The following is a 143,866-nucleotide window of genomic DNA, read 5'->3' as shown; positions in this document are numbered from 1 at the left end:
TATAACATATAATAATAATAATATAACACTGATATGATAAGTGTTACTGCTTAAGTACTTTTATATCTATATTAATATGTTTAATTACTCAGCACAGTTGTTAGCAATAATCAGTTATTATTAGTGACTATTTTAAAAATGACAGCAGTGAAAGCTAAAATGTTAATATGTAAGAAAATGAGACACATTCAGGCTGCTAGCTGCTGATGCTAACGCTACCTGCTGCTAACTGGGTCTGTTACATGCAGTTTATACATTTATGCATCAATACTATAACATATAATTAATAATAATATAACACTGACATGATAAGTGTTACTGCTTCAGTACTTTTACTTTAGATTCTTTAGGTGAGTTCTGAAGCCTCTTTTCTCTGATTTCTATTAATATATATATATTTTTTAAACATATGTGATGTTTTCATATATGCGGTAATGAATGACGTAATGTTTAATATGTGAGATATATGTTTGGATATTTGTGATGTTTTGTGATGAACTCTATTGACTTGTTAATTGCTTCCAGATGTTAATCACACCTGTCATCATAGAGCCTGTCAGCTTATTGGTGTTCATAGATGCATAAATGTTGGCGTTTTTTTTTTTTTTTTTTCCATTTTTACAAACATTTTGACCTGATGAAGATCTGAGTAGGATTGAAACGTTTACATCCTGATTAAAGTTGTGTGATCTGGGTTAAACCGCCGTCCAGAAACATCAGTTTAAACAAGATACAAGATTGAGTTTTCAGTCCTCACCTCCTCCTGTGATGTTCATCCTGTCTGATAGGAGCTTTAGCCTTGTTTTTAAAATTACATGTCGCTGTCGGTGGAGTTTTTATGGCTGGCGGCAGAATTATTGGCTCTCAATACTCTCAGCAAATAAAACTAAAACTATCCACACAGCTGGACGCCATTAAGAGAATGTGGGAAAATGTGTTGTTTTTATATTTAGGTTGAACTGACCCTTTAAAATAATGACGGCGAGGGTGAGAAAACACTATCAGCTTATCATGACTTAGAAATCCACAGCTGGTGAAAGTCCCACAGCGTTCATCCTTCATGTTTCGTGACTCGCGGGCCGAGCGTGTTGATGACTGACTCTCTGCACACATGTGGGATCTGTTTGTCCGCCGTCGTGTTTGCTTGTAGACAGATGAAAAATGGCCACACGCCTTTGATAGCTGGCCGCGGCGTGTTGATCAGTAGTTTATATATATATATATATATATACACATTAACTGCGGCCTCTGCAACATCTCACTGTTTGAATGATTTGATTGCAGCAAGCTTTTACAAATCACAGACGTTTTCAGAACCACCCAAGTTTAATGTACATTTTCACCGCGGCGATGACTGATTCATAACATGCATCTGTTCATCAGCTGTGCAAACAACTGTGACCATTCACTTCTCAGCATGAAGAGAGAGGAGACACAGAGGCACATTCTCTATAAATGTTGCCTGAAAATCGAAGTATCTTCAGTTATTATTGATTATATTTGAATTTATTCTCATGTCTCAGGTGTTGAGCTGATATTTTATTACTGCATCTGTTACTGAAGACAGGATCTGTCCTTCAGCCGCAACATTTATCATGTAGTTCAGAGTTGTTTTGCTGACATTTGTGTCTCTACTTGATTATAACAACCTTTTGTTGCCTCTAACTTTCTCTGTGATCTCTCATTTTAGAGACAACATATTTATATTAATAAGTTTAATTACTCAGCACAGTTGTTAGCAATAATTAATGTGACAGCAGTGAAAGCCAAAACGTTAATATGTAAGAAAATGAGACACATTCAGGCTGCTAGCTGCTAATGCTAACGCTACCTGCTGCTAACTGGGTTTGTGTTTAATGTTATAACTTGAGTCCAGCAGCAGACAAAGTGATGACAGACAAACGTTCAGAGCTCAGACACTGACAGAGACCACCGTCTGTCAGAAAAATAAGTTAAAAAAAAAATACATTTGGGAGCAGAAAAGGCTCTGACATGAAGAGTTGTTTTGTTGTTTGTGCCCAAATATCATAAATCATCATTCATTCATTGATTTTATTTATTAAAACAAAGTTAAACTAATCTGAGCTCTCAGAGTCTGAAGGTTTTATCTGAAATTCACCTGATCATGAAAACTCCATTTAAACATGTGATAGGATTTTGATATTATATGTTTAGACAACATTAAAGGTGCCTTATATATAGAACTATACTGTTTATCAGTGTTGATATCTTTGATAGAAGCTGATATTTGTGTTAAAACAGAGAGGCTGGTTGGTCCAGGAAGCTACAGATTAACGCATTTAAATACTAAACCAGACGCCAAAACGCCGCCGCAGAGCGATTCTGTTACACTCACAGACAGGATTTTACAACTCTGGAGAGAGTTACCGCGGCGGCAAATGTTTTATCTTTCATCGCGGCGATCACGAGGTAAACAGCAAGCAACACGGCGTTCATGTTACAAAGTGATCCGCCAGGAATGTACACTTGCACGAATGTGATTGGCCAACGCGGCGCCTTGTCAGACGACGTGTGTCAACGCACTGCTCCATACTTACGCCTTGTCCACACTAATATGGATATTTTCCTCAACGTTTCGTAGGTCACTAAAACGCCTTCTAAAGTGCAGATTTTTTTTAAACACTGCAGTTTCTGTGTATCTGTGTGGAAATTATGACATCACTACTCGATTTGCTCATGCGAAAAAAGGCAAAAAGGTCAGGGGTCATCAGACTCGCTGGGAGTCATTCTGCTGTGGATATTAATATCTACGGCAAGTTTCATGGAAATATGTCCTAAAGATGTTGAATTATCTCACTCAACAAACATTCCTCGAGCTGCTGAATAAATAAAAGAGTTGGGTTTTTTTATTTGTAGCGTGTGTGTGTGTGTTTATGTGTGTGTTTTTAGCTCCTCTGGCTCTGGATTCCTCCTCCTCCTCCTCCTCCTCTACTGTTGTTGTTGTCCTGAAAAGACTTTGTGAAATATTCAGAGATTTCCGGTGGAGCCTCCACCCGGCTAATTACTGACCGCTGGCAGGCAGCTCGCTGGAGGTCATGTGGACCGTCTGAACTGCACTTATCATCGTGGTCACTATGAGGAATGTTATTCCCCTGCGTCACACACACACACACATACACACACAAATGCACAACATTACACCACCACACTGCACAAAATACTACACAAATATAAACAGAAAGTTCAGTTCGGACCGGACTGGCAGCTCCCACCATCAATCTGATCCGACGCATGAACAGCAGCAGCAGCAGTTTGGCTTTTAGCTCCGTGTGTGTGTGTGTGTGTGTGTGTGTGTTACATTAAAGGAAAAGTCTGTTAATACAATACTCATGTGCCGCGTTATGTACGTGGAAATGGGTCTCAGTCACTGGACCAGTTCCTCTTCTCCTCGCTGACCCTGAAGCTGTTCCCTCTAAACGTCACCACACTGTAAGAAATGTGATCCAACATCCACAATCCAGAGTTCAGCTGAAGCTAAAAATGAGGTTTCAGCAGTCTCAGTTAGCTAAATAGAGTCATAATCTTCCAAAGTTAAAGTCTGTTCAGAACAAAATTCCCTCTTTTTTTGGTTTCTCCAGAACGTTCCTGGCCAAGCCGCAGCGGAGGGATACGTTCAAGTAGTCGCGTGTTGATTTGTTGTCAGCTTTTACTACTCAAGACGTTCGCCAAGAAAACTTTAAATGCACCTGTAAGCAAGTTGCCAACTGCTAATAAAAAAACTCCCAAAGAACAAGAAGAAGAAGATTTGATAGCTTGGAGTGTTTTTGCAGTCTTGTGTTTTTTGGACACACGCCCTGACATGGAATATGGTTCGTGTCTGTGTTTATCTGCTGCGTTGTGAAAGAAACAAGCAATAGGAAAAAAAAATGCGTTCCAGAGATTTCCTTTGAGAGATCCTGAAAGGAACAAGTTGTGGCTAACAGCTGTCAGAACGGACATAAACACAGCGTTTACAGCTCAGTAGAAGAGAGGCTGTGAGAAAATGTCACCGGCTGAGCTAACAACAGTTGATGAGGCGGTGAGTTTAAGTAAACACATCGTATGTGGTTGAGTCAGTATCGTGAGTAAAACGCTGGCAACGAATCGACATGCGGATACTAGACTGTGTCCGTCTGTCGCAGCTCTGCACGGAACGCTACGGAGAAACAAAACATGAATTTTTGTTCTACAGAGGCTGTAACTTTGGAATATATCGACTCGATTTAGCGATTTAGCTTATTAAGATTGCTGAAGCATCATCTGAGCTTCAGCTGAACTTTGGAACGCATATTTTATTGTCTCTTAGGCCCCGATCAGATAGAGCTCGCTATTTTCCTTTGAAGTGAACTCACTCCAGACCTGCTGGTTTCTGTTCAGATCATGGTAACAATGGTTGGTAAAGTCTTATAGCTCCACATATCCAGCAAGAGGCCCGCCTCTCAATTCATCTGATTGGACGATGGGGGGAAAAACGTTAATTACGTTGGGCGCTTTTGTGCTCTGAGTTGATGTTTTTCCAACTCGAGGCGTGAGTCATGAGGAGCAAAGAGCGGGAAAACGCGAGAAGCTCAGCAACGTAGAAGAGAATCTCTTCAGGCTCAGTATGGACAGTAAAGATGTTACAGCAAGCAAGACCTGTTCCCACATACATGACATAGACCTGAACCAATCCGTTAATGATGAGACGGACTCGTCGTTCCAGATTAGCAGAACAGCTGAGATGAAATGAGGACAATGTTCTGTATGTGTGAGAAAGAGTTAAAGGTTCTTCTTGAAAACAATCTGGTCTGATTCTCACTATGAACAACTTCCATTGATTGTCTGGTACTGTTGTGTGTATTTTAAAGCAGATTCTAAACATTTTTTTTATTATTATTACAGTAAAATAACACATTTCAAGGGCTGAACAGCTTTGTTGAAGATATGAACTCATTAAACCATTTTTCAAGCCAAAATGCCAAAACAGTCTCTGCTTCCAGCTTCTCCAGTGTACAAATATTCATCTTTTCTCATCTTTATATCATTGTAAATTAAATATTTTGGGGTTTTGGACAGTTTTGTTGGACAAAACGACATTTGAAGGCGTCACATCAGGCTCAGAGATGTTGTGATGAGAATAAAACCAGTAATTGAAATTTTGTGCGGTTCCCTCATTACACCTAAATGTTATATCACAGAGAACTAATTAACTATATCGTTAATCAACAGCTGTCCCGACCAGATGTTAAAGGATCAGTCTGGTGATTTTCTATATTTTTCATATCATCAACAAATCTCATGTTTGGATCCAAACCAACAATAATCTGATCTACTAACAAGTGTTGTGTTTGTATCAAAGCTGATATATCTTATTAAAAACACGTCAGTGAGTCACAGCGCTGCACTGGGTCACATGTTCCTTCATCATGAAGAGTTTGGTCACGTTAGTTTGTTTAGAAACGGCTCCAAAGACTAATAACAGCATCACGTTTTCGGTCTCTGGAGAGTAGTTCTGTGTAAAAAAATGTCTCCTAGAAATTAAGTTCATGTAATTCCAACAGCAAAAACATTTTGCTAGAAACGTAATTCTGCTGAATTAAGTTTTCTCTCAACATAATGAGAAAATGTTAATTAACATATTTGGCAAGTTGTGAAAATTCTGAGTGAAATGTTCACAAACGCATCTACAGTAGTTTGTTGTTTTCCACCATAATCTTGCAGTAAATATCTGCTGATAGAAGTTACAGTGATATGAATCTTTTTCTGGTTGTGTTGAGACTCTGGCAGCACTTTGTTAATATCAGAGAAAGATAAAGATCTCTGATTAATACAGAGAAACAGTCTGCAGTGACTTGAAGCTCAACATGTTTATGAACATTAGAGCGACAGCAGCATCGTCCATCCTCCCTCTGACTTCAGTGATATATGAATGTAGCTTCGTTCATTCAAAAAGTTACCTGTGAACAATGTCATTTCTATGAGACGGGGTTGGATTGTTTGACTGTTCAGTGGTTGATATGCTGGTCTTGTTTTTAATAGTATATTAACACTTTTCTCTCTGTGTGCAGCAGATAAACAAGCTGTGGTTCCTGTTTGGGGATCTCCTCGTCCTCTGGGCAGCAGACAGCAGCTCTGTGGGGGTTTTCCTGTGTCTGGAGGCAGCAGGTGAGGAGATTCTGCTCGGTAACCCGTCGTCATGGAAAAGACACCTTGCGCTGTGATTGGAGGATGCAGAGCCGCAGCAGCTGGAGGAGTGTGGCATCTTCCCCTCAGACCGATGAGCCGCGGCGACGCGGTCGACTGTGTTACATAACAGATCAGACGCTTTATTAGAGGATTAAAAACACGACAGCAGGTGAACAAATGAACACATCTACACAGTCACAGCTGAACGTTATGAGGCTCGCAGCACATACATTGCAGAGCTGTTTTATTATGACATCAGAAGTTCTCATTATTTTGTCCATCAACCACAGAGAGCAGACTGTCAGTAACGTCACCTGAGGTGTCACATGACCGAGCTCCACCAGCTGGCAGATGAATATGAATTTTGTTGTTTCCTCTGTTTTATTTATTACCAGTTTAGATACGAGCGGCTACGTGTGTTGACATGTAACAACAGAAATACCACGTAGGAACCACAAGAACTGTGATTGGCTGCTTGGGTTTTCTAGCGAGACGACGTCTCACTCTGTTGTTAAGATGAAGTTATTATAATAACAAGACCACGCCTCGCTCCTTCTCACCCGCGCCACATACCTGCACGCCTAGCCTCAACCCCCCCTCCCCAAAAAACTCCATTCTCCTCTCTCCTCTCAGTGGTTAGCACTGTAGCTTCACAGCAAGAAGGTCCTGGGTTACGAACTCACTCAAAAATTGCTCATCGAGACGAGCCCCCACCCTGAGTCTCCATCCCCGGGTTCCTAGACGCTCCAGCCTCAACTCGGACTCGCTATCCGTACGATTCGACTCCTTCATGACGGCGACAAATGACTCTAACATCCATCGCCCCTCATCTTATTCCTTCCTGAATCATCTTGCTGATCAAATAAACTATTTAAACTATTAATACACAAACGGCGTGGTCTAAGTTAGTGGAACTACAGAAACAAAACTACAGTCAACAAACTTCGCTTGTTGATTGTCATCACAGGATTAATGTTCATGTTGTTGGTTGAAAATGTTAAACTGTGAAGCTGAATGTTTTCTACACATCACAAAAAACTGTGTTCACATCAACACATCAGTGTTTCCTAGAAAGCCTCTCAGGACAAAGAGGTTGTTCTGATCCAGTTTTAGTGTTATTTTTTATTGTACTGTTGAGTTATTGATCCAAACTAAAGCTTGTTGTAATCTGCTTGAATCTCTTTGAACGTACATTCTGAATGTCGTCTGCACGTCGTTTTATACAAGAAACAAAACATTCGTGACAGTTTTTAGTTAAAGCTTGTTGCGTAACTCTGGGTCAGAACAACAGATTGATTATTGGTGATATATTGATATATTGACCCAAACTGGGGAACGTTTGAAGTCTTTGTAATTAATGAGACAGTCACTCTGTTAGCAGACTGACGAGACGAAACACAGGAAACTATAGAAAGAATCAATATCTGATCAGGTTTATTTGAACCAATATGATCCATTAAAATATTCCTGGATCAACCTGATACTGATTCATAGGATCAGCTTTATTGATTATTGATTGGCTATTAATGAAAAATGCTGCCTTCAAACTGTATATAAGCTCAAATATAATAAAAATCTTAAGGATAAGATTTTTTTTTGCTTTTTTAAAAATGTATTATTGATCTCTTTCTCTCAAAAACTGATAACTTCTTATAGTGCACAAAGAAAAACAGGCTGTTGATGTGTAATCAATGTGTTGTTCTTCCTAAATTATATAAATTAATAAAGTAATAATAAGTAAAGACATGTGATGTCTTGTTTAACTATTTGTCAGCTTATCAAGTCAATAACTTTCAACCAGTTTGTGTTCTAGTTCATCATTAATACGTTATGTATTTACAGAATATGTGAAAGTTTTTAAGTTTAATTGTTGAATTGTTGTCGCTCCTCCGTCTAGTGTTTAATATCATTTTCTCAGTTAACAGGATTAGAATTAACACATCTTCTTCATCTATACGTTGATCGTTTCTCCCGATAAACACAATTCAGGACAGAAAAATATTCAGACGTAATATATAATTTGCAGAAAGAACGATGAGATTGAAGCGAGTCTGTCTCATATTCTCACTCTTCTGTCATGTTTCTCCTCCTCATCATCATCCCTCTCTTTCTCTTTTACCTCCTCCTCCTCCTCTTCCTCCTCTCTGCAGTGTCCTCCAGGGTTGACCAGCGGGAGCCTTTTATACAATTACTGCCAGCGGAGAGAGCCGTAATTTCATTCTCTCTCTCTCTCTGTGTGTGTGTTGGGTAGAGCACCTGGAGAATACATAATGGATCAGAGAGCGAAAGGATAAAAATAGTCGAGGACAACGAGGGACATGAGGAGGAGAAGGAGGAGGACACATGACTCCGTCCTCCTCCTCCTCCTCCAGCAGCGAGGCCTGTGGTTTACATTTGAACCTCGTGTTGCTTTGGGAGGGAAGCGGATGGCGGTGTGTGTGTGTGTGTGTGTGTGTGTTTTTTTTTTTCTTGGAAGACATCACTTTGAACCCGACGCTGGCTTCTTCGATAAGACGCTGCCGTGCTCCGGATTGAAGTCAGATGTGCGGCGCAGTTGGCGGCTTTTCCTGTATTATTCAACTCAACCCTGAAGAATAAAGTGGTTTCAGTGTTTTATAACGAGCAGAGGATGTGAAGCCGAGTGTTCTTCGAAAGCCGAGACGTTCACACACACATAAGTGGACGGAGACGGTTCAGGGTTGAAACCGAAGACTAACGAGACAAAAAAAAGACAAATATATATGAAAAAGCGTCGGCCTTGACTTATTCAGGGGTCTCATCCGTGAAAGTTTTTACATTTTAACATTAAAGGACACGTTTGTGGCTGTTTTTGCGTCATTAAAGATGATTAAAACAACATCTTTTCCTCCTTCATTAAAAACCCAGAATGTCTGAATATATAAATAAGTTTTCTAATGTTTCCTGTCAGAGTCTGCTCTCCCCCTCACCTGTTGCTGTGGGAATCATCCAATCATTCAGTCTCACTCTCTGCTCTGCCACACCCCTCATTAGTTCAACCACCTTCACCTGGCGCTCCCACCTGCTCATCATCTGCAATCAAGCCAGTATATAAGCTGCCTCGGCCCACTCCCTCTCTGTCAGATTGTCTACGCTACTATGCTAAGTCATCTTGCCTTCATTACTGGACTGCCTTCCTGGTTCCTGATCAGCTTGTCTTCGACCATCGCTCCTTGTCTCTGCCCCGGTAAACCCACCAGCCTTCTGTCCCTGACTCTGAGTTCTGCCTGCCTGTTCCCTGGTCTTTGTCCGCTGTGGGAGTGGAAGATCGGGGTTCAATTTCCGGTGGAGTCATACTGATTAGAACTGTGTTTCTCTGACCGTGCTTATATTGCCTTGACATTGTGTGAAATAAAGACTGCAAAGTTTATACCAGTGTCATTTGTGCTGCTATTGGGTCCATCCTATACCCGTTACAGTTTCCTCTCTTACTGTAAAGTCTCAGTGTTTGTGCTCTGGAGGCTTCAAGTTTCCACGTCACACTTGTATAAAGTTGAATACTCGACCACGATTGGCTCCAAACTAGCTGTGATGTCATAAATCCTGCTGGAAGGTTAAACTGTTAAACTGAGATTTAAGGTGAGAAACAAACATGTTTCTGATTGGAGGAGGACTTCATAAATAATAATAGATTCTGCAGATTCATTGATAATGAAAATAACTGATTAATAATATTTATTATTGAGTAAAGCTGATAATTGATTAATAAAATACCAAATATTATCTGATTCCAGCTTCTCATATGTGAAGATTAGCTGTTTCTGGTTTGTCATATATGACAGTAAATTGAATATCTTGAGGTTTTTTTTTCTTTTATATCTTTTATTTTTTAACATTTCATTAACTTAAACGATTAATTGAATAATTAAGCTTTAATTGAGCAGCTGTGATCGAACCGTGGACGTTTTGTTTCAGACTTTGCAGGATGGTTTTTTTTTTTTCTTCTCCACCTGTAAGAAGATCTTCTGACGCGATGATTCGGGGAAAACTTCACCGATGAAAAGAGATGAACTCGAGTCTAACGGCTCTGATGTGTCGTCCTCGTTATTCCGCTCTGGGATCAGCTCACAGTCACGTTTAGACCGGTTTCAAGCGCCGCCAAACGACTGCAGGTTGGAGAGCGTCCCGGCGATGAGGGGAAAAATCCCACGTCGTGCCTGCCAACAAACCAGAACTAACAGTCGATACAGAAATCAGATTGTTCTTTTTTTTTCCTTTTTTTTTCTTTAATAAATCTCTGCAGACCGAACAGAGTCCAAGAATTACACTTGGCACATCCAAGATGGGGCTGGAAAGACTTCAGCTGTAAACCATAAGCTTTCAGTCAATCTGACAGACCTCCCAAATCATCCAAATCTCACTCGCCCCCCCCTCCTCCTCCTCCTCCTCCTCCTCCTCCTCTTCAGGAACAGTTAACTCCTGGGTGTTTGAGTTTTTTATATGTGTATGAGCTCAAAGCCTTCATCTTTCTGGCACGAAACAAAAACAGGACGAAGCTGTGTAACCCGAGAAAAGAGAGTCGCGGTCATTGAAGCCTCTCCGCCGCGAGGCCGAAATGAGAAACAAATGGCTGCTTCTCTGTTAGCCATCGTTGTTGGCTCACGTCCCGGACTCCTGGTTCCTCTGGAGTCTGTCCCCCCCTCCCACCACCACCACCACCACCACCACCCTCTCCAACAACAAGAAACTGCAGCAGCACAAAAAGAAAAGTCGAGCGCTCCTTCCCTTCCGTTCACAAGGTATCGGATCGCGCTCGCTCGGCCTTTATCAGGTAGGAACCGTCTCAGCGGCTTCAGGTTCTGCCAAAACAAAGCAGGGAGCCGTTTTTTAAAATAGAAAGGAGGATGTCTCACTGTTTTCTTTCAGGCTCGGTTTCTACGAGGGTGCAGAAGGTTGAAATATGACAAATCTGGGACAGAAGAGAAACTTATCGTTGAACACCGGAGCAAATTTAAGCTTTATATGGATAAACTGACCACATATTGGGAATTTAAATGGTTCCTTTATCAGCTGAAAAAAAATAGATGGTGCACTCAAAACGGTCAAAAAGTTGAGTGTGGAACTATGGACACTTCTCGCCATCAACGGTCGCCATCTTGGCTACGTAGCGGAAGGGGAGGGACCACTTTTCAAACTGGAAATGGCGGCCGGGTACGTTGTAACCACGGTGAACATCACCGCATTATACAAATGTAAGTTATACATGTGTTTTTTTAGCACTAAGCACCACTATACTGTTGTTGGATATAGTCTGTAATGATTTGGTTGCGCGAATGATAACGCGAATGCTAACACTAGCTAATGCTAATTTGCAACTGTCATCTCCGGTAAGTGCACAACGGCTGTGTTTGATTTGAGACGACGCTACCCTGTACCCGCACTACACCAGTAATATATAGTGTTCACAGTGTACTACAGTATGTGATTAGAGACAAAGCTTAAAACTAAATAAAAAGCCGACTTTGAACACGAGAACTATAACAAATAAGGAATGATATTTTTTGTTAACGAATAAAAACTAAATGATAATGTGAAAGACGGATAAACAGACAAATGGACTCATGAGTGTTTAAAACGAGTCGCAGCATCTGTGGAATCACAAACTGCAAACTCCTGATTGGTCAAAACAATCTCCGCCAGCAGCCAATCATATCTCTTGTTCAGAAGTTGATTCAGCCGTTAACAAGAAGCGTCTTCATTCCAGCCTGGTCGCCAGAATAAAACGTTGATGCTGAACGTTTCTGCAAACCACAGAAACGTTGAATATCTACGTTTCAACACGTGAAATAGGTAACATATTAACATTTCTAAAGTGACGTAGTTCACATGTGATCTATATGAGTTGATCTTTCCTGTATAGGAGGAGGAGGAGGGAACACAGTTCGAGACCACCTCGAAACCGAAACCGCTTCCCGTTTCAACCGACAAAAGCGGGTGTTTTTAGCGAGACGTCAGGACATTTGCAGCCATTTTTCCAACCGGCTTTTTTTAGTGAGACATTTATTTTATTTTTTATTTTTATTTTAACCCAAACCCATAGACTGTATAACAATATGGACGTCGTTACCGTGACGTCACTCGTTGGTTTCTGAAGAGCGGTTTTGAAGCTCAAAGTGAGCCGCTCCGGCCGTCGCCATCTTGGCAGTGCGTGACGCTGCCTAACTCCCAGCCAATCAAAAATGGGCAAAGAGGCGGGGCCTAGCGGCTGCAGGACCTGTCAGTCAAAGCAGCCATGTCCTTCATTATGCAGAACTGTCATGAAAGAGGAAATTAGCTACAGAGACCAAAACCGTTGTTTGTACCAGACTGTAAACATGTTTATTTCTGCTGTAAAGTTGGACATTTTAACATGGAGGTCTATGGGGAGCCTCAAGTGGCCGTTCAAGGAACTGCAGTTTTTGGCACTTCCACACTGGCTTCATTTTTCAGCCCCGGAGGTTGCTGCTTGCCCAAACCATGATCTTTCCCCTAAACCTAACCAGACCTTAACCACAGCGTTGTCACACCATAAAACATCATTATTCAACGGGTAAAAATGTTAATATGCTGCGTTTGTAGAAACGTTGATATGATACGTATTACACGCGTTGAAACGTATATATTCAACGTTTCTGTGGTTGGCGACTGGGTTGTTCATTCAGTAACATATCAGTGATGTCATCTGACGTTACACATTTATAGACTAAATACATCCACATTTCACTGAAAACGAGACGAGAAGCAAAACAAAGGTAGAGAAGGAACGAGTCCACATCTGAATCTTCTCCTCGATGTTCACTAAAGAAATATCCCAACATTATCCCACCTTTGAGCTTCTAATCACAACATTACTGTAGAAGAGAGTGTTGGTGAATATGATGAAGGATGAAACCACATTACGATGATGTGGATGTAGTTTTTCTTTGTAAGCTCACAAATTAATCATCGTGGTGGTGAGGTTTCAATCATAGGAGGTATTTCCAGCCTCCTGGGATCTTGTTTGTTTTTATCATAGACGGTGTTACATTACTCACAGTCTGAGCTCTTCTACACATGAAACTCTCCCGGTTGAATCATCGGTGTGGAAATATCTGGTTCTTCAGTAAAAAGTCGAAGGTACAAGACTGTTAACTACGACTCCCAAACTGCATTTCAGCAAGAAACTTTAGCTTCCGAATGAGAAGCTAAAGCTCTCACGATAGCCGAGAACCCTGCCTGTAACCATGGTAACGGTTCACAACGGTATGAGATATAGAAATTTTAAATGTACAACAAAATGTAGACTAGAAGGTCGGACTCTGACTGACACGAGAGCCAATCAGGTCCGACGATCACCGACAGACGACAGAGGAGTAAAGCTGATTTGTGAGGCTGCAGGTATAATGTCTGCTGGATCTTTTAAAGGGTCAGAGGTCACTCGGTCACGAGAGGTGTGTGTGACTCGCTCTGCCGGCAGACGGATTACAACATGTCGGAGAGGATTTGAAGAAGAATACTATCTCTAAGCTCTTAAAACGGCTTCTCTCTTCGTCAGGCGGATTAAAAAAAACTCATTCAACAACAGGAATAATTGATTAGTGAGGCGTTATCGGTGAAGACAGGAAACCCAAACAGTAAACCTTTGAGGGAAGAGGAAGCCGACAGATCGAACTGTTTCTGCCTTCAGTTTTTTCTGGCTGTGTTTCCTCCCCTGACGACTGGATGAAACTCTTCCAGCTCCGACAGATAAGAGACTTTGATGGAGCCGGTGGGCGTCGACAGCAGCGAAGCCAAACGTCCTGGTTTCCTTTGAAAGCAGCAGTTTGCATCAGCGACGGCCAGCAGGGTTTACTGGTTCTGTGGATGTTTCCTTTACCTGATGTAGCAGGGACACACGTCCCTGACGATGAGGGACAATCACAGTTTACCTTTTATCACCATGTACAGTTTATTAAAATGTTGGGTAATGCAGGGATTCACTCTGAGGTACCTGTACTTCTAATGTTTTAATGGGTCTTACCATTAATTTAGGTGTGATCAAGAAAAAAGAGAAAGGCAGCTCTGGCTTCCATTTATTTTAGGTTTAAGTGTAGTTTTCAATCATTGTTCTCAGCATTTATTTATCGTTTTTAGAGGTTTTTTTTAACTTGGTTTCCAAACAGAAAGGAGGACGTCTCTCAGTTTTGTTTTGTTCTTTAGTTTTTTACTTTTGGATCAGAGAATTCTATCAATGAAAGACTAAAACTAAATAAAAAACTGACTCTGAATGTGAGAACTATGACAACAAAGAAACAGATCAAACTACTGCAGGACCAGTTGAGTTCACTCCCCTCTCGTAGTTCGGGGTATGTGGTGGCAGATTATTTACCAGTGATTCTTTTGTTTGTTATGTTTTGTGTTTTATTTTTACAGATCACAGACTCCCACTTCCTCTCACTGTGGTTGGTGGATGCTCGGCTTGTCTATCAGCTCCTTTTTCTATGGAGATATTTCGTTATCTTTATTCAATCAATTTGAGAGCATAATTTATTGATTTCACGGTCAAATTTTGGTAGTTTGTCCCTCGAAACCCTGCCCTCACACTCAAACAGCCACTTCAATTTTTCATATAAAAAATGAAGTTCATCTCGCCTTCTCACACGGGCGTAACCATAGCAACGTTTATGATGAAGGTGACATTGTTTTCTCCTCCAGCACACCAACAGGCGGTCGCTGTGCCATGCGGCTACTATAATACTGTATGCAGCTACTACAGTAAAAATCACGGTTGCTGGTGTATAAACGAACCGTTCCTTTTATTCCAAAAGTCATAAAGAAAGCAGGGAAGTACATTTAATAAAGCCCTGAGGGCGGAGTGGATGAACCCGCCCGTATGGGACGCTCTAAGAAGTAAAACGAACAAGCTCGCAAGGAGGCAGGGATCATTTCATTGGTCAACACTAAACCTGGCCTTCTATTGGTTGGGTGGATTTTGACAGCGTTGTTGCACAAAAAAATCCAAGAGCAGAAGTTTCACAAGCGCGCAGAAGCAGCCGGAGTGCGAGGAGAAGAGCTGGAGCTCGAGCAGGAAATCTGTGCAAACACACAGTTTGAGCAAATCTAAGCGCACGCAGAGGCTGTTTGAGTGCGAGGGCAGGGAAATCAATAAATTACGCTCTCAAATTGATATAGCATGCTCTTGAATAAAGATAGGGAAATAGCTCCATATTTTTCCAGCTTTGGTTTTATAGTTTTATAGATTTTTAATTGGTTTTAATAAAAGCCCATCATGGCCTGTCAAACGCTGACTGTCTTTGTTTCATCATTGAAGGCTCTGCACCCTAAACTGTTACACTGAGATCACCTGTGTGTTATAAGACGACAGCTGGAGGAGGATGAGGAGGAGGATGAGGAGGAGGAAGCTGAGCCTCTCTGCTCTCACTAAGAGCCTTCCCTCACTGTCAACTTTGACCTTTAAAGACAAGAATCCCTCGACAGCAGGTCGGTAAACAAAAGTGTAAATGTGCTTAAAAGTACGAGATTCATTAAGTAAATCAGCTGACTGACCTCCACCAGGTGTTTAAATGTTCCGCACATTTCCAGCAAGATTTACAGTTTAAATCCTCATTCAGTGGTAGAAGAAGCACTCGGATCCTTTATTTAAAGGACCAGTGTGCAGGATTTAGTGGCTTCTAGTGGTGAAGTTGCAGATTACAACCAACTGAATAAAATACAGAAGTATTAGCAGCTAAATTCACTAAAGTTCTGTAGTAAAAGTACTCTGTTTGCAGAAAATCAGGCTGTGACTGATCTATTAAATAAAGCAAACAAAGTACATTAGTACTGATGAATCAGCGTATAAGCAGCGTGGAGCTGGTTTGAGCTGCTCTGTGAGGGTCATAAAATAAATCTGAGAGGTCTTGAGATGAAAGATGAGGCAGAAAAGAAGGATTGGATTCATTTTTCAGAACTTTTCTTCTTAAATATTGGAGAGTTTTACTTCTTTGGGCCTCAAATATTTATTTATTTGATCTAAAACATGACAAAGAGACACAAATACACAGATTTTTTTGTAAAGAGCCACAAGCCAAAAGGTTTGGGAACCACTGGTTTAATCTTTAACAGTTAACAGGGTAATTTATCATCTCATCATTAAGTTATTTTATGTAAAATTTGTGTTCTGTATCATAGAACATATGAACTGTAGTGTGTGTGTGTGTGTGTGTGTGTATGTGTGTGTGTGTGTGTGTGTGTTTGCGTTCTCACATTTCATATTAATTTTAGATTTTAGCGACAGTGACGACATTTTTAGACTTTTTTAGAACTTCTGCAAAAGGCTGTTTGAGAGTTAATGAATTCATAAACGCCCCAACACACACACACACACACACGCACACACACACACACGCACACACACACACATACAGTAGGGGGTTGGTGGAGTTCATACTGTAAATCCAACGTAATCCCATGTAATCTGACTCAGCCTTGACTGGAACACTGTGTGTGTGTGTGTGTGTGTGTGGTGTGTGTGTATGTGTGTGTGTGTGTGTGCATTAGACTGTATATGTAACACACACACAGACTTTGGGAATTTACAGGCTGTTTTCCAGGAAACTGTATTTGATCTTTGAAGGTTATTGGTTTGTTTACACACACACACACACACACACACACACACACACACACACACACTAGTGCAGTAGTCATTTTTCCTGTTTCAGTGTGTTAGCAGTTAGCTTAATGTTTGTTTAGCTTGACTGTGACTGACCAATCAGAGGCCAGACAGGGTTTTAAAAATAGGATTTTATTGTATTTTATATCCATATTCTGAGATAACTGGACAGAACAGCTGATGATGAAAATATCATTAAAACAACAGTAAAAATGTTTAGTAACAGTTTTACACACCGACTCATTCACAGGTTTTTCTTCATTTTTACTATTTTCTGCATTGTTGAACAACACTGGAGACATAAAAACTATAAAATAACACAAACAGAATTATGTTGAGATAAAACATAAAGGTGAGTGTCATCAAAGTTTAGGTTTAATCTCTTCATTGTTCTATATAGAAAATAATAAAAATGAGTGTGTGTGTGTCCAAACTGTTGACTGCTGCTGTAAACAGTTTATTTTGTTATCTGAGTTGGTGCTAAAATGACTTTTTCCTTGTAATTGTTTAATGTTTGAAGGATGAAAGAAAACAACTTTACATGTCCTCAGACAGCATCCGGTAGTGGGCCGCTGCTGGTCTTCTTCTGGCCCAAACAACATGGATGTGAGCCTGAATGTAAAATAGCAAATATGGCCCAAATATCCCAAATCAAATGTTGACCTTTTTTGGTAAAGATGTGGTGCTCTCAGGTATGTGAATTCTGGATGTTCTGGTTCATCTGGTTTGCTCTTGGTTTGTGGCCCAGATCTGTGTGCGGCCGGATGAAAGTGCCGAAAGGTGTGAGCCGGACCTGAGCCACAACAACCCTCCAGACAGTGACCCGGCGCTGCTGCGGAGTCCCTGCAGAAACCCCTGCAAGTCGCTCTGCATGTCTGATTAGATGATTACGTCTGTTTTGCATTATTAACACCAAACCTCGGCGGGAGAGAATCGTCTCGTGTTGCATGTGAGCTGGAAGCCGAATCGCTTCAGGCGGTGACACAGTCGGAGAGAGAGAGAGAGAGAGAGAGAGAGAGAGCGTGGGCGCAGCTGTGCTGTCAGACAGACACATGAAGCTCCGGAAGTTTCCTTTTCTGTGATTTTCAGACTTTCGGCTTGTGATGAGGAATAACTCGGTTCCTGTTTTCAGACGGAGAAAATGTTCTCCTGCTGATGAAACTCAGACGACTGAGTGGTGTCAGTTGTTTTGGTGGAAACACGTCAGGCCTCTTTGTGAACCAGACGGGTTCTGTATGAGCGCGTGCAGCTTTGTGTGGCTTTAAATATATGAATGATTGTGAGGATGCTGCTAAGTATGTCTGATGTAAATCTGGACTCAAGAAAAGTTCCCCTGAGTCTTTAGACATCATTCATCTCACAGAACAGAAACCACACAAACTCAGACGGATGCCTGTGAAGATGTCTCCCCTAATTAATTGCCAACTATTTTAATAATCAATCATTTTTTTGTCTGTTTTTTAAGAAAGAAAAGCACAAATCTTCTGTTTCCAGCCTCTCAAATGAATAGAATATTTTACAAATGAATATTTCCTGGTTTCTTTAGTCCTCTATGACTTTTTTTTCACCATTTTATAAAGCAAACAACTAATCAATTAACTGATAATGAAAATATTCTAGTTAGTCGAAGCCCTCGTTAATTTTACTGGAGGTAAAAGTCATAAATTTGATCTGAAGTTATAAGGAGAGTCTTTTTTCTCTGATTTGAAAGTGGATTTTCAGACGCTGATCCTCAACATATCGCAGAGAAACAGACGTCTTTGTGAAGAGGAGGTTCTGCCGATTTTTACAGTGTGTGTTTGATGTCTGTGCTGTTCTGGTTTGACACAGTTACGATGTCGAGATTAAAGGAGATCAATTTTGACGCCTTATCAGACGGAAGGCGAAGAAGAAGACGAACGCGCACGAGCGTCGACGGCCCTCCTAACTCTGCTTCTCCCCCGCTCCTGTAATCACTGCCATGTGCTGCGCTGAGGTCAGAGGTCGCGGAGATGTTTGCACGGAACGCTCGCAGGTTCTCATTAGACGGCGAGGTCAGCTCATCTGTGAGGGAGAGAAGAACAAGAAAAAGGTCTGTTTTTACACCAGAGGATCGTGGGTAGAGAAGAGAAGCAGAGTCAGACTGGACAGAATTAACCTGCCTGTGCTGCGAATGTTGATGTTCGGCTGGTGCTGCTGGTAAGAGGTCAAAGGTCAACCTGCAGGGTGAGTCTATCCTGTCACACACACACATTTACACACACACACACACACACCGCGGCTGGCAGGAATAATTTGCCGTCAGATCACAGAGTCGGCGATGCGGATGAAGGCTGAGCTCCATCATTAGAAACATGAACTCACTAAAAATAGATCAGAGACTCTCAGACTGTCAGACGGTTTGAAATGAGTCAGAACTGTTGTCTCTTGTGTTTCTTTTATAAATGAGGGTGATACATGTCTGAAAATATTGTTTTTATATACAGCAGGGGAGTCAAACCTTGAATATACTTTGTTTTATACTAGAAATATTTTTTCCAGTCAGTGTTCTCTTACTGTGCAGTCATTCATTGTAATTTTTTTTTTTTTTTTATCTAATGTTTTATTGTACGGAGCCTCCGAAGGGTCACGACAAGATTTTTTTTTATTCCCTTGCTATAAATGTTGTGTTCAATACTTTTGCTGCCGTTTTCACCTTTTCCACTGCAGCCAAATGCTGTAATTCTTAGAGTTAACAGTCTTTAACATTAGCTAGCTTGTTTCCAGAAGCATTAACGTTAGCCTACATTGTGTAGCTAACTATATCATTAAAAAGACATTAACAAAACGCTTCATGACATCTGGTTGTTATGTAGAAATGGGCTGCCTGTCCACAGCTTATATGAATAACTTCACACCACAGAACCAAAAGATGAAATGACGATGCTAACCGGGAACGCAAAACTATTGCAAGGGAACACACACACACAAAAAATTCTGGTAATGTGTGTTTTTATTATTATGTATGTAGTGAAATTTGATCTTTCTTGTGTCTCTCAGGTTCCAACAAATTTACCAGCTGACTCATCTTCATCTGGTTTCTAACCTGGACAAACCAACATGAGATAACATGTTCAGCCCTGCAGCTCCACGTGGTTTACACACACACACACACACACACACACACACACACACACACACACACAGCTCGTTTAGAGGAGCTCCATCACTTCCTGTTAACACTCCTCTTTAAATCCCCCTCAGACCCCCTGCTCTCTATCTCTGCTTCTCAACTCCCAAAGTCAACCCCCCTCCTCCAACCCCCAACATCCCTAAGCTGAAGAAAGTGTGTGTGTGTGTGTGTGTGTGCATGTGTGTGTGTGTGATAGAAAGAGACGATGGGAAACTCCACCAAAGCTCAGCCAACTCCTCACTAATCCCCCAGAGTCTCCCACAGCTCAGGAGTGTGTTTCTGTGTGTGTGTGTGTGTGTGTGTGTGTGTGTGTGTGTGTGTGAGCGAGCCCACCTACCCATATTTCATGTTTTCTTGTTCTGCTCGGCTGCTCACTCGCCCCTTGAGAAGGAAATTCCACCTCTCTCTCACCCCAACACCATCCTCCTCCTCCTCCCGACCAACCAATCACATGACCCAGTTTGTTTGTTTTTTGTGGAGAGCCTACATTTCCCACAGTGCAAATGGGACTTTTCAGGTGTATTTAATGGCAACCCCCCCCCACACACACACACACCTGTCTGATGTCAGACTTGAAGGGACTTCAGGAATTTGAACTTCTTTTTCACCCACAGGAGGTCATATTTACTAAAAAAACACTTCTTCATTGTTGGGTTTGTGTGCTCTCAAAGATCATTTGTGTCACCACTGTACAATCACAAGTGGACTGATTATTACAACAGTGAGATGGAGTCACATTCTTCAGTAAAATTTTGAATTAAAGGTTATCAACTTAATAGTTCTGAACCAGAACTTTCATTAAAGTAGCTCCTGTAAAATAAGGCTTGTCTGTGTTTGATTGACAGCAGCTGGGGGGTTGTGTCGGTATCTGTGTTTGATTGACATCAGCTGGGGGGTTGTGTCGGTATCTGTGTTTGATTGACAGCAGCTGGGGGGTTGTGTCGGTATCTGTGTTTGATTGACAGAAGCTGGGGGGTTGTGTCGGTATCTGTGTTTGATTGACATCAGCTGGAGGGTTGTGTAGGTGTCTCTGTTTGATTGACAGAAGCTGGGGGGTTGTGTCGGTATCTGTGTTTGATTGATATCAGCTGGAGGGTTGTGTCGGTATCTCTGTTTGATTGACAGAAGCTGGGGGGTTGTGTCGGTATCTGTGTTTGATTGACATCAGCTGGAGGGTTGTGTAGGTGTCTGTGTTTGATTGACATCAGCTGGAGGTGCATGTCGGTGTCTGTGTTTGATTGACAGCAGCTGGGGGGTTGTGCTGGAGGTGTTCAACAAGCTAAGCTACAGGACATGTGTTCATGTTAGTAAGTTAGATAAGAAGGAGACTTGGGTTGTTGTTCAGAGTCGTGTAGCAGGATGCAATCAGGCTCAGTGTGACTGTCTGCTCTAAATGTGATAAAACGACACGTTGTCACTTTATGTAAACATTTGATTTGCTGTGTTGAAATAAGGTCTCCAGCTGACAGATAATGGAACTGTTTCTAATTGAAATAATGTAAAATAGGGGACGCCATCATGAAATCAAACAATTTAAAATATTAATTTCTGCCTTTTGGTTTCTTTTTTTTTTTCTCAAAGGGAAACACAGGACAAGCGATTTACAGAGCAGAAATGTTGCTGTAGGAGACATGACAGATGATGCAGCATTTATTATAAAATATTTTTGTTTGTTCCATGTGAAATTATCTGAAATGACACACTGCTTCAATTTATGAAACAATCCAGTTGTTGGTCACATTGACAACTATTTTCCCAAAAAGGAGCCTCATGACAAAAACTGCAGACAAACAACCCGATCAAAACCTCTAAAGGTAAACCAGGAGTTCATGTTTTAGCGTGTGAGCGTCGGATCAGAATCTGCGGACCTGAAAAAAGGCACAAACAACTTTTTGGAGTTGACTTATCACTTGCTGGTATTCGTATTCTCAATGACATGCTCCATTTTGTGGGATCATACATCTCTGGTCCTCTTTGTCTCAGCAGCTCTGGCCAATGCGAACGATCCTCAGTAGAGGCTTCACACAGAGAGCTGCCATCTGTGGAGAGCAGGACGCTGCCAAAGCAAACACACTTCACACACACACACATCAGAACAGACAGAGATACGTTCAAAATGTGTTTGTATAGCCTCAAAACACTCAGATATGCAGATAGATGTCAGCAACATAAGACGTTCACTGTCAAAGTAAAGTATAAGATGAAATAATATCATAAAATCTGCAAACAATCCTCCACTGATCCTCTTACTGTAGTGATTGGTTGGAGGATGGCAAGAGGACGCGGCTCTCATCACTGTAGTCGCCATTTTTTACACCAAAGCACTTCAGTACAAAGTCAAGATATTGTGATATGTAGCACAACAAGCTAGTGAAGCTGTAAAATGGACTGTGTTCCTGCACATGCTCAGTGGTGTCTGCCTTACACAGAACTACTCTCCGGAGACTGAAAACGTGATGCTGTTATTCGTCTTTGGAGCCGTTTCTAAACAAACTAACATGACCAAACTCTTCATAATGAAGGAACATGTCACTCAGTGCAGTGAAGTGGCTCACTGACGTGTTTTTAATAGTTTCTGGACTACAACGGAGGAATAAGATATATCAGGCTTTGATACACACACAATACTTGTTAGTAGATCAGTTCATTGTTGGTTTTGATCCAAACATGAGATACAGAAAATCATCAGACACATCCTTTAAATGCAGAAGATGGAACAAGCAGCTGTAAAGTAACTAATTATGTTTGCTATTGAGTAATTAGTAAATTAATGTGATTACTTCTTCATGTGTAAATAATCATATTCTTTATGTAATTGGCTGTTGCTGTGTGTTCATTCATGCTGCCACACGAGCTGCTGTGACTGTCTGTTTAAATGCTCCGACACCATCAGGCCTCCAAATATCAAGTTATCACAGTCTGACAGGATGCAGACTGTGTGTGTGTGTGTGTGTGTGTGTGTGTGTTGTGGACGCTGTGCTGGAACAACAGCTACCCCTGCTGAAGGACCGGACTCACTGCTGGTGTCCTCAGGCTGCTCTACCCATAATGCCACAGGGCTCAGTGCCTGTTTCAGTCTGTTTGTGTGTGTGCGGCTCAGTGTCAGTCAGACAGCAACATGTTTAACACTTTGACATGAATGAATGAGAGGAAACAACAGCTGCTGCAGGAACATAACTGGACACAAACATACCTGTAAACTACTGAATGAGGAGAAAGACCACAACAACAAATAAACAGAGATACAAGAAATAAAGATTTATTTAAAGGTCACTTTCCTCAAAATTTTAGGCAAACCTAATCAACCTGATCCAAGCATAACACTATAAGAAATACACAATTACAGAAAAAAATGAGAAAATCAAAAAATATATTAGGAAATTAACTACACATTTAAAAAACTGGTGCCATGGTTTATTTCAAAGTTGCAAAGAATATCAACACATATCTCACCATTGTTTACGTGTTTAATTAACTGAGTAGATGGACAACAGTTTCACAGAAATACATGTACAGTATCAGTATGTATTTAATTAACCTTCTTCAACAACATACAGGCATTAAAGGACGGGTTCACAGTTTTTAAAGTGTGTATTACACCAACAGTCAGGTGTCCATATGAACAGTGAAAGAGGTTTTCCTCACTGTAATCATTCCTCCTGTTCATACTGGATATTAAAAGATCCTTCAAATGTGTTTTCATTGTAAGTGATGGAGGCCAAAATCCACAGTGTGTCCACACAGTCATTTAAAAGTTGATGTGAAGCTTATATTCAGCTTCAGCAGTCTGAGTTAGTCATAACCTCACATTTAAAAAGATGGAGCCTGAGAATGTTTGTTTGACAAATAGTTTAAATGATTATCAATCAATCAATTCATTTCTGTTGTTCTGTTGTCATTAAGTGTTTCAGCACTTATTACAGCCTGTAAAATATTGACACATATTCTGTGGAGTCATGGTCTCAGCTGAACTCTACAATGAAGCTTTATGACACTGTGAAATATTCACACTTTGTTTTCTGTGGTTTCACTACAAACTGAAAGTTTTGTTTTTTTGGAAACTTTGTGTTTTTGACTAGAAATGAAACTAAAGTTCTGTGGATTTGATCAGATGTTTAAATAGAGATTTAATTTTAGATAGAAATCCTAGTTTGTGTTTTTTCTCATAATAAACAAGAATGTGTTTGTATATTTACTCTCTTCAAAAACAAAGACACATTTATGACATAAAACAGGTGATTACTCTACTCAGTTTGATTGACAGGACAGATGATCAGAGGGGCGGAGTTTTTACCACCATCATTATAACAGGGACTGAAGTATGGGTAGAGTTTCTCAGTGAAGGAGCAGCCAGTAAAGGAGTAGATAAGAGCTGCAGCATCTACGTCATAAAAGGAGACCAGACCCTCCTCATAATCCACAAACACCCCCACCTTCTGAAGCTGAGACTTCAGAGAGAGAATGACTGGAGGGTAATTAACAGCTTCATACTCATTTCCATTTCTCATCACTATAGTCCAGTAACCATTCTGAGGGCACAGTGTGATTTTTCCCTTCCTGTTGATCGACTCTCTGGCCACTCCTAAATCCCATTTAGTCTTCTCTTTAACCTGAACCTCAAAGTAAAATCTGCCTGAAGAGAAACTCTGCTTTCCTAAAACACCAGGACAATCAGAAAATCTCTTTGGGTTGTCTGGGAGATTCTTCTCCACATCACTATCATTCACTTGTTTTCCATCATCAGACAGGATGAGATCAGGATGTGCTGTATCAGGATCAAGAGTCACATCCACTGCATACTGCTGGACCCTCTTCAGCTCAGCCTCAACCAGCTTCTTCATCTCTTTACTGAGCGTCTTCTCCAGCTGAGTCACAGCTCTCACCACAGTCCCCTTATATGATGGTGGACGGACGCTGACCTCTGTCCAGTCTTTGGTGGGTGGAGCAGCTTTCAGGGACGGGAAGTTTTGGAGGAGGTGGAGGTGGTCTTCAGAGTTTGAGAGCTGCTTCACTTCAGAGCTTCTCTTCTTCAGCTCAGAGATTTCCTGTTCCAGCTCTTTGATGAAGTCTTCAGCCTGTTTCTCGGTCGTTCTTTGCTTCTCTTCAGTCGTCTCAATGAGCTCATTCAGGCTTCTCTCAACAGACTCCTTCAGAGCGGTGAAGACCTGAACACCTTCTGCTTTCTCTCTGTCTGCATCTTTCTTACTGAGGTCAACTGAGTGTTTGATCTCTTGAATCTTCAGTCTTCTCTTCTGGATCATCTGCTGAATTTCAGCCTCTGTCTTCCCCAGCTCTGCCTTCTTTCCTTCATATTCTTCTTTCAGAGGAACAAACTCGTGTGTCTTGTGGTCTAAAGCAGAGCAGAGCATGCAGACACATGTCTGGTCGGTCTTACAGAACAACTCCAGAGGTTTATTGTGCTTCATACACATCCTGTCTTCCAGGTTCTCCACAGGGTCCATCAGCTGATGTCTTTTCAGACGTGAAGCTGTCAGATGAGGCTCCAGGTGAGTCTCACAGTAGGAGGTCAGACACACCAGACAGGACTTCAGGGCCTTCAGTTTGGTTCCAGTACAGACGTCACAGGGAACTTCTCCTGGTTTGGCAGCTTGTTGCTCTGAGCTGCTGCTGCTGGCTTTCTGTTGAGTTTCCTGTCTGAACTGAGAAACCATCTCAGAGATGAAAGTATTCACCTTCAACTTAGGTCTTGTGTAGAAAACCTCTTTACACATCGGACACGAGTACTGGTCATTACTGTTCCAGTGTTCAGTGATGCAGTTTTTGCAGAAGTTGTGTCCACATGATGTGGTGACTGGATCAGTGAACACATCCAGACAGATGGAGCACAGAAACTGATCTTCAGATCGCAGACAGCTGGCAGCAGACATATCTACACACTGAGTGTGAAAAACAAAGGACACAACTGAATTAAAATTAAATTTCAATTATTTTTTAAAAACTAATTAAGGATAATTACTGTTTTATTAAGTATAACATGTGATATTAGGTAAATTAATATTGAATTATATTTCTGTTATTGATCGGGATGGGAACACGTGAACGGAGTTGTGAGCAACCGTGATCATTGAAGTCGTGCTAGCAGCTCAAACAGTTATCCACAAGGCTGCATGGTGAGTTTAAAGTTCTTGTTTACTTTGATGACGTGTTTTATGTGAGCTGGTTTGCACAAACACAGTAAGAGACTGTCATCTGCAGCTCTTTATCTAACAGCTCATTGTGGCTGTTTCTGCTTGTACTATTCTTCCATACAATCTTTAAAATGAACCACTGACAACATAACACAGAATATGTCCATATCTTGTTGTGTAGACCAACTGTTATTGAAGAATAGCACTGCTAACAAAGCTCTGCTAACTTGGTGACAAACACCTTTTATTACCTGCAGCTGCTTCACAATAAAAGCTGCTGCTTGTTGGTAGAAAGCTTTTAATGTGAAACAGCTACAGGAAATAGAATGCATTGTGTCTGTAGGAAGTGATCAGTAAATAGTAATAAGACCAGGAAGGTTGGAGTGAAGCTGAACTCCAAACCACAGAGATTCAGTTACAAGTTACAAAAGTCCTGAGAACTGACACAGAGAGACTGTTTAAAAAACAATTAAAGTTGTTTCACTGAATCTGTGTAAAAACATCTTTAGTTATATTGTCACTAATTTCACAAGTGTCAGTATGAAATGAAAAGAGTGGAACTTCCTGTCTGCTGTGTTAAAGCTGGTTGTTGAAACATTAAATATGATCAGTTGTACTCACCAGTGTTTGGCAGAGACTCTGCTGTGTTGTTGAGAAAGACTTGATGAACTCAGTTTAATTTGTATTTGGACAGAAGTGGAGAGACTCGACTGCAGCTCTGCTGTCGCTCTGTCAAACTTAAAGTTTCAGTTCTGCGGAGTGACGTTGCAGCTCTCTTCTCTTTCCGGTGTTGTTGTTCCTCTTACTGCAGCTCTGACTGTGAGTTTGTTTCCTCCTTCTGATTTACAGCATTATTGTGAAATATCATGGAGCAAAGATGATACTGTACCTGACAGGTGGGAGGAGTAAGACATGTGAAAAGTTGTTGCTCAGCTTAATTATGTGTGTTGAAAGTTTGAGGTTTTTCACAACGTGATCAAAAAACAAATAAACCCTGATTTTAGACTTATTTTTGCCACAAGAGACTAAAATACAAACACTGAACTGTGCAGCCAGTTTTCATGTAACTATTAACTCTTTTTCTCTTTATCTTGAACTGAGTTCAACAAATGTCGTCTGGTCAACGTTGATGTTAAATCAACAGTTATTTCAAAAACACATTTTTTAACTTCTACAAACAGTTTCCAGTTTACTTCACAAAATGAGGTGAAAGACAGTCGACAACAACCAAAGGATCATTTTATTTTATCTCATGCAGATATGATTTCTATATTTTGCTTCATGTTCTACCTTATTTGTTCCTTTGCTGTAAAGCCGATTAGTTCAGACTGTTTTGTGGTGAACCACCACAGTCCTGACAGGGATAAATGTAGAATCTATCATCTCTGTACTGAGTGATGCTTCACACTGCCAGCACTGTCCTTTGAGAGTTTGGGAGTTGTAGTGTGAATCCTGTTAGCCACAGAGCTAACGTCATGTCAGCAGCTCTGCTGTCAATCTGAGGTTTGGAACATTTAAAGAATTAAAAAGTGTTTGTTAGCAGGAGTTGGATGGTTTGAATCCTCAACCTGTTTTAGTAAATCTTGATGACTGTGATGATCTTCCCTGTTTAAGAAACTTTTATTGCAGTAACAGAAACCTTTTATTAGATAAAACTTTATTCTTCATTGGAGGGAAAATTCAAGTTACAGCAAGAAAATAGATGAAGTCCTAATTTAATGAAATAAATGAGACTGAAATAAAATTAAATTAGTTAAATTATTTATTAAAATAATCTACATACAATATATATTACAATACCTGAAACTGTATAAGTGAATGTGCAAATATTTAAGCAGAAAGGATCCTGTAGTGTATAGATATATACAGCTATATGCAAAAGTTTTGGCACCTTTTGATAAATAACATATTTTGGTGATTTTTAATTGAAGAGATGTAAACAGTCTGTAAACACAATAAAGGTTTTCAGGTAAAATATCAGCTAATAACTCAAAGTGTATAAATTCTTATTGTTAGTAGATCAGTTCATTGTTGGTTTGGATCCAAACATGAGATACAGAAAATCATCAGACACATCCTTTAAATGCAGAAGATGGAACAAGCAGCTGTAAAGTAACTAATTATGTTTGCTATTGAGTAATTAGTAAATTAATGTGATTACTTCTTCATGTGTAAATAATCATATTCTTTATGTAATTGGCTGTTGTTGTGTGTTCATTCATGCTGCCACACGAGCTGCTGTGACTGTCTGTTTAAATGCTCCGACACCATCAGGCCTCCAAATATCAAGTTATCACAGTCTGACAGGATGCAGACTGTGTGTGTGTGTGTGTGTGTGTGTGTGTTTTGTGGACGCTGGAACAACAGCTACCCCTGCTGACGGACTGGACTCACTGCTGGTCTACCCATAATGCCACAGGGCTCAGTGCCTGTTTCAGTCTGTTTAACACTTTGACATGAATGAATGAGAGGAAACAACAGCTGCTGCAGGAACATGACTGGACACAAACATACCTGGAAACTACTGAATGAGGAAAAAGATCACAACAACAAATAAACAGAGATACAAGAAATAAAGATTTATTTAAAGGTCACTTCCCCCAAATTTCAAGCAAACCTAATCAACCTGATCCAAGCACAACATTTTACTCTTGAAGCAACCTATACTATTATGATTATTTCTCAAAATATTAAAACTTTTGTTTTTGTAAATATTTCTTTATTCTTGACCTTTTACAACTTTTTTCTCAAAATTGTACAACTTTTCTTTAAAATATTGAGAATTTGGACTCAGTATTTCTAAAATCGTAGCTACAGCCCTGTCTATACGAAATGCACAATTACAGAAAGAAATAAGAAAATCAATAAATATATCAGAAACATTAATTATACATAAAAAAAAAACTGGTCCAGTGGTTTATTTCAAAGTTGCAAATGTAGGTATACAACCGCTTGTTCTTTAATTGTGTTAACTCAACTAAGGAGACCAGACCCATTTATAAAGTATTAATACTCCTACATTTATGGTGCCCCGTGTGAGGTCAAATCAAACCAACTGTCCCCTGCTGCCCAAAAATAAACAAACAACGTTAGCTTTAATGATAGCTGCTTAACAGTGCTAGAAACTCATCAGAAGTCTAGAAGATCATTTCAGGCCAAGTCAAGGTTTGTTTGTATTTACTGTGAGATAGGGATGAAAATAATAATCACAGTTATGATTTTCAATCTTTGTTTTAACAGACTTTAGCCGTTAGCACTAGCATTAGCCATTAGCCAGCTAGCATGAACTTATTAGCTATTATAACTGAACTGTTTATTTCACGTGTTAGCAACGGTCGCTGAGGATCATGGGTAGGCTAATGTAGCCGCTTCCGCTATCGTACAAAACTGACAAAAATACTTGATTTCTAAACCAAACTTGCGCGGTCTTTTGAATTTGGTTTTCTGGATTTTCGTTGGGAAACAAAAAAGGAATAGATCACGTGATTTTGTTTTTCGTTTTTGGTTTAAAATGAAAAAAGGAAAAAACCATGTGACTTCCGTTTTTGGTTTCAAACGCAAAAACGAATTGGCCGAATGTCCGCAGACCTGCTGGATATTCAATCCAAAAAGGAACAACGATAACGAATCAGCAAAAACCAACAACGGGCCGAGTTTGATTGGTTTTTCGTTATTTGATTCTGACACCAAAAACTTTTTTTTTTTTTGTGTTTTGAAACAAATAACAGATTTACTGTTTTTTGATTTTTGAATTATAAATGAATTACGAATTATCCGATGATACCTGGACCAGTCTTGTAGGGAATTCTTTTCTTATTATATTATTTATATGATTTTAGAGATAATAGAATCATATATATATTTTACACAGTAACTCAGACAGAAATTGAAAATCACACACCTATTAGTGGGTTCTCTGAAATGAATCCACCTATACAATTTTCTGATTTTGATACAAGGAAACAAATCACTCTTTTTGACCTAAATTATACAAAATCAGACATGGTGAATCCAGCCAAGTCTATAATCTCAGAGCAGAGGAATTCTTTGGAAGATTTAAGATTAATGATTGGAAAGCATGACAATGGCATGACCACGTACCCTAACCAGCTGACAACTGCGTGAACTGACCACAGTAGGATTTGTGAAAATGAAAAGGCAACCACATATGTACTTAAGTGTATCAGTTGTTAGCATTGAAGAAAATTTTACTACAGATTTGACCCTGATGATGACTCAGATTATGATTATGATTGATGGAATAGAACAGTTGTTATTGCTTTGTGTGACTTTAATAAAGCCTATATTATTTTAGAATTTATATAAGACTAGTAAGGCAACCTAGAATAAACCCAAAGTAACCCTTCAAGTTTTGAATCTAGTATTTGGCTTATTTCTACTAGTTTTCCTTTTATTTGATTTACTTACAGTCTTATCAAGACATCAACTCTGATCATAAGTGTTGTTATATAACCTGTTCTTGTCTGCTGACGATTGTCCTCATCTCGACGGCCGAAGACCTCTGGACGAGCCCCTCTGCTGAGTGGGGGATGTAGGAGGACAACCGCTTGTTCTTTAATTGTGTTAACTAATCTTTGATTCTTACGAAAAATAAGAGACAGACTCCTTGGATTCCTAAGTTTGTAAGAGCAGACCCCCGGCCTGCAGAACTGACCTTTGTAACCCTAAGTGAGGGTTGACCAGAGATGCTCAACAGACTCAGAAAGAAACTATTTCGATAAATTGAATTATGACACGAACTAAAAGCATGAACTGACCCTAAAGGCCACTTGGACCGGAGGAAAACAACTCCCACCTTATAGATGGAGAACAGACTCTTATCACCAAAGCCATAAAACAAACCCACATTCCTGAGGATGTGTGAAGCCTCCCTGCAAATCTGAGGCAAACCTGAAATTCATGTAAATTAAATGTATAATCATTATGCAACTTATATCATGTTATTTGTCATGTAAATACAAGAAGAATGGTATAACTTTCATAGGTGTATGATTATCTACTAAAGAGATATAAGACTTAGATTTTATTATCCTTTTATACTAACAGGTAACAATACTGCCCTCTACTGACAAGAGTTAAATTCCCTTTTGTGAAGAGTTAATGAATGTTTGATAACCATGTATGTGTAAAAATCACCCAAGTGTTTAACTTTCATACTTTTAACTTTCAAAACAATCATATTTTAATAGTTAAATTAGAGAGGCAGTTGTGTTGAAAGAATTAAGTTTTTGAAGTAATTGAATGTAAAGATATAATGTTTGAAGAATTTGAGTTTAAAGTTTTCTTTTATTGTTAAACAATAGTCACATTGGATGCTTTCATATTATGAAGTAAGAGTTATGTTCAACTTATATTTAAATATGTTTCTGAAAGTAATCTAATCACAGAAGTGTTGCCTAACTTTAGTTCCTTTTACTATAGTATTAAACTTTATTTCAGTAGATGGTTTGAGATGTGTAAATAGTTTGAGAAAGTTGAATCAGTGAAGGTTGTATGCTTAGACATCATGAAGTGTTAATATGAAGGTTAATGTTTGTTTTAAGAAGAACTGACTTATTATGAAACATATGTAAACTGTTTAACCGTTATCAATCAGAAAATATCACAAAATGCTCGGACATTATGAAAAGAATGTATGTACAGCTAATGTGACATATTAGGCCACAGTGACTCTGTAGTGTGATTTTTGCATGTAAAAACTCAGAATTTGACTTCTACAAAATTCCTTTACTTCAGGAGACGCAGGCTGCAAAGCACCAACCACACCTAAAGCCCCTAGAACAAAGAAATTGAATATTCATCAATAATTCGGCGCAAACCGCTTTAGAACTCACCCAAACTCCTCCCGTTTTATCCTAACTTATAAAAACAGCCTATAAGAGATTCCTCTTTGAGCTGGCCTCCAAGAACTCAAGAAAATTCTCAAGATGTCCCTTTTATTTGTTTTTCAACCAAATATATCCGTATTTAACCTTTTATTGCAACAAGTTAATTTGACATTAGGTCTCGTATTTCCACGTATATTGATTTAATTTTGAAGTAAACATGTACAGTATTTTATTTTGAAGTAGACGCAACTCAAGTCTCCACAACCAACCAAAGCCTGAATCCTCAACTTAATCTCCAGAAGAAGAAGAAGAAGAAGAAGAAGAAGAAGAAGAAGAAGAAGAAGAAGAAGAGCCACAGCCCACAGCTCATCCAGGCTCTTTCACTGCAACACCGCTGCGTCAAACAACGCTGGACCTGCCAAGATGACGCCTCTACCACGACGACACACCTCAGCAGTGAGGCGTAACATGGTTTTGTGATCAAGGGTTGATGTGGAATAACGTTAAAATTAAAAGAATTGATTTGGAGAAGTTGAGTTAGTTTTCCCCTTAGCATTCCCCGATGCAACACGTTAAGCCTCGAGTCACGCACCTCAAGCCACTCTTGCTGAATAATTTTCTTTATTATTTTTATTATTCATATACCTTATTTATTTATTTAATTAAATTTTGTTTTTATATGTTATTTTCTGTATATTATCTTATGCTTTATCATGTATCCTCAAGACCTTTAGCTATTAATAAATGTCTTCATTTATCCTAAAAGTGTTTGGTTGTTTCTTTGAGCTGCAGTAAACAGAGATCACTGTTAGGGACAAGAACTTACGATTGTGAGACTTCAACGTCATTGATTAAATTAAAGTGAACAAAGGTTAGTGCTCTCTCCTGGCACTAACAAATCCTAACCAAAAAAGATGTGGTCCCCCCAATAACAAGGTCATTCATTAATAAAGTCATAATACTCTTACACAAAGAATATCAACACATATCTCACCATTGTTTACGTGTTTAATTTACTGAGTAGATGGACAACAGTTTCACAGAAATACATGTACAGTATCAGTATGTATGTAATTAACCTTTTTCAAGAACATACAGACATTAAAGGACGGGTTCACAGTTTTTCAAGTGTGTCTTAAACCAGCAGTCAGGTGTCCATATGAACAGTGAAAGAGGTTTTCCTCGCTGTAATCATTCCTCCTGTTCATACTGGATATTAAAAGATCCTTCAAATGTGTTTTCAATGGAAGTGATGGAGGCCAAAATCCACAGTGTGTCCACACAGTCATTTAAAAGTTGATGTGAAGCTTATATGAGGCTTCAGCAGTCTGAGTTAGACTACTGAGTTTCTGAGTTTCCACATATTCTGTGGAGTCATGGTCTCAGCCGAACTCTACAATGAAGCTTTATGACACTGTGAAATATTCACACTTTGTTTTCTGTGGTTTCACTTCAAACTGAAAGTTTTGTTTTTTTGGAAACTTTGTGTTTTTGACTAGAAATGAAACTAAAGTTCTGTGGATTTGATCAGATGTTTAAATAGAGATTTAATTTTAGATAGAAATCCTAGTTTATGTTTTTTATCATAATAAACAAGAATGTGTTTGTTTATTTACTCTCTTCAAAAACAAAGACACATTTATGACATAAAACAGGTGATTACTCTACTCAGTTTGATTGACAGCACAGATGATCAGAGGGGCGGAGTTTGTACCACCATCATTAATACAGGGACTGAAGTATGGGTAGAGTTTCTCAGTGAAGGAGCAGCCAGTAAAGGAGTAGATAAGAGCTGCAGCATCTACGTCATAAAAGGAGACCAGACCCTCCTCATAATCCACAAACACCCCCACCTTCTGAGGCTGAGACTTCAGAGAGAGACAGACTGAAGGGTTATTACAAGCAATGTACTCATTTCCATTTCTCAACCATATAGTCCAGTAACCATTCTGAGGTCTCAGTGTGATTTTTCCCTTCCTGTTGATGGACTCTCTGGCCACTCCTAAATCCCATTTAGTCTTCTCTTTAACCTGAACCTCAAAGTAAAATCTGCCTGAAGAGAAACTCTGCTTTCCTAAAACACAGGGACAATCAGAAAATCTCTCTGGGTTGTCTGGAAGATTCTTCTTCACATCTCCATGATTTACTTGTTTTCCATCATCAGACAGGATGAGTTTAGGATGTGCTGTATCAAGATCAAGAGTCACATCCACTGCATACTGCTGGACCCTCTTCAGCTCGACCTCAGCGAGCAGCTTCTTCATCTCTTTACTGAGCGTCTCCTCCAGCTGAGTCACAGCTCTCACCACAGTCCCCTCATATGATGGTGGACGGACGCTGACCTCTGTCCAGTCTTTGGTGGGTGGAGCAGCTTTCAGGGACAGGAAGTTTTGGAGGAGGTGGAGGTGGTCTTCAGAGTTTGAGAGCTGCTTCACCTCAGAGCTTCTCTTCATCAGCTCAGAGATTTCCTGTTCCAGCTCTTTGATGAAGTCTTCAGCCTGTTTCTCTGTCGTTCTTTGCTTCTCTTCAATCGTCTCAATGAGCTCATTCAGGCTTCTCTCAACAGACTTCATCAGAGCGGTGAAGACCTGAACACCTTCTGCTGTCTCTCTGTCTGCATCTTCATTACTGAGGTCGACTGAGTGTTTGATCTCTTGAATCTTCAGTCGTCTCTTCTGGATCATCTGCTGAATTTCAGCCTCTGTCTTCCCCAGCTCTGCCTTCTTTCCTTCATATTCTTCTTTCAGAGGAACAAACTCATGTGTCTTGTGGTCTAAAACAGAGCAGAGCATGCAGACACATGTCTGGTCAGTCTTACAGAACAGCTCCAGAGGTTTATCGTGCTTCATACACATCCTGTCTTCCAGGTTCTCCACAGGGTCCATCAGCTGATGTCTTTTCAGGCGTGAAGCTGTCAGATGAGGCTCCAGGTGAGTCTCACAGTAGGAGGTCAGACACACCAGACAGGACTTCAGGGCCTTCAGTTTGGTTCCAGTACAGACGTCACAGGGAACTTCTCCTGGTTTGGCAGCTTGTTGCTCTGAGCTGCTGCTGCTGGCTTTCTGTTGAGCTTCCTGTCTGAACTGAGAAACCATCTCAGAGATAAAAGTGTTGATGTCTAGTTCAGGTTTTGTGTTGAAAACCTTTTTACACATTGGACACAGGTACTGGTCATTACTGTTCCAGTGTTCATTGATGCAGTTTTTGCAGAAGTTGTGTCCACATGATGTGGTGACTGGATCAGTGAACACATCCAGACAGATGGAGCACAGAAACTGATCTTCAGATAGCAGACAGCTGGCAGCAGACATATCTACACACTGAGTGTGAAAAACAAAAGATACAATTTGTTTTTAAATTAAATTTCTATTATTTGTTCAAAAAGAAATAAGGATAATTATCATTTTATTAAGTATAACATGTGATATTAGGTGAAGTAATATTGAATTATATTTCCCTGTTATTGATCGGGATGGGAACACGTGAACGGAGTCGTGAGCAACCGTGATCATTGAAGTCGTGCTGGCAGCTCAAACAGTTATCCACAAGGCTGCATGGTGAGTTTAAAGTTGTTGTTTACTTTGATGACGTGTTTTATGTGAGCTGGTTTACATAAACACAGTAAGAGACTGTCATCTGCAGCTCTTTATCTAACAGCTCATTGTGGCTGTTTCTGCTTGTACTATTCTTCCATACAATCTTTAAAATGAACCACTGACAACATAACACAGAATATGTCCATATCTTGCTGTGTAGACCAACTGTTATTGAAGAATAGCACTGCTAACAAAGCTCTGCTAACTTGGTGACAAACACCTTTTATTACCTGCAGCTGCTTCACAATAAAAGCTGCTGCTTGTTGGTAGAAAGCTTTTAATGTGAAACAGCTACAGGAAATAGAATGCAGTGTGTCTGTAGGAAGTGATCAGTAAATAGTAATAAGACCAGGAAGGTTGGAGTGAAGCTGAACTCCAAACCACAAAGATTCAGTTACAAGTTACAAAAGTCCTGAGAACTGACACAGAGAGACTGTTTAAAAAACAATTAAAGTTGTTTCACTGAATCTGTGTAAAAACATCTTTAGTTATATTGTCACTAATTTCACAAGTGTCAGTATGAAATGAAAAGAGTGGAACTTCCTGTCTGCTGTGTTAAAGCTGGTTGTTGAAACATTAAATATGATCAGTTGTACTCACCAGTGTTTGGCAGAGACTCTGCTGTGTTGTTGAGAAAGACTTGATGAACTCAGTTTAATTTTTATTTGGACAGAAGTGGAGAGACTCGACTGCAGCTCTGCTGTCGCTCTGACAACCTTTTAGTTTCATTTCTGCAGAGTGACGTTGCAGCTGTCTTGTCTTTCCAGTGTTGCTCCTCCTCTTACTGCAGCTCTGACTGTGAGTTTGTTTCCTCCTTCTGACTTACAGGATTATTGTGAAATATCATGGAGCAAAGGTGAGACTGTACCTGACAGGTGGGAGGAGTAAGACATGTGAAAAGATGTTGCTCAGCTTAATTATGTGTGTTGAAAGTTTGAGGTTTTCCACAACGTGATCAAAAATCAAACCCTGATTTTAGATTTATTTTTGCCACAAGAGACTAAACGTTTTGGACAGACAAACACTGAACTGTTTTCATGTAACTATTAACTTCTTTTTTCTCTTTATCTTGAACTGAGTTCAACAAATGTCATCTGGTCAACATTGATGTTAAATCAACAGTTATTTCAAAAACACATTTTTTAACTTCTACTAACAGTTTCCAGTTTACTTCACAAAATGAGGTGAAAGACAGTCGACAACAACCAAAGGATGATTTTATTTTATCTCATGCAGATACGATTTCTATATTTTGCTTCATGTTCTACCTTATTTGTTCCTTTGCTGTAAAGCCGATTAGTTGAGACTGTTTTGTGGTGAACCACCACAGTCCTGACAGGGATAAATGTAGAATCTATCATCTCTGTACTGAGTGATGCTTCACACTGCCAGCACTGTCCTTTGGGAGTTTGGGAGTTGTAGTGTGAACCCTGTTAGCCACAGAGCTAACGTCATGTCAGCAGCTCTGCTGTCAATCTGAGGTTTGGAACATTTAAAGAGTGAAAAAGTGTTTGTTAGCAGGAGTTGGATGGTTTGAATCCTCAACCTGTTTTAGTAAATCTTGATGACTGTAATGATCTTCCCTGTTTAAGAAACTTTTATTGCAGTAACAGAAACCTTTTATTAGATAAAACTTTATTGTTCATTGGGGGGAAAATTCAAGTTACAGCAAGAAAATAGATGAAGTCCTAATTTAATGAAATAAATGAGACTGAAATAAAATTAAATTAGTTAAATTATTTATTAAAATAATCTACATACAATATATATTACAATACCTGAAACTGTATAAGTGAATGTGCAAATATTTAAGCAGAAAGGATCCTGTAGTGTATAGGTATATACAGCTATATGCAAAAGTTTTGGCACCTTTTGATAAATAACATATTTTGGTGATTTTTAATTGAAGAGATGTAAACAGTATGTAAACACAATAAAGCTTTTCAGGTAAAATATCAGCTAATAACTCAAAGTGTATAAATTCTTATTGTTAGTAGATCAGTTCATTGTTGGTTTGGATCCAAACATGAGATACAGAAAATCATCAGACACATCCTTTAAATGCAGAAGATGGAACAAGCAGCTGTAAAGTAACTAATTATGTTTGCAATTGAGTAATTAGTAAATTAATGTGATTACTTCTTCATGTGTAAATAATCATATTCTTTATGTGATTGGCTGTTGTTGTGTGTTCATTCATGCTGCCACACGAGCTGCTGTGACTGTCTGTTTAAATGCTCCGACACCATCAGGCCTCCAAATATCAAGTTATCACAGTCTGACAGGATGCAGACTGTGTGTGTATGTGTTTTGTGGACGCTGGAACAACAGCTACCCCTGCTGACGGACTGGACTCACTGCTGGTCTACCCATAATGCCACAGGGCTCAGTGCCTGTTTCAGTCTGTTTAACACTTTGACATGAATGAATGAGAGGAAACAACAGCTGCTGCAGGAACATGACTGGACACAAACATACCTGGAAACTACTGAATGAGGAAAAAGATCACAACAACAAATAAACAGAGATACAAGAAATAAAGATTTATTTAAAGGTCACTTCCCCCAAATTTCAAGCAAACCTAATCAACCTGATCCAAGCATAAGACACAACATTTTACTCTTGAAGCAACCTATACTATTATGATTATTTCTCAAAATATATAAACTTTTGTTTTTGTAAATATTTCTTTATTCTTGAACTTTTACAACTTTTTTCTCACAATTGTACAACTTTTCTTTAAAATATTGAGAATTTGGACTCAGTATTTCTAAAATCGTAGCTACAGCCCTGTCTATACGAAATGCACAATTACAGAAAGAAATGAGAAAATCAATAAATATATCAGAAACATTAATTATACATAAAAAAAAAAAAACTGGTCCAGTGGTTTATTTCAAAGTTGCAAATGTAGGTATACAACCGCTTGTTCTTTAATTGTGTTAACTCAACTAAGGAGACCAGACCCATTTATAAAGTATTAATACTCCTACATTTATGGTGCCCCGTGTGAGGTCAAATCAAACCAACTGTCCCCTGCTGCCCAAAAATAAACAAACAACGGTAGCTGTAATGATAGCTGCTTAACAGTGCTAGAAACTCATCAGAAGTCTAGAAGATCATTTCAGGCCAAGTCAAGGTTTGTTTGTATTTACTGTGAGATAGGGATGAAAATAATAATCACAGTTATGATTTTCAATCTTTGTTTTAACAGACTTTAGCCGTTAGCACTAGCATTAGCCATTAGCCAGCTAGCATGAACTTATTAGCTATTATAACTGAACTGGTTATTTTACGTGTTAGCAACGGTCGCTGAGGATCATGGGTAGGCTAATGTAGCCGCTTCCGCTATCGTACAAAACTGACAAAAATACTTGATTTCTAAACCAAACTTGCGCGGTCTTTTGAATTTGGTTTTCTGGATTTTTGTTGGGAAACAAAAAAGGAATAGATCACGTGATTTTGTTTTTCGTTTTTGGTTTAAAATGAAAAAAGGTAAAAACCATGTGACTTCAGTTTTTGGTTTCAAACGCAAAAACGAATTGGCTGAATGTCCGCAGACCTGCTGGATATTCAATCCAAAAAGGAATAACGATAACGAATCAGCAAAAACCAACAACGGGCCGAGTTTGATTGGTTTTTACTTATTTGATTCTGACACCAAAAACAGTTTTTTGTTTTTTGTTTTGAAACAAATAACAAATTTACTGTTTTTTGGTTTTTGAATTATAAATGAATTACGAATTATCCAATGATACCTGGACCAGTCTTGTAGAGAATTCTTTTATTATTATATTATTTATATAACTTTAGAGATAATAGAGTCATATATATATTTTACACAGTAACTCAGAAAGAAATTGAAAATCACACACCTATTAGTGGGTTCTCTGAAATGAATCCACCTATACAATTTTCTGATTTTGATACAAGGAAACAAATCACTCTTTTTGACCTAAATTATACAAAATCAGACATGGTGAATCCAGCCAAGTCTATAATCTCAGAGCAGAGGAATTCTTTGGAAGATTTAAGATTAATGATTGGAAAGCATGACAATGGCATGACCACGTACCCTAACCAGCTGACAACTGCGTGAACTGACCACAGTAGGATTTGTGAAAATGAAAAGGCAACCAGATATGTACTTAAGTGTATCAGTTGTTAGCATTGAAGAAAATTTGACTACAGATGATGATTTGACCCTGATGATGACTCAGATTATGATTATGATTGATGGCATAGAACAGTTGTTATTGCTTTGTGTGACTTTAATAAAGCCTATATTATTTTAGAATTTATATAAGACTAGTAAGGCAACCTAGAATAAACCCAAAGTAACCCTTCAAGTTTTGAATCTAGTATTTGGCTTATTTCTACTAGTTTTCCTTTTATTTGATTTACTTACAGTCTTATCAAGACATCAACTCTGATCATAAGTGTTGTTATATAACCTGTTCTTGTCTGCTGACGATTGTCCTCATCTCGACGGCCGAAGACCTCTGGACGAGCCCCTCTGCTGAGTGGGGGACGTAGGAGGACAACCGCTTGTTCTTTAATTGTGTTAACTAATCTTTGATTCTTACGAAAAATAAGAGACAGACTCCTTGGATTCCTAAGTTTGTAAGAGCAGACCCCCGGCCTGCAGAACTGACCTTTGTAACCCTAAGTGAGGGTTGACCAGAGATGCTCAACAGACTCAGAAAGAAACTATTTCGATAAATTGAATTATGACACGAACTAAAAGCATGAACTGACCCTAAGGCCACTTGGACCGGAGGAAAACAACTCCCACCTTATAGATGGAGAACAGACTCTTATCACCAAAGCCATAAAACTAACCCACATTCCTGAGGATGTGTGAAGCCTCCCTGCAAATCTGAGGCAAACCTGAAATTCATGTAAATTAAATGTATAATCATTATGCAACTTATATCATGTTATTTGTCATGTAAATACAAGAAGAACGGTATAACTTTCATAGGTGTAAGACTATCTACTAAAGAGATATAAGACTTAGATTTTTATTATCCTTTTATACTAACAGGTAACAATACTGCCCTCTACTGACAAGAGTTAAATTCCCTTTTGTGAAGAGTTAATGAATGTTTGATAACCATGTATGTGTAAAAATCACCCCAAGTGTTTAACTTTCATACTTTTAACTTTCAAAACAATCATATTTTAATAGTTAAATTAGAGAGGCAGTTGTGTTGAAAGAATTAAGTTTTTGAAGTAATTGAATGTAAAGATATAATGTTTGAAGAATTTGAGTTTAAAGTTTTCTTTTATTGTTAAACAATAGTCACATTGGATGCTTTCATATTATGAAGTAAGAGTTATGTTCAACTTATATTTAAATATGTTTCTGAAAGTAATCTAATCACAGAAGTGTTGCCTAACTTTAGTTCCTTTTACTATAGTATTAAACTTTATTTCAGTAGATGGTTTGAGATGTGTAAATAGTTTGAGAAAGTTGAATCAGTGAAGGTTGTATGCTTAGACATCATGAAGTGTTAATATGAAGGTTAATGTTTGTTTTAAGAAGAACTGACTTATTATGAAACATATGTAAACTGTTTAACCGTTATCAATCAGAAAATATCACAAAATGCTCGGACATTATGAAAAGAATGTATGTACAGCTAATGTGACGTATTAGGCCACAGTGACTCTGTAGTGTGATTTTTGCATGTAAAAACTCAGAATTTGACTTCTACAAAATTCCTTTACTTCAGGAGACGCAGGCTGCAAAGCACCAGCCACACCTAAAGCCCCTAGAACAAAGAAATTGAATATTCATCAATAATTCGGCGCAAACCCCTTTAGAACTCACCCAAACTCCTCCCGTTTTATCCTAACTCATAAAAACAGCCTCAAAGAGATTCCTCTTTGAGCTGGCCTCCAAGAACTCAAGAAAATTCTCAAGATGTCCCTTTTATTTGTTTTTCAACCAAATATATCCGTATTTAACCTTTTATTGCAACAATTTAATTTGACATTAGGTCTCATATTTCCGCGTATAGTGATTTAATTTTGAAGTAAACATGTACAGTATTTTATTTTGAAGTAGACGCTGATGAAGATTTGAGCGTAGTCAGACTAAACTTTGTTCAGTACTCAACTCAAGTCTCCACAACCAACCAAAGCCTGAATCCTCAACTTAATCTCCAGAAGAAGAAGAAGAAGAAGAAGAAGAAGAAGAAGAGCCACAGCCCACAGCTAATCCAGGCTCTTTCACTGCAACACCGCTGCGTCAAACAACGCTGGACCTGCCAAGATGACGCCTCTACCACGACGACACACCTCAGCAGTGAGGCGTAACATGGCGTTGTGATCAAGGGTTGATGTGGAATAACGTTAAAATTAAAAGAATTTATTTGGAGAAGTTGAGTTAGTTTTCCCCTTAGCATTCCCCGATGCAACACGTTAAGCCTCGAGTCACACACCTCAAGCCACTCTTGCTGAATAATTTTCTTTATTATTTTTATTATTCATATACCTTATTTATTTATTTAATTTCATTTTATTTTTATATGTTATTTTCTGTATATTATCTTATGCTTTATCATGTATCCTCAAGACCTTTAGCTATTAATAAATGTCTTCATTTATCCTAAAAGTGTTTGGTTGTTTCTTTGAGCTGCAGTAAACAGAGATCACTGTTAGGGACAAGAACTTACGATTGTGAGACTTCAACGTCATTGATTAAATTAAAGTGAACAAAGGTTAGTGCTCTCTCCTGGCACTAACAAATCCTAACCAAAAAAGATGTGGTCCCCCCAATAACAAGGTAATTCATTAATAAAGTCATAATACTCTTACACAAAGAATATCAACACATATCTCACCATTGTTTACGTGTTTAATTTACTGAGTAGATGGACAACAGTTTCACAGAAATACATGTACAGTATCAGTATGTATTTAATTAACCTTTTTCCAAAACATACAGGCATTAAAGGACGGGTTCACAATTTTTCAAGTGTGTCTTAAACCAGCAGTCAGGTGTCCATAGTAACAGTGAAAGAGGTTTTGCTCGCTGTAATCATTCCTCCTGTTCATACTGGATATTAAAAGATCCTTCAAATGTGTTTTCAATGGAAGTGATGGAGGATAAAATCCACAGTGTGTCCACACAGTCATTTAAAAGTTGATGTGAAGCTTATATGAGGCTTCAGCAGTCTGAGTTAGACTACTGAGTTTCTGAGTTTCCACATATTCTGTGGAGTCATGGTCTCAGCCGAACTCTACAATGAAGCTTTATGACACTGTGAAATATTCACACTTTGTTTTCTGTGGTTTCACTTCAAACTGAAAGTTTTGTTTTTTGGAAACTTTGTGTTTTTGACTAGAAATGAAACTAAAGTTCTGTGGATTTGATCAGATGTTTAAATAGAGATTTAATTTTGGATAAAAATCCTAGTTTGTGTTTTTTCTCATAATAAACAAGAATGTGTTTGTTTATTTACTCTCTTCAAAAACAAAGACACATTTATGACATAAAACAGGTGATTACTCTACTCAGTTTGATTGACAGGACAGATGATCAGAGGGGCGGAGTTTTTACCACCATCATGAGTACAGGGACCGAAGTATGGGTAGAGTTTCTCAGTGAAGGAGCAGCCAGTAAAGGAGTAGATAAGAGCTGCAGCATCTACATCATAAAAGGAGACCAGACCCTCCTCATAATCCAAAAACACCCCCACCTTCTGAAGCTGAGACTTCAGAGAGAGACTGACTGGAGGGTAATTACAAGCTTGGTACTCATTTCCATTTCTCATCACTATAGTCCAGTAACCATCCTGAGGTCTAGCTGTGATTTGTCCCTTCCTGTTGATCGACTCTCTGGCCACTCCTAAATCCCAGTCAGTCTTCTCTTTAACCTGAACCTCAAAGTAAAATCTGCCCGAAGAGAAACTCTGCTTTCCTAAAACACAAACACAAGGAGAAAATCTCTCTGGGTTGTCTGGGAGATTCTTCTTTACATCACCACAATTTACTTGTTTCTCATCATCAGACAGGATGAGATCAGGATGTGCTGTATCAGGATCAAGAGTCACATCCACTGCATACTGCTGGACCCTCTTCAGCTCAGCCTCAAACAGCTTCTTCATCTCTTTACTGAGCGTCTCCTCCAGCTGAGTCACAGCTCTCACCACAGTCCCCTCATATGATGGTGGACGGACGCTGACCTCTGTCCAGTCTTTGGTGGGTGGAGCAGCTTTCAGGGACAGGAAGTTTTGGAGGAGGTGGAGGTGGTCTTCAGAGCGTGAGAGCTGCTTCACCTCAGAGCTTCTCTTAATCAGCTCAGAGATTTCCTGTTCCAGCTCTTTGATGAAGTCTTCAGCCTGTTTCTCTGTCGTTCTTTGCTTCTCTTCAATCGTCTCAATGAGCTCATTCAGGCTTCTCTCAACAGACTCCTTCAGAGCGGTGAAGACCTGAACACCTTCTGCTGTCTCTCTGTCTGCATCTTCCTTACTGAGCTCAACTGACTGTTTGATCTTTTGTATCTTCAATCGTCTCTTCTGGATCATCTGCTGAATTTCAGCCTTTGTCTTCCCCAGCTCTGCCTTCTTTCCTTCATATCCTTCTTTCAGAGGAACAAACTCATGTGTCTTGTGGTCTAAAACAGAGCAGAGCATGCAGACACATGTCTGGTCGGTCTTACAGAACAGCTCCAGAGGTTTATCGTGCTTCATACACATCCTGTCTTCCAGGTTCTCCACAGGGTCCATCAGCTGATGTCTTTTCAGGCCTGAAACTGTCAGATGAGGCTCCAGGTGAGTCTCACAGTAGGAGGTCAGACACACCAGACAGGACTTCAGGGCCTTCAGTTTGGTTCCAGTACAGACGTCACAGGGAACTTCTCCTGGTTTGGCAGCTTGTTGCTCTGAGCTGCTGCTGCTGGCTTTCTGTTGAGCTTCCTGTCTGAACTGAGAAACCATCTCAGAGAATAAAGTATTCACCTTCAACTTAGGTCTTGTGTAGAAAACCTCTTTACAGATGGGACACAGGTACTGGTCATTACTGTTCCAGTGTTCAGTGATGCAGTTTTTGCAGAAGTTGTGTCCACATGATGTGGTGACTGGATCAGTGAACACATCCAGACAGATGGAGCACAGAAACTGATCTTCAGATCGCAGACAGCTGGCAGCAGACATATCTACACACTGAGTGTGAAAAACAAAAGACACAATTTGTTTAAAATTAAATTTCAATTATTTGTTCAAAAAGAAATAAAGATAATTATTGTTGTATTAAGTGTAACATGTGATATAAGTTGAAGTAATATTGAATTATATTTCTGTTATTGATCGGGATGGGAACACGTGAACGGAGTTGTGAGCAACCGTGATCATTGAAGTCGTGCTGGCAGCTCAAACAGTTATCCACAAGGCTGCATGGTGAGTTTAAAGTTCTTGTTTACTTTGATGACGTGTTTTATGTGAGTTGGTTTACACAAACACAGTAAGAGACTGTCATCTGCAGCTCTTTATCTAACAGCTCATTGTGGCTGTTTCTGCTTGTACTATTCTTCCATACAATCTTTAAAATGAATCACTGACAACATAACACAGAATATGTCCATATCTTGTTGTGTAGACCAACTGTTATTGAAGAATAGCACTGCTAACAAAGCTCTGCTAACTTGGTGACAAACACCTTTTATTACCTGCAGCTGCTTCACAATAAAAGCTGCTGCTTGTTGGTAGAAAGCTTTTAATGTGAAACAGCTACAGGAAATAGAATGCAGTGTGTCTGTAGGAAGTGATCAGTAAATAGTAATAAGACCAGGAAGGTTGGAGTGAAGCTGAACTCCAAACCACAGAGATTCAGTTACAAGTTACAAAAGTCCTGAGAACTGACACAGAGAGACTGTTTAAAAACCAATTAAAGTTGTTTCACTGAATCTGTGTAAAAACATCTTTAGTTATATTGTCACTAATTTCACAAGTGTCAGTATGAAATGAAAAGAGTGGAACTTCCTGTCTGCTGTGTTAAAGCTGGTTGTTGAAACATTAAATATGATCAGTTGTACTCACCAGTGTTTGGCAGAGACTCTGCTGTGTTGTTGAGAAAGACTTGATGAACTCAGTTTAATTTTTATTTGGACAGAAGTGGAGAGACTCGACTGCAGCTCTGCTGTCGCTCTGACAAACTTAAAGTTTCAGTTCTGCAGAGTGACGTTGCAGCTGTCTTATCTTTCCAGTGTTGCTCCTCCTCTTACTGCAGCTCTGACTGTGAGTTTGTTTCCTCCTTTTGATTTACAGCATTATTGTGAAATATCATGGAGCAAAGGTGAGACTGTACCTGACAGGTGAGAGGAGTAAGACATGTGAAAAGTTGTTGCTCAGCTTAATTATGTGTGTTGAAAGTTTGAGGTTTTTCACAACGTGATCAAAAAACAAATAAACCCTGATTTTAGATTTATTTTTGCCACAAGAGACTAAAATACAAACGCTGAACTGTGCAGCCAGTTTTGATGTAATTATTAACTCTTTTTTCTCTTTATCTTGAACTGAGTCCAACAAATGTCGTCTGGTCAACGTTGATGTTAAATCAACAGTTATTTCAAAAACACATTTTTTAACTTCTACAAACAGTTTCCAGTTTACTTCACAAAATGAGCTGAAAGACAGTCGACAACAACCAAAGGATCATTTTATTTTATCTCATGCAGATACGATTTCTATATTTTGCTTCATGTTCTACCTTATTTGTTCCTTTGCTGTAAAGCCGATTAGTTCAGACTGTTTTGTGGTGAACCACCACAGTCCTGACAGGGATAAATGTAGAATCTATCATCTCTGTACTGAGTGATGCTTCACACTGCCAGCACTGTCCTTTGGGAGTTTGGGAGTTGTAGTGTGAACCCTGTTAGCCACAGAGCTAACGTCATGTCAGCAGCTCTGCTGTCAATCTGAGGTTTGGAACATTTAAAGAATTAAAAAGTGTTTGTTAGCAGGAGTTGGATGGTTTGAATCCTCAACCTGTTTTAGTAAATCTTGATGACTGTAATGATCTTCCCTGTTTAAGAAACTTTTATTGCAGTAACAGAAACCTTTTATTAGATAAAACTTTATTGTTCATTGGAGGGAAAATTCAAGTTACAGCAAGAAAATAGATGAAGTCCTATTTTAATGAAATAAATGAGACTGAAATAAAAAATTAAATTAGTTAAATTATTTATTAAAATAATCTACATACAATATATATTACAATACTTAAAACAATTCCATACCATACAATACAGTTGTATGTAAAAGTCTGTGCACCTCTTGACAAATAATGTATTTTAGTGATTTTTTTAATTGAAAAGATGTGAACACAATAAAGGATTTCAGGTAAATATCAGCTAATAACTCAAAGTATATCAATTCTGATTGGACTGTCCTGAATGTTAATGGTGAGGGGTGTAACTTAAAGGACAGGTTCAATATTTTCAGGTGTGTCTTAAAACAACAGTCAGGTGTCCATATGAACAGTGAAAGAGGTTTTCCTCGCTGTAATCATTCCTCCTGTTCATACTGGATATTAAAAGATCCTTCAAATGTGTTTTCAATGGAAGTGATGGAGGCCAAAATCCACAGTGTGTCCACACAGTCATTTAGTGCAATAATTCATTTAAACAAAAAAATTGGTCGCTGAAGCTTTATATTAGCTTCAGATAAACTTTTAAATACATTTTTGCACAGAAGGAAGACTGTGGATTTTGTCCTCCATCACTTCCATTGTAAGGTCATTATGAAGGGATCTTCTAATGGTCAGTATGAACAGGAGGAATGATTACAGCAAGAAAAACAGCTTTAATGTTCATTTGGGCTCCTGACTGTTGGTGTAAGACACTTTTGAAAAAAACTGTGAACCGTCCTTTAAATGAGTATTATCTTAATGTAAAGAACAGTGGACAGAAAATAACCAAAGCAGAAGTAAATAAAGAAAACAATATTGAACAAACAAGATGTTTTAATGATGATGAATTGATTATTCAGCTTGTCATATTTGTTTATCAAGTGAATCTGAGTCTACGTATGGTATTTACAGTATGCACAATCCATGTTCATTTTTTTGTTTTTGTTTAAATCTTAGCTGTATTGTTGTGTATATATATTTTTAAATTTTTTTAAAAACTCGCACCTCTTCAAACTCTCCTGCATGAACTCATTTACAATCTAATTAATGTAAAAAAATATATTTATCCTTCACATTTCCAGTCAGGCATCGTGTAGACGGCACACAGCTGTCAATCTGCTGGGGGTCCTTTCGGGTCCTTCCTGCCTGAGCCGCTCCGCCAGCCTGCTGACATCTAAGCGAGCAGCCGAAAAAAGACGGTAAATTACCGGTAAATCTTCCTCTCACAGGCCGGGTACCGGAGGCGATGATGGGCGGGAAGACGAGCGCGATCGCCGCGGGTCTGTGTGGCGCTCTGGTCGTCGGTTACTGCATCTACTTCGACAGGAAGAGACGGAGTGACCCCAACTTCAAGAACAGGCTGCGGGAACGTGAGTGCTGACCTCCCCTTCCTTTCCTCTTCCTCACCTTCAGCAGGCCCCCCCGGGGGAGCTGGTTCGGTCCGGTTCGGCTCGGTTTTAGTCTGCCCCCGTTAAGCTTCACGGTGTTCTCCTCTCTTAACGGCTCCGTAATCCCGGTGTCCTGCCAAAAAGTGATCTCCTCTCCTCGCTCCTGCGGCTATTACATCACACCGTCACCCGGCGTGTTTTACCTGAACATACCGGATCAAATGCTCAATAATGTGCAGCACAGAGTCCACATCGGTGAATTAAAGCCGATCTGAGGGAGAGCAAACCTCTCAGTGTCCAGATATGAGAGAGAATGACTATTTGGCAAACAGGAACCTGTATTACTGGTTGTATTTGCCCTTTAGAGACGTTAAACTGGTAAAAAAGAACTGAATGGTTTATAATCTACAGCATAAAGTATTAGAATGAATGTATTTTGTATGCAGCCACATCAGTGAAGTAATATTAATTAAAAATAAACAGGCTAACAGTTACATATAAACGTAGGTAACTGTTACAAAACACTTAATATTTCATTGATTGTGAATATTTCCTGTTACCGCCAAAATAAATGTACCTTTAAACATAAATATGTTCTGAAACTGTTGGGTAATAATGAGTATTGTGTTTTTTTTTATCTGGTTTAATGTCTGAATGGGTGAAAAAAAAAAGCAGTGAAATCACCTTTTTTTTTGTGTGTGTTTTTTTCACAAGTAGATTAAAGGTTTCACAAATCTGAAAGTGAGTTTAAACAGTGTTAATTCTTTTTATATGATGTCTAACACAGTGTAAGTGGTTAAAAAAAAGAAGAATCAACCATTAAATATCATTATTTATGTTTCCCTGAACTTTCCCCTTAATGATGAGGCCTCACTCTCTTCACATATCATTTTAATGTCCTTTTAATAAAACTGACTGATTATCATAATGTACAACAAAGCAAACAGCAGCAGTTAAAGGACAAAGCAACAGTTTAAAGGCTCCTCTTGTTCTTCTTTTCCTTCCTTTTAGTTTTAAATGTAATAACTGTTGAACTGAAGGTCGATGAAACCTCCGTTAACAACAGTCAGCTGCAGCTATTCATCAATCAGTCGCTGCTGTAAACTGATTGTTAAAGTGTAAATGTCATCAGAGCTGCAGCGATTAATTCATTGTTAGTAGATTGAAGGAAAATGAATCAGTAACTATTTTAATGTCATTTTAAAACTAGCAAACATTTGATGGATGCAGCTTCTTAAAATTGAGAATTTGCTGCTTTTCTTGAAATATTTTTGTCGGTCAGAAAAAGACTTTTGTGATGTTTTTTTTAGACCAATCAACTAATGAAGAAAATAACTTCTATCACTAATTAAAGTAGTAATTAGTTGCAGCCCTGTGTTGGAACAGTAAGATGTGTGACAGTCTGTCGGGTGTTGACCTTGTAGAGCTCAGGAAGGTCGTGTTAAACTGACAGTTTGTTGTGAGTTTGTCTTATTTTGAAAAGCTTTTATTTACTCAGAGTAGGTTAAATAGAGTCTATGAGTGAAGCCTGAGGCCACAGTCACGCCACTGCTGACACAGTCGGGGGGGGGGGGGGGGGGGGGGGGGGGGGGGGGGGGGAGGGGGGGTGAGAGCCTTGCTCAAGGGCACCTTTGGCTAATTAGTCCAGATAGTCACCACTGGCCTTTTAATTCAAGCCGTTATTATTCCAGATGACTCAGATACAACAGTGCGAGTCACTCTGCTCATTCATAAAGCCGCCATTACACAACGACACAGACGGCGTGTGGCGGCGCTGCCGGCTGGGCGCGCCGCCAGACACGGATTACGGTGTTTATTCAGGGAACGGTGTCGGGAGCAGGAAGAGCGGCGGGAGAAAAGAACACGCCGCCTCCGATCGACTGTCAATCATCACATCGAAACTACGGTGATGAGTCTGATATGACAGATATACATACAGACAGGCTGTATGAGATCAGACTTCCTGTTATCGAAGGACTGAGATCATGATCGGAGCCAGAAGAACTGAACGTATCCGGACTGTTTGTTGATGTTTTGTTGTGTTTGTTGTTGCAGGGAGGAGAAAGCAGAAGGTAGCTAAAGAGAGAGCAGGTCTGGCCAAGGTGAGCACAGCGTCTCTACACACGACTCAAACATTTCACAAGCAGCTGATGTTCCCTCATCTGTCAGTTAAATACAGCAGATTATCACTCAAAAACTAAAGATCCAGATGAGCTTGTTTCTCTTTTCAAAGTAGAAAACTCATTAAACTCATTATAAGGAGGGACGATGCTGCAAAAGTTGGTTTTTCAGTCACTGACATGATTAATGAGGTGAAGAATCATTAATAGACTAAATCTGATCATTAAATGATTTGCTGAAGCTCATTGGAAGGTGAGTGAATAAATGAATGAAGCCAATTTTTCTCTTTCTAACCCTCCTGTTGTCTTCGGGTCAAATTTGACCCGTTTTCAAATGTTTTTATATCAGAAATATGAATTTCTTTCATCTAATCGCCTGAAAATCACACTGATGGATCCATAACACACACTTCACAAGTGAAAGTAATGATCACTACTTTCATTGAATTTTAGGTGTTTTATTAACATTTATAGCATCTGTGGACTTTTGTTCTTCTGGGTCAGAATTGACCCGGGAGGATAAAAGTTGTGACGACAACAGGAGGATGAATTATTTAATCACAGGACAAAAACATTTTATTATTATTGTAAATTGAAGGTGCAAAGTGCACAAAGTCACAACTTTTATAAATAAGCAAACAAACAACCTCAACAGTTCTCAACCTTTCTGTCACCATACAGACATACAGGCGACGTGATGAAATGTTTACAACGTAGAGGAGAGACACTGAATCTAAAAACTGGAGTCGATCCTCTTCATGATAGATCTTCAAAAAACGAGACGTAGTAACCGTAGTGTTGATATTCTGGGATGGATCCGCCCACAGCTGCACATAATCTACCGTACTGTCCACACCGGATGGTCTTCTGCTGCTGCGGCTGAGTGTTGTGTGTTTTGTTTGTGTTCAGCTCCCGGACCTGAAGGACGCCGAGGCGGTTCAGAAGTTCTTCCTGGAGGAGATCCAGCTGGGAGAGGAGCTGCTGGCTCAGGGTAACGCCTGCTTCACATTCACAGCTTCAGCTACTATCTAGACGCTCCGTCAGAGTCTTTATTGAACATATGTGCACAAAGACGAGACATGATGAACATTAACACACAACCAGTGAAGTAAATTAGTTTCCTTTTCAATCAGCAGCTTTAAAAGTTGCTTCCTGTTTTAAAAAATGATCTTAATAATCCCATGTTGTGATGTCAGAGTCTTTATGTTTGTTTCTGTCTTCTCCACAGGAGACTATGAGAAAGGCGTGGACCACCTGACCAATGCCATCGCGGTGTGCGGTCAGCCTCAGCAGCTGCTGCAGGTGTTGCAGCAGACTCTGCCGCCGCCCGTCTTCCAGATGCTGCTCACCAAACTGCCCAGCATCAGCCAGGTAAGCCCCATAACTGGTTCAACTGGTTCAAGCTGCTCTCTCCTCGTCCTGTGTTCACGTTTTAGTCTTTTTATTTAATCGATTTCCTCGACGTTACTGAACATAGAACCTCAGGACTCTCCTGGATACTGTAACAATCCTACAGGTTTATATATTTTTTTTGTTTGCTTTAAATACTACAGTACCCATGAGCCTCTGCTGCTGTTGCTATGGAGAAGAAGCCATCAGAGCAACGGCGACTTCAGAACAAAATACGACACCAAAGTTAAAACCAAAACTTGAAAGTGAACCGATTTATTCGATGTTATCCCTGCATGTGTTGTGTGTCCAGATGCATCCTGGGAGTCGTAGTTGACGTCTACCTTGACGTTTTATGTCCACATGTGATGATGTGTCTAACAGTTAGTCTGACGATTTAACCAGGAGAGTTTCATGTTGGTCGATGAGCCTGATGTTAGCCAATAACTGACGGCTGCTGCTGCCGTTTTTAATATGAAGCTTCAGCGTCCAAATGAGTCAAATCAAGTAGATATCTTTCAACGTTACAGTCTTTTTAGTGCCAAAGTTCCTCTTTTTGTTACACTGGAAGCATTTAAAGTGCTTTCTTCCCTATTAGTAACAGTTTCTTTTGTGTTTCTGTCCTGCAGCGTATCGTGAGCGCACAGAGTCTGAGCGAGGACGATATAGAATAAGAGGACCGAGAAGAAACGCTCCTCTTCCTCCTCCTTCCATCACGACCTGCCGACTCGGCCTCCATCACTCCGGCCGACATCCATCACTTCCCATCATGGTGTCCTAAAGGGAATCTGTTTTTTATTCCTGGTTTATCCATGACAGTAGTGTTTTTTTTTTTTTTTTTTTTTACTTAAATTACCCGTTTTGGGGTATCAGAGGATCTTGATCATAAAGCCCGGAGGATTCATTCCCCCGTGTGTGTGTGTGTGTGTGTGTGTGAGTGTGTGTGTGTGCTGTTTAACTGGACTGGGTTTAGTCAAGAACATGACGGGATGTTGTAGCGAACGTCCTGACAGCATCAATGTGCAGGTTGTTCTATCAGTCGTACAGAAGCAGGAAACATCTGTCAGTGTATTTATTTTGTTATCAGTCGTCTTGTCTGTTCGGTTCTAGACTCGGAAACACTTTTTAAAAAGTGATGAAATGTTCTGTTCATTTTGAAGAGGAAGAGCCTCTTTAGGGAAAAAAAAATAAAAAAAAATGTAAACTACATATTTACGTCTTTTGAGTTTTATTTCACGAATGTTTAAGAAGAAGTGCAGGAGTCTACATACAACTAAACTCTGTAGATTTATGACTATAAAACTGTTCACATAAAGCCAGAAATATGCAGACGCTCTCTCATTCTGTCACACTTATGAAGCTGTATGTATGTCCTCGTTCCCGTACCTACAATCAGCCATAAATGAAGACTGTTTCCATATCAACATGCTGCCTGATCCACCTGTCAATGAAACTAACAGCTGTTTACAGCATTTATATCATTAATTAATCACATGGACTGTAAACCATCATCAGCAGTGATTAATAATTCGTTTCATATCTAAACTGACTTAAAGCTATAATATGTAATTATTCCACATTAAAATGTCTTAAAACAACTAGACCTGTGTTATATATGTTGTTGAGTTGTGTACTTACATTCAAACCCAGAGAAATCTGTAATTTAATCAAAGTAACGGACCGTTTCATTTGGTCGCCTGTCGATGGCGTCATACCTCCTCTACCAAAGAGTAAACACGCACCAGATGCATACGGCGGCGCTGTGTTTGTCCGCTACAATGGCGTCTACCAAAGAGTAACTTACACACATACAAGATAATACATCGGCGTTGTGGTTGTTCCACACAAACTGTTATAAATTGACTTTTATTCAGTTTTATGCCAAATTTCATGATAAATTTAGGTGGTTTTTAACTATATCTTTTAGCTGGAAGAAGGATTTTAGTCATTGGACGTCTGGATCTTAAGTTATCAGAGAAATAAACTGGACGAACGTTAGCAGCAGCTCGGCTAACAGCCCCTCCAGGAAGTCCGGTGGTCACCAAACATCGTTGGAGAAATATTGATTTTTTTTTAGACGAAACAGCTTTAATTAGTATTTTAACGATTTTAATCTGTGTGTATGTTTGTTTCTGGAGAGGAGGAGACCTCTGCGGATAATTCGGCTCCAGTGAGAAACCGGCCGAACGTCTGGATCTAAAGTTATCAGAGAAATAAACCGAACAAGTGTTAGCAGCAGCTCGGCTAACAGCCCGTACCGGACGTCCGGTGGTCGTCGTACATCGTCGGAGAAACACTGATTCTTTAGGTGAAACAGTTTTATTCAGTGTTTTTACCTGTAATCTCCGGGTCCGTTTGTTCTGGAGAGGAGGAGACCTGAATGATGAACACTGGAGTAATCCTATCCCGGTGACGCTGGTTATTTAACAACAAAGACAACAACTCCCATGATCCCTTGCTACTTCACACCGTCATCACACTCCGTCCTTTGTTATTGTTTTGATTGAGACCCCTAGCGGCTGAAATTACATATTGTGCGTTTAACAAGGTGTCACAGCTAAGGATAAAATAAAAAGATCAACAGCTAAATAAAATGTTGACAGCTGTGTATATTTAAGTAATGATAAAATTACATAATTAATCAATGTTACATAACTAAATGCTCCTTTTGATTGGCGTTCTACAGATCGCTGTGTAGTTTGTTATCAACCTGAAACAAAAAGATTCTGCTTTTATAAACATCAGTACATGTGCAGGAAATGGAGCATGTGTTGTTTTTGTGTGTGTTCATCATTCAGTAAAAGCTGCTTCTTCACTCCGTCTTCTTCTTCTTCTCTTTATTCTGTACAAACTGACATTATAAAACACATCACTTCCTGTGCAGCAGACCAGAGACAACATGACATTAGAAACAAAACTGAATCTGAAGCTGGATCAATGTGGGTTCAGTCAGGAAGAGTCCTCATGAGTATTGATCTCCTCAGAGAGATCAGAGAGATCACGTCAGATATGAACAGTCTTGTTCGGCTTCACTTTCTTCTTCAGTCCTTTCTTTTTAGTCTTTTTGCTCGGATCCACCATCTCTCCTTTGAAGGAGGACGAGCCTTTGTTTGACCTCGGCTGGTTTCTGGTGAATTTCTTCTGAGACTGGAAGCCTCCTTTCACCCTGCCTGGACCCTTCATAGGACCCTTCATAGGACCCTTCATAGGACCCTTCATAGGACCCTTCATGGGACCCTTCATGGGGCCCTTCATGGGGCCCTTTGCGGAGCCCTTTGCGGGGCCCTTGCCTGCAGCTCCTCTGCTGTCATTTTTATTCTTCTGCTTCTCCTTCTTCACCGACCTCTTCACCCGGATGGACCTGCCCTCCAGATTGGAGCCGTCCAGTTCTAACGCCAGCTGGACCGAGTCGGCGCTCTGCAGCACAAACACACACACATTGAAAGGGTTATTACTCACTGTGATTGTTCCTTCTGTCTGTTTACAGCTTCACTAGTTGTGCTTCATATCACAACATCTTTGACTTTGTGTTACATTAGAAATTTCTCACAGAACTTTAAAGTCCAGAGAGGTTGTGATCTGTAGCACGACAAGCAGGACCATGTTCCCGCACATGCTCAGTAGCGTCTGCCTTACACAGAACTACTCTCCACGCTGTTATTAGTCTACATGTCACCCAGATATAGATACACACACAATACTTGTTAGTAGATCAGTTCATTGTTGGTTTGGATCCAAACATGAAGAAAAATACAGAAAATCACCAGAATGATCCTTTAAAAAGGTACCATGTGGAGGTTTTTGTGAACAAACGGATGTGTTGAATGTCTTTCCTGCCTCGTAGAACATCTGCAGAGCTGATGTTTTTTAATTTTCTGAAGTCTGAATAGTTTACTTCCATGTTTTCTTGGTAGCGGTTTCCGTCTCGACTGCCTTTGTTGGCACATTCCTACATTTCTTGAAAGGTTACTGTCACTAGACCTGAACATAAAACATATTAATATGATATTAGTGTTCAAAAACGCCACATGGTACGCTTAAAGAAGTTAATTCATGGTAAAGATTCAGGGTTAGTCTGTACGGCGTCTGTCCGTGATGACCTTGAAAATCAAAAGGTCACGGCTCCTTGACAACACGAGCTACAGAGCTCAGCAGACTCGTCGTACCTCAAACAGAACGTATCCGAATCCTTTCCCCAGTCCGGAGTTCTGGTCTCGCACCAGTCGCACCGCCTCCACGCCGCCGCACTTTTCAAAATGCCTCCGAAACGCCAGCTCGTTGATCTCTGCAAACACACACCTTTGATTACCTTCAACACACTAAAACATCCGACTGGTTCGCTGGTCAACTTTCACGCAGCTCAACGACTCACCGAAGGAAAGATTCCCCACGAACACGGAGCGTTTGTGATCGTGCTGCGAGACGAAGAACAGATTCCTCATCAGATGTCGGCAAAGACGTTACATTGGTTTTAAATTTCGACAGGTTGAAGACTTACCGATGAGCTTTCCGTCGCTCTGTCCACTCGGATGTGAAAGTCTTTCTCAATCTCCATGCCGTTCCTGCCGGGAGACACGAACAGAAGAAACGACTTATTGACACTTTTACAGGACGGTAAACACACGTCACATGTTTAACTTCTGAGCGTCTGACCTCTCCAACGCCTTGGCGACTCCTTCCTCGTCTTTAAACACCACGTAGGCGTTTATGCTTTGCTTCTTGGGATGAACTTTGCGTCTGCGAGGAGAAAAAGCAGCTCGTTGAAACAAACTGAGAGAAGACGACGATTCGTTTGACGAGATGAAGGAAACGGACGGAAACTTACTGAATAGCTGCGACTCTACGGGACATGGAGGGATCCTCTCTGACCTGCAGCCAACAAACAATAAACCGGGAGACTGATGAGAAGAAGCTGCAGTTCCTCTAACGGCCACTAGATGCTGCTGCTGCTGCAAAATACCTCCAGTATAATCCAATAAACTGGAAGCTTCTTCTAGTCTTACAGGGTAAAGACTCGCCCACAGAACAGAATGGAGGAAGCTACTGTAGCTTATATCCAGATTTATTGACAACATCACCACGTTATGTGTCCTACTGACAGTCTGAGCTTCTTTCCGTTTTCTCTGTGGGCCGTTTATTCCCCCGCTGACATTTTATTCTCAGTGTCTGCACCAGATTTGTTGACAATAAGAAAAATAAAGAGTGTGTAGTGTGGATGGAGCTACGGCTGCTGTTGTCCTTGAACAGCAACCTTTTCGATGTACATGTCAGGACTGTAATAAGATGTGAACCTGTCCTTTAATCAGACATCTTGACCCCCCTCAAACTGAACGTCAAACGACAGCTGTGTGTTAACCGTTTGATGACCGGCTGTCTCTGTGAATAGTCACTACATCAACAAGCTTCTAGGAACAAATATTTGTGCATCAGAGGAACCAGGTAGATAGGTTGTTAGATAGTCTAACTTTAATTTTAACGTTAACAAACAAAGAGAAATGTCCTCCACTCGTCCTAAATCCATACCAGAGCACTTCCTTGTTTTATGGATAAAGTGGTACAAGTTGAACTTTGACAAATCAATAAACTTAAGTCACGTTTTGACCGCAGGAACTTTCCTAAGACTAAGAACCTTTTGAGGATTTTTTTGAGGTTCCTCTACCTGTGTTTCCACCGGAGGAACCAGCATCTAAATGAAGCTCCAGAGAGATTGTTTTATCCCCCAAAAAGTCCCTGCTGGGCGGGGTTTACTTTTCAAAAGTGTAGGAACTTTGTGGGCGGGGTTTGCAGGATCAATTGTCGCTGATTGGTCAAAAAACAGACAGTATGGCTGCTTCAACTTGTACTGTTTGATTCATAAAACAAGGAAGTGCTCTAGTATGGATTTAGAAAGTAGGGAAGGACATTTCTACTTGTTTGTTAATGTTATTTAAAAAAGGAGGAGCAGTGGTGGTCGAGCGAGCTAGAGAGCGAATGGAGAGAGGGAGAGAGGGAGCGGTGGTAGCGAAAACAAAGCCGCTGAATTAGAGAAATACATTATTTTCTTTTGAACTTTTGATGTATTGAATCTGTGTGTGTGAGCAGTATTTTTTTTTTTACCACAGAGCGAAACCGGATGGACTCGATGGATCCTTTATCCCTGAAGAGACTCCGCAGGGTCTGAAGAAGAAACCACGAAACGAAACATTCAGACGTCACTTCCTGAACTTTACTTTCCAGGAAGAAGAAGAAAAACATCAGACGATACCTTCTTGGTGCAGCTGACCGGCAGGTTTCCTACGAACACCGTCCTCTTCTTCTTCACCGCCTCCTCCTCTTTAATGGCCTTCAGCCTCTGCCTCTTCATCACCCATCGCTCCACCTCGTTCTCTCCGTCCGGCTCCGGAGCCTTCCTCTTCTTCTTCTTCATCGACGTCTTCTGTCCCTGCTCGTCTTCGTCTGCGTTCTGCAAACTGCTCTCCCTGAAACCAGAGGACGAGGAAGACGAGGATGGAGAGACAGGAGAGGGACAGATGGTCACGTTTCAGACTGAAGAATAATTATAAGAATAACCATAATGACTGTAATATATAGCGCAATAACAATACTGCAAAGAAGAACAAGAGGACAACAGAAAAAAAAGAGAATCAATCGATTGTTCAACCGATTGACGCAGTGATACCTGTTCTCCAGCTTCTGGTCGGCTGCTGATTTCTCCTTTGACGGCTTCTTCTGCTTCTGGCTGGTTTGACCTTTGACCTCTGGAGTTTCATTCTGCTGCTCCTTCTCCTCTGTGCTCTTCTGAACAGGCTTGCAACAATAACACAGAACACAAAACGAGTTAAAATCAAGCGGCAACCTCCGGGGCTGAAAAATGAAGCCAATGCGGAAGTGCCAAAAACTGCAGTTCCTTGAACGGCCACTTGAGGCTCCAAAAGCGAGTCAATCCCCATAGACCCCCATGTTAAAATGTCCAACTTTACAGCAGAAATAAACATGTTTACAGCCTGGTACAAACAACGGTTTTGGTCTCTGTAGCTAATTTCCTCTTTCATGACAACTGTACGAGAGGTGATTTTTTTATAACTCACCCGTTTAAATTTTATTAAGTCGTAAAGTTATGCATAATGAAGGACATGGCTGCTTTGAGTGACAGGTCCGCCAGCCGCTAGGTGGCTTGTTTCAGCCGTTCGGCCCGCCTCTTTGCCCATTTTTGATTGGCTGCGAGTTACGCAGAGTCACGCACTGCCAAGTAGCGACGGCCGGAGCGGCTCACTTTGAGCTTCAAAACCGCTCTTCATAAACCAACGGGTGACGTCACGGTAACTACGCCCATATTTTTATACAGTCTATGGTTAAAATACACGTCTGGTTATATTTTAAATCGATCTTATTGTCAACAAATCTCATGTTTGGATCCAAACCAATAATAAATAAACTGATCTTCTAACAAGTGTGTTTATCTAAAGCCTGATATATCTGATTCAAACACTTGACAGGTGTTTGTTCGTTTCATAAACATGAAGCTGTATCTTTGTGATGGATGTACCTCGGGTGCCGGCTGAAACAGGACGGACGCTGTCGGTGCTGCGGCGCTGAATAAAGCCGACAACGATCCAGGAGCTGCAGACTTCTTCTGGAACAAACTCCCGGATACCTGACCCACCACATAGTCAGCTGACTGTTGCCCCGGCGACGCCTCACCGCTGAGGACAGAAACGGTGACGAGGAGAAGATTCAGCATCAAGAAAACACGATCTACTAGATCACATTTATCAATAATAATAGTAATAATAATAACTATTTTGATAATTATTTACCGTTTTGGTCATTTTTTAAGTAAAAAATTCCAAACATTTGCTGCTTTTCTCTTTTTTTTATATCACTGTGAACCGCATATCTGTTGGTTTTAGACAAAATGACACATATAAAGACGTCTCCTTTGACTCTGGGACATTATAACAGGCGTTTATTGATTAATCGATAATGAAAATAATCCTTATTTGCTTCTCGACAATCAATCCAATCAATATTTCATCTGCATTTTACTCCTGGAGACAGAATTCAAACCTCCATGAAATAACATAAAATATTTTACAGAAACTGTTGAATAAATGAAACATAAAAAACAATTAAGAGAGATTAAGACTTTTTTTTTGGAGTCTGGTCTCTTTCTAGGGGGGTTCATCAAACTTCTAATTAAGCCTTTAACATTTCTTTTTAGCGGCAAACATGGAAAGTTATTTCCCGGCTTTGTTTCATCTCGGGCTGCAACTAATGATTATTTACAGGATTATCATTGTTTTCTTGATTAATCGCTTTGAGGATAAAATATAAGTCAGCAAATACTGAAAAGTGCTGGTTATAATGTCTTAGAGCTCACGGTGACGTCTTCAAATGTCTTGTTTTGATCAACAGTCCAAGACTAAAAGATACTGTCACATGAATCCAGCAAATGTTTGGCATTTTTATTTAAACGAATTATATAAAAACTATGAAGCTGCAGTTTCATCTGAAGGATTTTTTGAGACCTGAAAAAGTGATGAGTGACAGTTTTATGTATAAGAAACATTATTTATTAATAATCTTCACAGTCATTTAGTGCAAAAACACATTTAAAAGTCTCTGTGAAGCTTCTATTCAGCTTCAGCAGTCTGAGTTAGTCATATCAAGTGGATATCTGACACATTTACAGTCTTTTTAGCATCAAATTCCCTCTTTGTGTTTCCTCGGACAGTGTTTCCCTGTTGAGCTGCAGGTGGAAGTATAGTAACAAAAAGAGGGACTTTGGCACTAAAAAGACTGTAACGTTGAAAGATATCTACTTGATTTGACTCATTTGGACGCTGAAGCTTCATATTAGCTTCAGATAAACTTTTAAATCCATTTTTTACACAGATGGAGGACTGTGGATTTTGTCCTCCATCACTTCCATTGTAAGATCATTATGAAGGGATCTTCTAATGGTCAGTATGAACAGGAGGAATGATTACAGCAAGAAAAACAGCTTTAATGTTCATTTACGCTCCCGACTGGTTCCTTCATCACGTGAATTTAGAAAATACAGATGTGTAAACAAACCTCTGGGGAAGTTTCTTCTTCATGGTTTCTTTCTGCGTCACTCGAACTTCCGGTAGAATATCAGGAAAATTAACTTCAGGGGTTAAAATGCAGCATTAATACACATTTCTCCACTTTAAACTACAATAACATGATCGTTACAGTTTCAGCACCTTCACACGTTTTCCTGCCGAGCACACAGCTGTACTACTGAGAAATATTTCCCACTGGAAACACGGACACAGCAGTACAAACGTTCCTTTATTAGATCATCGATTTAACGTTTGTTTGACAAACACAACACTACAAACCAGAAATTGGACACACCTAAAACTGTAAAACTAAACCTGTACACAGATACTATCACTGCAATGAATTCATTCACAATTATAGACCCGAATTTTCCTCTTCAGGCAGGTTTATTTCAACAACAAGACAATTCAAAGTGCTCTGCATAAAACAAAAGCATTAAAACAAATTAAGACATTTAAATACAATTAGAATAGTTATTAAAGAGTTAATTGAATAGAAAATAAAACTAGTCTAAAGAGACATAAAATAGGAGAATACAAGTTACTGTGCAGAAATAAATAAATCAAAAGCCTCAAATTTTACTTTACTCAAACTATAATAATAATTAATTGTATATATACCGTTTTTGTTCTGAAGAGATTTTACAGAGTATAATTAATATGTGCGATCATGAAGCAGCAGAGAAAATAACTGTAATTGACATTTGTGAATAAAAACTGTATCCATTATAATCACCACATTAGCAATAAAGTCAATTACATTCAAAATAAATTATAACATCTTTAACAGAAGGTTTAAAATGATGTTTATGATAGAAATAAAACTAAAATCTGACTAAAATTTTGCCAACCGGGGAGGAACGGTGTTACAGGAAATATGTGCATCGTTGAAATGTGTCGCTTCCGGTGAATCAGGGCTGTCAAATGTTTTGGTACGGGAGTTAGCTTAGATGCTAACAAACGGCGACAGTTAGAAACGTCACAGGTACATTTAACAGTTATTTATTCATTTCAGATAATAACATACATGTATTTTGTCACTTTCGGGGGCGAGTGGAATAAATTAATTGATCAAAGCTATCGATATTCTCTGACGATACGAAATGTTTCTTTAATTTAACACAAACAACAAACAATGAAACGATGTTAGCTGATAAACGTCTCTGCAGCCTCAGAGACTGATCCCCGTGTGAACTGTGAGTCTCTCTGGTTTCTGAAACCAGCAGGCCGGTTCGATGGGAACCGACCAGACGGAGCCGGAGGTGCCGGAGGACGCGGTGGGCAGGCGGGTGTCCTGCGGCGAGGAGCTGGCCACGGTGCGGTACGTGGGTCCGGTGCCACCGACTACAGGTCAGACCGGAGCGACACTCATTTGTTATCCCTCATTATTCCCCGTTATCCCTCATTATTCCCCGTTATTCCTCAGTTTTCACTAATTATACTTCAACTCCGCTACATTCAGAATCAGAATCACGTTTATTTCCAACCAGGTTCACACATACTAGTATTTTCCTTGGTGTTGTGGTGCATAACAGTCAAAAAATAGAAGGTAAAGAGAAAAACACCACCTTTATGAAAGATAGGTGATATAACCATATAAATACAAAAGTACAATTAAAATGTGAAATGTCGTAAATATAGTAAAAATATGTTCTCTCTCTGTTTGACCTGTTAGATCTCAGTGCTGCATTCGATACTGTAGTTTATAATATTCTGCTGGACTGAGTCTGTCTCTCTGGCACAGTTCTTAAATGGGTCAGGTTTTACTAAACTGGTTGACAATTCTTTATGGCCACGGACGACTACTCCTCCAATAAAACAGACCTGACATGTGGTGTCCCACAGGGCTCAATCTCAGGCCCAGTTCCTTTCAGTCTGTATATGTTATCACTCAGCTATATTATTAGAAATCGCAACATCAATTTCCATAATTACAGAGATGACACCCAGCTATATATGGTAATAATAATAATAATAATAATAATAATAATAATAATCTCTATTGTTGAGTCTAGATATTGGTTCAATAGGGTCTGAGGTAGTAAGAGACCGTATTGGGAGACAGTAGGACATTCTGCTGTACATGTGGCTGCTGAGGCTACGCAGTAACGAGGTTTGTCTGTCAGGGCTGTGGCTCGGCGTGGAGTGGGACGATCCTGAGAGAGGAAAACATGACGGCAGCCACGAAGGAGTTCTGTACTTCACATGCAGGTAATCCTCGTCAGCGACGTCAAACTACCATCTGAACATCAGCTGATTATCAGCAACTCACCAGCTGGACTGTGTAGTTCTGTATCTGTAGTCTTGTGAGGATTTAAAGCCTAAAAAGACGTTCTCTTAATGCTCAGTGGTTTAAAATGAAAACTTCTTATTCTCAGGGTTTTTGAATATTGTTCAGACAGATAAACAGTCTCAGCTGAGCACATAATGAAGAGTCCTTTTCTCTCGACTCTCTCAGACACCCTAAAGGCGGCTCCTTCGTCCGTCCGGCGAAGGTGAGCTTCGGCGTGGACTTCCTGACCGCCGTGCGGCAGGTTTACCAGATGGACACGGAGGAGGTGCTGAGTGAGGAGATCTCCATCGCCTCCAAGACGCTGGAGTGGGGGAGGATCAAAGAGCGAAGGTACGATGTGAACTAGAGGCTCAGTCAGGTGTGATTGTTGTAATGTCTTAATATTCACACATCTGTCCTTCTTTATATTCAGACAACTACAAAGAGTCAGAGTCAGGGGCTTTTTGTGGCTGCAACTAATGATTAATTTCATTCTGATCTATGAATCTTGATTATTTTTTGATGAATCTTTGAATTATTTGGTCTATTAAAAACATGATGATGTCATCAAATAACTTGTTTAGTAACAGTTCACAATTCAAAGATATTCAATTTACTTTAAAGTAAAACATGGAAAAGCAGCAAATTCTCACATTTAAGAGCCTCAAACAAATATCAAATTTTTTTTTTATTTTTCCTTAAAAATCATAGTTGCAGATTAATTTCCTATCCAATCATTTTTGCAGCTTTTTCAAGATCTGCAGGTCTTAAAAAGTCAAAAAAAAAAAGTGAATTATGTGTCCAGTAGTTCCATGTTGGAACAGTTTTCAACAGTGAGAGGAGCTGATAGAAGTCAAACACAGTCACAGATCAATAATTCAATCTGTAACGACATCGTTACCTCAGCTACCACGTTGTCTTTGTATTTTGATGTTTTATTTATTTATTTATGTTGATGTGTTTTTGGATTTCATGATTGTATTTTTTTTTAGTTTTTATGTTGAATGAATAAATGTTTTCACTTGAACATTTTATCCCGTTTGTTTCTATAATTTATGAATAAATCACATCATATATTCTTAAAAAAAGGAAATACTTTAGCGGTATGGTCCGAAATGAACAAACTTTATTATCTCAATGAAACGTACTGAGATAAATGAACATGTGATCTATCAGTCGTCTTGGCAGTGAGACACTGATTAGAGGATTATAGAAAGTATTAAATATTTCCTCTTGCCTGCTGAACGTAGTAATGTTAGTTATAAATGATTATATATGAAATATATATATGGTGGCTGGCTGTCAACGTGAGACAAGCTGTGGACAAGAAGAGAAGTTTATTCATCAGTTTTCTGTTTATCTGGGTCCAGATCAATTTAATAAAGTGCTGAAAAAATGTGATTAAAATAATAAAACACCTGTAAAATTCCATCCTAGTTTCATATTTTGGACGGTGTGATCATGAAACAGGTGTTAAATGAACTGTTTGTTGTCTCTACAGTTTTGAGAGTCTTCCGTCGGTGCTGCTGACTCGCCGTGAGGTGAACGGACCCGGAGCGAGCGGAGACATCCGGAGAACAACTCCCGGTATCTTTATCACGCAGACTCTCAGGGTCACATGACCTCTCACTGAGGTGATGTGAACATCTGCTCGAGACGCTTCTCCTCCATGACAGAAGCTCTGAGTTGATCCAAATATTAATATATTCATCTGAGTTGCCTTCAGTCGTTATTATTGCTATGTTTTGCCCTGGGCTTTGCCTGTCAGGCGACATACATGCTGCCTGCAGACACGACTCAGGGCTGAGTAAAAAAAAAAGATTTAATCAGTTTTTATTTTTAAATAATTGAACTAAAAACATGCTAGAAGTGATCATCACAGCAGCGCTCTTTGTACAAAACATGGAAATAAAACCATTTATTGATTTTAAAGGTTTATTGTTGACATTTAAAATAGTAGTTTGAAGTTTTTACATCATGATTTAACATCATAACATTAATTATGATAAAATATCGGGTCTTTATCAAGGAAATTCAGGTTGATTTTAGGTGTAGATCATTATAATGTAGCCATTTATGTGTTTTTTTTTTTGGTGCTTTTAACGTGACTTTTATTTTGAAGATTTATAAAGAAATATTTTCTTTCTTTCTTACATTATTATAAAAAACATGACGATCAGTTTAATCATAATTTGTATAATTATTGGATTTATTAATATTGTTTTTATATTATATTTTTTATTATAAGATGATATACATTAATATAAATGAAGAAAATAACAGTTCTGTACTTTTATTCTGAAAATAAATCGGTCAGTTGTGTGAGTGACGCCTTAACAGCAGCGATCAGGCGTGCGGTGGTTGGACCTGAGTCGGACGCTGCTGTGCTGCTGGGAGGACGTGGCAGCCATCGCGCAGCAGCTGGAACAGCTGGAGGGACTTCAGCTCAGGTTCAGACTCCTGCAGGAAACATCATCAAGTGTTTTTTTTTTAATTGTTTCTCTTCTTCTACTTAACGTTTCATCCGTTGGTCTGTTTTCAGCTACAACAGACTGCGTTTGCCCTCTGACCCCTCGGCTCACTGTCAGGCCTTCTGCAGCCTTAAAGTCCTCGCTCTCATTGGCTGCCAGCTCACATGGTCTCAGGTACTTGTAACAGACCAGCAGTCTGTCTTCACCTGTTCACCTGTAGGAAATTTTGTTGCGATTCCATTGATACAGGTTTGAAAGTGGTCAGACTTATAGTTTAGATGTCAGAAGCCTCTGTTTGACACAAAGTTCATTCCCATAGATTGCCTCCCCATTGGTTTACATTGTAAAGTGTGATGTGGCACTGCAACTTTCAGGGCTTATAAAATCCAAACCGTTCAAGTTATTACAAAGATTTTAACATCTTTTTTTCAGCACAGTGTCATAAGTCATGTATCAAAGTTTGAAGCCGATACCATTAATGTCCTCGGAGGAGATAGCGTTTGTTCGGGGCCAAAAATTGGGGCAAAGTCTTATTTTGAAAGGCTAATTGTGGACTTCTTGTTGGATTTAGGTCAGGGGTGTCAACGTATGATTTGTAGGTCTTGATGAGACAAATAACTGAGTTTTGGTTTGATCTCTCTATGACATTCCTACGGGCCGTGGCGGCCATTTTAATTACATAGGCGGCGCTAGAGAGCACATTTTGGCACTTTAGGGGTTAATTTTTACATTTTTTTTATCATTTTTGATGTGCGTGCCAAATTTTGATGAGTTTTTGAGCATGTTTAGGGGGTCAAATTTAGGGTTTAAGTGGCGTAATAATAAAGAAACAAACAAACACATGAAAAACAAAGGGCAAGGACCCTAATAATTTACAGTCACATTTCTCTGCTGTCAGAGGTTGTACAGTCTATTTATGTATTTATATATGTAGCGTACTGGAATATTTACTCATCCTAAATATAATATAATATAAATATAATATTTACATATGGAAACATAAATGACATATTATACAAATAAATAATAATAATAATGTTATAATGTAAATAATGTTAAAAATACATATTTATATTACAAGTGTTCATTCAGTGTATGTTTATTAATTTATAATTGATCATGTTATAAATTCACCAACTCTGAATCAATATATAAAACCTTTATTTGAACATGAATATTTACATTACCATTATTTATACATATTTGTACTTAATGGAATATTTGTTATATATCTACAAAAACATAATTTATATAATAATAATAATACAAATAAATATATAACACATTTACATTAAAGTAAATATTTTTAGTGCCATTGTTTATTCAAATTTTATGTTTATGTATTAATTTATTAGTTATCATTTACAAATGTTAAATACAGTATATAAAAACTATATAACTAATAAATATATAAAACCTTAATATAAACATGAATATTTACATTAGTAGTAGTTATACATATATATATATATATATATATACATAATGAGGAATAAAAATATGTAGTAAATAAAACATTTATAGAAAAAAATGAAATATTTTTAGTAATACATTATATATAAATATAAATAAAAATATAAATATAAATATATATATATTTAGTATACATTATATATATATATATATATATATATCTTAGCACATATTTATTTATTGGGTGTATGGAAATATATATTTATTAAGCATATAAAGCATGTATTTATATATATACACAATATTTATAAAATATTGCCTTCACTACCTTCTGCTCCATATTACGGCATAAAAAATAAAACCTTTAAAACAATACACATTTAAAAACGTTTTAAAATATTTTATATGTATATTTTTTTAAATTGTTTTTAAGAAATATATCTCTTTAGAACTTTTGACATAAAAGTTAAATCACTTAAAGGTCTGTTTAACACTCTTCTCTCATTGATGTTTCTCCGTTGCTCCTGGTCCAGGTCCTGGATTGCGCCCCCATGTGGCCACAGCTGGAGGATCTGTGTGTGGAAGACAACAACATCACAGAGCTGCAGAGGTACCAGTTCATCCCTCCTCCCAGTCTGGTCTTCAGTCTGGTGTCCTGACAGGAAGTCCTGATGTGTGTGTGTGTGTGATGTCTTACAGGCCGGTCGGAGTCCTGCAGTCTCTGAAGAATCTGAATCTGTCCAGTAACCCGTTAGTCCAGGACAGCGTGCTCAGTCTAGCTGCTCTGCCCAGGTACAGTAAACACCTGCTGATCTGAAGATATGTTTCAGCTCAGTAGAGCTCTCTGTCAAATGTTTGATCAGTTCTTTAATCGGTTCTAAATCTAGAGAATATTTATCAAAACAAACAAATATCAGCTGCTGAATCTCTTGAATACTGATCAGGGCAACACTTTACTGTAAGTCCCCGCATTTTGCATCTAGAAGCAGCTCACATAGATGTAACAAATGGTTTATATCACTATAATGTATAGTGATATAAGCAGTATTTGACTCCTGCAGAGTCCGACTGGCCATCAGGAGAATCCCAGTGTGCTGGTCGCCATGCAGGCTGCTTGAGAGCCAGGGCAACAGCAGCATCCTCCCAGGGCTGTTGTTTTTTTTTTGTTTTTTTTGGTCCCAGTCCGTCTCTGGTCTCCTGCTAAGACATATTATATTATTATAGAGTTACAGGAGTTAGAGGAGTTCCAGTTGTTGACTAATACATGAATAAACATTTACCGTATTTCCTCTAATAGTGGCCTTCATCTACCTCACTGCAGAGGGCAGCAGGCCTTTATTGGCAGCAGGCTTATATTAGAGACATTACTTTATTTCAGATTCCCTCTGTTTGATGAGTATATTTGCTCACATTTTAGTACAAAACCTGCTTGTTTTCTGTTTTCAAAGTGTTTTATTAAGGTTACCAGTGACTGTGGAAGATTCAGTCCCATGTAGTACTTCACATGTAGCTGCTGCCACCTTGTGACACTAACACACATTCACCCACCGTGACTGATGATTATAAAGTTGAATGTATTAAATTAAATCAGTGGAAATGTACATTATGCTTAACTTGCAACTTATTAACTGTTTGTATGCTGATTATAAATGATAAACAGGGACTTACAGTAAAAGATCCAGTGTTTCAGTGCTGTTCTCCTGCATCAAACCACCAGCTGACAGACAGTAAACAACAACTTCAGTCACGTCTGGTGTCATTTTAATAATGTATTAATTGTGTCAGTCGTTAAGTAAAGGTCCAAACATTCTCCAGTTTGAGGATTGTGCTGCTTCTTTGTCACATATGACAGTAAACTGAGTGTATTTTTTAATATTTCATGAACAAAATGATGCTGTAAATAAAGAAAATGTTCATTATTTGCTGCCAACATCACTGAAATGTTTGTTTCAGTTTGTTTGTTTGACAGTGAAACTTGTTTATTTGTTTTCAGACTGGAGCAGCTGAACATGTCCAACACTGGACTGTCTGTCATTAGATTTGATGACGTTCCTGCTGGTAAATTAACATTTCACAACCAAAACATCAACAATCACTTGTGTTTAACATCCACTTCACTACTACAACACACTGAATCACTTTCATTATATGACAGAAGAATAAATACTGAACCAGCTGTTGATGGTCTTTGTTCTGCAGGATCTCAAACAGCCTCATTTCCTGCTCTGAAGATTCTCAACGTGGACCACAACAACATCACCGAGGTCAGTGGACAGCATCAAACTCATGGCCCGCGGGCCGAATCCAGGCCGGCGCCTCATTTTACGCGGCCCGTCAGAGCTTGTAAAGAACATAAGTTGTGTATAAGGTGTTGGTCATAAGGTGGACTCTGGTCTGGATCTGGACAAATAACTGTTTAATCCAGACTTTCTTCTTATGCTGATTATTTAACTGTTTGTAGAAAGATCCTCTGAGGGTTGGACAACAATAAGAGGTGGATCTGAGGGGCCGAGAGGGTTGGTATCTGTGAGATATGGGGGTCAGTTGGTGAAGAGCTTTGTAGTTGAACCAGTAGGAGACAGGAAGCCAGTGGAGCTCTTTAGGGACTGGGGTGATGTGGTTCCAGGACTCACATTTGTTCCATGTTTTCTGTAAAAACATCTGTTCTGGTCTGGTTTTCTTTTTTAAGATGATATCAGTTCTCATTTCAAACATGTTTTGTACATTTTCTGGTATTAAAACATTGTGAGCATCATATAATATCTGCTGTATATCAGTTTTATAGTCTATATACCAATAATTTAGTGTCTCTCTCTCTCAGTGGTGTGTGGTGGACGAGCTGGCCAAGTTGCCCAGTTTGGTCCAGTTTTCGTGTCGCAGTAACCGACTGGTGAGCAGCGACGGAAACACCAGAACAGCCAATCAGCTGCTCATCGCTAAACTGGGACAACTGGTCCTCCTCAACGGCTGCGAGGTGAGTTAAACCTGCATGTGTGTCATTACTCAAGTACTGTACTTTAATATAATGTTGAGGTACTTGTACTTTACGTGAGTATTTCCATGTGATGCCACTTTATATTTCCACTCCACTACATCTCAGAGGGAAATATTGTACTTTCTACTCCACTACATTTATTTGACAGCTTTAGTTACTTTTCAGATGAAGATTTGACACAATGGATAATATAACAAGCTTTTAAAATACAACACATTGTTAAAGATGAAACCAGTGGTTTCCAACCTTTTTGTCTTTTGACGTCTTACAAAAAGCAGTGTGTAGTCGGGGTCACATTTCACATGTCTATGAGTTGTTAACAGCTCCACCAAATAGTGATTTTTCCCTCTAAACTTCTCACATGCTTTCATTTCAATAAATGTTCAAATGATCCAATATTTCAGCAAAAATCAAAGATTAGAGAAAAAGTCCAAAAACTGAAAACAGATTTGTGTATCAGAACTTTGTTTTTTCTTCTTTCCTCTCCCATTAATCATCTCACCACCCCTCAGATTTATCTGCTGACCCTTTGGAGGGGCCCCGACCCCTAGGTTGGGAACCACTGGACTAAACTAGCTAACTGTATATAAAGTAGTGTAAACTAGCTCCACCTCCAGCAGCTACAACAGTAACATGCTGCTCTAACACTGATGCTTCACTATTAATAATCTAATGATGTCATATATAATAATATATCAGTCAGAGGGACCAAACCACTACTTTTACTGCAATACTTTAACTACATCAAGCTCATAATACTTATGTACTTTTACTGCAATACTTTAACTACATCAAGCTCATAATACTTATGTACTTTTACTGCAATACTTTAACTACATCAAGCTCATAATACTTATGTACTTTTACTGTAGTAGGATTTTACTTGTAATGGAGTATTTTTACATCGTGGTATTAGTGTGAGTGTATCAGCGTGTGTGTGTGTGTGTGTGATTGAGCTGACCTGTTGCCATGGTTACCATCAGATCCACGCTGAGGACAGGAGGGGGGCGGAGCTCGACTACATCAAGTTGTTCGGAGAAGAATGGCTGAAGGCGGGGGGGCGGAGTCAGACCGGCACCCAGTTCACCTGTCAGCACCCTCGTTACCTGAGCCTCATCGCCAGTAAGTCACTCCCACTTCCCACAGCATCGGGTCAGCTGATTGGTCGATGGTTTACCGGAGCGATCAGTACAGTTTATCTGCAGGTCTTCAAAGGCAGTTTCTCAGAAGGTTATAATTATATAATTTCATAAAGATTTACAGTGAAATTTACAATAATATAGAAACAAAAACATGAAGAAGCTGCAACCAGAGAATTTTTTTTGTACATTTTTGTTTAAAAATGGCTAAAATTATTAATTATATGTTATATGATATTATTTATTTATGGATTACAGACACAAAAACAAAAATCCAAGTACAACATGTTAAGTGAAAACACTTATTTCCAACAAAGTCATATTTATATCAAAATAGTTGAGGAATAATCAATAATTTTAGGCCATATTGTCTCTGCTGGTTCTTCATCATACTTTCATACTGTGGTATTAAATTGCATTCTGTAAACAGCTATAATTGATCATTTTCATAATAATATATCAAATGACAACGTGTAGTATGAAAGGCGTCGCTCGTAGTGATTAACTGATGGGTGCTGATGAAGGTCGTCATCTCCTGTTTTTCAGAATATGGAGCTCCGGAGGAAGGCGAGCTGAAGAAGCCGCAGCCGTTTGCTCTCAAGAATCAGCTGTTAAGTTAGTCCCACCTCCTTCTGCTATCTGCTCTCTGATTGGCTAATGTATGCAGGTGATATACGCAGGTCATGAAGGTCAGATGTTACCTGCGGAGTCAGATTTTTAACTGTTTTCTTAAATCTTTTCCACAGTTCAGCCGCTTTAATAATAAGATACTCTCAGAAATAGATGTCTGATTTCTGAACGCTGATCTTTTTTCCCTCCAGAGATTATGTTTGTGTTTCCTGATGACCCCGACCGGAAGCCGATTGAGAAGAAACTCCCAGGTAAAGAGAAGCTAGCTAACACTTTGTTGAGATTAACTGAGCTGACTGTTCTCCAACCAGCAGCCTTCGTCTCTGTCGGTGCAGAGACGAGCTGAACAAACTTTCCAAATGAAACAAATATGAAATAATGTCCAGTTGAGTTAAACAGAGTGTGGTCTCCTCTGCAGCCTCCATGGTTGTTCAGAAGGTGAAGGGACTCCTGTACAGACTGCTGAAGGTCCCTGCAGCAAATCTGAAGCTCACCTACACCAGCCCCAAGGTAACACCTGCACTGCATCACTATTACACTAACATGCTGCAATAGAAATTAAACTGCCTTCTTTTTGTCTCCTACAGCAACGTATCTGCTCTGTTAATCACTTGTTCTGTGTTCTCTTTTTAAAAAAAGGGAAGGGAAGAAATTTATACTATGTTTTTTAGACCTTATTTTAATACAGAAAATCAAATCTTTTCATAAAGTGATAATGTGTCGTTCTATCATCAGACAGTCACACTGAGCCTGATTGCATCCTGCTACACAAGAGCAACAGTCTCTGAACAACAACCCACATTAGCTTCCTGCTAAAGTCTCCCTCTGATCTAACTTACAAACATGAACACGTCTTGTCCTGCAGCTTGTTGAACGAGCCACCAAACAAACATTCACCAGGGAAAAGTGCACCGCTAACGTCAGTTAGCAGCTAGATAGCTAATTAGCTGCTCAGCTTCAGCACATTAAACAGGGAAACATACCTGTAAATGTCACGTCAGACCTGTTAGATGCTGGTTTGGTTGTTGCTCTTCAAAATCCCTGTTAGAGACACGCTGTCTGTCCATGACTTGTAGCTGCAGCAGTTTGTTTACTTTGTCTCTGTTCATACGGTGTAACACTGGTAGCCCGCCATCTGCTGTCAATCAAACACAGACACCGACACGCCCCCCTGCTGCTGTCAATCAAACACAGACACCGACACGTTCCCCTGCTGCTGTCAATCAAACACAGACACTGACACGCCCCCCTGCTGCTGTCAATCAAACACAGACACTGACACGCCTCCCTGCTGCTGTCAATCAAACACAGACACTGACACGCCTCCCTGCTGCTGTCAATCAAACACAGACACCGACACGCCCCCCTGCTGCTGTCAATCAAACACTGACACGCCCCCTGCTGCTGTCAATCAAACACAGACACCGACACGCCCCTCTAGCCAGCTGAGACAAAAAAAGAACATTTCTGATATTTCCAGAAAGACATTTTTTCTTTAAACAAGAAGGAAAATACAAATACAGACACTTCAGAACCACAACATGTCACACAAATGAGTTACTGGTATGTGACCAGTATGACTGGAAGATAGAACGTAACAATCATTTGGATTTGTTTGAGAGTGTTCGTGTAAAGTTTAACTGGTGAACTTTAAAACATGAATTTGCACCATAAACCATCTTAACAGTGCCGCCTTTGAGGATACGGAGAGCCGGAGAGGCCAAAATTAAGCTGTCGTACATGGTCTGTTAAAAGACCTTCAACAATGAGACGGTTCAGATGAGATTTCTCATTGACTCTGTTGACGGTTGTATGTTTCTTTCTCCGTAGATGGTCGGGACAGAGTTCGAGATCGACAGCGACCTGAAGACTCTGCAGTTTTACTCCATAGAGGACGGAGACCAGGTGTTGGTCCGCTGGTCCTGACCCGAGCAGCAACAGTCTGGTCCACACAGCAGAGACGGCACAGAGTCTTCCAGTTAGACTGACGTTTTCCATCTGTGTTCCTGCTGTGGAGGAAACACAGACTCACTGAGAGCTGGATTCACTGCAGAGGCTGCAGTCGAAACGTCTAAATGACTGATGACTGGATTTACTGACACGCTTAAGACTTCAAAACTGCAAACATAGAATAATTCATCACTTTCCTTCAGGACTTCACTTAGAATCACATATAGAAATTTACTGACGCTTTAAAATCGGTCATTTAATAAATTAACAAACAGACCTTTCACGCCTAACTTATGACTGTTTGCTTTGGTTTATGTTTGTTCAGTTAAGTTTGAAAGTGTTTGACGGCAGATTCAGTCTGAGCCGTGACACAGGAGTGCCTTGTTATTATTTTAGTTACCAGTTATTACCATTAATGAGGAACACACTGTTAGACAGACGTCACCTGAGAGACATCAGAGTCAATAACTGTGTTTCCATCCATCTGTTTTTATGCTTATTTTCACTTTGTGCATGAAAAACTTGAGTGGAAACAACCAGAAAGTCTGAATATTACACAGACATTTTAATGCTTTATTTGGATAAAAAATCAGATGTGAACAGACTGAGTGAATAAATGATGACGTACATGAATCAAACGTCACTGAAGAGCTGAAAACATCAGATCTGTGTGAAGCGATGATGATGAGACTGTAACCTTCCTCACATCAGTACATGAAACTAACAGAAATGTCATATTTCCGTCATGTTGTCGACATGGTTTTCTGCCTGCTGTTTATCTCCTAATATTCACTACGGATGGGAAGATTCACCGATTTGCATCAGTGCACCGGCATAAACGTTCACGATGCAGTTGCTCCGATTAAAAAAAAAGATTGTGCACCGGATACAATTAGTGATGAATTGGTGACACGTTTCAAACATCTTTCCATCAGTAAACACTGATTCACTCATATATAATTATTAGTAGAGGCTCTGTGCCTTTATTATTCAGAAATGTGACCAATAATTTGATTATTTAGATCGATTCCTTCTCTCTAAACTGTTCCTCAAGCATGCTAACATGCTACAGCTAACTGGTGCACCGCCAACTCGCGCTCTAGATTTATTGTTCCGCAAGAAGATTATTAAACTATTTGACAGTAATTATAAACTCGAGGCAGAGAACACTATAATACAAAGGACTTATGTTAGAGGCTGTTTGTGAAAGGTGTTTATTCAGAGGTCAAAAAGAAGCAGCATAAATGAGATGCTTACTGCAGTACAAGAGAAACAGATATGTGAAGTAAAAAATGGCACTTTTTTAGTTAATTTATGATTTGCTGTACGCTTAAGAAATAAAATCCGACTCTCTGTGCTATACTGAATAGCATAGCATCATTTTTCATAGTGTCAAATCGCGCTGCATCACAATAGAGGTGACTCGTATCGTATTGATATTTGCTTCATATGTATTTTAATGTATCAGATCGTTGGCGACACGTCGAGATACGTATCAGCTTCAGTGACGGAGACGCACATCTCCAATATTCACACAAATGTCCACTTACTAGCTTTTCTGAAGTGTTTGCAAAGGTTAATACAGAAACTGTCTCGCATCCATCACCGCGGTAACGTTCTAATCTAAAGCTAAAGCTAAAGCTAAAGCTAAAGCTAAAGCTAAAGCTAAAGCTAAAGCTAGCTATGCGAGCTAAATCCATCACTTTGTGGTCAGACGAGTACAGATGTAAAATGAATGAATCAATAAAGTTGAAGATGATGTGTGTAGGTGTGTATTTGTGCTTGTTTTACACAACTCAGTGGTGCTTTAACAGCAGATATGACATGTAGCTGCTGTATATCAACTCTACAAAGCTGAGATAGACACGGATATCTCTTTGCAAAGTAATGCAGTGAAAATCTGATAGAAAAATCAGTAATCAGCAAAAAAAACATACTTTTAAGGACTCAGATCAGCAGCACATTTCTTTTTCTCTTCACTTTGAAAGGTGAGAAACATGACGTTCAAATGATTTTAAAGAAATCTGTCAGTGAAACATGTCGTCTCTGATTGTTTCCTGTTGTTCGATCATTTATTTAACTTCAAGTCTGTCAGGCTGAAATGTTCTGACTGCAAACATCATTAATGTCAACGTGTTGAGATGAACTTTACAACCACTAGATGGCAGCAGCAGCAGGGTTTTCAGCACAAGCTTTGGTGTCTGTAAGTCTTAAACACAGCAGCTCGGAAATGATTTTATTATCAGAAAAGTTAATAATATTGTCAATAATCTTTCAGCTGCAACACATTTATTTGCATAAACCTCACAATATTCGACTAAACCACAACATCACTGTCTTTCAGGCAGAAAGTAAAGATTTTGTGCATTAAAAACTGAAATTATTTCTATACATGTTACACTGTGAAGATGTTGGTTGGTGAAAATATTATATGTCATATTGTCAAACATGCAGACCTTTGTGTTCCAGGTTTGTGTGTTTTATCTGCAGAGCGACAGCAGAGAAACAACTTCAGCCACAGAAATGTGAGTATCAGACTGTTTATAATATAATGTTGGAACTTTATGTTGATTGAGGAGCCTGTTTAGAGCTTTATGTTCTGCAGACTGTGTTTTATCTGTCGGTATGTTCAGTGAAATGAGGCAGCAGCTGGTAGAACAGGTGTTAAAACATTCAGGACTGTAAAATAATCATTAAAATGTTATATAATGATTCTAAAGCGACAATGAGTCAGTGTAAAGATGCTGACATGGGTGTGATGTGGTCTCTTTAGCTTGTTTCGGGCGAGTTAAATAATATCATCCGTCGGGACTCTGAAGTTTCAGACAGAAGAGAAACTACTTTTTCCTCTGCTGAGTAAAAATGCAGCTGCGTTAAGTCGTCTTTGATGGATAAACTGTTTTTCATGTTAATTCAGGAGCTCGTTTAGTCTTTTAGCAGCTGACGTCATCTGTGGATTAATCCGCTGCTGAAAATAGTCCCTGACAAATGCGCTATTTCCTCCTGTTTTAGTGATGTTTGCTAATAACAACAATAAGCAGCTGTTTTAGGAGTCTTTTAAAAAAAAAATGAAACAATATATGTGTGAATCATTTTTTAAGATTTCAGTAGGAACCAATGAGCTCGAAGCTGAGAGACACAATATTGGTTTGATAACATCAAATAACACCAGTCTTACACTTTATAAAGTCACATGATAGAAATAACATGTCCACAAGAACATATACTGAAATATACAGAACTGTTACAATATAAAAGGGAACATTATTATTATTATTATTATTATTATTATTATTATTATTGTTATTATATTAATACTATTTGTAAAACAATCAATAAATGAAAAATGCACTCGTTCAAGGGTTCAGATAGAAAAGGGAAACACTGCTAAAAGTCCTGGTGATCATAGTAATCCCATTTATTTCCCAGTATATAGATCGTCCTTCTCCTGTTGAAGTGGAAGAGTAAAAGTCATTGATTATGTTGAAGTTCAGCTGTAGAGAGAGGATTCATCCGGAGCGTTCTGCTATTGTTTTTTTTTTTTTTTTACCTGCAGCAGAGTTTTACTTTGGGAATATTTCCAAGATACAAAGAAGTGAACAAATCTCAGAAACTAAACTACAAATTTATTTCCAAAAAGGATGAACAGGACCAAGAAATATGTGCTTGGTTCAACGAAACCGATCCGTATCCCTCCAGCAGGACGACTGAGACCAACTTAACTTGGATTTCTGCTTGAGGGTGATAAAGAAACGGGTCAGGTTCTCCAAAACAATGAATTAAACGCACAATATGTACTTTCAGCTGCTAGGCGTCTCAATCAAAACATTAACAAAACACGGAGTGTGATGACGGTGTGAAGCAGCAAGGGATCATGGGAGTTGTTGTCTTTGTTGTTAAATAACCAGCTTCACCGGGATAGGATTACTCCAGTGTTCATCATTCAGGATGTTTTTACCCGCAGAGGTCTCCTCCTCTCCAAAACAAACGGACCCGGAGATTACAGGTAAAAACACTGAATGAAGCTGTTTCACCTAAAAAATCAGTGTTTCTCCGACGATGTACGGCGTCCACCGGACGTCCGGTACGGGCTGTTAGCCGAGCTGCTGCTAACACTTGTTCAGTTTATTTCTCTTATAACTTTAGATCCAGACGTTCGGCCGGTTTCTCCCGGGAGCCGAATTATCCGCAGAGGTCTCCTCCTCTACAAAAACAAACGTACACGCAGATTAAAATCTTAAAATACTAATTAAAGCTGTTTTACCTAAAAAAAAACAACAACAAAAAAACAATATTTCTCCGACGATGTTTGGTGACCACCGGACTTCCTGGAGGGGCTGTTAGCCGAGCTGCTGCTAACGTTTGTCCAGTTTATTTCTCTGATAACTTAAGATCCAGACGTCCAATGACTAAAATCCTTCTTCCGGCTAAAAGATATAGTTAAAAACCACCTAAATTTATCATGAAAATGTGGCTTAATAGTGAATAAAAGTCCATTTATAACAGTTTGTGTGGAACAACCACAACGCCGATGTATTATCTTGTATGTGTGTAAGTTACTCTTTGGTAGACGCCATTGTAGCGGACAAACACAGCGCCGCCGTATGCATCTTGTGCGTGTTTACTCTTTGGTAGAGGAGGTATGACGCCATCGACAGGCGACCAAATGAAACGGTCCGTTACTTTGATTAAATTACAGATTTCTCTGGGTCTGAATGTAAGTACACAACTCAACAAAATATATAACACAGGTCTAGTTGTTTTTAGACATTTTAATGTGGAATAATTACATATTATAGCTTTAAGTAGACTGGGTTTCCCATAAAAGGGAACATTATTATACTATTAAAACTACTTTTTACTCGTCTCTGCAGGTGCAAGTAGGAGCTGTTTGAGGTTTTTCTGAACATTGTGACACATTTCTTGCAGGATCCATCGTACCTGCTGTGAATCACTAAACTACAGCTGCCGTCCTCCGTGATGGAACAAAGACTCTTCAGAGCCACATCTGAAGCCTTCAGAAGGTATTTAAGTGTTTCATCATTAGTATTAAAAAAGATTTTCCCCTAATACTCCTTTAGACTAGATTTTCTAATCACTTTGTGGCATCAAACATGAAACACAACACCCCAGTTTGAAGTATTTTTAAAAAAAAGGTTTTATTGAGGCTGTACAGGTAGTTAATGTTCCCTCTTTGGCTGATGGTCAGTACAGACATACAGTACGTCATGTTCACAGATCTCACATGATGACATGAAACCAGCCAGCAGGGCCGCACAACACTCGAAATGTTAAAAACAGAACATTTGACTGACAAAATACCAGTTTATATTTCAGGGATTGTCCACAAGAGTCCGTCTTTAATATGAATAAGTGACTGAAAATGAGCGTTTTGTAGGTTTCAGCGTTTCATTGTGCGGCCCTGCTGGACTGATCAGTTTCCTCCCTGATGGGTTTTCAGTTACCAAAGACCTGAGCTGAGTTTCCCCAAAGCCAACGTTATATTCCTGCTCTTCACTCTGCTCACCTACAACCCAGACGAACCTGTCATATAAAACATTTAAGACCTGAACACAGATGATTTCAGTCAGTTATTCTGCTGATGTGACACCTACAATGTTAAACAATTGGGGGTTCTTTTGTTTTTCTAACTGTTTTCTAGTATAAAAGTTAATATAAACATAATTATGTACTTCAGAGCAAACCACTGAATGAAACTGTAAACTGTTAAATGTACTTTTTGTTTTCAGTTGGTATAAACTTAATAAAACATCAACTTTTACATTTAAATTTGAATCATGTCTAGATTTCAGCTAATGAAAATTAAAATTAAATGCCATTTTGTCATTTTCATATTGATTAATTTCATATTGTTTGAGCTGCCATTGTAGAAATAATTACATTTATTAAATTTTATTAAATTATTTTAATATCAGCAGCCTTTGACTTCCATATAAATGAGGGTTATGAGCATCATATCTGTAAAATCATGAGTTTGTTTTATCTTTAAAACTAAACTTTTATGATTGACTGCAGTTATTAATCTGTGCACAAGTCTTAAATGTATAAATCATGTTTTCATTTGATTCAGACGGAAACTTCAAACATTAAACTTTTTTTTTTTAAGGGAAACTTCGTTCTGGCATAAAAAACCCTTCGACCTTCACAGTACTCATCATCATCTTCATCATCATCATCATCAACGGTAGATCTTAGGCTAACATCAGCACCAATACAAAAAAAAAAAATCAGAATATTGTTGCATATCAGGTAATTATTTACAAGTTCATATAAAAAATACATTGTGAGTTTTTAGCACAAATAGAATAAATTCTGTAAGTCTCAAACAGTTATTACTCAAAACTCTTCAAAAAAAAAAAATCAAAAAATGTATCATATAAGATAAGATTGCTAAAATATAGAATCATTTCCCAGATTGGTAAAGTTTTATTTTACCACTGAAAAACTTTAATTTATTACTCGTTTTTTTTTTTTTTTTTTTGTAAAAGATTTAAATTTAGTCAAATCATTCTGTTTTTTCTGCCTTTATTTAAAGTCACTAACACGTCTAATTTATCTGTTCTTCACCTCATCAGAGATGAAAACACCTCCGATGGTTTTATGTTTAGTTACAGTTATTTTAAAAAAGAAACCGATGAAACAGATGAAACTTCACATTTGAGATCCTTTTAAAAAAAAAACAGACGACATCCTGTGTTTTTCATTCTCGTTAACATGTTGAAACTAAATATTTGCAGAGCTCTGATTGGCTGATGAAGTTTGTTAAACCGTCCACAAACGTCCATGTGAAACGCCTTAAAAAACACTTTTGGTTTTGTTGTTGTAGCTTTTAAATCTATTTTATTTCATTTTATTTATTGTCAAACTGTTTATTTTTCTTCTGCTAATTAGTAACCAAGAAAAAAAAAACGTGTCGATGGATCAGACAGATTTTAGCGCCACCGTGTGGTTCACGTTTAATCTTAAAACTCTTGAAACACGAGACATAGAACCAAAACAAACCTTTTTGTTCAATAATTGTGATTTTTTTTTTCAATATTCTTCCTACAAATGTCATCTGCATTAGTCTGAAAATGATTCCTTTGGGTAAACTATGATTTACAAACTGCTAATTTTGAAGATATTTTACCTTTTAGATCAATTCAAATGTACAAAACTATTGATTATGAGTCTCAGATCTGCTGTCAGCCAATCAGTAGTGATTGTCTGTCGCTGTATTTAGAGGCAGATTTGATAAATATATGTGTGTATTTATGGGATGTTGTCTGTTTTTTTTATATGGAAGACATTTGCTGCTCAGCTTTTCATGAAATGACTTTTTAACTGAATGAATCCTGAGAGACGTTTGAACTCGAGTCTTCGTATTGAAGTGATATCTGATTGTTTTTCGCAGTTATCTTTCAGAGCGGTGAAACACCGGCTGTATCACAAGAAATATAAGGAGCAACTACAGTTTAATTTATAAAATACGATAAAAACATAACCTGAAGTTTATCGTTCAGTACCTTTTCAAATAATAATCATCATCCTGTCAGTCAAAGTGTTTTTAGATTCACCTGCTGCCCCTGTGTTTGTGTCAGATTTGGTCACTTTTCTCTCATTTAGGACTGAAAGTCTTCAACCAGGAGTTATATCACAAACACATCAGAAACATCTGAAGTGTGACATCATAAATACAAAGAGGTCTGAACAGCCTTCAAGGGCCCAAAAAAAAAAAAAAAAAAAAATCCTGGAAACTTTCAATTCAAGTAAGAAAAAGTAGAAAAACACCAAAACTCAGTTAAGTGTGTTTTGTTTTTGTTTGTTTTTTTTTATCTCCCAACAGCAGCAGTGTTACAGTCGCTCTGCCGGCGTCTTCACGGGTTTCTCTCCTCACACCGGCCGTCGGCGGCGTCCGGGCAGCGGCAGGTGAACCCGCCGAGCCGCGGCAGACAGAGGTGAGAGCAGCCGCCGTTGTTGGCGCAGTAGTTAAAAGCTAAACAGAGAAGAAGAGGAGAATAGCATCTGTCAGAAAGTTTAAACAATAGAGCTTTATGAGCCGACTCATGTTTTGAAATGACGGCAGTTTACCCAAATCACACAAAATGTAACGAACACAATACATTTTTAACTGTCTTCACTTTATATCTGCATTAATTGATGATTTCTCCACTAGTTTTCAGTAGAAACAAGTAATGAACACAACAATCACACATTAGTTTGTTTAGAAACGGCTCCAAAGACTAATAACAGCATCACGTTTTCAGTCTCCAGAGAGTAGTTCTGTGTAAGACAGACACTACTGAGCATGTGCAGGAACACAGTTCTGTTTACAGCTCCGTTAGCTTGTTGTGCTACATATCATAACCTCGACTTTGTACTTAAGTTCATTGAGAAATTTATGATGTAGTACTACATCATACATTTCTAACGGAGCTGTAAACAGAACCGCGTTCCCGCACATGCTCAGTGGCGTCTGTCTTAGAACGTATTCAGTACAGCTGCAGGGGTTAGCGGGGGGGTGTGGGTGTGTTTATTTGTGCTCTAGAACGTAAACACTAACATGTTAATTTGTTTAGAAACGGCTCCAAAGACTAATAACAGCATCATGTTTTCAGTCTCTGGAGAGTAGTTCTGTGTAAGACAGACACTACTAAGCATGTCATGAACTCGGTTCTGTTTATAGCTTTGTTAGCTTGTTGTGCTACATATTACGACCTCGACTTTGTGCTACATCATAAATTTCTCAATGAACTTAAGCACAATGTCGAGGTCGTGATATGTAGCACAACAAGCTAACGGACGCACATGCTGAGTGGCGTCTGTGTTAGTACGTATTCAGGATGGCACAGAGGAATAAGATATATCAGGCTTTGATACACACACAATACTTGTTAGTAGATCAGTTCATTGTTGGTTTGGATCCAAACATGAGATGAGCCTGATCCTTTACGTGAGGCTGCAGCTTTCAGACGTGTAGAATCAGTTGGGAAGCTGAGACTCGGTGTTACTGAGAGAGCAGCAGGTGGACGCAGTGGACAGTAAAGCCGACTGGTTCTCATCACTGCCTGCTCTATAGTTCAGGGCTCAGAGCCAGATGTGAGATCCACAGCTGGCTCTCCTGAGGTCCCTTCACCCCTCGAGTTCCCACGCCTATATCCATCCACAAGCTATACGAGTCTGCAATCAATTACTACGCTCAGTGAGCTCATCTGCGCTCCCGTCCAATAAAGCTGTTAGCTGCCAGACTCCAACATGTACAGACAGAACATTTGAGATAAAGAGACAGTTCACCCAAATCACAGCAAAAACTCAAAACCATCCTCGTGACGAGATACCAGCAGAGTTCAGTGGGAAACTTATTTTTCATGTGATTTAGGTGAACTGAATCTTTATAAAAATACTTTTATTGACTGTAAGTACAGCTGCAACTAACGATTATTTTCATTATCGATTAGTCGTCTGTAAAATGTCAGAAAATGGTGAAAAATGTCGATCAGTGTTTCCTGAAACCCAAAGATATTCAGTTTAGTGTCACAGAGGACTAAAGAAACCAAAAAATATTTCACATTTAAGAAGCTGGAATCAGAGAATTTGGACATTTCAATTGCTTAATCGACCAATTGTTGCAGCTCTGATTCGTAAATAATAAAAAGTATTAATATTAGAAATAAGTTCCAGCACATAACTCCTCCTAAAACCACCTTTTGTTTCTTTTAACATCTCCGTTTGTGTACGGATTAAACAAACGAGATACGACATGTTAATCAGTGAACTTTACAGGTGTTGGCAGGTGTATTTTGGGCAGTTAGCTGCTAATGGTCCTTATGCTAAGCTAAGCTAGGCTAACTGTAACTTGACATCTCTCTCTCAGAAAGAAAGTAAATGTTGAACTGTTCCTTTAAACTCTGCAAAGCTTTATGTGTTCTCACCACACATCTTTATTATTTCCTTGACTTGTTTGTTTCTTGTCATGTGACTGTGTGAGCGGGAGGGTTACTGTATCCGTACCTTGTGGACACTGCGTCGGCGTCGTGGTGATGCCGTACAGCCGGGAGCGTTTCTGAGGCAGGAACTCGTCCGTCTCTTTCTCTGACTGACGGTCCACAGCGACCACGGCCTCCCTGCATGAAAGAAACCATCATGTAAACACTCGGCAGAGACCACACACCGACGTCTGAGCCGCTGTTCAACACACTTCAAACTAAAACGGTCAAATAAAAGTCTAAACTCCAAGTGCTTGAAATAGCAGCGTTTACAGCACAGTTGAAGTGTTTATTTAAAATCTACTCTGACTAATGGAAATGATGTAACTTTACTTTCATTGTAGTCGTGGAATAAAACATTTGGAAGAATTTGACTGTAAATTATAGTAAATTCATGGGAGAAGATGAGCGCCAGCAGAGGATTTATATAAAATCCTTCATGTAAATCTTCCAGACTGAAGTGTGTCAGCGTGTTTCTCAGCCTGTTACCTCCTCCAGTCGGTGTAGTAGAGGTTCCTTCCGAAGGAGACGATAGCGAAGGGATAGTGGATCCCTTCGACGATCTGCCTCCGCAGCCGGCGGTGAGGATCCATACACTCCACCTTACGAGTACCTGCAGACCGATCAATGAATCGTTGTCAGTGAGGAACGTGTGATATTGAGGAAGAACAAACATCTCTGGAGGAGAACGTGAGGACTGGATGAGAGGGTTAGGGTTCAGGTTCCAGGACAAAAAGCAGATTTTGCACAAGCTTCAACTTGTGCAGAACAAAGCTGCACATCTGGCGAGTGTGCAGAAGAAGGCATGCAATTTACTAGTTTTCTTTTGAAACATTAGTACTTTAGCGAGGCCTAAAAGCTGATACTCAAAGACTTCATACATTAATGACAGACACGGTCGTACAACCAGACAATTAGCACAAGGTCAGGTACTACTTCCTTCACCTAGAACAGCAGAGAACTGCTGAGAACATGCTGCCATGTTCCTTAAAAATACAACTAGTGAAGCTTGTTTCCTTAAAGCAGCTAAAAAAGATGATTGTTTCAAGAGAAGTAATGTTTGTTTAATTATGGCCATGAACTGTTATCTGATGTCTGATGTATAGAACCAATCACAATGTTTGTTTACAATAACTTTCTGGTAGAAAAATCCTGAGATAAACTCTCGACTGAAGAGAAAATGGAGTGGAGAAGGTTCTCAGAGTCCGTTTTGTTTTCCCCAACAAAACCAAATCAGTTCAGTTCAATCCAGTTTCACAACATAAAGGAAAGACAACGCAAAAATCCGCTCCGCTGATCTCCCAAGATGCAACACAGAACATAAAATAAGCAACAGTAGAAACGTTGGATAGGTCGGACCACCATGTTTTACTACATATCTTTAAATGTTACAGTTGAAAATGACAACAGTAATAAACAAGGTTTCACACATCTCGTCCACCAGTTGTTTACCTCCAACTGACTGAAGTTCTTTCCTTCTCTCTGGTGGAAACTGGGTTTTGTTTTGTTCTGTTTTGGGAGGTTGGGGTGGTTCTACGTGGGTAGGAGGGACGGTTCTCTGAGTGGGTGTTTGGGGAATCTGGGTTCTGGGTGGAAGTATGTGGGATTGTTCATGTATGTTGTGTTTTTATGTGGACCCCAGGAAGAGTAGTCACTACCCTGGTAGCAACTAATAGGGATCCAATAAACCAATAAAACCAGTATCTCACCTGCGTCGGCCCAGCACAGCTGCTGGTTGTCGGAGTCAAAGGTCAGACCGTTGGGAAGTCCCAGGTCGTCTTTTACCAGGACGCTTCGATCCGTTCCGTCCATGTTGGACATCTCAATTTTAGGCCCGTCTCTGTTCCAGTCTGCCCAGTACAGACGCCTGCACCAACAGGACCAAACCAGTCAGAACAAACTCATTTCAATACTACTGTCACTACTACTGCTGCTGCTACAACAAGATGTAGTTGTTAAGAAAGTAGTAATGTAAACATGTGATTGAAATAACATCTAACGGATCAGTTTCATGTCTACTTTTGGCGTCTTTCGGCGTCACGTACCCGTACGCCGGGTTGGTGACGATGGGTCGAGGGTTGACCAGGTCGGTGTCGAACAGGACACGACGCTGGCTGCCGTCCAGTTTGGAAACCTCCACAGTGTCACGCATGGAGTCGGTCCAGAAGAGGAGGCGCGCCACGTGGTCGACGGCGATGCCTTCGGGACTCTGCAGCTCTGAGGACAGAAGAAGTTCAGACCGAAACATTCAAAAATGTTCTTTTCATGAGTCCAGACCTGCTGAGTTTGTCTGCTGGTCCTTCTCCAAGACTACTGACTGTCAAACCTCAAAAGTAACCTGATCAGGGCTCTACTCCTGCAGTTTGATTGGACTGTTAAGCCAGTTTTCCTGCATCTGCACAGCTGTGAGTATCGGACTGTACACGCTGACAGATGTGTCATGGTCCCACGCTTCAGAGAAACACATGAACAAGAAAAGAACTGCTTAATCGCTTCCTCTTTTCTGTTGGCAGGCAACAAAACTACATCACAGTTCGGATCTCTTGAGGAGAACAAACAAGACAGCTGACTACATTTTATGGTTGCAACATCATCTGACAAAATCAACATAATACGGTGTAATGACAACAGCTGCTGTGTGTTCGGTTATATTGACGCTAACATTTAATGTCATCAATCACAGAGAGAGTTAGATGACAGGAAGTTGTCTTCTGTGTGGACACACTGTGGATTTTGGCCTCCATCACTTCCATTGTAAGCACATATGAAGGATCTTTTAATATCCAGTATGAACAGGAGGAATGATTACAGACACCTGACTGCTTGTTTAACTTGAAAAATGGTGAACTCGTCCTTTAAGTTTTGTGCCACACAGTCGACAGCTGACTGACAGCTATTTTGTTAAACCTCACACAAGTATAAAATAGTGATTGAATTGCGTCTCATAAACATGTTAACCAGCAGTCATTCTCAAGCTGCACTGTGGTAACAAAATCCATATTTTTATAATCACAATACACTAGATATAAATAAGATAATATATTCAGCTATACTGACATTTAAAATCAGTGACGACAGTTAAAATTTTGCTTTTTCTTTGACGTACGCAGTGAAACACAGAGCTGATGTTTTTTAAGATTCACACACACATCTTGTAAACCGTTTTTGAAAAAGCTCTGAGGGCGTAAACGGGAAGATAAAGATGCATTTACAGATTGACTCGGCTCTGTGTGGATGGACTCTGAGTTTGCTTTTGCCAGGAGGAACCGGAAACATGTTTGTTTCAATAAAAAGTTGGGAAATCTGAAGCCAACAACCAATGAAACATATGGTGCAAAAGCCCAGATTATGTTCATCAGTGTTTTTTAACTTCCAATGACTACTATTTGGTGAGTTTTTGAGCATGTTTAGGGGATTAAATTTAGGGTTTAAGTGGCGTAATAATAAAGAAAGAAACAAACAAACACATGAAAAACAATAGGGTCCTCGCCCTTGGGCTCGGTCCCTAATGATTTACTTCTACAACATCTGTGTGTCACAGCTACAGTTTGGTTACTGATCCTGACTTGTTGTTCACACATCTCGTCGTCTGTTGTACCTTTAGTGACGACCGGGATGATGTCCCCTCCGCTCATACTGGCCTTGCTGATCGCCGGTCCGGTGATATCGGTCCAGTAAACCATCTTCTCCACGCAGTCGTAAGTCACCGCGATCACCACTCGGTCCTGAGAGAGCGAGAGAGAAACGCAAAAGGAGAAGACAGACAGTTTCATTCATCTGGAGACGCTTTCAAAAGAGTCTTTTATCTGAAGTGACAGAGCTTTGTGTTCGGCTGCTGTGTGATTGATGCCTTCTAGGCTTCATATAATGTGTTTTCCATCGAGAGAAGAAAAGAGTTCTGACGCTGAAATCTGCCGAAGAACAATTAAAGGATTGTTTCAGGGGAACCGAGAGGCCTCTAAAGAGGTTTAACTAAATTCATGATGTCAGTGTGCACAGTATGTTATTCAGTATCAGTACGTATGTGGACCAAACCAGAAAAACCCCCAAAACTAAAAGATATTTAGGCTGGTTGTCACTTCTACCCGGAGCTTGTTTGGGTTTAGAGGAGTTAAAAGAACAGTCTGAGATTAATGGAAACACTGTTGTTAGCTTCCTTCCCCTAACTGAGCACAAAGGCTTCTAGCTGTTAGTCTAACAACATCAAAACAACCCTACCAAAGAAGAACCACTTCCATTATTAAAAAAAACCCAATTGAAAACCATGAAAAAACATTTTGATTCAAGGGGATTTAAGAAAAAGATTTATGTACAAGAGGAACATGAAATGAAATCCAGATGACAGCATTTCTTATTTGCATGTTATTTGCATTATTATGCAAAACATGAACACATTTGATCCTTTTCATGATTCTATGGTTGTTGATAGTTTGTTTTCTGGGTTTTACTCTGTAAGAAGCGTCTGTGTTGTGATGGATTATCTCTCTGCAGCAAGTTTCATGTCTCTTAAAGTCGACTTTAACTGGGACGCAGTGATGATGTTGGAGTCTTACTGGGATGTGCAGCAGAGGTTTGGCCTCCTCCTTCTTTATGTTGTATCCGTCCAGAGGAACGTGTTCCAGCTTCCCGCTCTGAGCGAACAGTAGGTGTGTTCCCGGGGCGACAGGGTGAACGTCGGGCCGCGGCGTCGGACCCACCAGAGGAGGAGGAGTCACTGTCTGATCGATACCTGTGGAGGAAGACAAGAGTTATACCGGTCTCACCAGACAGAGTCGAGACTCTACATGAACTTGTTCTGTGTTCAGATGAAGCTGCAGATTAAGTGTAGTTATGAGATCGAGCTGCTGAGTATCTGCTCTTTGCTTGGCTGAGAGACGGATTTAAAGGCAGTTCAAAGATAGGTTAGGTCAGACCTAGAGAGTCACAGTAATACTCACCCAACTCTCAGCACATTTCACTGTGTCTCCAAAATTACATTTAACTGTCATTTGCGTACATGGTGTTTGGTAGCAGCGGGTGACTCACACAGAGGAGTGTTGCCGGGTCCGGTGCGGGTGTTGGGGATCTCCTGGCCGCTGGCGTCCACACACCAACACTGCTGGATGCTGGTGTGGCACTGCGTGGGCTCGTAGGCTCCGTGTTCGTCGCACTGCGGGACGTACTGACCGACGGCCGGCCGCTGCCTGAAGATGGAGAGGAAGATGGAGCCGGTAGAGGGTGTCTGGGCGCTCTCTCTGTCACGCTCGCACTGGGTCTTCTCACGCTCTGAGAACACAGGAAAAAAAGGTCCGAGTGAGACATCAACAGTTCAGATGATCTTGCTTACTTACCTCTCAGACGGTGAGATAAAAAGATCAATATCGATCTCATACTTGTGTGTTAAGTACAGAGCTGGAGTCAATAGTTTAGCCCCTGAGCCTCTTTCTAGATATATCCAAAGACAAGACAGTACCAGAGTAACGAGGAGAACGGTGAACGGCGACTGTAAAATACCAAATCATAGATCTAAATTTGGACAATCAGCCTTCTCCGTACAGGCCTGTCGACTCTGGAACACATTACCAACTAAAAATCAAATTAATTTCAGATATAAAATCTTTTACAACAAATGTTAAGTGCTGGCTAAAAGCAAACCAGAGCTGTACCCATTTTTAGTTAATTGTATTGTTAATTTTTTTTTCCAAACTGTACATCACCATCAATGTAATTCAGTGTGTGTATTTTATTGTACTCCCATATCTGTATTGCACTGTGGTTTTTTATGATGATGAAAGCTGTATATTTTAATTACACTGTATATGTATGTAAAGCCCAACTAGGGACAAGAGTTGAAAATTAGCAATTAGCTTCAGTTTCATGCTCTGTATCGGAACTATGTTAAATTGCATCGTCCCTATCAAATAAAATAAAATAAATAAAAAATGAAAAATAAATAAATAAAGGATGTGGTTGTCCTGCCTGAGTAATGTTTATAGGGCTGCAACTAATAATTATTTTCATTATTGATTAATTTGTTGATTAATCAATTGTTTGGTCCATAAAATATCAGAAAATGGTGAAAAATGACGTCCTCAAATGTCTTGTTTTGTCCACAACATTAGTCAATTCATTGCCAACTATTTTGATAATCGATCAATCAATTTTTTTAAGAAAAAAAGTCAAAATTCTCTGGTTCCAGCTTCTTAAATGTGAATATTTTCTGGTTTCTTTAGTCTCAATGACAGTAAACTGAATATCTTTGAGTTGTGGACAAAACAAAACATTTGAGGACGTCAGCTTGGACTTTGGGAAACATCGATTGACATTTTCTGACATTTTATGGACGAAACAACTAAATGATTAATCGAGAAACTTATAACTTAAATATGTATTGTCAGAAATATTCATCAAAGATGTAAATGTTGTATCCTTCATGACTTTTACCCGCAGACCTCACAGTATCTCCAAGCAGGTTAAACACACAGGGCAGATTTCATTTAGCTTTGATTTGAACGTTCTTGCTCCTGAACAGACAGGTTTTAGTACGTGGCAGCTGCAGATAAACACGTGTGTGTGTGTGTGTGAGCTGTGGAAGAAGAACCACAGATTAAAGACGAGCAGGAGGCTCTTCATCTCTGCGGTCACATCCAGGGGCCACAGTGACATCTGGAAGAGCCTCCGCTCGCTTCACTCTTATCCTCAAGGGTATCTACGAGACAAAACCACACAGCAGCCATAACAGTCCCATCTGATCAGCCAGGGCACGGAGACAAAAACCACAAAAAGCAAGAAGACCCCTGAGAGAGAGAGAGGGGAGAAGATCAAAGACAGACAAAAGGAAACAGCGAGTGCTGCTTACAGTACGAGACGCTGCGACAAGTTTTAACAGGGGACACTAAATGATGCCTTCCAGAGGCCAGCAGGTCATAAAAAAGCATGAAAATATGACAAAACTTTGGTTCAGAGGAGTGAAGCTGTAATTAACTCTGAGCTCTCAGCCGCTGACACCTGGAATCACTGAAGGAGTCGACAGCTTTGGGTCGACGCCAAAACCACCGACAGACAACAACAACAACGACGACGACGACGACGACGACCGCAGGCTGAGAAAGACTGAAAGGTGTTGAAATGTGCAAACTACAACCTGCAGCTGAGAAATCAGGTTTCTGCATGAAACACATGATGAATCAGATCCAGTTCAGATCATCTGACTCCAGTTACAGTAAAGTCAAGTATTCAACATTTTAAGTACTGGCAACAAAATGTTCTCAAGTATCTAAAGTAAAACTACTCTTAAATAGTGAGAGTACAGTTAAATATGACCAGGTTAAGAATAAAAATAAATCATATAAAATAGGGAAGAGATGGAAAGTAGGAAAGAAAAAGAAGGAAAGAAGGATGACAGAAGAAATGATAAAACCATAAAAGAAATTATTGTGCATTTAAAACTGTTGGTTTGGCGTGTTAGCATGCTAGCATCGCTAATTAGCTCTTAACACAAAGTACAGCTGAGGCTGATGGGAATGTCTGTGGTTTTTCAGGTATTTGGTCATAAACCAAAGTGTTGGATAAAATGTTTTTTTTGATGTGATGATGGTGCTGAATGAAAAGTCAGCAGAATAAAGTTCATCCTCAGGGGAACATGAATGTTTGAACCAAATGTTGATGGATAACTGGGAGTGGAAATAAGGCTCCACAATGACTGAGATTTATAAAACTATATGTACACAAAGCCTTATATATCTGATGATATTTCTGCTTTTGTGTAATTTTGAGGTACTTGTACTTTACTTGAGTATTTCCATGTGATGCTACTTTCTACATTTCAGAGGGAAATATTGTACTTTCTACTCCACTACATTTATTTGACAGCTTTAGTTACTTTTCAGATGCAGATTTGACACAATGGATAATATAACAAGCTTTTAAAATACAACACATTGTTCAAGATGAAACCAGTGGTTTCCAACCTTTTTGTCTTTTGACGTCTTACAAAAAGCAGTGTGTAGTCGGGGTCACATTTCACATGTCTATGAGTTGTTAACAGCTCCACCAAATAGTGATTTTTCCCTCTAAACTTCTCACATGCTTTCATTTCAATAAATGTTCAAATGATCCAATATTTCAGCAAAAATCAAAGATTAGAGAAAAAGTCCAAAAACTGAAAACAGATTTGTGTATCAGAACTTTGTTTTTTCTTCTTTCCTCTCCCATTAATCATCTCACCACCCCTCAGATTTATCTGCTGACCCTTTGGAGGGGCCCGACCCCTAGGTTGGGAACCACTGGACTAAACTAGCTAACTGTATATAAAGTAGTGTAAACTAGCTCCACCTCCAGCAGCTACAACAGTAACATGCTGCTCTAACACTGATGCTTCACTATTAATAATCTAATGATGTCATATATAATAATATATCAGTCAGAGGGACCAAACCACTACTTTTACTGCAATACTTTAACTACATCAAGCTCATAATACTTATGTACTTTTACTGCAATACTTTAACTACATCAAGCTCATAATACTTATGTACTTTTACTGCAATACTTTAACTACATCAAGCTCATCATGTTATTCTGGGACATGATTTGTAACCTTGAACGTCAGCTGTGTGTCTCCAACTGTTTGTTAAGTCTAACATGAAATCTGTTTACAGTCTCACCAGCATCCTTCACCGCTCTGCTCCGTCACCTCGCCTACATACGTCCAACACGACCTTCAGCTGGATTATTTCACTAAGACCAATGTTTATACTCTACAGTTTACACGGCTTCCATTTGTCTCAGATATTGCTGTAAAACCAGCTTCAGTCTGTGTGAGCTGCCACACACACACGTCACTAAACACACCAAATGTTTTCTCATTAAAGCTCAAGAGACGGTTTAAACTCTGCTGCTTTTAGTTTATATCTTTGCTGCCCACAAATATCAGTTTTTTAACTCATTTCCTGTCGTGGTTTCAGTTCATGAGTATAAAAATGAACCAGTAGTTTAATCAGAAATATAAACCATATATTTAGTTTAATTTAGTCTTTATTGAACCAACGACCTTCCTCTGAACAGGCAGACAGGTGTTTGTTTTGTGAGTGTGTTGAAGTTATTTACCTGAGGACGTAGGGCTGCACTGGAAGCCGTCGCCTTGGAAACCAGGACGGCACTGACAGGTGAAGGACCCCTGTGTGTTGGAGCAGACGGCGTCACGGTGGCATCGATCCTGCTGACACTCGTCTACATCTGGACAGTTAGAAAAAAAACAAAATGAACTCTGAACTCGGTGATGTAGAGGTGCGTCAACCACCATCTTTGGATGTGTTTTAAGATGCAGTACCACTATCGGCCACTAGATGCTGACTCCACAGAAACACATTCAGAAAGATCCAAATTTAAAAGTTCCCAAGTTGCAGCAAGCTGCAGGGCTGTAAAATGTAGCCAAAAACTGCAGTTCCTTGAACGGCCACTTGAGGCTCCAAAGGCGAGTCAATCCCCATAGACCCCCATGTTAAAATGCCCAACTTTACAGCAGAAATAAACATGTTTACAGCCTGATACAAACAACGCTTTTGGTCTCTGTAGCTAATTTCCTCTTTCATGACAACTGTACGGGGGGTGAATTTTTTTTATAACTTACCGATTTTAATTTTATTAAGGCTTAAAGGACTTAAGGACAAGGTTGCTTTGAGTGACAGGTCGCTAGCCGCTAGGTGGCTTGTTTCAGCAACCAGGCTTCATTCGGCCGCCTCAGCTCCTCCTCTTTGCCTGTTTTGGATTAACTGGGAGTCACGTACTGCCAAGATGGTGACGACCGTCCACTTTAAGCTTCAAAACCGCTCTTCAGAAACCAACGGTTGACGTCACAGTGGCTATGTCCATATTTTTTTAATGTCTGAGTTTAAAGAGGTCATATTATTCTCCTTTACCAGTTTAATGTTTTCATTTTCGTTGTCTATTTACAGATATTTGCATGTTTTTATGGTCAAAAAGCATCTAGTTACAGCTTGGATGCTGTCTGCTCCCTCTCTTCTGATTGGCTGACTGTTTTCTGAGCAACACACGCCCCCGGGCCAACCACAGGTAGGCTAACGCATCACGTTTCCATCCGCTCCTGTTGTTTGAATATTAGCAGATAAACAGTTGGTTTACCGCAGAAGAAGAAGACACAACGAGACGACATCTTTAGACGAGTGACAGTCGAACGATGGAAAACATGTTTGTTTCATGTATTCATTTGAGGAACATTACAGTCTCCTCATCGCTCCACACAGATCTGATGCTTTCTTCTTCTCCTCTCACATGCAGTTTAAGTTAAGTAGTAAAAATCTGAACTGAACAGTTTCAGAGCGTCGTCCCTCCTTTCCTGCGGTTTTCTCTCCACACAGACTCCAGATGATCCAGCTGAGAGGTTTTAAACATCCTTCAGCTCTCAGACTCACCAAAGCTGAGCCGATGAAAGGCAGAAAAAAAAAAAGAGTTGAGGGAGATGTATATGTTGGAGATGAGCTGCACAGCTGTAAGGCAGGGTTCTGCATTTCCTGTCCCCGAGGCCCACAGAGCTGACTTATGTTCCACAGCAGCAACTGAATGAACTGATTCTCCGGTTTCTGTCTGAGAAAAAGTCTGAAACTCTGCTGGTATAACGGTGCTGATTGATGTGAATAATGTGTAAGAAAATGTACTTTGATGTCCCTCTGACCTTCTGAATGAGACAAACTTGTGATTTCAAGCTGTACAAATAAAACTGACTTCACTTTTACTTTAATAAAAGCCGACGGATTGATCCATTTTGGTTTATGTCTATAAACCGATCTGAGGATTCCATATGTTACGGTCACATGACGGTTGTGAAAATGTGCTTCCATGGTTACACATATCTGAAACAATCCATCCATGTGTGGGTGAACTATATCGAGCTCAACCAGCGTTCACAATGTGGCGAAAATCACAGCATCGTAGGCTTCACCTTCAAGGTTCTTTAATGACAGAAGAAGTGATGTTGCCACTGTCGTCCCCCCCTAAATAACAGGGAAAGTGGTTTCTTCCAGCTGAATACGTGTTGCAAATTAACCTGTTAACAGATTTGATATGTTTAGTTTTTATGTTAACGCACACGCCAGCTGCAGCCGGTGGCTCGCCATCAAAGGTAAAGCTGACAAGCCTCATAATCTGATCAATCACACATTTATTAGAAATCTGCAGCATTGAAGTAGAAAATTAACTCTAACAGCTCCTCCGTCCTCACATCTTTAGGTTCTGGGGCCCCTTTCACCAAATCTGCAACATGCAACAGAGAAAATTCCTCCTTGTGTTCATTTTGACACATTTAACTGATCAAAGGAAACAAACATCGGACTCACTGCTCGCAAATCACCTTAGTCAAACGAGCCCCTTTTGTCTGAACGGTCAGAAACACAAAGATGTTGAGTTTACTATCATAGAAAACTGGAAATCTAGCAAATATTCACATCTGAGAAGCTGCTAGCAAGACCCAAGAACAGGAAGTTCATCCGGCAACACTTCTTTTATATATATATATATCAGTTACCTTTGTACTGTTTGAAACTAGCTGTGACCTTCATCACAGACTGCACTATGAGTTACAACAGCGAGCCAAAGGTCCGCCGATGCCGACGCTCCCAGCCGATAAAGAGCAAACTCTCTGAACTCACCCCGACACACCCGGCCGTCACCCGCGAAGCCCGGCAGGCAGGAGCAGACGTAGGCCGAGCCTCCGCTGTAGCTGCAGAGGGCTCTCTCTGGAAGATCACAGTCATGACTTCCTCTCCGACAGTGATCCACCGGCCGGTTCTCCTCTGCAGGACGACACAGAACGTTAGGACTGATGCACAGATCGATTGAGCAATAAATAAATGATAAATAAGTGTAAATAAGTGCTTTTTTTCAAGTGTTTGATTGTTGTAAATAAGTAAAACCGTGGCCAACATGTTGACATAATTGAACAGTTCGACCTGTGTTGAATCAAAGTCTATGTATGGACTGAATATTTAATAATGAAGTAATTGTTTTATACTCTATAAATTGCCTTTTTGGGAGCATCTTCTCAGTGTGTCGGTGGTCTTTGTTCTTGAGAATGAACAAAATAATGAAAAAGAAAATCCAGTCATTCAAAAGTTTATCTGAAGCTAATATGAAGCTTCAGCGTCCAAATGAGTCAAATCAAGTAGATATCTTTCAACGTTACAGTCTTTTTAGTGCCAAAGTTCCTCTTTTTGTTACTATACTTCCACCTGCAGCTCAACAGGGAAACACTGTCCGAGGAAACACAAAGAGGGAATTTGATGCTAAAAAGACTGTAAATGTGTCAGATATCCACTTGATATGACTAACTCAGACTGCTGAAGCTGAATAGAAGCTTCACATCAACATTTATTTACATTATTGCAGAAAACGAGGACTAAGCACTTAAATAACGGTCTGTATGAACAGGAGGAATTAAAAAAAAGAAGAAAAATGACATTTCACCAAAGAAATTAAGAACAGGAATCACAACAGCTTTGTTCATGTGTTTTGATAATTATTTTTTTTAATTTAATTTTGTAAAATTTTACAGTACTAATTGTGTGATAATTGCTAATATGCTGAAGTGTTTAATTATTTTTTTCATATAGTTAATCATGAACCATCATCACAAAAAAGGGGGGGGGAAGTTGTAAAAATTTTTAAAAATTTAAAATTTTTTGCCCTTCAGGGCCACCGTACTTGGTCATTTTTAAAGCATCTCTGATCCATGCGGATTTATTTTGCAGTGATTCTGGTTCAGGTCTGTATTTTGTTCATCAACATTGCGTTTGCACTGGAACGTTTACAGTCGTACAAAACCTTCATTGTTTGTGTCTGTAGGCGGCTTTTACAACATCTGTATGTGCAACAGGGGACTCTTCAAACAAAGTCTCACACACACACACAAAGGAAACACACACTCCACCCACCCACACAGCTGTGAACACACACACACACACACACACACACACACAGTTAATCGTACCGATGCAGGTCTTTCCGTCGCTGGCGAACACGAAGCCGGTCAAACACTCGCAGTGAAACGTGCCGGGCTGATTACTGCAGACGGCGTTGGATCCACACACCTGAGGAGTCTCCCTGCACTCGTCAATATCTGCCAATAAAACACCAATAACACAGAGAGGGGTGATATATATATATATTGATTCAGTGCTGCAATGATTAATCGATTAGTCGATCAACAGAAACTTTTAGTTTTTCAAGCAAAAATGTTGAAATATTTGCTGCTTTCAGCTTCTTAAATGTGATGATTTAATGCTTTTCTTCGTCATACATGATAATAAAATGAACATCTTTGGGTTTTGAACTGTTCTGACAGGAAAAGTCATTTAAAAGACGTCACCCTTGACTCTGCAGATTAATCAATAATGAAAATTATCCTTAGTTGCAGCCCTGTATTGATTATATTACCCTCACAGCCAGTAACAAGTGCTGATGATGAAAGTATGTAACTCACAGTGGAGTTAAACTTCCTAAAACTTGATGATCCTCTGTTTCAGGTTGGAAAAGCGCTCTGTTAACCCTTAAATGTTTGTCTTAGTTTTCAGTGTCTTACATCAGGGTTTCTGCAGTGTTCACTAAGTTCACACAATGCAATTTAATACCTGTTTCATGGTCATACTGGTCAAAGAATGACAGAAAACCAGCAGGGACAATATGGCCTACAATCATTGATTAAGTATATGAATTTATTGATATTTATATCACATTTGTGTCAGAACATCCCAGCTGTACATAACAATAATGCCAACTAACATAATTAATCATTTAAAAGGATAATTCTGACCTCTGTTGTTTTCCAAAAACTATTAAAAACACATCAGTGAGTCACACAACTGCACTGGGTGACATGTTCCTTCATCATGAAGAGTTTGGTCACGTTAGTTTGTTTAGAAACGGCTTCAAAGACTAATAACAGCATCATGTTTTCAGTCTCCAGAGAGTAGTTCTGTGTAAGGCAGACGCTACTGAGCATGTGCGGGAATGTGGCTCTGTTTACAGCTTTGCTAGCTTGTTGTGCTACATATCATAATCTCTGGACTTTGTACTACACTGTAAGTTTCTCAGTACAAATTCAAATACAATTCCAAAGACAAATAACAGCGATCACATTTTCAGTCTCCAGAGAGTAGTTCTGTGTAAGACACTGAGCATGTTCGGGAACATGGTTACTACGTTGTAAATTTCTTAAAGAACTTTAGTACAAAGTCAACAGGTTGTGATCTGTAGCACAACAAGCTAGTGAAGCTGTAAACAGAACCGCGCTTCCATACTCACATATCTGCGTATTTCATTGTCTCATCTGTAGTTGAACCAACGCGACACAGCCTCGTAAATGTTCCTGAACGCAGGACAGACTTACCGTGGCAGTAACGTCCGTCTCCAGTGAAACCAGTCGCACATTCACAGGTGAACTGGAGGCCTTCACCGGGTCTGCACACGGCGTTGATGTCACAGCCGTGTCGGCCGGTGAAACAGGGATTCTGCTCTTGATGTCCGCCTGTTAGAAAAATTTTTAAAAAACAGCCTGCAGTTTAAAATCAACTTAGCAAATTCTTCACACACGGCCACCTGCAACAGTTCAGAAAATATAACGGAATTTTTCATAAAAGCATTGTTTACTTTGTTGTTTTGAGTCACATCTGCTCAATGCTCCATTGTGCTGGAATTACAGAGCAGGGGAGCAACCGCATGCTTTAAATCACTTCATCGTGCAGCCACATGGATGGCGACAAAAACACGACATTAACCCTTTGAGCTGCTGCTGTATTTAACCACATGATGAGAACCGTTAAAAACAGATCCATTGGTTCCAAAAGTTCATTTGGTGAACTTAAGAAGAACAGAAGAAACACTTTAGAGGAACACTGGTTAGACCTTCACTAGAAACATCTCGATGTTTAAACATACAGTTATCAAGCCACGTTCAAAAAATGAATGTCAAAAAATGTCCATCATAAGTTTCATGAGCCCAAGCTGACACTTCAAATGTCTTGTTTTGTCCATCCAACCCCATCCTAAAGCTCAATGACGTTTAGTTTACGATGATATGAAACCATGAAAAGCAGCAAATCCTCACATTTGACAAGTTGGAACAAGAGAATGATGGTGTTTCTGGTTTATGTATGACTTAAAACCCATAAATGACACCACAGTATAAAAGCCACTCTTGTTCCCATCATGCAGCTGAGTGTTGGAGCTCCATGTTTGAAGTTCAGCTCCTCACAGGAAACACAACCCAGATGTTCCACTTATTGCCAACAAAACCCAGCTGAGCCGTGTTTGCTTGTATAACTCTGAACCCCCAAGCATCCCATCATCAACCCCCCAACTCCACTTTTACCTTCAACCTTTAACCCCCCCTCTTTTTTTTAAAAAACAGATCCTCCTGATGCCCCCCCCCCTCCCCCAGTCCTCTCCCTGCTGTGGACTGAAGGTTGGTATCTCGTTGACCTCGGCCGCGGACCTTCACCCCCTGCCAACGCTCTCACAGCCTCTCTGATTGCAGCTGAGGAAATACAGCCGCGCTCAGATTACTGTTTGTCTTCCTCTGATGTTGCACTGCAAACACCACAGAGGCACCTAACTGTCGGAGGCGTGTTTCAGTGCATTCCTCTGGGTAATAACACTCATGGCTCCTCTGACTGTCCCTGACAGACGACCAGGAGCAAGGGTGTAACTTTGGTTTGAGAAGTAGGGGGGGGGGGCAATAAAACAGGGGGTCTAGGGTCCTCCCAAGACAAAAAAATTGTGATTTGAGTCCCATTTCCTGCATTTCTACTTGCATTTAGGGATTACGGTAACCAATCATCATGCTAAATCCTGCCAGAATAGTAAAAAATTCTTACTTTCTGTATCGTTTAACCCATAACTTTACTGAACTTCACATGTCGAGTTATTCAATTAATATATATACTGTATGTCTTTTGAAGAATAGGACATTGGTACTGCTGTGGATATTTTTGAGCGATGGTCAGCAGATGTCTTAATACTGAAAATGTTTATTGAAAGCACTTGGCCAAGTGGAGAACCAAAAACAGTAAACACCACCGATGCCGTCTCTGTCCGTTCTGTCCTCTGAAGGTCCGAGTCCTGGTCTTTATCAGCCCACAATATGAAAAATTAGTCTGATTGGTTCACTGGTTTCTAAACAAGGGACTGTACTTTACCCGTGACAGTTTAAGTCACGTTGCATGTAATTTCAGCAGTTTTGGTTTGAGCGTCTGACTGTGTCATCCACCTATCTGTGTTGTTTAGGGAAGTCTCCTCTGACCTTGGTAACCATGGCAATGCTGATATACCCTCTATCAGAGAGGTTTCTGCCTTCCCCAAAACATCACAGACAGCTGAAGTCTCAAGGAGAAGATATCTCCTTCCTGATTAAGAATTACAGCGTGACCTCAAAGCCAAGCTTGACCCAATGTAACCCAACTCGTAACCTCTAAAGATGGAAAATTCCATAACAGGTATATTATCGATAGATAATGCATCGTCTGCAACTTTAATCACAACAAACATACACCTCCAAAGAAAGACACTGAAAGACAACTGCTGCTTTTTGGATATCACGGTTTTACAATCAGCAGCTCAATTCACAATCTCAGCCAGAATCAGACTGCTGGCCAAACGGTAGCGTATTAAACACTGTTTTTGCGGGATTTTGAAAGGGGGGGGGGGGGGGTTGTCCCCCCAGTGGAAATTACACGCCAGACCTGAACAGCCTGACAACCTGCAGCTGTCAGTCTACAGAAGGTTATCTGAGAATAAAGCGACAAAACCTGCAGAGTCCTGGTTTGTAATTGTAAACAAAACTTCAACTTACACTTCTGTTATTTGAAACTTACAGCCAAGACTTTTTAAGTAAGCAGCAGATAAGTTTCACCCAAATTATGTCTCCTACACACCAAATAATTGTAGTTTCCTGCTGTGAGAAGCTCTAAAAACGCTTCCATTACAAGAAAGCCCCTCCTTGATTTTTTTTTTTGTGATCATTGTGGCCAAAAATGACAAAATTTGCAGCAAATCAGCACAAATTTTGTGTTTATTTTGTGTTATTTTGCAACGTACTGTTTAGTAATCCTTCTTAGCAGACATAATTGAGGTATTTTCATTGGCTTTCCGGTCTTTTTTTGTTTTTCTGGATCAGCTCTTAATTTTATTTTAGAACATCTTCAGTTCATTTTGTTTGGGAACTTCTCCTTTGCTCTGAGGTTTTATATAATTTGAGTTTCTCTCGCCTTGTACATTTTTTTCAACTGGGGATTTATCCAAACCTCTTTGGGGCTTTCATCAAATTATTTCAGGATTTTATCATTTCCGGATTCAGATATACTTTAAACTTTAGAACTCACTGTGGATGGAGCCGATCTTGTTGCTCATAGCGTAGCGTATCAGATTGTTTTCAGGGTCGAACATCACAAAGATCTGGTCCACGCTGAGCTTCTGGGTGGACGGTGCCGCCCTGGTGGCCTCGTCATGTTGGCAGCTCTGGAAGGTGACGGTCTGACGCCACTGGAAGTTTCTGGTCTGGACCTCGTCGTCTGGAGAAGTGATGGTGTAGTCGCGGCTGGAGGAGGAAGTGATCACTGAAAGGAGAAAGAAAAGCAGATAAAAAAAACACTTTAACAGGTGGGAATCGTGCTAACACTAACATTTACCAGCCTTTTCCCGTTGATGTGTACAGTGTGTGTGTTCATATGTTGTCCTTACAGTTTCGGTCGTACTGGTAGATCTCTTCGTACGGGTTGATCAGGACGGAGGATCCCAGCGGGATGGCGGGCACACGTCCCTCCAGCTCTGTGCTCACCACCAGGTGGTCGTGCTCGTCAATCCCCTTAAACTGCTGCTTGATGCTCAGCCGCTCGTTACCGGGCTGGAAGATGACCTCGGCCTGCCGGGAAAACACGCCGCCTGCATGGATGTGTCAGAAAAAACATGTGAGTGTCTGTGCAAAGCCGTGCAGGGTTTAACAAAATACTGAGGCACCTTCTCGTCTGATGTGTTTTTTTTAATTTTTGAGGACTTCAGTAAGATAGAAGAAAGCAATGTGAGAAAATGTATAGTTTGCCTTAAATCTCAAACAGATTCATGCACAGAAAACAAAAACAATTTTGCTTTTTATATAATGTACTGTGAGAATAATTTACACCATATTTAGAGCTGCGTGAATTGATTTTTTTGACCACTTGGGGGCAGTAGAACAAGCTGTAAACACAACGTTAACATTGAGCTTTTAAGTTCATTGTTGACCTTAAAAAACAAGTCAAGTCAAGGACCACTTACTAGCTTGTTCCAGAGCTTTCAGCTGTATCATACAGTTTTTAATCAGTAGAGGGAAGTTGCATGATTTTTAAGGAACTGTAAATGTTTAAACTTTCTTTATTTAGGACTTCTCATCTATGTTAGATTGAAATTATTAAGTGTTGACATTTAAGGCAACACATATCAACCTCTGCATTACCTAGATTATTGAACAGATACATTTACAATCTGTTTGTAATAAAGAGACGAAAGGCTGTGAAGTAAGCAATAGCCACTGAGGATGAAAAGAGCACCATCTAACCACACTGTTTGATAGGTGAACAAAACTTACCCTACATTTACTGTTTATACACTCACTGTTTATACTCAATGTGTATTGAGCCAGCCAACAACTCTGATGGTTAAAAGTCAACCTTTTGGCACCAGACTGGACTTCACAGGACAAGAACAACATGTCCCCTTACCGATGAGGCTGAAGCCGTTCTGGTAGCCGGGTTGCTCCAGGGCGAAGGCCCAGCCGATGACTCCTCCCAGGGAGGACAGTGGCTGAAGGGAGGGACCAAGACTTTTGGGGATGTTGCTGATCGCCACGTAGGCCCGTCCATCATTTGCCACCACGTATGAATGCAAGTCGTTGTTACTGAACTCCACAGGCGAAGGCGAGTTCCCCACAAACACTCGACCCGACACCTTTCCATTCATTCTCTGTGGTTTACCTGGAAAGCAACAGAGATTTGAGTAGGAGAGGAAAAGTTCAGCAGTATCAGAGTAAGACAGCATCAGCACAAAAAGCATCTTACCTTCTGCAACACAGTCCTTCCCGTTACCGTAGAAACCAGGCCTACAGTGGCAGCAGTACCCGTTGCTGTAATCCCGGCAGTCGGCAAACGCAGAGCATTTGTGCCTGTTGTGGGCACATGTCTCCAAATTGTATGCAAATACTGTGAAGAGAACCAAAGAATATACAAATAGCTTGGGCTTACTAAAAATATAAGATCCAAAATTTGACTCGAGTTCTTGCAAGGACTACCTCTGAGAAATATTCAAAGTAATATGCTTCTTAACACTTTTTTTGAGTCTTCAAACACCAAATGTCTTTGAGCTTTACTAATTTACCATTTACATCCAGATCTTCATCTTCATCCACCACGACGATCTGGGGTTGCTGGGGCCGGGAATGGGGTGGCACTGGTTGCACTGGTTCAGGGTTGGTGTAACGTGGCTTGACTGGATCAGGGTCAGGGTATCTTGGCTCAGTGGGTTCGGGAATGGTGTATCTTGGTTGCGTCTCAGAGATTTGGGGGTTTCTTGTCTTAGTTTGGTCAGGGTATCTTGAAGGAACCCTCTCTGGGTTGGTGTACAGTGGTTTGACAGTCTCAGATTCAGGGTATTCTGGCTCAACCTGGTCCAAATCTTCATATTCTGGCTCTTCAGTCTCCGGTTCTGCATACCCTGGCGTGACGGTCTCAGCTTCTGGGAAACTGGGTTTGTACTCAGCGGGAGTCTCAGTTGGGAATTCCTCCTTGTCTTCTGGTACTGCTTCAGTCGTCATCGTTGTCTGGGTTTCATAGGTTGGGAAGTCCACCTCTTGTTGCTCATCAGGTTTCCTTGGCAACATAGTAACAGGAGTTTCGCTGGCATCCTCTTCATCGGGAAGGCTACTAACCATTCCTGGTGTGATGTCGAAAAAGAAAGGTGAGGATCCGATCTCGTACACCCAAACCCCACTCCGTCCTGAGTTTGTCTTTCTGGTTGGATATAAGAAGGAAGAAAAATCAGTCTCAATGTAAGGACACAATGTAGTGGATAGTGGATAGTCAACTCCCCATCGCATCTACTTTTTGTTCTTTACAGTGACAAAATCGAATGGAAAGGTAGTGTAACATAAACCAGCAATGGTATATTTGATACCAGATTCTTTCCAATTGATGTGGACCTTTCAAAAGCTACAAACACAGAGATGGGTGTACAAAACAATGACTTACTGATATAAATATCAATTTTTAGATGTGCTGCAGCTGTTTGGCTTCAGAATATGTATTGTCCAATCTGTTTGGAGTCTTTAATGGTAATTTCTTGTTTTTTGGATCTGTAACAAAGCATTTCCTAGTTGTTGGTTCAAAGACTGATCTCATCAAGCTCAAAGAGATCTGGAGGCAATTTTGTCCAATACTGTAAATTGTCATTATATATTATATTGTCATTAGGAAGTACTCTGGTGTTGGGTTGTATAAAAACAACTTCTCTCTAGTCTAAGTTGATATTGGTTTATGAACTTAAGCTTTTCAAATCACAGGCCAACGAATTGAGTTTTCCTCTTATCCACTTAATTGTTTCTGCATGCAAAACTTCCACTGCACTCAACATATGTGTAAATTCATTGTGTTCAAGTCTTTCAAATCTTTGTAAAAGATGTCAAATGTATATCGCTTTTAAGTATCTTATATTTTCAAGCACAAAACAAACATTACAAATTATCAACCCATGATATCAGATTCGTACTCGGTAAGTTCCCTGACGGAGGTCTCTTCATCTGTGGTGCTGCGGAAGTACGTCCCCTGGCTGTACCGCCACCAGCCCTTCACAAGGCCTTCATTGAAGCCAGCCTCTAGGAGCTTACTCTCGCCCCCAATTGAAGTGGAGAGGAACTTCAGGCTGTCTTTGGGGTACAAGAGGATGGCGTAGGAGGATGAGACCATGGAGGCCACAACCAGCTGAAAAGTGTTTCTCTGAAAGGACAAAGGAGATGTTGAACAGCAATTCTTAGTTTTGGTCCTTGGGGACACAGTTCAACTTACTTTCTGTCCTGGCTGGTAGTTATTTACAGTGATACTGTAGGAGCTAAATCAGTTAATATCATTGGAATCAATGCAGTGGGTGGATTCACTAGTGGAGGTAAGTAAATCTGCAAAATGTTGATGCATGGGAAAAATCTGGTGAACTTGTGAAATTTGCACTGTTGACTAACTGCAAACCTATTTTATATAACCTTGTGCTGCCAGAGTAGAAACTGCTCCACAAATGTGATGCACCATGGTCTTACCCATAACCTGAACCTTTGAGAACTCGTAGGGTAAACGTGGTTGGTTGTGCCTTGCTTTTCCACTGTATTTTACAAACTGGGAAGTATCAGAAGGCGACATGCTTCGGATGTACAGTGTATCATTAAAGAGTCAATACTGGGATAGATGTCGTCATTTGTCCACAATGTGTTCTTCATTGTATTTCGTTATAAAGTTTAAAAATAATTGTAATTGCTACATTGTTGTGTTCGTTGTGACAAGACATCTGCTTGATCAATCACGTGCAACAGCCCTGTGAGCATCCTCACCCCTGCAAGAACCTGGAACTCAATTTAGTACCACCTGCTGACGGATGCCAAAATTCAGCTCTTGAACTTGTCTCCAGAGCAGATGGAGAACAGTGGAGACAAGCGCAAAACCCAGAACAACAGCTAGAGTTTCGGTTACGAGACAGTAAATCCCAGTAATGGAAAAACACCATTTTTGTCCAGTTAGTGACTGAACTGGGGAGCTTTCTAACTGTTAATTAGCAAGCCAGCTAGCTTGGCAGGCTACTGTGACTGGCTAGCACCACCATATTACCTGTTAGATTGCCAGCTAGCCCCACAAATAGTTACTGTGTCACCAGCTTCCAACTCCACCTACCTCACCCCTTTTGCTGTGACACTAGTGTTGGAACCAGGTATTCACATTATTAATAAAACCAGAATGAAGACCAGCTGTGTTCTGATCCTGAAGGACGTTATTGAACAGAATCTGGCAAGCAGCAGACAGAAAATCATACGGGAGTTCTCACTGACTGCACATGTTTAGGAGGATTATTGAACAGCTGGAAAAGTCTGTGTGGAGACAGTGAACAGGTAATAGCTCAGGGTCAGATTGCAAAAAAAAGCCCTGAGGCTTAAGCTACAGGAAATGGACATAGTAGCATGACCACCAAAATGATCTGCATCCATTAGGACCCTCTCACCATCGTTCAGGCATCCAAGAAAACAAAAAGGAAACATAGGATACTGTATTGTACAAACCGTACTTTAACTTATTTTTGTGTATTTGCGTACATGCACACTGAGAAACTCAAGATTTCTGCAGCATTTCCTTGAATTCTTTGCTTTTTTAGCCGCTGTTGGACATGCTGTCACAAACAAAAGTAAATCTATTAAAAGATAAAACATTTTTCTTTGAGGAAAAAGTACAAATCTCTCCCCTTGGACTAGTTCCTCCTTATCCAGGGTTTCCCTAATAATTGTACGGCAAAAAAATATTTTATTGCCAAAAATAACACCAAATGAAACATGAGTCAACCTCTGTGTTGTTGCCTAGGAAACTAGCATAGCTCCTTTTAAGGAGTAAAGTAAAGCGTAATGTGTGTGCGTAGCGAGTGAGTGAGCGGTTGAGCAAGTGCGAGTGGCAGAAAAGTGACGGTGAATGCGAGCGGAGCAGAGGAAGAGGTTAGCAGTAAGTTGTCAACATGGCAGTAAATGTACAGTACAGACGACAGTGTTTCAGTTAATAAATGCTGCAGCTTCTCAAGACAAAGAAAAGTCTTGTCTGTTGTTTCCCCAACTGCTGGAAAAGTGAAGGGGGTTTTGCTCCGAAGTTAGCAACAATGGGGTTAGCGTACCCTGAAGATGCTAAACAGAGCACGTTCTCAAAAGAACTGAAGTATGTACTGAGCTGAGACATTTAACAATGAAAAATAAACTTTTCAATACTTTGTGATTGATAAACTACGAAATAAATACCAATATAGATTTGATGAGCTAAATCATCCGATAATATTACTGATGCTAATGCTAATGCTAATGTGTCTGTCAGGCTCCTTATTCTGTCCCTCACCTTAGTGTTCAGTCCGTCCCCGCGACCAGAGGTCCCCTTGGCGGCCATGTTCACCCAAGTGACGATTAAGGTGCTGGTGGGCTCCACTCCGTCGTCTCTGGGGAAAGCTCGCCTGACGTGCTCGGCGGCTCGACTCAGTACAGCCGGGCTGCTGTCCTCCCTGAAGTAGACCTTTCCCTGCCCGTCACTGGTGTCCAGGTCTCCCAGGAGCGCCGCCATCATTTTGAAACTGGAGGGCATCTTCCCCAGGTACTCCCCCTCAGCTGTAGGCTCAGCAGCAGCCACAAATCCGTTAGTGTTTATCTGGAACAGGAGACAGATTGGGTTTATTTTTTAGTGAAGGATCACTTCTATCAGACTTCAAAACTAAACTCCCAGTGGATCACGTACTGTACATGTTTGTATGGAAGCCCATTACTTTGATTAAATTACAGATTTCTCTGGGTTTGAAACTTGTTGGAAACATTTGGGATAATGTAAGTACACAACTCAACAACATATATAACATAGGTCTAGTTGTATTTAGACATTTTAATGTGGAATAATTACATATTATACCATTAAGTCTTAGTTTTGCATTGTTCTGAGTAATTTCTATTAGAAACCATTTCATAATTACAAGGTCAGATCTAATAAGTTTACTTCATATCTCAATCATGAGAAACCTTTCATAGTTATGAATTACTGTGTCGTAATTATGATGTCTTATAATTGATGACTTGATATCTCATAATTGTTTTTTACCTAATATCTCATTATAGTATCCTCATAATTATAAGAATCTTTCTGAACATGATGAGATATTATTCCATAGTTATACCTTCTCATAATTATAAGAAACTATGTGATAGTTATGCATTTTTATCTTTTAATGATGACTCTCTCCTAAGCTTAACAGACTTTGTCACACTCTGATAATTATGAGGAAAAACACTTGATAATGACAAAAGAAACACTTGATGGTGGTTTTATTGTGGTGGTTGAAATGTGCCTCCACAAAGAGGATTATTGACCAGCTGGGAACATTTCTGAGGGGCCTGTGAACGGGTGTCGGCAGCTGTGACCAGGAAACAGCGAAGGAGACGAAGAACACATAGATGTGATTTATTTGTTTTTAAAAAAGCTTGCGTTTGAGTGAGACTGAGCAGGTCAGCTGGTTTTGTCATGTTTTACAGACTGGAACAAAGCCACAGAGCCGCAGAAGGACGACCAATTAAACGTTCAGGTCCTGGACTCTCCTCCGGCTCGACCTCCCTCTTGCAGCTCTGCTCGCTTTGTCAGCCCACAGGAATTCCATACAGTAACTTCCCCATTCAGGCCGAAGAAAGGGATCTTTTTAACCTCATTAACTGAAATCCGCCTCACACTGAATGGGAACAAATGCCACAGTTACTGTTTGAGCCCAGAACACCATGAAATGTAACCATGAAGTGTATTCTCTCCGGCAAAGCAGGAAGATTTACACAAAACAGCTTCAGTTTATGTCTCAGTGACAGTTCGGATGATTATTCTTCACCTCCACAATACGGACACTGTAATCCTTGTTTCTCTCTCTAGTTATCCTCCTAAAATACAATTAAAAGTTCACAACTGCATTAGAAAATAAGAGATGGAAAATAAAGTTTCTCTGAGAGAAAATCTGATAACTTGATGAGCTTGATGTAGTTAAAGTATTGCAGTAAAAGTACATAAGTATTATGAGCTTGATGTAGTTAAAGTATTGCAGTAAAAGTACATAAGTATTATGAGCTTGATGTAGTTAAAGTATTGCAGTAAAAGTACATAAGTATTATGAGCTTGATGTAGTTAAAGTATTGCAGTAAAAGTAGTGGTTTGGTCCCTCTGACTGATATATTATTATATATGACATCATTAGATTATTAATAGTGAAGCATCAGTGTTAGAGCAGCATGTTACTGTTGTAGCTGCTGGAGGTGGAGCTAGTTTACACTACTTTATATACAGTTAGCTAGTTTAGTCCAGTGGTTCCCAACCTAGGGGTCGGGCCCCTCCAAAGGGTCAGCAGATAAATCTGAGGGGTCGTGAGATGATGAGTTGTTAACAGCTCCACCAAGGAGCTGTTAACAACTCATAGACATGTGAAATGTGACCCCGACTACACACTGCTTTTTGTAAGACGTCAAAAGCCAAAAAGGTTGGAAACCACTGGTTTCATCTTTAACAATGTGTTGTATTTTAAAAGCTTGTTATATTATCCATTGTGTCAAATCTTCATCTGAAAAGTAACTAAAGCTGTCAAATAAATGTAGTGGAGTAGAAAGTACAATATTTCCCTCTGAAATGTAGAAAGTAGCATCACATGGAAATACTCAAGTAAAGTACAAGTACCTCTAAACTGTACTTGAGTAAATGTACTTAGTAACTTTCCACCAGTGTGAAACACATTACAGAATCTGTATTTTATTGTGGTAACAGAAGTGTCAGTCGTATCTCTCAGAGCAGTGGGGTGTTGATGACCTCACAGCAGGTGATAACGAGGTGCTGCCAGGTGTGGATTCTGGCTTTGTGAATCTGAGAAAAGTCTGAATAAATTTGTTTCTACGCACAAATAAAGATCAAATATGTGAGTGTGAACAGTTCATCATTTCTTACTAAATATAATAAAACATGAAGATGTGAAGGACAGAAAAACACCAAAGAGGCACAAAACCGTCATTTGTTATCGTTTGTTTAACAGCGGAGGATTTCGTGTCCTGTTAGAAGATGAGTACAAACGAGCAGATAAGGTGATCCTGATCTCATTCATGTGAAAGGATGAATGTGATGCAGAAACATCAGACGACGCCCAGAATATCTTCTTCTCAATGCAAACACACACAAAAACACACACGGCGAGACACGACGCTGGAGGCTGCAGACTGATAGAGTTCAATCTGTTTGATGTTACAGATGAAGTGATAAAATACAATAAGCTACGGTGGCCCTGAGAGCTCTGGGACTTAGTAGAAAACAAATGCAAATAGACAAAACAAAAGCAAACCAAGAAACCGTCTCAGAGGATTAGTCCAGGTGGGCTCAACCCCCCCCGCCTCTCGGATGAGGTTCCTCTCATCTCACCACTATCAGTCTCTCATAAAGGCACAGAATGCCAAAAATAATTAAAACAGTGGAGTCTAGGCATGTTCACCCCTTTAATGTCAGCAGCGTTTCTGTATTTCATTGCATTTTCTATATTTGGAAAGTTGCTTTCCAATAAATGTAGCCACCTATCAAAGTTTGCAGCTGATACCATTAACGCCCTCAGAGGAGATAGCGTTTGTTCGGGGTCCAAAATTGGAGCAAAGTCTTATTTTGAAAGGCTAATTGTGGACTTCCTGTTGGATTTAGGTCAGGGGTGTCAGTGTATGATTTATAGGTCTTGATGAGACGAATAATTGAGTTTTGGTTTGATCTCTCTACGACATTCCTACAGGCCGTGGCGGCCATTTTAGTTACATAGGTGGCGCTAGAGAGCACATTTTGGCACTTTAGGGGTTAATTTTTACATTTTATCAAGTTTTTTACCAGACCTGATGTGCGTGCCAAATTTGGTGAGTTTTCGAGCATGTTTAGGGGGTCAAATTTAGGTCTGAAGTGGCGTAATAATAAAGAAAGAAACAAACACACGAAAAACAATAGGGTCCTCTGCCTTTTGGGCTTGGTCGCTAAATATAAACATGTTTGTGAGAAATGTTGCGGCTGCTGCGGGTGAAGGACAGCTGGACGAGTTATCTACCATACTGATGTTTGGGCTCATGGCCTTGAACGCATCAGCAGCTCCAGACATAAACTGTATATCTAACAGAGCTCGTATCTCACCGTGTGCTCTCCGCTGTCAACCAGGCGGAGAGAAAAAACAGCTGTTCATATGTAAGTGACAACATCTATCTATAGAAACTGTTTCACAAAGTTCTTTAATCTGCTGACACTAACTGAGGAGTCAGTCGCCTCCTTTTAAGATCCTGTAGAGGCGTCTTAACCCCTAAAACTTTGATGTCTGCTTTAACAATTCATCTAAATACAAACCTCAGAGTCAAACATCTTTAAACTTGGGACAATAAATGTGTTTTTGTTAAATTTCTCTTTAAGTAGCTTCACATTTTTTAAAATTTTTTTAAAATTTTTTAATCATATAACTGCGTCACTTTGGTATTTTCTTGTTTCAGCAGTTCTTTCAAGTATCATTGAGTCAAACATTAAAAACCTGCATCACTGCAGATTATTACAGCTGCATCAGTCCAGATGTAAGACGGGAAGATAATATTAGAAACTAAAGGACAAACCTGCAGAATTATACAACATGAAGATATTTATTCCTAAGATACATTTTACACACATTTCATTGTAAATTCTTATTTTTTCAACTGTTTTATAGCTGAGCTTTTTCATTAATGTAGTTTTTTCTGCTTGTTTTCTGTATATTAAGTGTCCTCTAGTTACATGAAAGGTGCTTAAAATCAAATTTAATATTATCTTTATTATTATTTTTTGGAACTTAAAGATCACGACTACATTTGTTAATGATGGACAGAAAGTTCATGGATAAAACAGATGTTCTGGTTGAACCTGATGAAACGTGTCGATCCAGCAATAAAATTCTTGATACTACAACTAATTCATTAAATTTTCATCATTTTATGTTTAAGAAAGTTTATCTCTTACATTCATATCACTTAAACCAGCAACTCAACTGGCAACAAAGAGGTCAGGACGCCTCCGCTTCAGTTTCAGTTTATTAAAAGTCATTTACATCATTAATGTCTCACAGTTCTCTTAGATCAACGTGAATCTCTGCTGGTTGAATCATCAGAACAAAAGATGAACAACTGTGTTAGAAAACATCTGGTTCTTTGATAGAAAAAAAGTCATCGCTACAAGACCACGGACATAAAAACGTCAAAGTTAACTACAACTCCCAGGGTGCATCCAACCATCGAGCTTAACGAGCTCCACTAACGGCAGGTGGAAGCTAAACGTTACACTACTGAGTCAATTAATTGATAAGTTTAGCAACAGAAAATTAACATATTTTTTTTTATTTGTAAGTTTTTTATTTGATATTTTGATAATCTAATAATGGTTTTAGTATTTTTTAAATGTGAGGATTGTATGATTTTCTTCTTCTGTGAAAGTGAATATTTTGGGGTTTTAGAATGTTGGACAGTAAAAGACATGAAGAGAAATCATTTTTCACTTTTTTGTGACATTTTATGAACAAAATGATCAATCGAAAAAAAAATATTTAGCAGATGAATCGATCTGTCAAATCTGGATGAAGTCAGAAACTATGGCGCCATGTTTTATTCCCAAATGCAACAACGTTTGCGTTTTCTCTACAACTCTGACATCTTTGACATAATTAAAACTGGTAAAGTAAGTAAAACTGATCATAAAGCAACACTGAGGATATCATTTTAAGAAATTTGAATACAAAACAGGGAAAAACGCGCTCCTATAGTGCTCAATGGTAAAATTGCAGTTTGCGACCAAAAACGAGCCCCACATTTCTCTTTCATAGCTGCAGTTTGTGTAAAATGATCAATAATGATCAGTAATATTTGACAAACTGTTCACACAGCACAGCCTTCATGACTTGAAGACATGAAGTCCATATATAACATGATCCGACTCTAAACAGGAAGGAAAGGATCCGCCTGAGTAGAGAAGAAGCAGGTAGATCGTAAATCTTTACAAGCAACCAGCAGCAAAGAGTTCAAAGGTCAGAGTGTCAGCAGTGAGAAGACAGATGAAAGAAATCTGTCCGTGAGCCTGAGATGATGCTGGAAGATGAGAGGAAAGAAGAAAAAAATGTCTTGCTTGACTGCCTTTGTAAAAACCTGGAGGGGTTTTCAGCGGGCGTCCCCTTCGGGGGAGTTTTTGACCGCCGTCGGCCTCCCTCCCGCCTCCCGCCCCGCAGACACTTCCTACAAAAGGAACGCATGAATGACAGCAGCATGTGGGTGAAAGGCCGAGGTCTCCCAGCAGGTATCTGACTTTAGAGAAAGACGCCTGCGGAGTTGAAGACACTCCAGCAGACAGGAGATCTTTTGTCTGAGCTAACGGCTAACGACATTAACAAACCTGCAACAAAGAGACAGAAGCTGCTAACAGGCTCAGGTGGAGCTTTGTCTTCATCCAAACTGCAAAGAATTAAAAAAAAAAACACTTTATCAGCTTCTATAAAAAGACAAATGATAAGTAAAGTAATGTTATCACTGCAAACACCATGAGCACCATCACTTACATTTACAGCTGCATCGATTAGTCGATTAATCAATTGGTTAACAGACAAACAATTCATCTGCAACTGTTTTGATAATCGATTAATTATTTAAGATTTCCAGGTTACAGGTTCTTAAATGTGAGAATTTGTTGCTTTGTTTATCAGACAAATCAACACATGTATTAAAGTCACCCTATGCTCTAGATATCGTGAATCTTTCACCGTTTTCTGGTGTTTTACAGACCAAACAATTACTCAATTATCGAGAAAATAAACAGAAGCAAAGATACAAAGTGGCGGAAGAAACTTTCAGATCCTTTGACATTTTGGGAACTAAACTTATTTGCTCTCTGTCGAGTTAAACGTTCAGATTGATTCCTCTCTCATGTCTGTAGCTAAATGTGAAGGTACAGGCAGCAGCCAGTTAGCTTAGCTTAGCTTAGCTTAGCTTAGCTTAGCATAAAGACAGGCTCATCCAGAGGCAACAAAATCCACCTAAAAGCATCTCTAAAACTCACTGATCAACACCTCGGATTTCGTTTGTTTCATCGATTCCAAAACCAAAGTTTAAAAATGAAAAAAGGTGACGGCTCTGAGCAGTTGCCAGGCAACCAGCGGAGACTCCAGGAAGTTACTGGTCCCAGCTAAGAAATAGTCCGACACACATAACCCCATAATAAAACAACAAAACAGTGAACGATCCATTTACTCATCTAAGTCTTGGCCAGAAAGCATGTTGAGTTTGAATTTGAATTAACTTTATTCACAATAACGTTGTTGGGAACGAGCTTAGCTAGCAACGTTCAACTAGGGCTGCAACAAATTTTAGGAGTTTTTGCTTAAAAAAAATGACTAAAACAATGAATTAGTTATCAAAATAGTTGCCAGTTTTGTGTCGATTGACTAATCAATTAATCAGCTAATTGTTGCAGTAAATCCAGCCAACTTTATTGATTTTTAAAACGAGTCTTTGAGTACGTCAGTCAGAACGGAGGCCTGAAACAGAGATAAAAACATGTCGACGTCCTTCAGGAATCCATTCAGTTTCCTACTGTTATATCAGTAATAAAAGTTATTAAAATAGTTGCCTATAAATCTTCTGTTGATTGATTAATTGACTGATTGTTGCAGCAGGTTTCAAGTCTCTGCAAGTTGATTTTCAGAGAAACTGAAGTAAATGAATCTATAAAAGGACTGTTGAAGTTTTGTGATTCCAACATGTCGGCAAACTCCTTCTCTGCTGCATATCTGTGATTCTTCCAGCTGTTAAAGACCTCGTTCAACATGTAATAATGCGTGTACTGTTTGAGTGAGATCACATGTGTGCTCCTCGGTGGAAACTTGCCAGGACGCCGCTGACATCACACATGTCCGACTCCTGAGATCATCATTATCAGTGTGAGAACCAGCGGAGGGGAGGAAACACCCTGAGCGCTGCCATCTGGTTTTAGGAGGACAGATGTCTCGGCATCTATACATTCCAGATGTGCCATCTCTGCAAGGACGCTCCGGCTTCCTGTCGAGGAGCGAACCGACAAGCGGAAAACCAGGAACACAAACTGGAGCGGAGCCAGGAAATTTTATGTTGTTTTTTTTTTTACAGTCGAATCTGCAGAGTTTTCAATCCTGATGTTGCTTAAACTGTAGGAGGAAGCTCTCGGTGTGTCACTGCGGGGCTGATAATTACTGGGGAACCACAGACCAACAGGATGTCAGTGGGTTTGAGGGGGGTTGAAGGGGGGTTAGAGACACTTAAAAGAGGGGGGCAGGTCCTTTAGAGACTCACAGCGACCAATTAGAGCTTCACACCGCGGGAAAACCCAGCAGAGGAGAGTCAAACACTCTGAAAACCTCCCAGTGACACTTCAAACATACGTCTAGATCAGATTATTACCAATAAATGACCAGTTAGGAATTAATTTACCTGAGGTAGGTAGGTTGGTTGGGAGGCATCTATGTGTATTTATTGTTTTTTCAACCTGTATTTGTGTTAAACATATTAATCGTTTTAATGTTTGTGTCGACCTTCCTGCAGATGGAAATTAGCTCGTAGCTAAACCTGGTTCAACACGTCTCTTCTCCTCGTGTGAGATGAACGTTTTCTTCTGTAGACGCTCCCTGACAAATAAATATAATAAACTAAGATTAAACCCAGAACAACGACGGTCGAAGCGTCGTCGTCATACTCGATAAATCGTTTTTTTTTGGAGGCGTCTGTTCACAGTATTCAGTCATATGTCCTGCTGGTGCCCCCTACAGGCTGAAATATTTACTACAACCCAGTTTGACGCCAACTCTTGGTGTCATGATTCAATAATTAAGAGAGAAATATGAAACATATCTGCTCATATTAAAGCTTCCTGTTTCTTCTTCTTCTTGCTTCTTCAGTTGGATGTTTGTTCTTCTTCTCTGTCATTCATCTGCTGAAGGAGGAAAGTTTCTCAACTTAAATCTCAGTTTAACACGTGAACCTACGAGCAGGATTTGTGACATCACAACTAGTTTGGAGCCAATCGTGGTCCAGTATGTAACCGTGGAAACTTGAAGCCTCCAGAGCTCAAACACTGTGACTTTACAGTGAAGGAGGAAACATCTGGTGTCCAACAGGAAAACTTAAGAAATTATTAATATTTACAGATTGAGTCAGATTCATAATCATATTTATTTATTCTTACAGCAGATAATCTCAGATTTAAAGTTCAATTCTGAAAGTTTTTGGCTGTTTTATTTAGACAAAGACCTTTAAAGGACTTTGGCTTCTTTTGTTAAATGAAAAAACTGTTTTGTAGAAAATGATTTTACATTGTTCATTGCAAACTTTATCATTTTTATATCAGTACCAGAACTATTATTATCTAAAAGTTGGAAACATTTGGCTGTAATCTTGAGATCTCGATGAACCAAAGTGTTGAAGAGACGTCTCGTTCTTCTTCTTGTGAGGTAAAACCAACAGAACAAACACCAGCCGTGTGTTTCCTGTCCTGTATGTGAACTAACTAACTCCTTTATCCTCCAACAACAAACTGCTCAGATTTAAAACTAGTTTCGCTCGCGGCGTCTGAAATAACACGAAACACGACGAAGGCGACCTTCACGATGTCCCGACTACTTCCTGTACAGACGTCAGAGTGATCTGTGTGGTCTGAACCGTGTTGTTTTAATGGGGGGGGGGGGGGATGTTGGAAAACAAATGGTGAAGTGACTGAAACAGAGAAGAAGAAGAAAAACGTATCAGGGTGTCGAGAAGATTCAGCAGCACTTTAATGATTCAAAGAAGAAGAAACCAGAAAATATTCTCCTCACTGAACAAAGCATCGGTTTTATTTATTTTACACGTCTGATTCCTTTTTTATTCTTAACTTCTTGAGCTGTGAAAACCAAAGATTAACAGCAGACATTAAGTTTTAGGGCTGGAACTAACAATTATTTTCATTATTGATCAATCAATTAATTGTTTTGTCTAAAAAATTAAGGAAATAGAGAAAAATGCTTGTTATAATTTTCTTGAAGCTCAAGATAATATCTTCAAATGTCTTGTTTTGTCCGACCAACAGTCTAAAATCTAAAGATATTCAGTTTACTGTCACGTATAACAGCTTCAAAGCTGAAACCAGTCGATATTTAGCATTTCCGATTATTAAATTATCAAAATAGTTGCCAAGTAATATTATGTTGTTCGACTAATTGATCAATTGACTAAACTGTATATAAAGACGGATGTAGTGAAGTGTGACGTCACCTGTTGGTTTCAGCCAACTGTCAATCACAGCTGTCAATCAACGTCCACACAGCAGACATCAAAGCTAACGTAACGAGGTGTGACGTCACACGTTGGTTTCATTGGAACCAGTTGGAAGAGCAGAGAGTTGCAGCTTATATTTGGCACCATCTTTTTCTGTTCCAGATATGAAGTTCACGCTCTGGAAACACGCCCCGCTACCTCGGACCCAAGCTAACGCTAGCTTACTGGAAACACCGAGCGCTGCACATTTGAGCTAACGTTAGCTACTTTAGGGAAATTATGCTAACAGGTATCAAGTAACGGGTAAATTAAGTAACATTAACTCTTGCAACAATAGTCCGAGTCAGTGCGAGTCCCGGAGCCGAGGAGAGCAGCAGGTGAGTCAACTGTCAATCACAGCTGTCAATCAACGTCCACACGGCAGACATCACAGCTACTATAAGTCTTCAAATCTTATTAACAGAGCAATAATTTCCAAAATGACCACCAGCACACTTATTAGAGGGTCTGAATGTAGAGATTGAGATGACTCGTTGAAAGAAATAATATTAGATTACTTCTCTCTAGTATTTCTAGAGAGAAGTTGAAGCTTTTTGAACAGGAGTCGGCAGCTAGCGGCCGTCGGCTGCTGGTTGTCTATACTCTATAATAAGTTTAATAATATAATGTTTTAGCACAGAACAGGATACAAGATGAGCTCCAAACGCCTCATAAACATACTGAATTACCACTTCATTCAATGAGAAGACGGGTTATTTTGCCCCAAACTAATCAATACCAAATGTAGAGCTGCAACGATTAGTCGCTATTAAATTAATCTGCAACTATTTTGATCCTATCATTAATATTATTATGATTATGAATATTATATATATGATATGATATGAGAGAGGGAGAGAGAGAGAGCAAGAGAGACATAGAGAGAGAGAGACATAGAGAGAGAGAGACAGAGAGAGAGAGAGAGAGAGAGAGAGAGAGAGAGAGAGAGAGAGAGAGAGCAAGATAGAGAGACATAGAGAGAGGGAGAGAGAGAGAGAGAGAGAGAGCAAGATAGAGAGAGAGAGAGAGAGAGACATAGAGAGAGAGGGGGAGAGGGAGAGAGAGAGAGGGAGAGAGAGAGAGGTTGGGTTTGACTGGGTGAAGTTCAACATGTTGGAAACAGGATTGGATGAGTTTCATCACCGAGTGTAAACGCTCCAATCTGGATTAGCTGTCACATGACCTGAGGAATGCACTCAGTGTGTGTGTGTGTGTGTGTGTGTGTGTGTGTGTGTGTGTGTGTGTGTGTCCACTGATGAAAGGCTTATCTGTGTTGGTTGTGTTAATTGACTCACATTCCAGCCGCTCCACATATTCACAGAGAATCCAACACCTCCGTCTGTCCACACACACACACACACACACACATGCACACACACACACACACACACAAACACACGCACACACACACACACGCACACACACACACACACAAACACACATGCACAGACACACACACATACACACACACACACACTCTCCACCAGCACTTTGACATTTAATCACAAAATCACCACAAAACCACAACTGCAACCAGAAGTGATGAAGAAGCTGCACTTCTTCACTCACTGCAACCATCAAAGTATTACAGACCAAAATAATAAAAATATTCCCAGAGTTGCTCGATCTACGTGACTGAGAGAGACTCTACAGCTCTGTTAGACCCGCATGGATAATAATTAATGTCCATTCATTAATAATTCACCTCTTGTATGTTTTATATCTTATGTTTCTCTTACATATCTTCCACAGCTGCTATTGTTCTCCACGCTCTCTTGTGTTATTGGTTTTTTAATTTGTAAAGTTTGTGTAAATATGCTTTAGCAACGTTGTAGCGTATGCAGCCAATAAAGCCAAACGAGTTGAGAGAGAGAAAGAGAGAGAGAGAGAGAGAGAGAGAGAGCGAGAGAGAGAGCGAGAGAGAGAGAGAGAGAGTGTGTAAACAGTTATAAAATGTACTGAAGAGATTAAGATCCAATAGAAAAGCTTATCAGATGTCAACAAACACACAGAAGACAAAGAGCTCAAAGACTGAAGAGACTCAGACAGATCGATCGATCCAACTCACTGCTGAAACTCTGAGATTTTTACTACTTTTTAACATTTGACAGACTAAACGATGAATCGAGTGAATAATAAGTAAACACTGAGAGAAGATGAGGTGTCGGTTGAAGTGTAATTACAGCGACTGAAGAGCTGAAGATGATTGAAAAGTGAAAATGTGAGACGTGAAACAGGTTTGAATGTAATCAATGAAAAGCTCATCAGGTGTCAACAAACAGAGAAAACAAAGGGATTGAAAGTGAAGATCGCATTGAAAGAGCAATTAACTCAACAGATCAATCAATCAATCACACTGACAGAATCAATAAATAATGATTCAAACATCACTTTAAAAAAACATTAAACTTACAAATGTCTTAAAATCAGTCTGGACGATATTTTTACACTAAATACCTCGATATCTATATTGTAACAGTATTGAACAGATGATTATTGATGCTATTACAAAATATTTACACTTTATATATAGACTTTATAATAGACGATATCTAGTCTCATATCACGATATCTGTATAATATCAATATATTATACATATAAACACATCTCTCAGTGAGTTAGACAGAAGTTAATTTAATTTTACTGAGAGGCAGAAAACTCTGAAAACTGAGTTAAATATTCCTTAAAATCACTTTTCTTTCATATGAAAGGTTTTAAAGGATTTTAAGGTGAATAATGAAGTTTCACTGTTATATGTTTAATAACTGCTTCAGCAATTTACTTATGTAAGAATAATCAATAAATAATGTGATGTTTCATGTTATTAAGCAGAAAAACAAAAACAGCCTAAATTATCTTCAGTTAGTGAAATTTTAAAAAGATTCGAGTTTTTTATAATCTAAATGATTAGCTGGACAAACGATCAATCAATATTTGCAGTCTTACATGAACACGTTGTGAAAATCATCTGAATTTCGGGTCATTTTAAGTTTGATTTGTTGTTGTTTTATTGACTGTTTTCACCTTGTTGAAGCTCTGATTGAACCGTGTTGATCTGTTTAGTTTGTTCTGATTAATGTGAGGAAACTGAATCATGTTTTCTGCTGCTGTTACACTGGTTCCTGAGCGTTTGATGAACTTTGATGAATGGACCTGATGTTTAAATTCGTCCTTCTTGCTGGATGTTTTACTCACATAAACTTTGTCGACGGTGTCGCTGAAGAGGAACAGGGGTCCGCTGAGAGGCAGCTCGGCGGTGGAGTCCGAGCCGGGGGGCAGCTGCTGGTCCCCGGCTTCCTCTCCGAACTGGAAGAGCTGCTGCAGCTCCAGAGCCCGGGTCCAAACACTCAGGCTCAGCCAGCAGCAGGACCAGACGCACAGCCAGCTGCGGGACATCTTCTCCCTGATGAGGCTCCAACAGACGCGGTCAGACCAGCGGGGGCTCCCCAGCGCACTAAGCCGGAGAGGAGGTGAGGGCGGCGGGCAGCGTGCAGCACGAGCAGCCGGTACAGACTGAGGGGAAGGAGCGGCGGGAGGGGCGGATGAATGAATGGAAGAGCAGCGGGAGGATTTAAGTAACAGCGACGCTACATCCGGTCAACAGTTTTTCAAAATAAAAGCATCGCAGGTAGGGTGAAGTTAGGCGGCTGGCTTCCGGTCTGAAAAGTGAAGCCAATGCGGAAGTGCCTTAAACTTGCATTTTCTCTAATGGCCAGCAGGGGGCGACTCCACTGGCTCATTACTTCAGTAAACACTTTCCTAATGAGTAATCAATCACTAGTTTCAAATCTTCTTCAATACATCATAATGTTCATTTTATAAATTATGGTCCAATTTACAGTAAAATAGACGCTAAAGCAGCGTGCGCTTTAGGGCGTGGCTACGTTGTGATTGACAAGTCGCTACCATGGCGACAGCCAGATTCATAGAGTATAGGCGTAGCTATCAACATGGATGTATAATAAGAGCTGGATAGGGCGCCACCGCTCAGCTTGGCAGCAAATTTTTCCTTAAATTTTTACCTTAAACTGCAAACAAGGTCAGTTATGACTCTTTCAATTATGAAGTTTTGATCTATGGAGGTTTTAAAAGCGATTTAAAAATCAATGACGTCGTCACAATGTAAAGTCTATTGGCTGAGCAGGAACTCGTGGGCGGGGCCAGCGGGGGAAACTGCACTGCACATATTCAGTGCGCTGCACAACGCGGAAGCAAACCCGGAAGCTAGCAACTTTTTTTGGTGCATGCGCCAGCCGAGCAATTCCTATAGGACTGAATGGGCGCCATTTTTAGTCTGGTATCCAGCTCTTATAATACATCCATGAGCTGCCACTATTTCAGTGAGTTTTCAGTTCATGGAAGTTAATTTTGGTCGTCTAAAAAAGTCTTGTTCAGTGTTTGGTTGTATTAAAAGACCCTCTAAAGAGTCGGATGTTTAGTTTTTAAGTACATTTTGTTTTAATGGTTTTAAGCCTGTTTTTCCTTAGCAAAAATTAGCATTAGTATTATCACAGTTAACCGTAGACTGTAAATGCACCGTGCTAACCAAGCTAGCAGCTAGCCGCTAGCATTAGGATCAGCTCCGTCCTCTCGTCCAAATATGGCCTCTTCTCATCACTTCTGGCACCAAAAATCCAAGATGGCGAGTCAAAATGCCAAACTTGAGGCTTTAAAATGGGAGTCCATAAACCAATCACGTCACGTCCATTTTTTTTTTTTTTTTTTTTTTTTTACAGTCTGTGGGTTTACTGGGACCAGTGATTTGTTGAATCTTTGCTCCACCCATCCTAGTTATCTCAGGCCAGTCGAAATGATTGTTTCATATGAAGGACATTTTAGCAACAATGTGATAACATGTTTAGTGATTGGCTGCAAATATTTAAAGAGCTAAAACCTTATTTCTCCCATTTTACCTGACTTCACCTTAAAGGAAAAAAAGGTGTAAATGGTTGAAAATACGCCCCACATGTTAAAATATCACAAGATTCACCACAACTTGGAGTTTCCAAAAATTGGACTTCAACCTCACAGAGTGGAATCAACACACAAAGAAAGGAGACGCTGCAAAGCCTTTATTTAAACATTATTATTTGTGATGTAAATGATATTATGTGACACACTCAGGTTATATGTTGTTAACACTGAACAACACTGTTCGTTCAGGGAGAAAAGGTCACTTTAGTTAAAAGATTGAATTGTCATCTGTAGATTAAACACGTTTCAGTACAACAGGAAGTGTGTTATTCAGACTTTGTCTCTACTGATGCAGGATGTTTTATAGCTGGACTTTATCACCATCTAGTGGAAACAGTGTCGAACTGCGACTGACTTTCCCTCCTGTTCTCCTTTCACATTCTTCTTCCTTTCCTGTTTCCACTTTCTTTTACTCTCATCCGTTTCTTTTCCCTCCATTTTCATATCATTTTCCTGATCTTCCTCTTAACTTTCTCTCCCTCATTTTCATCTGTTCTCTCTCTACCGCGTTTCATCCTGTTTCTCTCTTTTATCAGCTGATGACAGTGAATTGTTTCAGTTTCTACTGAGGACGGTTCATTAACTGGTTCACAGATGTAACTCCATCAAACCTTTCAGCCCGTCCGGGTATCATCACCATAGCAACAGTGCTACTTGATAATTCATTAATGATGAACTAGATAATGTAGATCCAGATGATATGAAGTCAATCTGACTCTGGAAAAGGAACATTTTCTAAAGATCTGAATATTTCCTTTATTGCTTTTCCTTTAATGTGTGTAATTAGTGTTTATGTGTTTCAGGCTCAATATGAATATGAAGGTTCAGTGAGTTCAGCAGCTGAGTTTTACAATATTTATGATCTGTCAACATGCATTTAGTCCTGAAGGTTCAACCACAACAAAGGAAGAACATCCTTTTATATTTTTACATTTGCTCAACTGTTAAACACTTTGCAAGATTTCTTTTTTTTAGCTGCATTACAGAAACAAACAATTCATCATCTGTTCTTTGTCTCTTCACTTGCGATTCTTGTATCTAGTTGGTTGTTTTTTATTCTCTTCTGAAGATGCTGCAGAATTTACTGATTTGACTCATTTTAATAACTTTTTTTTTTTTTGCAGATTCATACAGTTTTATAACATTATCAGAAATATTTGTTTCTTTATCACAGCTCAGGTTAAAAATAAACAACTGTGTGGACACGTAGATGCTAATCATGATCACATTTTCTAGTCAAGTAAAAACATTTTCATACTTTTAACCTTTAGTCTGCAAAAAGAAGTGATGACAAAAAAGTAAGAAGGAGCCTCCTCGTCTTAGACAATGGACCCACATAGTGATGATGATGATGATGATGATGATGATTATATGACTTAAAACTGGAACATGAAGGAGACTTTCCCAGACTTTCTCGTTTCATCAACTTCTTTATTCATTTATTTGTCACACAGAAATCCTCTATAGTTGGTGTCGCAGAGACACTGCCAGGGCTCCACACAGCTGCCGTGAACACAGCCGGGATAAGGGACGCACTGATCACAGTACTCACCCTGCCAGCCATACAGACACCTGACACACACACACACACACACACATTTATTTTAGTATACTAATCATAAAAATACTGTCAACAGGAGTAGATTCTGACTTGTGGGGAGTGAAAGGAGTCGTAACACTATGAAAACAAATGAATCTGGTTAAATAAAAAGTCTCCTTATCTCTACTGTCACTGTCAAATAAGGCAAAAAGCTAAACATGTGTGTTGCTTGTGTGTGTGTGTGTGTGTGTGTGTGTTGGTTCTTACTTGCACTCTCCAGGAACTTTACAGGATCCATGTTCAGTGCTGCAGCCCTGCCTGCAGATCGCTGCAGACACACACACACAGATTTATGATAGAAATGAAGAAGAAATCTATTAAAAACATGAAGAGGATGCGCTCACAGCTGTGAAACCAGCAGTCAGGTGTCCATATGAACAGTAAAGAGGTTTAGTTATTCCTCCTGTTCATACTGGATATGACAAGATATGAAGTATAGTGACAAAAAGAGGAACTTTGGCACTAAAAAGACTGTAAGGTTGAAAGATATCTACTTGATTTGACTCATTTGGATGCTTGAAGCTTCATATTAGCTTCAGATAAACTTTTAAATACATTTTTGCACAGAAGGAGGACAGCAGCCTGTCCTTTCATTTGATTTGATGACTATAAAACAGTTTTAGTTGCCATTAGTCCCAGTATGTCAGTAAATCTCTCACCAGTGTTGCAGTCTGGACCGGACCAGCCCTCCAGGCACATCTTGTTGCCGTTGTGGTCGCACTCGTAGTGTCCGAAGAAGTCGTCTCGCGGGCGGCAGAACTTGTTGCAGCCGAAGCCGTAGTAGTGCTCGTCACAGCTGACACGGACCTGGAAGTGGAAATGAGCCACGGGGCCGTTGTGCTCGATGCTCTGCCACTGCCGGCTCGGGTTGATCATCCCAGAGGCGACGGCCTTCCCGATCACCGCCCCGCCGACGCCTGCGGACACACCAGGTCAGTTCAGTTCAGTCAGCTGATCTGATTGTTGGAGGTTTATGTGTCTGCAGACACGATGCAGCCCTAAAACAACTATTATAACATCATCTACATGACTTTAGGGAAACATTTTAATCATATTTTGTCTTACAGTTGACAGTCTGTAATTATAATATTGTAAAAAGACGCTACCATATTAACCAAAACAGTAATCTATCAGTAAATAAATGAATGTAGTTTGTTCTGTTGTTATGGAAACAACAATAATCCGTTTCCTCATAATGTGTTATTTGTTAGATTGATTTACCTTCATATTTTATATTTATCTGTTTTATTCTCTGGTTGAAGAAGCCATCGTGTGTCCCGCTCTTCAGATTTATATATGTAACATAACATACTCAGTTAGCATGTCATGTTTAAGTGTGTGATGTTAATTTAGCATGTTAGCATGTTAGCATTTCACATTTACATTTTGTCATTTGGCTTTTATTTTCTCAATGAACCAGTTGGTCTTTAAAACGTCAGAAAGTAGTAAAAAAAACTAAACACAGACGTCTTCAAACTGCTTGTTTTGTTCAACTGAGAGTCCAAAACCACCAAATGATTCAGTTTATTATCATGAAGAAAACATTGACATATGAGGAGCTGGAATCAGTTCATCTTTGGAACTTTTGAATAAAACATGACAAACAATCAATCAAGAAATAATTACAGCTGCTGTAAGATCAGAGCTGTCAGACGGAGGCTGTCTGCTGTAATATTCCAGAGCAGTTTGAAAATGCTGAGCCGCTCTGTGGTATTTCACCAGCGGGGTGGAAAGTGTGGTCGGGCATTAATCGATTAGTTGTTTGGTCCATAAACTGTCAGAAAATTGTGAAAAATGTGAATCAGTGTTTCAACAATAATCCGCAAAACTGAGATTTGTTGATGTTTTTTTTAACATTCACTTCAATACAGTCACAGTTGTCTTGACACCATCTAGTGGCCGTTAGAGGAACTGCAGCAGAGAAACATCAGCACTGGATTTAACATCTATAATGAACTGTACAGTCAGTAATGATGATGATGATGATGATGATCACAGATTTGGCTTCATCAAATAGTTGAACTCCTGCAACACTGACACAGTTTGTGTAGAGCAGCTGCTGTGTACCCTGAACACATCATCACACAGCAGTATCTAATGCAAAAATACACTTTTTATATATTTAAAAAAAAATTTACAAAACAAAATTAATTGTAATTTAGTCTCTTTTCTGCGTGTTCAGGTCCAAAGCAGCTATTTAACAAGACATAAAAATCTCAGTTTATAACATCCAACAGAGCTCATCTGCACCTTTTTCATACTTGGATACAAAAATGTATTATGATTTTATGTGTGATGACGCAGATTTCATATGAAGAAGACTTTTATTTAAAGAATTACAATATAATTAAATGAAGCTTTAACTGTGTGTTTACTGAGGACAGTCTCAAAGGTGGTGTAAAATAATAATAATAATAATAATAATAATAATAATATTCTCTCTGAGCAGTAACAGATTAAAGCAGGTGTTCCTCAACAGGCCACGTGTTCGGGGCCACTTGGCCTGTTGACGCTAAACTGAGAGGGTCAATATTTGTTCTGTCCTCATTTGGCTCGACGGCAGTTTCAGCTTCGACCTTTTAGCTGTTTGAACTGTCTGAACAAACCCTCAAAATCTCACATGTACGAAAGCTTAACGTAGCTTTTAACCGAGCCAACACTCTCGCTCCGACCGCCTCGTTGACCGCCGGGTGATAAACAGAAGCCTCTCTCTCTCTCTCTCTCTCTCTCTCTCTCTCTCTCTCTCTCTCTCTCTCTCTCTCTCTCTCTCTCTCTCTCTCTCTCTCTCTCTCTCTCTCTCTCTCTCTCTCTCTCTCTCTCTCTCTCTCTCTCTCTCTCCTCTCTCTCTCTACCTCTCTCTGTCTCCTCTCTCTCTCTCTCTCTCTCTCTCTCTCTCTCTCTCCTCTCTCTCTCATCTCTCTTGACTCATCCAGAGCGTGTAAACAGCCTGCTGTCAGAGGAGGAACTGATTTTATCACCGCAATAAACAAAAGTCCAGCAGTTTAACAGTCTTTACATGTCTTTATTAATAATTGTTTAGTCTCTAAAAGGTTCAATATGTCTTTGAACTGGACGGCAGGAACGGACAGTTTCATATTATGTTAACTTTTCATGCTGAACATCAAATAAAAAACTTCCCAGATTTGACCTTCATCACACAGATAATAGAAAGATTCAGCCTTCGAACCAACAAACTGGAGCGGATCAGTCGTTTTCACACAGAGCTCTCAGGTCAAAGGTCATGTTAGTTTCAGCAGGAGAGGAAACTAAACAGAGCAGGATGAATGATGATGATGATGATGATGATGATGATGATGATGGTACTCACCGCCGGAGGACGAGTCGTTGTTAAAGTCCAAAGCTTCCACGATCAACGTGTACAGCCTCTGCAAAGAGAAGGGGGATGAGCATTTCATCTGGTTTTAGTGTTTGTACAAGAGTGTGTGTGTGTGTGTGTGTGTGTGTGTGTGTGTGTGTGTGTGTGTGTGTGTGTGTGTGTGTGTGTGTGTACAGTGAGGGCTGTCTGAGGTTACAGACTTGATTTTATGGTGAAGGTTTGAGGCTACAGAATGTATTATGTCAGTGTGTTTCCATCCACCTGGTTTTGTCCTGAGTTTAAACTCCACAGTCTGATCTTAACAGTGACACTAAGTGCATTTCCTGGCAGAACTGAAGACAAAACCAAATAATGAAAATGTTTGTTTTTGGAGTCAGATCAGTATTTTCTGACAGAATTATCACTCATAACCTGTAACCACAACATTATTGGTAGGATGATGTTTGCAATATATGATGTGTTTTGACAGCAGCTATAATCAACTCCACAGTCTGATCTATACAGTAACAGTGTTGGTTGTGGCTCGTAGTGATGAACCTACAGAGAATTATCAGTGACTCTGCAGCTCCTCTCGGCTTTACGGAGCTTTATAGTGAGTTTCAGCTCATTGTTTATCTGTCCGGCTGCAACTTTACTGTTCTGGTTCACTCTCAGCGTCTCATAGCGTCATTTTAGGCCAAACCAGCAAACAGACACAGTTAGCTGCAGACTAGCTGGTGAACATAGTGGAGCATTTAGCAGCTAAAGAGCCAGATATTTCCCTCAGGAGTTGGTAGAGAGTAAAAACAGAGCTAAAAGAGAGTGAATATTGGACTCACATTCATCAAATGAATGATAATGTTGCTCCGTAACTGCTGGATGTGGAAATAAAAGCAACTGTTTGCTAACAAGTTCAACATATCAGCTTAAAGCTGATGATGTGTTGTGTTCTACTATTCTGTTTTTACAACCGAAGCACATCTGCAATCAGTTATGACATGTGAGTGAAGGTCTATGAAGATCATATCCAGGTCGTATCAGATTCTTCAAAACAAAACTTGAATGTGAAAAATTCAGTTTTCTAATGTTTTGAATGCAAGTTGGCGTTTTTGCGCGGCCTGAACCTGTGTGGTCTTACAACATCGTGTCCACATCTATCAGACCCTGCTGACGTTTCTGGCGTAGATCCGCAGCAGCTAGATCAACTCTCCGCTACCGATGCTGTGGATGTGAAACCACAGTGGGTCCATGTAGTGAACAGATTAGTGGTTAACTCGGGCTTACAGAGCAGCTGACAGGAGTACTGGACCAAAATGAGCCATAACAAACATCACACAGGGGAGTAATCCATGTTTTCTATGTTTCCTGAGTCCTCTGAAGATGGAAATATCCAGTATGGAGGGTTTATACACCGACGGATGAGAGGCGGCTCTATAACCTGCCTCATATCTTCAGTGTTTAAATCAGAGCTGAAGTCAGAATATAGTTTAGTTTGAAACAAGCTGCTGGTCTTAAAAACATAGCAAGACAGGAAGTTACCATATCTGAGATGAACCTGCTCTCAACTAGAGCTGCAACAATTAGTTGATTAGAGTCATTTTTAAGCAAAAATGCTCAAATATTTGTTGTTTTCAGCTTCTCAAACTTACTAACAAGCATTCTTTACTATTTTCTAACATTTTACAGAGAAAGTGATTAAATCCAGAAAATAATTAGCAGATTAATTGAAAATAGTGATGTGCAGAGAGTCCAGTATTTGTATTTGTATCTGTATTTGTTGAGGCAGCAAAATTATTTGTATTTGTATAAAAGTGGAAAGAGGCTTAAAAATCCTGTTTTTGTTTTTATGACACTTTTAATTTTAGAAAATTAAAGTGTTACAATAAGTGTTCATGAATAAACTACCTTATGAAGGACGATGTCCCCACATCAGGTCATGAACTGGAGTCTCCCAGATCAGAGACGACTGCGCTGACTACTGAGATAAAACTTTACTCATCACCTCATTGCAGACAGACCTCTACCTATTTATACACCCATAACACACAGACAGCACAGCGTGTAACATGTAGAAGAACTTCAAAGGTGATTCTTGCTTTGCACTTTTCATTTATTGCCTATTTTTTTACAACCTAACTTTGTGGAAAGGAGAAGAGGAACAACAGGTTATGGAGAGTCTCTTGGGACTGAGATAATGATGTAACTGACCTCCAAACTGGTATTTAACATGTTATTTGTGCTTTGCTGAATAATGTACTTGTATTCGGGCACACCCCTAACTGAAAATAATGGTTTGTCGCAGCTACTCGTTCAGTCTCTAAACAGATTTAAATTTCTTTTGTCACATAAACAGAACATAAACTGCTGTGTTTGTGTTTCTGTGCATTAGGTTCAGCATCATTTAGACTGATCCTGACTGACTGATAATAAACCTCCAAGAGTTCAGAAGAGACCAGAATCAGGACTGGAATCAGAAGTCTTGTTTACTAAAAGAGAGACGCTTTTAAACTGGTCTTGTATCCTGAATTGGCTCTGAAGTGGATTCAGGTCCAAAAAGCGGCTACGAACCTCTACAGGAAGATGCTTCTGGATGCTGCTTACTGAATTTGGGACCTGCTGAGCCTCCGTCTATAGCAGCAAGGATCACAGCTGATCACACCTGCAGCATGTATGATGTCACAGTCACACCTGTTGCTGTTAATGCAGGTGCAAACTAAGACGGAGTCAGGTGTCATTATTCAGGAGGAAACGGGGTCATAATGTCCGACAATCAGCTGATGTTCAGACATCTGAACATCTGTTTTTTTTGGTTTTAACATATTTTTATTTGTTCTACAGACATAAATCAGAGCAAGGATTCGATAAGAACCAGAACCAGAATCAAAGTCAACACCAAACTCTTCCCAAGACCAGCGCGTCATGTCTCCAGTGTTCCACTGAGCAGTTTACCTCAACGCCACATAACTGTCACTAACGCAGAACGAGCTAACGTGCCGAATCCGCTGACTGTAAAAAAAAAAAATATTAAGATTCAGAGCATTAGTGATGTCTTAAAAATATTTGTCACTCAACTTATTATTCTTTGTCGCTTGTCTCACTTGGATTTGGGAGATAATCATAGTTTTGGACCTACAGCTCCCATAATGCTTTGGGGGATGTATTTTGGGGGGGATGTAAGCAGGAAGTATGACGTTGAGGATTCAGTGAGTTCACTGTGATGATTCTCTGGATGTTCTGCAGTTATAAGAAGCGTCTTTTGTCTGTGATTTCCGAGCAGATTTATGGAGGTTCATTCAGGAAGCAGATTAAGAGATGATGATGATGATGATTATCTTCAGGAAGTCTGAGTCACACTGAGTCTATAAAACGTGTATCGTGTGTGTGTGTGTGTTCTCCTGGAGAGGAAGCTCACAGTTTGAAAACCTCTTTGAACCTCCATATACAACCACCTGATGACATATAGCTCATGTGATGACATCAAAATCATCTCCATGGCAACTGAGTCAAACCACCAGCCGTGTTTTGCTGCCTCTTTGCAAGTCAAAAGGTTTAGTTTTAATTTAAAAGGACCAGTTCCCAGTGTTCCCAGTGTTCCCAGTGTGTTAAACCAGCAGTCAGGTATCTGTAATCATTCCTCCTGTTCATACTGGATATTAAAAGATCCTTCAAATGTGCTTTCAATGCATTTAAAAGTCTGTGTGAAGCTTCTATTCAGCTTCAGCAGTCTGAGTTAGTCATATCAAGTGGATATCTGACACATTTACAGTCTTTTTAGCATCAAATTCCCTCTTTGTGTTTCCTCGGACAGTGTTTCCCTGCTGAGCTGCAGGTGGAAGTATAGTAACAAAAAGAGGGACTTCGGCACTAAAAAGACTGTAACGTTGGAAGATATCTACTTGATTTGACTCATTTGGACGCTGAAGCTTCATATTAGCTTCAGACTGTGGATTTTGTCCTCCATCACTTCCATTGTAAGGTCATTATGAAGGGATCTTCTAATGGTCAGTATGAACAGGAGGAATGATTACAGCAAGAAAAACAGCTTTAATGTTCATTTGAGCTCCTGAATGTTGGTTTAAGACACAGTTGAACAGTTGTGAACTCATCCTTTAAGCTCATTGTGGATTTACTTGAACTCTGTTGGATCTAAATCTTTCATCCAGGATTTGAACATGTGGTTTGTGACACAACAAGCACCAAACACTTCCATCGTCTAAACTTCTGGACTCACCGGCCACGCGAAGCTGAACGGCAGCACGATCCTGGCTTTGTCGCTCTCGGCGTTGTGTAAAGAAAAGGTATTCCCACCGAGCACGGGCGTGGAGGCGGTGCCGAAGCTGCAGGGCCCGGCCGAGGGCACCATCAGCTGGTACTCCTTCAGACAGACGCGGAAGTAGGTGTCGCATTCGTCCGTCGTGCAGCGCTGATCCGTCGCGTCCCGGGATCCGTCGCAGCAGGCGCCGCTCTGCAGCTGCCCGTTAACGTTCTGCATCGACAAAATCTGAAACTCAAAGTGTCCTGAAGCTGAAGAAACCTGCAGAGAAGAACAACAGTTCAACAGTTACTGGAGGACGTTGAAGCCAAACTTCCTCTTGAAGAAGCTTTAGAGTTCCACATGTTGGTTGTTGCAGCTCCTCGTTGAAGCTTTTAGCATCATTTAGAATAAAGTAACGAAGCAACTAACGATTATTCTCATTATTAATCAATCTGCAGATTGTCTTCTGGTCTTTAAAACACCAGAGAACTTGTCACAATCTGCTAGATCTCAAGGTGACATCATTAAATGTCTTTTATTCTGAAAGTCTGCAATAATGTAAAACAAGGACAGGAAATCCTCACATTGGAGAACTTAAAACGATCAATAGTTTGTCTTTAATTGCTTGAAAAGTCACTTTATAATCATCATCTGGTTGCAGCATCTCAAATGTGAGGATTTGCTGAAGATCTTTGGACACTTGAGAATCTACGTTGGACATTTCTTTTCATTATCATTCTGATATTTAATCAACAAACGAGTACGTAAAGTTACACATTTCCACATGTTGGTTGTTGCAGCTCCTCGTTGAAGCTTTTAGCATCATTTAGAATGAAGTAACGAAGCAACCAACAATTATTCTCATTATTAATCAATCTGCAGATTGTTTTCTGGTCTTTAAAACACCAGAGAACTCGTCACCATCTGCTAGAGCTCAAGGTGACGTCATTAAATGTCTTTTATTCTGAAAGTCTGCTATAATGTAAGACAAGGAAAGGAAATCCTCACATTTGAGAGCTTAAAACGATCAATAGTTTGGTGTTAATTGCTTGAAAAGTAACTTTTATTGTTCACATCATGTATCAAACATCATCTGGTTGCAGCATCTCATGTGAGGATTTGCTGAAGATCTTTGGACACTTGAGAATCTACGTTGGACAAACAACAACAAACGAGTACGTCATTGAAAAAAAAGGATCAACAGATTAATCGTTGCAGCAACGGATGAAAAAGGTCAACATCTTCACCTGGAAGTGAAAGTTCAATGTTATCAGGTGAACAACTGCTGCAGAGTCAGTGTTCACACACACACACACACACACACACACACACACACACACAGCAGGAAACAGCCTGAATCCATCATGTTCGGGACACTTTTACTTTACGACTTCATCGCTCCCTGAAGCAACATCAGACTCACAGAAAAAAAAAAACTGCCAGAAAAACTCTTTAAATTCAACAAAACTGGAATAATTCTGACACATGCATCAACAATTAAAGTCCCGACCACAGTTTGCTCTCATGTGATCCAAAACCTGACCAACATTATGGAACCAGAATCTCATTAAAATGTTTTAATAATGTACACAGGTCTTAAAAATAAACTCATTTTTTAACATGAGAGCAGACTGAGGAGCTTTAGTAACATTTGGTTTGAAAAGTAGAAAATTCAGTAAGTTTAAAGCCATTAAAGTCGCTTATTCACGTAAAAGTTCAAATGTAAAGGATTGTGTTGGTTTAGAGCAAAACTTTCTCAAACTTAGTAGAAATCCAAAGCAAGTTCATCACTTTAGATGAATTTAGGACTTTAAAAGAACTTCATTCAACCGTTTTATCTCTTGAAAGTTGTTTTTTTTTCAAGGCATATTTCACCATAATATGAATAATTTAATATTTTAAACTTTAAAACGACAAGTTTCAGTTCACTTCTGCAACTTGACACAACTTTGCTTCAACTTTAAAGCAGGTAAATGCAGATTAATGAGCTGTCAGCGGGAGGAAGCTGCATATTCTTTATCCAGAACATGAAAGAAAGATTTATTACATGTTTCTGTCTCTTCCTCCACAACTCAAACTAATCCAGCGAAAACCTGAATGACACAAACATCGGCGGGAGTCTGGTGTACCTTGATGCGGGCGGAGAGCAGCAGGAGCTGCAGGCTGAAGGCAGCGGGGAGGAGGAGGAGGAGGACGGGGCTCCGGGTGAGGGTCATACCGGCGGCGGGCTGCTGCCTGGCGGCTCTCGGGGGTTCACTGGAAGTCGGTGCAACCCTCCGCTCCGGGTTTATACTCCTCCGGATGGGACTTGCACAAGCTTTTCTTTCCAAAAAAAAAAAAAAAAAGATCCCCACAAAGTCCTGACAGTAAAGACGACGTCCTGCCTCCTTCCCGCACGGAAACCTTTTGTCTGCTATTGTCCTGATTCTCTTTATTATCGTCTCCGCTGAACACGGTCTGGAGCCCGACTGGCTGCAGCTGGAGCCCGGACAGCACTTCAGCGGCCCCGCAGGAGGCTGGGTAATATCCACCGACAGACCCCGCCCACTGATTAATATTCATGAGGTCGGTTTGTTTACAGTGAGTTCACAGGGAGGTGGAGAAGTGCCTTCACACATGGAGGCTAAAAACCCCCAAAACTGACATGAGAGGACTTTAACGTCTGAATGATAATTATACAAACAGACGAAGAAGAAGAAGAAGAAGAAGAAGAAGAAGAAGAAGAAGTCTTACAGGAGTTTACCGTTCAAATAAATATTCAAATGTTTTGCTTCTTTCCCGAATTTTTCTGTAATTTTTCAGTTATGTTGCGGCTTCTTCTTCTATGGTGGCTCTGAAATGTCAAACAACATTCCCCTGAAATGAAAAGAAAAGAAAAAATCCACAAAATCCATAATGTACGGAGTCCCGGAGGTCCCAAATGATTATATATATATATATATATATATATATATATATATATATATATATATATATATATATATATATATGTATTTTAATATTTTAAATTCATTTTTTTATAAAATTGGATTATGTTATACAGAAGCAGATAATTACAAGATCTTTTCTTGTAATTATGAGATAAGGACTCCATTTTGCACTTCGTTTTTTGTGCGTTTGAGATTTTAAAACAATCGTCTTTCAGGACTTCAGGAGCTCTGTAATAACAACTTAACCAACAATATATAACACAAGTTATTGAGATAAAAAAAGCAAAAAAACAACATCTCATTTTTGAGATGTTTTTGGGCCTCTTTAAAAAAAAACACACACACGCAATTAAAATACAATAAAATCGTTGTTTAGTTCATCATTTTTAGATGGTTTATTTTCTGTTTAGTTAATTAATTATGTGAAGAGTTCTGTTTACACTATATGATCAAAAGTATTTATTTTTCTGAGATAAGGAAATAATTGCAGTTCTGTTTTCTTTCATCAACAACAACAACAAAAAATCAAAAATAAAATAAAGCACTCTTGTGTAACAAGTCATCCACAGATTCCTGCAGCTGCTGTCAAAATAACCACCTGATGATGATGATGATGATTCTTTATCTTCTTCCTCTTCCTTTGCCATTTCATGAAATCTTTCACATCACTTTTATAAATAAATTTTATTCAGATTTTTCTTTATTCATATTTATGTTTTAGTTTGATGTTTTTTTCTTGTTATGTTTCTCATTCTGGACTCTATTGGACTTTATTTCTGCCTCTTATAACGTTTAACCTGAGAGATAGCTGAGTTACATAGAATATTTATATTTTTAAATAAATTTTGTCTTACTGTTTAGCTTATTGTAAGACTGCCTGAAGAACGTTTTCTTCTCAATGAAATTACTGGTTTGAAGCACGATGAACACAATCAATATACTTAAAATATGTATGTAAAATATAATAAATAGGTAGAATTAAAAATTTTGTGAGTCCCAGTTGACACACAATCACACACAAAAGCAGAGCCGGAAACACCCGTATGTGTCATGTGAAAACCATCTGAATGTGGTGCAACACGTAGAGGAGCTGTTCGTTTTCTATGAGATGTAAATGAAGAATCTCTCAAAGCATTGTGGGATAGATAACAGCAATGAAGGTGAGGGGTCGAAAGCAAGTCCTCAGGAACAGCGCCGGGCTTTGAAGCCAATTTGACATAGCAACCAAACCGTGTAATTATGACGTCACGTGATGCTATTGGGGCCCAAAAAGACTTTTTCCCATAGACTTACACTGTGAAAGAGACATCTGTAAATCAACAGATACATTTTTTTGAGAGTCACAACCCCTGTGAAATGATTAATTTCACTATCAGAATTTGATCCATTCGCTCGGATCACATTTCGAAAGTCTAGAGGAGCCACATGGTTGAATCATTTCATCCCCTTTCAAGTTAGCCGGAGGGCTAAACCGGAAGTTAGCCGTCTCGGCCAGCAGAAGTCTCTAGTGAGCATGCTTCATGGGCGCATGCAGCCCTTAGAGTGTACCTGTATGTTTTCACACAGGTAATTTCTTTACAGCAGGAAGTGTTTTTTTTGGCTTCATGTGCCACTGAGCAACTTTCATAGGAATGAATGGGGCACCACCTCCAACGCTGTATCAAGTTCTCTTTAAACATCCATGTTACAACCCTACACATGCTATTTCTTCTACGTCCTACCTTTGGCTACAACATTTGAGTAAATTTTATCAGGCTAATTTTGGTCTGACTGCAGCTTACTGGTTTGAAGCATGATGAACACCATCAATATACTTAAAATATGTATGTAAAATATCATAAATAGGTAGAATTTGTTGTGAATCCCAGTGAAAGTGCCCATATGTGAAGATCCACTGAATGTGGTGCAGCGTATAGAGGAGCTGTTCATTTATTATGGGACATAAATGAAGAATCTCTGAAAACATTGTGAGATAGATAGCAGCAATAAAAGTGAGGGGTCAAAAGTTGAAAACTGTAACTTTATGCAAATGAAAGTGAAGTTTGCCTGGAAGCTCCGTACAAGTTTGCCAAAAACTGACTTGCTGTGCTTCGTACAAAATCATGTTAATTGTTGGTGAAAGTCATAGCTCATTAGCACAAACTTTGCTAATGAGCTATTAGCTAGCTTGCACACTGACACACCCACAGCGATAGTAGTACAGTAGTAGAAGTAAAGTCACCACCACTGAAGCTAAAGACTTCAAGAGAATATGAAGACAACAAGAAGAACCTGTATCTTTGTGTTACTCAGTGACACCAGCCAGGTTTCCATCCAAATGTAGTACCAATTTTGACCAGATATCAAGTAAATCTACAAAAGAAAATGTAGTGAATGTTTGTTTCCATCCACTCCTGTTTTGTGAATATTAGGAGTTTTTGTTGTTTCCAGTCCATTTTAATGTCCATATTTAAAATACAGATAAAAAAAACAAGTAGATGGAAACACCCCTAATATTTGCTTTGAACGACATTCAACCTGCAGGTGTGAGGCCAAGTTGTGCCAATTGTGGCTGAATGCTGACACACTCACTTATCTTCCAGCACTAGTTGAACAAATACGTGCTGCTGCTGGCCCATATTTACCAGATTTGGCAGCCATGAATCGGGATTTTGTGGGTTTGGACCTGGCTGAGAAACAGCTTGTTAGCAGCACTCAGGCCACATTTATTGTAGCAGATATAGTTAAAGGCTCATTTCCATCTGTGGAGTGGAGGCCACCAGTAATAAATAAAACAATAAAACAATTGAAACACTTTGAAAACAGACGCAGTGAAACATCAGTATTAGAGTCTAATTTAGCACACTAGCTCATAAACAGGTAATAACTCAATTCAATTCAATTTTATTTATATAGCGCAAAATCATAACAGAAGTCATCTCAGGGCTCTTTTCACATAGAGCAGGTCTAGACAGAACTCTTTAACAGTTTTACAAAGACCCAACATTCCTCCATGAGCAGCAGCAAGGAAAAACTCCCCTTTAACAGGAAGACACCTCAAGCAGAACCGGACTCTCGGTGGACGCCATCTGCCTTGACTGGTAGGGTTGAGAGAAAAAGAAGGAGGGAGAGAGACACAGAGAAGCATAATAACAACAATAATAGAGATATAACTAATAATAATAATAACAACAACAGCAACAGAAGTGAAGGTGGGTCCTGTGGGTTTCCAGGCAGGACAGCATACAGATGCAGAGGAGGAGAAGGAGACAGGAGCTCAGTGCATCATGGGAAATCCCCCAGCAGTCTCGGCCTATAGCAGCATAACTAAGGGCTGATCCAAGTTTTAAGCCTACTCTTAAACATAGAGAGGGTGTCTGCACCCCGGACCGAATCTGGTAGATGGTTCCACAGGAGAGGAGCCTGATAGCTGAAGGTTCTGCCTCCCATTCTACTTTTAAAGACTGGAGGAACCACCAGTAAGCTGCATACTGGGAGCGCAGTGTTCTAGTGGGGTAATACGGTATTATGAGATCTTCAAGATATGTTATGTTAGATATGTTGTTTTAGTTTATGGGAACATGATGTATAAATATATAAATATGTTGGTGTGCCACAGAGTGAAAAGACGATGTTTTAAAGAAACTGCAGGATTTGAGTCAAAAATCACAATTTAGCTGTTAAGCCAACACCCTAAAAACACACACACACACACACACACACACACACACACACACACACAGCTGTTTCCTGGTTGGCCTGGTTTAGGGAGTCAATGAGTCAAATTTCTAACACATTACACAACACTGTGAGTACATTTACGTAAGACTCTCAGCTCAGACCGAGAGAGAGAGAAAAAGACAAGACTAGAAGAAATGGCGGTGGACCATGACCATGTCAACAACAATACCCACTGAAACCGGAAGCCACTAAGGGAATCACACCAGTGTTCAATAGTTTGCTATCAGCGAGAGTGACTGTGCCATGTTCTGACTCACCTGTCAGAAGCCCTGTTTTACCGCTCAAAAAGGTTCGACCGGAGGGTCTGAGTTGAAAAACTGATGCAGTGACCCTGCTGAAATATTTAGCAGCACAAGGTGACAGGGCTAACCTGTTGTAAATTGCAGTTTGTATTACCTACAGTGACATTCCTTGGGCATGAGATCTCAGAGGGCAAATCCCTGAGCCCTAAAAGAGTGGAGGCTATCCTAAAAATTCCAAAGCCAAAAACTAAACGTTAATTGATATCAGTTTTAGGCATGACGGGCTACTGTAGACAGTGGATCTGTGATTATGTCTCACTGGAAGTTCGACTCATGGCCACGGCCTCAAACCAACTGACCCAGTGACTTGGACCCCAGACTCAGAAACAGCATTCAGCATTGTTGCTTTAATTAGCAGAGGTGCACACACAGAGACCTCTCCACAATCACAAACCAACTTCCATGTATTTTGCTTCTTTTACTTCTCTAGTATTTCACATCTATAACATAATCTACTGAAATGTCCATCAGAATAGGCTTCAGCTATTAATGTGACTCAGGCAACATGTTAGATTAATGTCTTAATTTTACATTAATGTCGTTCAGGTGTCACTAAATGTATCCAGGATGTGACTGATGTTCTGTTGCCATCGGCTGGCGGCGCGTCAGATTCTTTGACTTTATTAACTACCTGCAGCATCACACAGCAGCAGAAACAATAAGTGTGTCTTTAAATTGAGAGAGTGATGTGCACACTTACTCATGTGGCACAGCAGCGGTAACTTCATTAACACCAGATCGGTCAGGATCTGAGAGTAATTAATGTTCTGTGTTCTGCTACACATCTACACCATTGACTGGATATAAAGAGGTCGGCTGTTACACACAGATTTCTGATCCTGAGCTCCATCAGAGCTGTCAGGACATTTTTATTTTAAGTAGCTAAGGGTCCAAGATAAGCTTAAAACCCCATCCCCTCTTAGTCCCCTCCAACCCCTCTCATTGAAGTCAATTGCAAGAAGTGAGTTTCCACGACAACATATCAATCAATCAATCAATCAATTTTTATTTATATAGCGCCATATCACAACAGAAGTCATCTCAAGGCACTTTTCACATAGAGCAGGTCAAGACCGAACTCTTTAATTTACAGAGACCCAACAATTCCCCCATGAGCAGCACTTGGCCACAGCGGTAAGGAAAAACTCCCCTTTAACGGGTAGAAACCTCAAGCAGAACCCGGCTCTTGGTGGGCGGCCATCTGCTTTGACCGGTTGGGTTGAGAGAAAGAAAGAGAGAGGGAAAGGAGGAGGGGGGGCAGAAGAAAAACAATCACAACAACAACAACAATAAGCACAAGCAGCAATAGCCAGGGAAGGATGCCATCAGGACTGTGAAGGACCGCGAAGGTTCGGCCCGGGACTCAGGTTTTCCTGTGAGATGAGAAAGCACAAAAAACTCCGGGGAAGAAGCAAAGTTAGTGACATGCATTGATGTTACATGAATGCATACAGATGGAGAGGAGGAGGAGGAGAGAGGAGCTCAGTGCATCATGGGAAGTCCCCCAGCAGTCTAGGCCTATAGCAGCATAACTAAGGGCTGATCCAAGGTGAGCCTGGTCGGCCCTAACTATAAGCTTTATCAAAAAGGAAAGTTTTAAGCCTACTCTTAAACATAGAGAGGGTGTCTGCACCCCGGACCGAATCTGGGAGATGGTTCCACAGGAGAGGAGCCTGATAGCTGAAGGCTCTGCCTCCCATTCTACTTTTAAAGACTGTAGGAACCACCAGTAAGCCTGCATACTGGGAGCGCAGTGTTCTAGTGGGATAATACGGTATTATGAGCTCTTCAAGATATGTTATGTTAGATATGTTGTTTTAGTTTATGGGAACATGATGTATAAATATATAAATATGTTGGTGTGCCACAGAGTGAAAAGACGATGTTTTAAAGAAACTGCAGGATTTGAGTCAAAAATCACAATTTAGCTGTTAAGCCAACACCCTAAAAACACACACACACACACACAGCTGTTTCCTGGTTGGCCTGGTTTAGGGAGTCAATGAGTCAAATTTCTAACACATTACACAACACTGTGAGTACATTTACGTAAGACTCTCAGCTCAGACCGAGAGAGAGAGAAAAAGACAAGACTAGAAGAAATGGCGGTGGACCATGTCAACAACAATACCCACTGAAACCGGAAGCCACTAAGGGAATCACACCAGTGTTCAATAGTTTGCTATCAGCGAGAGTGACTGTGCCATGTTCTGACTCACCTGTCAGAAGCCCTGTTTTACCGCTCAAAAAGGTTCGACCGGAGGGTCTGAGTTGAAAAACTGATGCAGTGGCCCTGCTGAAATATTTAGCAGCACAAGGTGACAGGGCTAACCTGTTGTAAATTGCAGTTTGTATTACCTACAGTGACATTCCTTGGGCATGAGATCTCAGAGGGCAAATCCCTGAGCCCTAAAAGAGTGGAGGCTATCCTAAAAATTCCAAAGCCAAAAACTAAACGTTAATTGATATCAGTTTTAGGCATGACGGGCTACTGTAGACAGTGGATCTGTGATTATGTCTCACTGGAAGTTCGACTCATGGCCACAGCCTCAAACCAACTGACCCAGTGACTTGGACCCCAGACTCAGAAACAGCATTCAGCATTGTTGCTTTAATTAGCAGAGGTGCACACACAGAGACCTCTCCACAATCACAAACCAACTTCCATGTATTTTGCTTCTTTTACTTCTCTAGTATTTCACATCTATAACATAATCTACTGAAATGTCCATCAGAATAGGCTTCAGCTATTAATGTGACTCAGGCAACATGTTAGATTAATGTCTTAATTTTACATTAATGTCGTTCAGGTGTCACTAAATGTATCCAGGATGTGACTGATGTTCTGTTGCCATCGGCTGGCGGCGCGTCAGATTCTTTGACTTTATTAACTACCTGCAGCATCACACAGCAGCAGAAACAATAAGTGTGTCTTTAAATTGAGAGAGTGATGTGCACACTTACTCATGTGGCACAGCAGCGGTAACTTCATTAACACCAGATCGGTCGGGATCTGAGAGTAATTAATGTTCTGTGTTCTGCTACACATCTACACCATTGACTGGATATACAGAGGTCGGCTGTTACACACAGATTTCTGATCCTGAGCTCCATCAGAGCTGTCAGGACATTTTTATTTTAAGTAGCTAAGTGTCCAAGATAAGCCTAAAACCCCATCCCCTCTTAGTCCCCTCCAACCCCTCTCATTGAAGTCAATTGCAAGAAGTGAGTTTCCACGACAACATATCAATCAATCAATCAATCAATTTTTATTTATATAGCGCCATATCACAACAGAAGTTATCTCAAGGCACTTTTCACATAGAGCAGGTCAAGACCGAACTCTTTAATTTACAGAGACCCAACAATTCCCCCATGAGCAGCACTTGGCCAGAGCGGTAAGGAAAAAACTCCCCTTTAACGGGTAGAAACCTCAAGCAGAACCCGGCTCTTGGTGGGCGGCCATCTGCTTTGACCGGTTGGGTTGAGAGAAAGAAAGAGAGAGGGAAAGGAGGAGGGGGGGCAGAAGAAAAACAATCACAACAACAACAACAATAAGCACAAGCAGCAATAGCCAGGGAAGGATGCCATCAGGACTGTGAAGGACCGGGAAGGTTCGGCCCGGGACTCAGGTTTTCCTGTGAGATGAGAAAGCACAAAAAACTCCGGGGAAGAAGCAAAGTTAGTGACATGCATTGATGTTACATGAATGCATACAGATGGAGAGGAGGAGGAGGAGAGAGGAGCTCAGTGCATCATGGGAAGTCCCCCAGCAGTCTAGGCCTATAGCAGCATAACTAAGGGCTGATCCAAGGTGAGCCTGGTCGGCCCTAACTATAAGCTTTATCAAAAAGGAAAGTTTTAAGCCTACTCTTAAACATAGAGAGGGTGTCTGCACCCCGGACCGAATCTGGGAGATGGTTCCACAGGAGAGGAGCCTGATAGCTGAAGGCTCTGCCTCCCATTCTACTTTTAAAGACTGTAGGAACCACCAGTAAGCTGCATACTGGGAGCGCAGTGTTCTAGTGGGATAATACGGTATTATGAGCTCTTCAAGATATGTTATGTTAGATATGTTGTTTTAGTTTATGGGAACATGATGTATTAATATATAAATATGTTGGTGTGCCACAGAGTGAAAAGACGATGTTTTAAAGAAACTGCAGGATTTGAGTCAAAAATCACAATTTAGCTGTTAAGCCAACACCCTAAAAACACACACACACACACACACACACACACACACACACACACACAGCTGTTTCCTGGTTGGCCTGGTTTAGGGAGTCAATGAGTCAAATTTCTAACACATTACACAACACTGTGAGTACATTTACGTAAGACTCTCAGCTCAGACCGAGAGAGAGAGAAAAAGACAAGACTAGAAGAAATGGCGGTGGACCATGTCAACAACAATACCCACTGAAACCGGAAGCCACTAAGGGAATCACACCAGTGTTCAATAGTTTGCTATCAGCGAGAGTGACTGTGCCATGTTCTGACTCACCTGTCAGAAGCCCTGTTTTACCGCTCAAAAAGGTTCGACCGGAGGGTCTGAGTTGAAAAACTGATGCAGTGACCCTGCTGAAATATTTAGCAGCACAAGGTGACAGGGCTAACCTGTTGTAAATTGCAGTTTGTATTACCTACAGTGACATTCCTTGGGCATGAGATCTCAGAGGGCAAATCCCTGAGCCCTAAAAGAGTGGAGGCTATCCTAAAAATTCCAAAGCCAAAAACTAAACGTTAATTGATATCAGTTTTAGGCATGACGGGCTACTGTAGACAGTGGATCTGTGATTATGTCTCACTGGAAGTTCGACTCATGGCCACAGCCTCAAACCAACTGACCCAGTGACTTGGACCCCAGACTCAGAAACAGCATTCAGCATTGTTGCTTTAATTAGCAGAGGTGCACACACAGAGACCTCTCCACCATCACAAACCAACTTCCAAGTATTTTGCTTCTTTTACTTCTCTAGTATTTCGCATCTATAACATAATCTACTGAAATGTCCATCAGAAGAGGCTTCAGCTATTAATGTGACTCAGGCAACATGTTAGATTAATGTCTTAATTTTACATTAATGTCGTTCAGGTGTCACTAAATGTATCCAGGATGTGACTGATGTTCTGTTGCCATCGGCTGGCGGCGCGTCAGATTCTTTGACTTTATTAACTACCTGCAGCATCACACAGCAGCAGAAACAATAAGTGTGTCTTTAAATTGAGAGAGTGATGTGCACACTTACTCATGTGGCACAGCAGCGGTAACTTCATTAACACCAGATCGGTCAGGATCTGAGAGTAATTAATGTTCTGTGTTCTGCTACACATCTACACCATTGACTGGATATAAAGAGGTCGGCTGTTACACACAGATTTCTGATCCTGAGCTCCATCAGAGCTGTCAGGACATTTTTATTTTAAGTAGCTCCAAGATAAGCTTAAAACCCCATCCCCTCTTAGTCCCCTTCAACCCCTCTCATTGAAGTCAATTGCAAGAAGTGAGTTTCCATGAAAACATATCAACTTATCAAAATATCTTCAACATATTTTGACTTTGTACTGATGTTCATTGAGAAATTTAATGTAGTACAAATTCAAGAGGCTGTAATATGTAGCACAACAAGCTAGTGAAGCTCTGTAAACTATGGTGCATGTGCAGTGGCAGGTGGAGCCGTTATGGAAACCACTGTCTCCAGGAACAAAGGAACATGTCACCCAGTGCAGCGGTGTGGCTCATTGATGTGTTTTTAATGGTTTCTGGAACAACGAAGGTCTACAGCTCAGAAGAATCAGATATATCAGGCTTTGATACACACACAATACTTGTTAGTAGATCAGTTCATGGTTAGTTTTGTTCCAAACATGAGATTTGTTGACAAGAAGAAAAATATAGAAAATCAACAGTCAAATCCTTTAAGATAACAGGATGGGTCAGATGTAATTATCCAGATACAGATCACGTGTTTAGACAAGCAAGACGCAGGACCAGGAGCTCAGTTTGCAAGAACGTTCTCTCAGTAACATAACGTTCTGCCACAAAACGATACAGAAGTGACCAACCAGTCGTCCTGCAGGTGTCAAAATGCATTCTGAGAAATGTAAGATCCATATAATATA

At 39.8% G+C, this 143,866-nt stretch overlaps 8 protein-coding genes and 2 long non-coding RNA genes across 14 annotated transcripts; 2 read left to right on the top strand and 8 right to left on the bottom strand.

The window, feature by feature from the left end:
* Nucleotides 1–5,679: 5,679 nt before the first annotated feature.
* On the bottom strand, nucleotides 5,680–9,093 carry LOC121883731. Its single transcript, XR_006092261.1, has 2 exons — nucleotides 8,285–9,093; nucleotides 5,680–6,279 (listed from the first exon to the last, which is right to left on the bottom strand). It is a non-coding gene; the product is annotated as an uncharacterized LOC121883731 (long non-coding RNA).
* A 14,605-nt stretch (nucleotides 9,094–23,698) lies between these two features.
* LOC121886306 (zinc finger protein RFP-like) lies at nucleotides 23,699–25,834 on the bottom strand. Its single transcript, XM_042396273.1, has one exon. The coding sequence runs from the start codon at nucleotides 25,832–25,834 to the stop codon at nucleotides 24,191–24,193; it is 1,644 nt and encodes a 547-aa protein (XP_042252207.1). The 3' UTR covers nucleotides 23,699–24,190.
* Nucleotides 25,835–33,608: 7,774 nt separating this feature from the next.
* Nucleotides 33,609–35,255, bottom strand: LOC121886290 (E3 ubiquitin-protein ligase TRIM21-like). The gene has a single exon (XM_042396272.1). The coding sequence runs from the start codon at nucleotides 35,253–35,255 to the stop codon at nucleotides 33,609–33,611; it is 1,647 nt and encodes a 548-aa protein (XP_042252206.1).
* A 7,753-nt stretch (nucleotides 35,256–43,008) lies between these two features.
* On the bottom strand, nucleotides 43,009–44,704 carry LOC121882664 (E3 ubiquitin-protein ligase TRIM39-like). Its single transcript, XM_042391066.1, has one exon. The coding sequence runs from the start codon at nucleotides 44,702–44,704 to the stop codon at nucleotides 43,061–43,063; it is 1,644 nt and encodes a 547-aa protein (XP_042247000.1). The 3' UTR covers nucleotides 43,009–43,060.
* Nucleotides 44,705–47,728: 3,024 nt separating this feature from the next.
* On the top strand, nucleotides 47,729–52,782 carry tomm20b (translocase of outer mitochondrial membrane 20b). The gene is made up of 5 exons (XM_042387814.1): nucleotides 47,729–48,046; nucleotides 50,120–50,166; nucleotides 51,094–51,175; nucleotides 51,413–51,555; nucleotides 52,203–52,782. The coding sequence occupies exons 1-5, from the start codon at nucleotides 47,923–47,925 to the stop codon at nucleotides 52,245–52,247; spliced, it is 441 nt and encodes a 146-aa protein (XP_042243748.1). The 5' UTR covers nucleotides 47,729–47,922; the 3' UTR covers nucleotides 52,248–52,782.
* A 1,607-nt stretch (nucleotides 52,783–54,389) lies between these two features.
* On the bottom strand, nucleotides 54,390–60,859 carry rbm34 (RNA binding motif protein 34). Of its 2 annotated transcripts, XM_042387805.1 has the most exons (12): nucleotides 60,783–60,859; nucleotides 60,631–60,703; nucleotides 59,099–59,255; nucleotides 58,232–58,359; nucleotides 57,818–58,031; nucleotides 57,670–57,729; nucleotides 56,399–56,442; nucleotides 56,227–56,310; nucleotides 56,072–56,135; nucleotides 55,946–55,988; nucleotides 55,740–55,858; nucleotides 54,390–54,990 (listed from the first exon to the last, which is right to left on the bottom strand). In XM_042387805.1, the coding sequence occupies exons 2-12, from the start codon at nucleotides 60,651–60,653 to the stop codon at nucleotides 54,577–54,579; spliced, it is 1,350 nt and encodes a 449-aa protein (XP_042243739.1). In that variant the 5' UTR covers nucleotides 60,654–60,703; nucleotides 60,783–60,859; the 3' UTR covers nucleotides 54,390–54,576. The 2 variants fall into 2 exon arrangements, with proteins under 2 accessions (XP_042243739.1, XP_042243734.1); XM_042387800.1 differs by having other exon boundaries at nucleotides 60,631–60,836.
* A 659-nt stretch (nucleotides 60,860–61,518) lies between these two features.
* On the top strand, nucleotides 61,519–75,276 carry tbce (tubulin folding cofactor E). 2 transcript variants are annotated; one of them, XM_042387783.1, is made up of 17 exons: nucleotides 61,519–61,626; nucleotides 61,865–61,991; nucleotides 62,768–62,852; nucleotides 63,100–63,264; nucleotides 64,415–64,500; nucleotides 65,264–65,363; nucleotides 65,456–65,558; nucleotides 67,331–67,407; nucleotides 67,497–67,589; nucleotides 68,791–68,855; nucleotides 68,997–69,061; nucleotides 69,619–69,771; nucleotides 70,776–70,914; nucleotides 71,478–71,546; nucleotides 71,753–71,812; nucleotides 71,980–72,071; nucleotides 73,392–75,276. In XM_042387783.1, exons 2-17 carry the CDS (start codon nucleotides 61,877–61,879, stop codon nucleotides 73,485–73,487), a joined length of 1,563 nt encoding a protein of 520 aa, XP_042243717.1. In that variant the 5' UTR covers nucleotides 61,519–61,626; nucleotides 61,865–61,876; the 3' UTR covers nucleotides 73,488–75,276. The 2 variants fall into 2 exon arrangements, with proteins under 2 accessions (XP_042243717.1, XP_042243727.1); XM_042387793.1 differs by having other exon boundaries at nucleotides 61,530–61,626; nucleotides 61,868–61,991.
* On the bottom strand, nucleotides 67,183–70,830 carry LOC121880545. Of its 3 annotated transcripts, XR_006091591.1 has the most exons (4): nucleotides 68,970–69,052; nucleotides 68,466–68,514; nucleotides 67,495–67,610; nucleotides 67,183–67,369 (listed from the first exon to the last, which is right to left on the bottom strand). It is a non-coding gene; the product is annotated as an uncharacterized LOC121880545 (long non-coding RNA). The 3 variants fall into 3 exon arrangements; XR_006091593.1 differs by lacking the exons at nucleotides 68,466–68,514; nucleotides 68,970–69,052 and adding an exon at nucleotides 70,754–70,830; XR_006091585.1 differs by lacking the exon at nucleotides 68,970–69,052 and having other exon boundaries at nucleotides 68,466–68,716.
* A 3,382-nt stretch (nucleotides 75,277–78,658) lies between the features above and the next one.
* LOC121880506 (nidogen-1-like) lies at nucleotides 78,659–120,234 on the bottom strand. The gene is made up of 20 exons (XM_042387771.1): nucleotides 119,839–120,234; nucleotides 106,639–106,941; nucleotides 104,279–104,505; nucleotides 102,893–103,524; nucleotides 102,577–102,717; nucleotides 102,241–102,492; nucleotides 101,225–101,425; nucleotides 100,867–101,100; nucleotides 97,878–98,015; nucleotides 96,480–96,608; nucleotides 95,143–95,286; nucleotides 92,585–92,713; nucleotides 88,523–88,762; nucleotides 88,051–88,226; nucleotides 87,096–87,222; nucleotides 85,543–85,714; nucleotides 85,207–85,364; nucleotides 83,987–84,110; nucleotides 83,523–83,635; nucleotides 78,659–81,507 (listed from the first exon to the last, which is right to left on the bottom strand). Exons 1-20 carry the CDS (start codon nucleotides 120,037–120,039, stop codon nucleotides 81,389–81,391), a joined length of 3,960 nt encoding a protein of 1,319 aa, XP_042243705.1. The 5' UTR covers nucleotides 120,040–120,234; the 3' UTR covers nucleotides 78,659–81,388.
* A 1,760-nt stretch (nucleotides 120,235–121,994) lies between these two features.
* Nucleotides 121,995–133,483, bottom strand: LOC121881355 (protein jagged-1a-like). Its single transcript, XM_042389105.1, has 6 exons — nucleotides 132,918–133,483; nucleotides 130,765–131,067; nucleotides 126,546–126,603; nucleotides 123,877–124,134; nucleotides 123,425–123,485; nucleotides 121,995–123,189 (listed from the first exon to the last, which is right to left on the bottom strand). The coding sequence occupies exons 1-6, from the start codon at nucleotides 133,002–133,004 to the stop codon at nucleotides 123,057–123,059; spliced, it is 900 nt and encodes a 299-aa protein (XP_042245039.1). The 5' UTR covers nucleotides 133,005–133,483; the 3' UTR covers nucleotides 121,995–123,056.
* Nucleotides 133,484–143,866: the final 10,383 nt, after the last annotated feature.

The sequence above is a fragment of the Thunnus maccoyii genome, chromosome 2, assembly GCF_910596095.1.
Source record: "Thunnus maccoyii chromosome 2, fThuMac1.1, whole genome shotgun sequence".
Taxonomy (NCBI): Eukaryota; Metazoa; Chordata; class Actinopteri; order Scombriformes; family Scombridae; genus Thunnus; species Thunnus maccoyii.
This window is presented reverse-complemented; position numbering and strand designations above follow the sequence as displayed.

Bases quoted from the DNA above. Each gene is read 5' to 3' on its own strand.
- LOC121881355 (XM_042389105.1), bottom strand. From the start codon at position 133,004: ATGACCCTCACCCGGAGCCCCGTCCTCCTCCTCCTCCTCCCCGCTGCC. The intron at 131,068-132,917 runs GTACACCAGACT...TCTTCTCTGCAG, and splicing joins TGCTCTCCGCCCGCATCAAG to GTTTCTTCAGCTTCAGGACA. The intron at 124,135-126,545 runs GTGAGTACCATC...GTGTGTCCGCAG, and splicing joins CAACGACTCGTCCTCCGGCG to GCGTCGGCGGGGCGGTGATC.
- LOC121882664 (XM_042391066.1), bottom strand. From the start codon at position 44,704: ATGTCTGCTGCCAGCTGTCTGCGATCTGAAGATCAGTTTCTGTGCTCC.
- tomm20b (XM_042387814.1), top strand. From the start codon at position 47,923: ATGATGGGCGGGAAGACGAGCGCGATCGCCGCGGGTCTGTGTGGCGCT. The intron at 48,047-50,119 runs GTGAGTGCTGAC...TTGTTGTTGCAG, and splicing joins CAAGAACAGGCTGCGGGAAC to GGAGGAGAAAGCAGAAGGTA. The intron at 50,167-51,093 runs GTGAGCACAGCG...GTTTGTGTTCAG, and splicing joins AGAGAGCAGGTCTGGCCAAG to CTCCCGGACCTGAAGGACGC.
- LOC121880506 (XM_042387771.1), bottom strand. From the start codon at position 120,039: ATGTCCCGCAGCTGGCTGTGCGTCTGGTCCTGCTGCTGGCTGAGCCTG. The intron at 106,942-119,838 runs GTGAGTAAAACA...CTCCTGTTCCAG, and splicing joins ACACCGTCGACAAAGTTTAT to ATAAACACTAACGGATTTGT. The intron at 83,636-83,986 runs GTAACAGGCTGA...TCTTTCATGCAG, and splicing joins TACTACACCGACTGGAGGAG to GGAGGCCGTGGTCGCTGTGG.
- LOC121886306 (XM_042396273.1), bottom strand. From the start codon at position 25,834: ATGTCTGCTGCCAGCTGTCTGCGATCTGAAGATCAGTTTCTGTGCTCC.
- LOC121886290 (XM_042396272.1), bottom strand. From the start codon at position 35,255: ATGTCTGCTGCCAGCTGTCTGCTATCTGAAGATCAGTTTCTGTGCTCC.
- tbce (XM_042387783.1), top strand. From the start codon at position 61,877: ATGGGAACCGACCAGACGGAGCCGGAGGTGCCGGAGGACGCGGTGGGC. The intron at 68,856-68,996 runs GTAAATTAACAT...TTTGTTCTGCAG, and splicing joins ATTTGATGACGTTCCTGCTG to GATCTCAAACAGCCTCATTT. The intron at 69,772-70,775 runs GTGAGTTAAACC...GGTTACCATCAG, and splicing joins TCCTCCTCAACGGCTGCGAG to ATCCACGCTGAGGACAGGAG.
- rbm34 (XM_042387805.1), bottom strand. From the start codon at position 60,653: ATGAAGAAGAAACTTCCCCAGAG. The intron at 58,360-59,098 runs GTACATCCATCA...TATTGTTGCAAG, and splicing joins TGTTTCAGCCGGCACCCGAG to CCTGTTCAGAAGAGCACAGA. The intron at 54,991-55,739 runs GTACGACGAGTC...TTTGTGCTGCAG, and splicing joins TCGGATACGTTCTGTTTGAG to AGCGCCGACTCGGTCCAGCT.